Source organism: Polypterus senegalus, chromosome 2 (assembly GCF_016835505.1).
Source record: "Polypterus senegalus isolate Bchr_013 chromosome 2, ASM1683550v1, whole genome shotgun sequence".
In the NCBI taxonomy this organism is placed as follows: domain Eukaryota; kingdom Metazoa; phylum Chordata; class Cladistia; order Polypteriformes; family Polypteridae; genus Polypterus; species Polypterus senegalus.
This window is the reverse complement of record NC_053155.1, coordinates 160984840-161129018: the sequence shown is the minus strand read 5'-3', so window position 1 is coordinate 161129018 and position 144179 is coordinate 160984840. Positions and strand designations below refer to the sequence as shown.

At 39.2% G+C, this 144179-nt stretch overlaps 2 protein-coding genes across 2 annotated transcripts; one reads left to right on the top strand and one right to left on the bottom strand.

Annotated features, from left to right (window-relative positions):
- Positions 1-76867: 76867 nt before the first annotated feature.
- LOC120523512 (SPRY domain-containing protein 7) lies at positions 76868-120603 on the bottom strand. Its single transcript, XM_039744894.1, has 5 exons — positions 120433-120603; positions 88982-89098; positions 88216-88382; positions 83828-83930; positions 76868-77610 (listed from the first exon to the last, which is right to left on the bottom strand). The coding sequence occupies exons 1-5, from the start codon at positions 120539-120541 to the stop codon at positions 77513-77515; spliced, it is 594 nt and encodes a 197-aa protein (XP_039600828.1). The 5' UTR covers positions 120542-120603; the 3' UTR covers positions 76868-77512.
- A 15739-nt stretch (positions 120604-136342) lies between these two features.
- On the top strand, positions 136343-139845 carry trim13 (tripartite motif containing 13). Its single transcript, XM_039744889.1, has 2 exons — positions 136343-136841; positions 137551-139845. The coding sequence occupies exon 2, from the start codon at positions 137573-137575 to the stop codon at positions 138767-138769; it is 1197 nt and encodes a 398-aa protein (XP_039600823.1). The 5' UTR covers positions 136343-136841; positions 137551-137572; the 3' UTR covers positions 138770-139845.
- Positions 139846-144179: the final 4334 nt, after the last annotated feature.

Sequence of the window (144179 nt, the reverse complement as noted above, 5' to 3'; positions counted from 1 at the left end):
TGCTCACATTGATATCAAACACCCATTCCTGGAGTCTCAAAAACTTTGTCCGCTTAGACATATAGTCCATTATTCAGAACAGCACAGGCTCATCCACATGCATATCCCTTAGCTTATTCAATAAAGGGATGGATGGTATTTAAAGCACTGGAGAAATCAAAAAACATAATCAACACAGTGCTGCTATCTTTTTCTAGGCGAGAATAAACCTTAAGCAAGGTTTAATCTACTCCAACTTTTGTCCGATAGGCAAACTGCAGTGGGTCCAGGTGGTCTACTACAAAACAACACACAAAGTGTGGAATTAGACTAGTCTCTCAAAGGTCTGCATGATGTGAGACATATGTGCCAGTGCTCTGTAGTCTTTAGGTGAAGAGGTACCTACTTTATTTTGAACAATAAGTAAGCAGAGGCATGGCACAATAGAGGCACTTTTTGGACAGGTAACAAAGAACACCACAAAGTTGGTCAGCACAGGCATTAAGAACTCAAGGAATGACTCCAACTGGTCCTGTGGCTTTTCCTGTGTTTAGCAGTCTTCTTTGTGAAGAGCATTCATCACTGGCCATTCCAGCTAAAGTGGTAGGAGTTGTTAATGTCGTAGGGATGGTGTTGATAGATTTGGTCATTGGAAGAAGGTGGTAGTGAGAGGGAAACATCTGAACCCAGGATTGCTTGAGTCCAGTAATTATGCCCAGTCCATTCCAGACATCTTTCTTGTTATTCTGAGAGATTGTTTTCTGTTTTAACTTTGCAAGCTTTCTTTCCTTCACTCAGCATTTTCTCCCACTCTCTCTGTATGCCCTTCAGAACCCCTTTGCACTCTATGGGTTATCCTTGCATTAATTTCTGCATATTAGACTACTACTGATCCTAGATATTTTAAACTTCTCTACTCTTTTCAGTATCTCCCCCTGCAGGCTAACTACTGAATCCCAAACATCATTAAACTTCAAATATTCTGTCTTTCCTATTTACCTTCAGTGTTCTATTTTCCAAAGCCATTCTCTCTTCTTCCATTTTTCCTCCTTACAGTCAAGTCCATAAGTATTTGGATAGTTACACAATTTTCATGATTTTGGCTCTGTACGCCACCACAATGGATTTGAAACAAAGCAGCTTAGCAACAGCAGAAGGTCTGGAAAACTACAGAAGAAAACTGTTCTGGATGATCACTGTCCTTGATGAAGAAGAATCCCTTCACAACATTTAGCCAAACCAAGAACACTCTCTGGGAGGCAGATCTATCATTGCCAAAGTCTACAATCATGAGAAGACTACATGAAAGTAAAGTGAGAGGGTTTACCACAAGGTGCAAACTACTGGTAAACCTCAACCATAGGAAGTACAGATTAGACTTTGCCAGAAAACATTTTTAAAAACCTGTCCAATTCTGGGACAATTTTCTTTGTGCAATAGAAACTAAGATCAATATATACCATAATGCTAGAAATAGAAGAGTATGGAGAAGAGAATAAATGGCTCATGATTCAATGAATACTTCATCATCTGTGAAACATAGTGGAAGCAGTTTAATGCCCTGATCATGCTTGGCTATGAAAGGATGTCAGCCGCAAATCTGTTGATGAAATGACTGCTGGCAGAAGTAGCTGGATAAATTCTGAAGTGTACAGGGTGTGGCGGACGGCCGGGTCCCATGCCCCGCCAGGACGCCCCTTCTACATATGTTTCGGGGGAGTATCCATGGGCTCCTCAGTACCTCGCCTGGGACGCTTGGTGGCAGCCTCCCTGGCAGAGAATGGTGCCTCAGTTTCCCACAGGGCTCCATGGGAGATGGTGTTCTCCATTGCCCTTTTGGGATCAGGGGTTGCCGCCAGAGGGTGCTGCATGGATCCCTAGTGCATTAGTATTTTGGTTCCCACCTTAATACTCTTTAAGCCTCCTCAGAAACCTTTTCTGAGCCTTTTTCACAATGCAGGTGGTTTTGACAGATCATGTAAAGTAGTCGGTGATCTGGAAATCCAGAAACCTAAAGCTACTAACACTCTGGACATGGGAGCTGTTGATGAGGGAGGAGTGGAGTGGAGTATGACTGTCTTTGTTCTCTCTGAAGCCATCAATTATGTTGTTAATGTTCAGGGAGAGGTTTTTGTTATGGCACCTGTGAAAATCAGCCCAGACTACAGACAGACATCAGGACACACAGAAGTCCAAAACACACGCTTGTTTTATTTCCCTCTTAACACACAGCATAATGCCCCCAAACAATCACAATTACTCAGTCCTTTCTTATCTTTTCTTCTCTTTTGCCACCTTCACTCCTCCATTCTCAAGCTCTGTCCTCTGCCTCCCAACTCTGGCTCCTTGAAGGGTGAGGCACCCCCTTTATGTTGGATACAGATGTGCTGCATGTGTGGCAGAAGTACTGCATGGGCACCCGGAAGCACTCCAGGTGCGCTCAAATTCTCTCCCAGCAGCACTTCCTGGTGTGGCGGAAGTGCTGCAGCCCAGGGTTCTGGAATAGTCCAGGCCCCGCCTGATAGTGGCCACAGGCCCCAACGTGGTTGATCTTCTAAGCTCCAGTCCCATGGCCCGATATAAACCAGGGAGACTTTCCTCTCATGTTCCAGGGGAGGTATTGTCTCTCCGCCGGACCTCCCTTCCTCCAGGCGTCCCGACTGGGCCAGAACCCCAGTCATCCAACACACACCATACAGCCAGGTCTTTTGCCACCCTCCTTTAGGCAGTTTCATCATTGTCACTGAAGATGCCAATCACAGTGGTGCCGTCTACAAACTTAATGATGCTGTTGTCTTCATGCTTTGCTACACAGCCATAGGTGAATAGACTGTATAGTAGTGAGCTAAGGCAATAGCCTTGCTAAACACCAATGTTAATGAATGGTATTGAGGAGTTACTTTTGCCAGTCCTCATTGACTGGGATCTGTTTATAAAGAAGTCAAACACACAGCCACAGATGGAGCTGCTCAAACCAATGTCTTTGAGGTTTATCATAAGGCCAGAGCACACAATGGTGTTAAAGGCAGAGTTATAGTCAATGAGCAATATTCTGACTCAGGTCTTTTTCCTTTCCAGATGTCCCAAAACAGTGTACAGGGCAAGAGAGATGACATCATCCACAGATCTGTTATGGTGGTAGGCAAACTGTAGTAGATTTAGGGTAGCAGGGATATTGAAGTTAATGTAGATCTTGACATTTTTTTTTCTAGATGCTTTATGACTATAGAAGTTAACGTAAATGGCCAATAGTCATTCAGTCACGTAACAGCAGATTTATTTGGCACATGCACAACTGTGTTTTTCTTGTGCTAGTGTCTTCCTGTGTTGGGTGTTGGGGAGCTGGAGCTCCATGGTGATCACACTAAATGCAAGGGTTTTCTATGTTCATCACATTTTTCATATAATTGATATGCAGTAAAGAGTGAAACCATACTGTGATTAAAGGAGTATCTCTGAGGACAGTGAAAAAAATCGATTAACAAGGACATACTAAACACGTCTTATTAACAACTGACAGAATGAACATGGCTCTGTAGTTGCCATGATCTGTTCTAGCTCTTCTCTTGAATATTGTCATTATTCGAACATTCCTACATTCTTTGGTAGTTGTTCCTTGTTTCAAGCTTTTGTGATGAAGGTGTGTACATGGTGCAGGAACATTGGCCCACCTTCCTTTAGGATTTATACTAGAATTCAATATCGACTGGTGGCTTTGTTGTTTTACAGGTTCCTAATGGCATCATGCACCTCCATTATAGTTGAAGGTTCCCGTATGTCTTCTTTCATGGAGCTGCGACACATTCAGCTAACAAACTCTCACTCAGTAGTGTTACTGTGGTTAAGAATTTCTAGAAAGTGCTATCTTAATTGGTCATTGATAACCTTTTTTGTCCTTTCTGAGATTTTTCTGTCCTTTGAACACAGAGATTTAGCACATGATGGCTTAGTCCATAGACTGCTTTTAATAGAAATATGCAAACTTCTAGTGTCCTCAGTGTTTGCCTACCATTGAATTTTCAGGGATATTACAGTCCACCAAAGATTATTTAACTCCCTCACCCAGGGCGGCAGTATGCTTTGGTTGTGGCATCTCGTTTTGCCTTGTAATTTTTGCTTGTGCATGTTGATCCCTCTGGATATACTATTGAAGGTGGGTCATTTTCAGGAAGGTGATAGGTTGAGCAGAGTGGTTTGTATGGGGGCAGCTGCAAAAGTACTTTGTTAGCCTCAGTCCAGGAGTCCAGGGATTGAGTCTGACATTCACCAGGCAATGTGTTAGATTGTAACTAGAGGTTTACAGACCACACAATTCTAACCCTTTTGTCTCTTGTTGATGACAGTGGGGTTTTATACAGGAAGTGTCCTGACTCAGCAGGAAAAAACAGATGACTAGTTTTTTGAGTAAGCTGAGAGAAGTCAAAAAGAGGCACTAAGTCAAAAACCAGGCAAGATATGAAAAGTAAACACATAAAAAGTCAAAAATGTAAATAAAGTTTTATTGACGGATCGAGTAAAGCTCAGAGCATGTGGGTGGAGTGGGGGCTCTGAGGCTAAGGATCTGCGCTGGTATCCCAAAGATTGCCGGTTCAAATCCCCATCACTGCCAAAAGAGATTCTACTCTGCAGGGCCCTTCAGCAAGGCCCTTAACCTTCAATTGCTCCAGGGGTGCTGTACAATGGCTGACCCTGTGCTCTGACCCCAAGGAGTATGTGAAAACTAACAAATTCCTAATACAAGAAATTGTATAAGGGGAAATAAAGAACAAAAAAAAAAGGCTGACCTTTATCCCATCTGCTGATTAATTCAAGGTCACGATCCTGGAAACCACACATTTTGAAATGTGTCCCTGACAACTGTACACAACATGGCTTCACTAACAGGAAAAGGCTGCAAAACAGTCTTCAGCCTAAATCATAACATAACCCCCTATCTAAGAAGAGTCCCCATTACGCATCCATTCAGTTTCCCAGGGAAATGATTACGAAACCGAGTCAGAGGGCAACTGGCGTGAAGGGCATTAAACTTTATTCAGGAACAATCTCCTGGACCATACACCTTCCAATGCACCAGATATTCCTCTCTCAATCCTCATCTTACAGAATTCACTAGATATTGTACCTCATACTCTTCAATAACATCTAGAGAAATAGCGGATGTTGGAGGATGTGAGCTGTTACAAACTTGTCTTAACCTAGAAACATGAAAAGTGTACTGGATCTTAAAAAAGTGCTGGTAGAAATAAGCTATAGGATGCCAGACCCACCCAGCATCTGATAATTTATGGCCCAATAAACTTAGGGGCTAATTTTTGAGTCAGTACTTTAAACTGAATATCTCTGGTTGCCAGCCACATTCTTTGGCCCACTTCTTGTCTGCAAAGTGCTTCATAGTTAATCCAGCTTTCCTTAGATTCCTACGATTTGGCATGAAGATTGATTATATAATCCCTAACACATGGAGAGGATGGTGATTCAAACAACTGGGGACTGAATCTATACTGGAATTCAAACAGAAACATCTTTAAAGATGACTGAAGAAGAACATTTCTGGAAGATTCAGCTATAGGCAACATTTTAGCCCCAATCATCCTGTTTAGAATTTACTGTATAGCATAAAATTTTTCTCCAGGTCTTGGTTTATTCTTTCAGTTTTTCCATTGTACCCAAACCTTTCACAAAATGATTTCCAAAATTTGGAAATAAACTGTCCAATACAATAGAAGATGGAAACCCATAAAATGAGGCTGATTATGGCTACTTATTTGCAACTCCTTATATAGCTGGCTGCGTATTCTCCATATTCAATTCTGACACTTTGTGCAAACTTTGTCAAGCTGCAGTTGAACTTTTCCAGCTTTATTCCTTTGTTAAGTTTCAGTTGAGTTTTGCCTGGCTCAATGTGGGTGCCTAGATCAATTTTCCTGAACATGTTTCACATGCATAGTTAAGAAAAAAATCAAAATATAATCTATGTATACTGATACACACTTCCCCAATAAATCTTTGAAAATATAATTAACAAAGGATTGGAAAATGGCCGAAGTGTTAGCCAATCCATATGACTCTGTATTGGTAATGTCCAGTTGTGGTATTAAAGGCAGATTTCCATTCATTCTCTTCTCGAATTTGAATAAGATTATATGCACTTCTTAAATCTAATTTTAAAAAACTGTAGAGCTAGTAGCTTTATTCAGAATTGAGAATATGAGTAGCAAAGGGTAATTTCTTTTGAGGGTAATTCTGTTTAGCTCTCTGTAATCAATTAGGTTGGAGACCCCTATTGAACCTTTGGACAGGGTTATAAACCATTCTGCAAGTTTTCCATGATATATTGTTTCATGGTCTCCTGTTCAGGCCACGACAAGACGCAAGCTTTCCCTTTAAGTAATGGGGCCCGTGGCATTAAGTCTTTTCCGCAATCGTAGTGGTGGTAATATTAGGGCTTCTTGATTATTGAACACATATTCAGAATATTTGGAAGGCAGGATTGATATTGTATTAGAAAGGACGGGCTTAGCTACAGTTCTCAAGCAATTCTAAACACATCAAGAGCTCCATTGTATTATATCTTCGGACTACCAATTAAGAACAGGATTGTGATTGTGTAACCTGAGGTATCTGAGGATTATGTGAGGAAAATGAGACTGAATAACAAAAAAGGAAAATGTTTCTTTATGGAAGATTCCTATCTTGACTGAAAGCAACAGTGTAGCATAATCTAAATGCACTAAATGCACAGAACCAAAGGGCTGATGTGACACCAAATGTAGTGGGAATTGGGAGACACCAGCCTACACTCTAGGTGTCTAGTATGTGGGACCGAGCGTGACCAGGATGATGGTGTAAGACAGGGAGACACAGACACAATAGGGTTGGGTTTTTGCAAAAATAAAGTTAGGTTTTATTTACAGGTGCACTTAAAGAAAAACAAAAATAATGTCCTGCGGCAAATATATATCAATAAACAGTCCAATACCACAAAGGACACACAAAAGAGCTATAAATTGGAGCCCAAAAAGGATGACTATTTACAGTGCTGACTGAAACAAAAAGACCAAACAAAAAGAAAAATGCACACAATTTAATGAAACCCATATATACACAAAAATAAAGCTGTCTTTCTCCACAGAAATCCCAGTCAGGAAGCTGGTCCTCCAAACAGTGCATAATACAGGGTTTACTAAGAAAAATATTCAAAATACAGAAAAAGAAAAAGTATATATACAAAACCAAACTGCTTTTACTTTTTTGTTTGACGGTTTTGATGCCACAATTAACTCCGTTTTTGATGTTGTGTCTATTGGAATTCCCATACTTAACATGCAAGATTGACCTCTTTGTTGGCTCTCTGGCTAATTGTGTTCAGTTTGGAGAAACCAGTTGAGTCTTCATTTCACACTGAGGACTAAGGACTAAGTTTTTGCTATATTATTTAAAATTAAAAGAAATAAAATGTGCTTTCCTGTTGTTTTACAAATTCTGGTAGCCTTTAATGTAAAACATGTTTTAATTTTTGCATCCAGATCAGCAGCAGACTCCACTTTTTAAATTCTTTGTCTTAGGGGGGGGAAGAGACAACTGAAGAGGGGTATGAAGGCACATAAAAATGGTGCATTTCATACAAATTCTATGTACTGTGCTGTTGTCAAAAGATGTAAAATTAAAATAAAGCTGGATTAAAAGATTAATTCATATGTGGTAGTGTGTGTGTGTGTGTGTGTGAGGGGTCAACCCAGATTTTAGAATAAATTCAATTTAAAGTGTTCTTCATTTACAGCTATATTTGAAGACATGTATGGTCGGCAGAGGGGAAATGTACTAGTATGTGACAAAAATTAAAACAGAATTCTGCTAAACCCTGATTAACCAAAATGAAACATAAGCTCCAGTTTTTCATACTTTGTTTATGCATTGAAACAATTTTTTATAACATTACAAAAATAGGTTTTTAAATGCCACCTAAAAAGGTTTCTCCATTCAAAAGTCAAGCTTGATGAATAAGCAATTAAAAGAATACTGTACCAATATCATTGATTGATGTAATATTTGTACATCTAATCATCATTGTGGTTTTTGCTCTTACATTCAGTGACACTAACTTTCTTTTCTCTTTCCTATTTTTTTTCTTGGGATCAATTCATATTGTGGATAAATTAAGGAATGCGGAGTAATGTCATATAGTAAATGATATGTAACCTCTGTCAATAATGCAGATGTCTTCATTATGGGGTTGTTTGTCACTTAGGCTTGGGGTGACCAAATGAACCATAAAATATAACTGAATATTTTTAGAGTCACAAATGTACTGCTACATTTTTACATAAGTCAAATAATCATAAATTGCATGTAATGTAAAGTTTCAGAGTAACCTAAATCTCACTTACAGTAACATATTTAAAAGTTTGAAATTCTAAAAAATCACACAAGTTCCATTATTGATATTGAAATGACAGAAATCTATTTTTTGTTTCCTTATTTTTCTTGTGGCATAATAAACACATTCTTATTTTTTAAACAAGTTAGAAAATATATTCATGGTGTGAGGTGTTTTGGATTGGGGTGACTTTTTTGAAAGACGTGCAGGTTAGGAGTATTGAGGATGCTAAACTGGCCCTAGTGTATCTGGGCATGTGGTGTGTGTGTGTGTGTGTGTATATATATATACTCTGTGGTAGGCTGGTGCACTGTCCATGAACTGTTCCTGCTTTGCGCCTGATGAACTCTCCTGTGTCCCTACTCTGCATAAGTGGATATAGGAAATGGACAGATTAATGGAGAGTTGAAGCCCTTTCAAATTTTACTTACTTCATCAAATAGACATTTTTGTTTATTAAATATTTTGTCACAATAGTGTGTGTATGTTTGATATGTGACTAAGGTTTACTTAGACCACCACACTAATGATTGTGCAGGTGGCACATTTAAGCACAAGATGCAGATGTGTATGTGACTTAATTCATGCATTTATTTCTAAAAGGACTGACTACTGCAATGTGGTGTTCACTGGATGTTCAAATTGTTCTTTATACAGCCTCTAGTTAATCCAAAATGCTGCTGCAAGAATTATTACAAGAAAATATGAACACATAACTCCAGTTATTAAATCCTTACACTGGCTCCCAGCTAAGTTTAGGGAAGATTTCAAAATCCTGTTTTAAAATACATTGTAAAGCCTTAAATGACCTAGGTCTGGCTTACTTGTCTGAAATTATTTTGACTTACAAACCAGAGCACACATTAAGATCTCAAGATGCCGGTCTGCTTATGATTCCAAAGATTAAGAAAATAACAGTGGGAGGTCGAGCTTTTAGTTACAGGGCCTCTAAACTGTGGAGTGGTCTGTCTGCTATTATAAGAAATGCCCTTTTCAGTCTCAGCTTTCAGATCCTGGCTGAGGTCTCACTACTTCAGTTTAGCATATCCTGAGTAGAGCTGCTGATTAACTAAGTCAGTGTTTGTGTTGCAATTACTTAGTACGTTTTCTTTAATTTTTTACTTAAGCTGGCACTTAAGTGTTCAATCTGCCTCAAGAATGATTTAAGATATGAAGAAAAAGGGGAAGTGACTGCAAAGGTAGTAGGGATGATAACAGCGCCGATACGCATGAGCCACACGGCTGCCCTGCTGGCCATTGCCAAGAGTTGATTCTACAATAAATTAAAATAAAAATAAAAAATGAATAACCTTGGAGGTCAATCATCACCTGATCTGAAAACGGATAGTAGAGGTCACATAGTATATGTGTGTCAAATTTCAAGTCAATAGGTCAAACGGTTTGCGAGGTACAGGTGATTTAAAACCCTGGACAGACAAACAAACAACCACGGGATATTATATATAAAGACTGAGGATTACTTGTGTTCTGTTCTGTGTACTGCATTGTATTTTTTTTGACACCCACTGCATGCCCAACCTACCTGGAAAGGGGTCTCTTTTTGAACTGCCTTTCACAAAGTTTTTTCCATTTTCTTTCCCTGAAAGGGTTTTTTTGGGAGTTTTTCCTTGTCTTCTTAGGGAGTCAAGGCCAGGGGGCTGTCAAAAGGCAGGGCCTGTTAAAGTCCATTGCAGCACTTCTTGTGTGATTTTGGGCAATATAAAAATAAACTGTATTGTGAACTGTAAACTGTAAACACAGCATTACAGTAGTCAATCCTACTAGAAATAAAGGGATGAATTAATTTCTCAGAATCCTGCTTATTTAAAAAACACATTAATTTCCCAACATTTTTAAGATGGAAAAAACATGATTTAGACAACTCTATAATGTGCGCTTTAAATGACATGGTAGAGTCAAAAATAACTCCTAGATTGAGGGCTGTTTTAGTAAACTTACTGGTGATTCCAACTAAGTTAAATGATGACAAAATATTGCTGCGATCAGCATCATTCCCTCCAATAATTAACATCTCTGTTTTATCAGTGTTTAAAGACAAATAGTTCTCATCCATCCACTCCTTTAATTCACTAACAATACTAATTAATACTAACATTGGAGAAACTTCATTTGGTCTAAAAGAAAGGTAAAACTGGGTGTCATCTGCGTACGAGTGATAATTAACATTATGTTTTCTAATGATAGATCCCAATAGAAGCATGTACTGTAAAGTGAAAACAGTAAAGGTCCCAGTACTGAGCCTTGCAGGACACCATATCTCAATCCTGTGTATGATGATGGAGTACTGTCAGCACATTTCTATACATATTGGAATCAATTTGATAAATAATAACTAAAGCAGGCAAGGATGGTGTCTTTAAGCCCAACATCACTTTCCAGCCTGTGCAGTAAAATAGAATGGGTAATGGTGTCAAACGCTGCACTTAAGTCTAACAACGTAATTACAGTGAAGTTTCTTTCATCAGAGGATATCAGAATGTTGTTTACAACATGTGTTAGTGTTGTGTTCCTTTACTATGACCAGTGTGGAAACCAGACTGGAATTTCTCAAGTAAATTGTGATGAGTGAGGTCTGAGTAAAGATGGTTGGCCACTACTTTTTCAAGTATTTTAGAGAGAAAGGGTAAATTTGAAATTAATCTATAATTATTAAGCATATGTGGGTCTAGGTCTGACTTTTTAAGTATTGGTTTGATGATTGACACTTTTAGTGCATCAGGTACTGTGCCATGCAATAAGGAATTATTAAGAATAGGCGATGCAAGAACATCCATTAAATTTTTTACTAGTTTTGTTGGCACCGGATCTAGAGAACAAGTAGTAGGTTTCATTGTAGAAATTAAAGTCAAGACTTTCTGCTCAGTTACAGAATTAAAATTTCTAAAGTGTTGAATGCAATGTGAGACAGGGTCTGCCGTATGTGGTGCTGAGATCTTGGATCTTATATTTTTAATTTTCTCATTAAAGAAGTTCATAAAGTCTGTACTGCTAATATCTGTTGGTATTTTGCACTCTAGCTCTGAATTCCCTTTTGTTAAATTAGCCACTGTCTTAAACAGTACCCAAGGATTTTTATTATTGCTATCTATTATTTTAGAATAATAGACTGAGCGAGCTTTAAAGAGAGCTTTTTTTTATATTTTTTAACACTCTCGCTGAGCTTGCAATTTGAAAGACATCTGCATCCACTGAACAGTATCATCTCCAGAATGAGGAGCAGCTTCAGCGACAGACTGCTGTCACCATCCTGCTCCACTGACAGACTGAGGAGATTGTTCCTCCCCCACACTATGCGACTCTTCAATTCCACCCAGGGGGGTAAACGTTAACATTATACAATGATATTGTCTGTTATACCTGCCTTGCACTCTCCAACCTGCATTTCTTAACTTGCACTGCATTTTTATCACTCTTAAATTAGTATTGTTTTTATCAGTATGCTGCTGCTAGAGTATGTGAATCTATCTATCTATCTATCTTTGTTATTCTCTATCTGCATTCCAGCTTTCAACATTCTAATTTAAGAGCTCGAGTGTTTTCTATGTTCCTATGTGCTTTGATCACTTTTTTTTTAAGGGGAACCATTGCATCCAGAGAATACCTCAAGGTCACAATTTAATGTGATGTTAGCTGATCTAAATTGCTTTCCACAATTACACTTGATTTACTCAAAGTGTCTATAAATTTTGAAGCAGAATTAAAATCTAGATGTCTCATCATCTTTGTTTAAATCTGTGAGTGTACTGGTAAGGGCAGAACCAAATCACACTATAATTGTGTTGTAATCTGTTTTAATATTTAAAATGAATGCCTCAAAGGATGTGAAGTCTCCTAAATTTTTAGAAGTGATTTGCATTTTGTTAAAATGAATTATTCCAAGGCCTCCTCCTTGACCAGAATCTCTAGACTTATGAAGGAATGTGTATCCATCTTGTGACGCCTCAGCTAGGGGAACAGTGTCAGATTTACTAAGCCAGGTTTTAGTGAGAAGACACAGATCAGATTTTGTACTTAAAATAATATAATTTACCAAAACAGCTTTACTTCTAAGAGAGCAAATGTTCAGTAAGCAGAATTTAAAACTGCATACTTCTTTCTGAACTGGTGATATATTTTTTGTTTTAATTTGAAATGTTTCTATTACAGGTGCCCTTGGTGGAGGGTCTGTTTTTATCTCTTGATCTAATTATACACCTTATTTTTTTTTTTTTTTATTATTTTTATTAATTTTATTACACTCCATACAAAGCAATCAAGTTTTTACAAAAAGAAAAATAGAGTTAAGAACAGATCGATCCCCACCCTTGAGAGAGAGAGCAAGCCAAACGGTAAAATTTAAGGCTTTTAAACATACCTAAATTAATAAATTCTCTGTGCTTTATGAACTTATTTTAAAATATTACTGATTAGATCCTGCCATGTTTTGAAAAAGTCTGTACAGATCCTCTAACTGAGTATTTGATTTTTCCAATTTCAAATAATATAACACATCAGTTTCCCACTGACTTAAAAGAGGAGAGTTTGGATTCTTCCAGTTTATCAGAATAAGTCTGCGTGCCAAAGTGTAGTGAATGCAATCACAATTAGTTTGTCTTTCTCCACTTTAAACCCCTCTGGAAGAACCCCAAACACAGCTGTTAATGGGTTAGGAGGGATTGTGAGTCCAAGGCTGTCTGAAGGTAATTAAAAATTTTTGTCCAGAATAATGTTAATTTGGTGCAGGCCCAGAACATGTGACCTAGTGAGGCTGGGACTTTTTGCAGCGTTCACAGGTTGGATCATGCCCTGGAAACATTTTGAGAGTTTTAGTCGAGACAGATGTGCTCGATATATAATTTTGAGTTGTATAATTGTATGCTTTGCGCATATGGAGCTCGAGTGAATTCTCTGCATTGCTACTTTCCACTCCTTTTCTGATATATTAATTGAGAGATCTTTTCCCAGTGTCCTCTTGGATCTTTGAAAGGGAGGGATTGTAAAATGATTTTATATATTGTAGAGATGGAGTCTAAGTCCTTGAGATTGAGCAATATTTTTTCCAGCATGGATGAGGGTGCAAGATGAGGAAAATCTGGAAGGTTCTGTTTAACAAAGTTCCTGATTTGAAGATAGTGAAAGAAATGTGTAGCTGGAATGTTAAATTTGGAATGTAATTGTTCATAGGATGCAAAGACGTTGTCTATATAAAGATCTCTAAGCAAGTTAATTCCAAATTTTTCCAGATATTAAAAACTGCATATGTTTGTGAAGGTTGAAAGAGGTGGTTCTCTTGCAGAGGTGCCACAGATAGAAGCTTCTCCGTCTTAAAATGCTTTCTACATTGGTTCCAGATTCTAAGTGAGTGGAGCACAATTGGGTTATTTGTGTATTGCCGATAGCGTGTGTTTATTGGAGCACAGAGCAAGGAATACAAAGAAGTACTACAGGATTTTACTTCTATTGTGGTCCAAGCCTGTGTATGTTCTTCTATTTGTGTCCAGGTTCTTATCGCCTGTATATTTGCTGCCCAGTAATAAAACTGGAAGTTAGGTAGAGCCATGCCACCTTCTGCCTTTTGTCTTTGTAGGGTCGCTCTTTTGATGCGTGGATGTTTTGAATTCCAAATAAATGAGGTTATTGTTGAATCTAATTGCTTAAAGAATGATTTATTAATGTATATTGGGATGTTTTGAAATAAAAAGGAGCTTAGGAAGAATATTCATCTTAACAGTGTTAATTCTTCCAGCTAGTGTGAGATGAAGGGTTGACCATCTATGCAAGTCTTGTTTAATTTTTTCCATGCAGACGCGAAATTTTGTTGATAAAGAGCTTTATGTTTACTTGTGATGTTTACCCGAGGTATTTAAACTGTTCTGCAATGATAAAAGGTAGGGTGTCTAATCTAATATTATATGCTTGAGAATTCACTGGAAAGAGTACACTTTTATTCAGATTAATTCTGAGACCAGAGATCTTTTGAAATTCTGTGAGTGCTGCTAAGACTGCAGGCACAGAATTTTCTGGGTCCGATATATACAGTACCATGTCATCTGCATATAATGAGATTTTCTGTTCCAGTCCTTCTCTGCTAATCCCCTTTATCTGATCAGTATTTCGACAATGTATTGCCAGTGGTTCAATGGCAATGCAAACAGCAGCGGTGACAAGGGCATCCTTGTCTAGTGCCACGTTCTAGTTTAAAGTAGTCTGAGCAAATGTTATTGATGCAAACTGAAGCTTCTGGGTTAGTATACAGTAATTTAATCCATGCACAAATGTTGGGCCAAACCCAAACTTCTCCAATGTAGTAAAAAGGTATTTCCATTCAATCATGTCGAATGCTTTTTCTGCATCCAATGATAATAATATTTCTGGGGTGTTTGATTTAGTTGGTGAGTATATTACATTAAACAGGCGTCAAGATTTGAAGATAAGTGCGGCCCCTAATAAATCCAGTTTGGTCTTGTGATATTACGAGGGAGCACTTTCTCCATCCTTCTAGCTATGATTTTAGCTATTGAGTATTTTAACGTCGTTATTCAGAAGTGAAATTGGTCTGTATGATGCACATTGTAATAAGTCCTTATTTTGTTTTGGAAAACAGTGATTAGTGCTTGGCTAAAGGTTTGTGGAAGAGATTGGTTATCTCTGGCTTCTGTAAATGTTGCTAATAGGAGGGGAGCTAGCTGAGCGGAGAATTTCTTGTAAAATTCTGCAGGGTAGCCATCAGGGCCTGCTGCTTTTCCACCTTGGAGTGACTTTATAGCATCTAGTAATTCTGATAATGCCAGAGGTTTATCAAGTTCCTCCACACTAAAAGCGTCTATTTGTGGTATCTGTAATGTATCCAGAAATGCATTAGATTGTGTATTGTCTTCTTTAAACTCAGTAGTATATAGGGATTTATAGTAGTCTCTGAAAGTGTGCATTATATTTTTGTGTTCGATGATTTTATCTCCGTTCGTGTTAGTGATTACCGAGATTGCGTTGCGCACTTCTTGCTTGTGAATTTGTTGAGCTAAAAGCTTATTAGCTTCTCTCCATGTTCATAATAATGATGTCTGGATTTGTAAATTAGTTGTTCAGTTTCTTTAGTTGTCAAGAGGTTTAATTCTGAATGTAGAGCCTGCCTCCTCCTATGTAGAGTCTCGCTTGGTAGTCTGGCGTGTTCTTCATCTATTTTAGTAATTTCGCTTTTTATCTCTGCTACTTTCTTGGCTTCGGATTTATTTCTGTGGGAAAGATATGAGATAATCTGACCTCTTAAGAAGGCCTTAAGAGTTTCCCAGAGTATTCCTGCAGAGATCTCAGGGATGTATTTGTCTCTAGAAAGAATTTGATTTGTTTGGATATAAATTCAGTACAATTCTCGTCAGCTAATAGAAGCGGTTGAGGCCATCTGCGGGGTGAGTGTATGGGGCTTAGTAATTTTAGCTCCAAGATCATAGGTGCATGGTCAGAAATAACAATAGCTTCGTATTCACAAGATTTAATCATAGGCGAGAAGTTATTGTCTATAAAGAAGTAATCAATCCTTGAGTAACAATGATGCACTGGTGAGTAGAAAGAATATGTTCTTGAATTTGGGTTTAAAAACCTCCAGGGATCTGATAAGTTGTGATCAGTTATAAACTTTGTAATTATCTTTGCGGTGTTAGATGCCGTTCCCCCTGTGGAGGAAGTCCTATCTAAAAGTGGATTTAGAACACAATTGAAGTCCCCCGCCATTATAACTTTATGGGAGTTCAGATTGGGAATGGATGCAAATAAATTTTGTATAAATTCCTTATCATCAACATTAGGTGCATAAACATTTATCAAAATCATTTTACAGTTAGATAAGTCTCCCATGACCATTACATATCTCCCTTCTGAATTGTCCCAGGATCAGCTTTCTTAATCCCTTTTCTGCTTCTTCCTTGCTAGCGAAGACATAGAAATGACCTTGCCATTCCACTTTCAGTTTTGCCGGATACAAGAGGCTGTATTTGACGCTGGCTTGCCGTAACCGCTGTTTGATGTTGTAGAAGGCTCCTTGTTTAGTAGCTGTTGCTAGAGAGAAGTCAGGAAAGATACGAATGTGGTTATTTTCAAATGTAATATCTTCCTTATTTCTGAGGAGTGCCATTACCTCTAGCTTAAATGATAATCGTTCAAAACGAACTACAGTAATCCCTCCTCGATCGCGGGGGTTGCGTTCCAGACCCCCCCGCGATAGGTGAAAATCTGCGAAGTAGAAACCATACGTTTCTATGGTTATTTTTATATATTTTAAGCCCTTATAAACTCTCCCACACTGTTTATAAATATTCCCCGCAGAGTTATACAGCATAATCCCGTTGTATTCTCTTAGATATTAGGTAAGATTTATTGAAATTATGTATATAAACACACTGTTTATATACAGTAAAACCTAAATATTATTTTAAAGATATTGAGTGTCTCTCTGATATCACATGTTACAGCCATTACGATAGACATGCCACCAGCAATGAATACGTACAATGCAAGAAAAATAGTATACAGTAAATGTGTGTACAGTGACACTAAACATACGTACATGTACTAAGTACTGTAAGTAGAAAATTAATTATGGTTACTCACCAACAATGACACGATGACTTGTCCGATAACAATGAGTTTTATTTTACTGCACAACAAAGGAGAGCGTTACAGCCCTTAAAGGAGCCACTTCAGGCGATTGTGTAGCACTGCCGTTGTTCTTCTTCTGGCAGTCTTCAATCCAAATCCCTAAAGCAGATTCCATCCAGACTACTGCCTTATTACATCCACTTACAACTTGTTTTGCACCCTGGTTAAAAGGACACTGCGGCCGTAGATCTTATATTCCTTTCCTACTTTTTAAATAAAAAGAATCGTAGCCTTCAACAAATCCAAAACGTTTACCTTTTTGGCAATCGTTAACATCTTCCGTTTTCGCTTGGGCACGGCCCCTGAAGCAGTAGCAGATCGTTTTGGAGCCATAATGAAGGGCTTGACTATGCACAAAGATAAACACAAAAGAGCACAACTCTTTACACAGCGAAACACATTGATGCTGAATGAGCGAGACGAGACTTCCTGGTTAACACCGCATTCAGCAGGCAGGAACTTAACTGCGTGCTCTGATTGGTTAGCTTCTCAGTCATCCGCCAATAGCGTCCCTTGTATGAAATCAACTGGGCAAACCAACTGAGGAAGCATGTACAGGAAGTAAAAAGACACATTGTCTGCAGAACCCGCAAAGCAGCAAAAATCCGCGTTATATATTTAGTTATGCTTTCATATAAAATCCGCGATAGAGCGAAACCGCGAAAGTCAAAGCGCGATATAGCGAGGGATTACTGTATAAAAGACCTTGGTCTGGGTCTAACGGTGTTTGATCCGCGTACGCGGTAAGCTGCTGCTATCTCAGATTCTGCTTTAAAGTCGTCCCGATTATTTTAGAAAAAAGTTCAGCAGCGAATTTCACCGGTTTGAACTTTCGATTCTCAGGCAGACCTTCAATTCTGACGTTGTACCTTCTACTTCCATCTTCCAAAGCAGCCAGTCTTTCTCCGAGTTTTTTGCATTCGGAGCTGACATTTTCTGCTTTTTCTTCAGCACTGGTGGCTACATTTTCGGCTTATTCAATCCTAGTCGTGAATGTCTCCTTGAGATCCTCCAATTGATCAGTAAGCGTTTCAATTTTACCCAGCACCTGTCGGATTTCCACTTGCATTTCTTGTCGCAGCCTTTCATTTGCCTGTTGCAGCATCAGCCGTTGCGTTTCGTTTGCTTGCTGCCATTCCTGTTTCAATTCCAGCAACTCTTGTTTCAGCCTCTCATGTGCCTTTGCCCTTGCTTTCTCATTTGCCTTCTCGGTTTTCTTTATATCTTGTACGATCTCAGCGAGCATCACCTCCAGTTTAGACATTTTAATTGTGCCTTCTTGTACCGTGGGTGAAGCGTCAGACTCTACTGTAGCCAGTGCTCCCGCTATTCCCGGCTCGCGTGGAGTAATTGAGATCGCGGACTGTAAGGCCCCTTCCAGTTTCAGGTGTTCTCCGATCAGCGAGCTATCGAGATCTGCACTCCCGATCTTACATTCGCTCCCCTTTTCACTCTCAGCCGGCGACGATGTAGCGGACCTTGGTCCCGAAGAGTCTGTACTTTCACCCAGCTGTTCCAGCTCTCTCTCTGAAAGGCCGTATCTTGAGCTAGGGCTTGCTGATCTTGGCTTGGGTGCAGCTTTAGTTTTCTTTTCTTTCGGACCCCCTTTCTTGCTGGCCATATTTATATATGCTTACATATATAATGTAGCAGTGTCCTTGGGTTGAATAAATGCAGGATATCTCAGGATAATAAGCAAATAATATGAAAAATAACACCGCTGCTAGCGGAGCTCCACTTCAGACGTCCATCTCTCGCATCGGACGAGACCAAACTCCTATACACCTTATTTTTTTGTCATCAGGTAATTTAACGTTTGCATACTGACTAAATTTATATGATGCTCCATAACAGCGATTATGGGTAACAGCTTCAGGAAAGTAACAGGTGGGGTAAACAACAGCCTGTGATTTAAGATCACATGACTGAGGCCTGATTGTTCTCTAATCAGTCATCCATATTTTGGGATAATAAATAAGATCTCCTCCAGTTAGGATGAAGATCATCTATTTTGAAAAATCCAGGCATTTCCCAAAAATCTTCCAAATTGTTCAAAAAGGCTATGCTATTTGCACACCAGGCTTCGATTCAGCAGTAAAGGGAACGCAATCTGCTATAAATCACATCCCCTTATATATTTTGGTAAGAGGCAAGACACAACTAAATTCTGACATTTTCTTTTAGCTTCGGTGCATTGAGAGATGAAGTTCCTCTTTAATACCTCAGATTGCCGTAAATACATATCATTAGAGCCGACATGCAGCAATAAGGTAGATACTTCATTGTTGGTGACACGGTCCAATGCGGCCTCTATGCCAGAAATCTTAGCCCCTTGAAGCATTTAACATTAACTGCTGGCTTAACATAGTTTAGAATTCTAACACTCCACACTATGGAATCACCAATTATGAGGACTTTGTTGTTCTCAGTATCCACTGGTGCTCTGCAGAGTGCAGAGAATCTGTTCATGGGTCCAAATTGGTGACCTAAGTGCTGAGGGACTAAATTTTGGCTTCTTAGACCCCCATCTTACTGTTACCCACTCACCCTGTGGTTGAATTGGTGCTGCTGAGACAGCAAAATAATCCATCATTTGTGTAGTTCAGAATGTTATTTTAGGATAGGTGACATGTAAGTGAGGGTTCATTAGATGGATGGATTTAATAATTATATTTGTTGATTATCATCATATTTTTATGAGCTGTGGTCTTAAAAATAAAAACATAAGGGAGAATCTGAATTGTAATTCAGAGAAAAGTCAATCAGTTCTCAAAGGTAGCTATTAAAACAACTTCATGTCCCCAGTTTTGTGGTCCAGGCATGGCTATAGACTATTTTAAAACAAATAACCTAAACACTTAAACACACAACATTAAAACATACTGTACATGTATGTAACTTTTCCCTTTTTCTCTCTTTCTCCTTTATAAAAGGTAGAATGTATAAATTACATTTCTCCTTCATAATTATTGCCTGAAGAATTGTCCAAGGAAACATTATTCATTTGGTACTGGTTTTTATATAGTCTAGTAAGATTTCTGTTTAATTTGTTAGATTGGAAAACATTTGTCTGGCTTATATGTTTCTTGTGTCTGTGTACTTTTTTGTTGAAGCAAATTTTCAAGACCCTCAGAGATATTTTCACTGGCTCATGTAGAAGAAGAAGAAGAAGAAGAAGAAGAGACTGAGTGTTACTTTGTCTTGGTTTCTGTCACTTTGGCCATATCTTGTGCTGTACTGCAGTTACAATGTTTGAGGTTTTACACAGTGATCTTTCCTTTGTAGCATGCCATATGTTTTCTGAATGTTAGCAGCCAATTAAGTATTTCTTCAGCACGATGATAACATTGCTTTTGTGTAGGTCTCTCCTGATTGTGTACCTCATTATCCTTTAGCAAGACTGGACTCAATGCAGCATCCAAATCCAGTTCTGTCACAGGCTGTCTTCTATTGCTATGGTCTGCCAGTAGACCTTAAGCATTTGTTATGGGCACCTTCCTGGGCATGACTGTGTCATGTTAGAAGAGTAAAACTTAACTTATCCTGCCAGAACAAAATCGTACACCACAAAACACCATGACCAGGAGATCACAGTAAACAGTCAAAAGTGGGTCAATGTCAAAATTCAGAGTTAGTCTACCTTTCAAATAGATACTTCCAGCAGAATTTTGAGCCATGTCACAAATCACATGGTTCTGAAGCTGGCTTTTACAAGCGTGACAATGACTTCAGTTTACTCCAATGGCCTGTTCAATCCCTGGGTCTTAGTTTAATAGAACACTTTTGGAATAAGATGGAGCAAGAGATCCGCAGCATTAAACGTATGAGTGATGATACCAAGTAAGGAATGTCTCTTGCATTATCTTAAGTCCAAGTCTTGAAGAATTCAGACCGTTCTGGAATCAAACGGGGGTTCAACCTGGTTCTTAATCTCTACAGTCAACTACAAGATAATGCAGTGAAGAGTAAAGCTGTATAAGAAAATAATCACATGAAAAAACTGTTGACTCTTCAAATTTGGTTTGGTTCTGTGAGCTGGGGGCAGGCTTAACAGAGCTGTAATGTAAAAGAAGAAAAATATTTATTTGAAAGCATTAAGAATAAAACAAGTAACATCTTCTCATTAAACCTAAGCTGGCAAAAAACTAATAGAAAGAAACAAGAAAACAAAAGTCCATTTAACCCCCGTCCTTCTTTACCTCTGACCTGTGCCGCCCTCATTTGCTACTATTGAAACAAATGAAAGTCTAACATAAATACCAGCATTTACTTTTAAGTTTAAAACATTCTAAATATAATTACACAACAATTTAACAGCATGCGTAATAAAATAAACTGTTTTAATCCAATTTTAATTATATGATAAACATTGCTAGTACCATCTTGTAACTCAAATTTTAAAGGGCTGCAATGGCACTCATTTGCTTTAATTCTCTCCTTTGTTACTGCCTCCAGGGTCCGGAGTGCGTCCCATAACTCTGTCCTTTTAATTGGCTTGTTGATTCGGTGGACCTCTCTTGAAGTCAGAGGTCCATTTTCAAACTTTGCCCCTGAACTTTGTTTATGATCATGACTTTTGCTGGGAACTGCAGCCTTTTAAATTGAAAGGAGTAGTCTGATGGGATTAGGGGAATGCGGGGAAAGAAGACTGTTTCTCCCTGTCCGACGCCTGTAAATACTGTGGCTTCAATGATATGTTTGTGTAGAGCCATCACCTGCAGCCTGGTACCACTGCACAACTTAGGAGGATTGAGGTTGTTCAGGAGCATTATGGGAGCACGAACCTTGAGGCACAGAACATGGGGAGGCACTCCAGGTGGGTTGAGAGTGTGGAGGAACTCCACAGGATAGAGCACTGTGTCCTTAATTTCCACCACGGAGTCCACTGACTTGTACCTAACCATCTCAGTTGGCTGCTTCTCCAACAGAGTGTTGTTGATGTTCAATTTTTTAAACCGTTTTTTAAGAGAGTACATATGGGCCAAGGGTAACTTTCCAAATATCAAGTCCCAAGTCCTCATGGTTCGGGAGATTGCATGGTGAGTGAGTCAGTGGTATTTGGCTTTTATATATATAGATGATAGGAGATCTTGAGAATTTACCCTAAATCCAGAGAGTGTGCAGCAAAATTTATTGTTTGTCCAGCAATTTAAGCACTCTGAGACAGTAGATATTTGTCAGATATTTCAGTGAACTTTGGCAAATATTAGTTTGGCCTCATTCATTTTATTTTAACCCTTTAAATGTTCACAGCAACAGTAAGTAGCTGAAAATATTAGTTCTGCACAGCACATGACTGTTAAAAATGGGTCATTTTGGTTTTAAATAAAAACCTTCTTAAAAAGCTGTTTAAATATACACTAGTTTCAGAAGCTGAATTCTCATCATAATTAAATCAATATTAAGGTAATGGTGGATGTTTTTTTTACTTTTCATAGGAAATTAATTTCTTATACAGTATATATTCCAAGTCAATGACAAAAATATTAGATAATAAAAAAGGCAACATAGTATGGCAAGCCCCAAGAAAAAAAAACTATGCTTATCTTCAAATAGAAGTCAAAATTTCATTCATTCCGTTTCTCCAGGTTGATCCATGATAATTGTTATTTGGACTCAATTATAGCCTGGAAATTCATGACTGCCAATGAAGGTGGGTTATTGATGTTTATTGATGATATGACTACTGACAAATAGTGCAGGATGACTTCTGAAGGGTACAGAGTTACTGTATACTGCCTGCTCAGATTCAGACAAATGCGGCAAAACTGATAGGACAATGCTTCACAGTACAAATGGACAATAAGCCAAAACATACTGTGATAGCAAACAAAATGCTTTTCAAGGCAAAGAAGTAGAATATTCTTCAATGACCAAGTTGGCCAACTGACCTCAACCCAATTGGACACGCATTTCACTTACTGAAGACAAAACTGAGGGCAGAAAGTCCAAAGAACAAGCAGCACCTGAAAGCTATAGTAAAGGCCTGGCAAAGTGTTACTAGGATGGAAACCCAGCACTTGGAGATGGCCATGGGTTCCAGACTTCAGGCAGTCATTGACTGCAAAGGATTTACAACCAAGTATTGAAAATGATTGTTATATTCATGATTATGTTAGTATGTCCAAATACTTCTGAGACCTTGAAAATGGAGTACCATGTTTAAAAAAGGCTATCTTTTCTAAATGGCTCATACAATGTTTTTGTTAAATGCCTTAAATTAAAACAGCAAGTCTACACTTCAAATTTGATTGCTTCATTTCAAATCCATTGTGTGGTGCACAGGGAGAAATTATAAAAATTGTATCCCTGTCCAAATATGTATGGACCTAACTGAACATTGGCTTGCATGAAACTGAAAAAGGAACACAAACTCTAACATGAGGCAAATTCAAAGCAAAACACCAGCCATGCTTTTGTATTAAGTAAATACAGTATCTTGCAAAGCATTATCCAAGTAAGTGATAGAGCAGGTCCAAAGGTGGGATCACACAATAAAGCTATCACATCAGATTTCTTAAACGTATTGTTATCTTTTACAGCGCATATATTTTCAAGCCTGAAATACTACAAAAATGTACAGATATAGTATAATTAAAATAAAATACAAAATAATAACAACTAAAAACACAGTTCTGAAAACAAAATATACAGTATGTATGTAACTTTGGTTAGGGTAAGCACCACCAAAATGCCAAAAAACAATGAGTCCATTTACACTAGAGAGCCAGACAAGTCCAGGAATGGCTCTCCACCAGCCACACTGTACAGACTGCAAGGACATGGCAAGCCCTGCAAATTTGCTATGTGAGTTGAATGGTCTTTAGGTATGGGCAGAGAGAGAGAGAGGGGTGAAGAGAGTGGTGCAAAAAGAGCTAAATTATGAAATGCTCTCCAGGCTGTTTCCTGTCATAACAAGCTCAATATTGAAATGTAGGCCACAAAATGAACAAAACACTCTTTACAAGTCTAAATCCACTGAACATGTCTCACCTGTGGAATCCTAGACCCAAAATCAGAATAGCAAGCTTGTGGCCTTCACAGGCCCAAAAATCAGGCTAAGGCTTTTAAAAGGAATAAAGTTCCAAAATGCTTTTTAATGAGGAGTGGAAAACCATTTAAAAACCTCTGATCTAAAGGATGAACACAATCAAAGTTGCTTCAGACATAAATAATTCATTAGCATATCCCAAAACAAATCACTAAAGGCCAGACAGTAAACTGGAGCAAAAACAGGTTTTGCCCAAAAAGCAAACAAACCTAAGAAATCACAAACCAGGAAACTGTACCTTTTAACAGAGCAGGATTCAAAGCCAGAGTGCAGAAAAAATAATCAGATATCGAAATCTCAGGAGGCAATAGCTCACAGAATACTGCTTCAACTTGAATATTAGTAGGGGGCCTGAAACCCACCTTAAGCTTACAATATATATATATATATATATATATATATATATATATATATATATATATATATATATATATATATACACAGTGGTGTGAAAAACTATTTGCCCCTTCCTGATTTCTTATTCTTTTGCATGTTTGTCACACAAAATGTTTCTGATCATCAAACACATTTAACCATTAGTCAAATATAACACAAGTAAACACAAAATGCAGTTTTTAAATGATGGTTTTTGTTATTTAGGGAGAAAAAAAATCCAAACCTACATGGCCCTGTGTGAAAAAGTAATTGCCCCCTTGTTAAAAAATAACCTAACTGTGTTGTATCACACCTGAGTTCAATTTCCGTAGCCACCCCAGGCCTGATTACTGCCACACCTGTTTCAATCAAGAAATCACTTAAATAGGAGCTGCCTGACACAGAGAAGTAGACCAAAAGCACCTCAAAAGCTAGACATCATGCCAAGATCCAAAGAAATTCAGGAACAAATGAGAACAGAAGTAATTGAGATCTATCAGTCTGGCAAAGGTTATAAAGCCATTTCTAAAGCTTTGGGACTCCAGCAAACCACAGTGAGAGCCATTATCCACAAATGGCAAAAACATGGAACAGTGGAGAACCTTCCCAGGAGTGGCCGGCCGACCAAAATTACCCCAAGAGCACAGAGGCGACTCATCCGAGAGGTCACAAAGACCCCAGGACAACATCTAAAGAACTGCAGGCCTCACTTGCCTCAATTAAGGTCAGTGTTCACGACTCCACCATAAGAAAGAGACTGGGCAAAAACGGCCTGCATGGCAGATTTCCAAGACGCAAACCACTGTTAAGCAAAAAGAACATTTGGGCTCGTCTCAATTTTGCTAAGAAACATCTCAATGATTGCCAAGACTTTTGGGAAAATACCTTGTGGACTGATGAGACAAAAGTTGAACTTTTGGAAGGCAAATGTCCCGTTACATCTGGCGTAAAAGGAACACAGCATTTCAGAAAAAGAACATCATACCAACAGTAAAATATGGTGATGGTAGTGTGATGGTCTGGGGTTGTTTTGCTGCTTCAGGACCTGGAAGGCTTGCTGTGATAGATGGAACCATGAATTCTACTGTCTACCAAAAAACCCTGAAGGAGAATGTCCGCCCATCTGTTCGTCAACTCAAGCTGAAGCGATCTTGGGTGCTGCAACAGGACAATGACCCAAAACACACCAGCAAATCCACCTCTGAATGGCTGAAGAAAAACAAAATGAAGACTTTGGAGTGGCCTAGTCCAAGTCCTGACCTGAATCCAATTGAGATGCTATGGCATGACCTTAAAAAGGCGGTTCATGCTAGAAAACCCTCAAATAAAGCTGAATTACAACAATTCTGCAAAGATGAGTGGGCCAAAATTCCTCCAGAGCGTTGTAAAAGACTCATTGCAAGTTATCGCAAACGCTTGATTGCAGTTATTGCTGCTAAGGGTGGCCCAACCAGTTATTAGGTTCAGGGGGCAATTACTTTTTCACACAGGGCCATGTAGGTTTTAGATTTTTTTTCTCCCTAAATAATAAAAACCATCATTTAAAAATTCATTTTGTGTTTACTTGTGTTATATTTGACTAATGGTTAAATGTGTTTGATGATCAGAAACATTTTGTGTGACAAACATGCAAAAGAATAAGAAATCAGGAAGGGGGCAAATAGTTTTTCACACCACTGTATATATATATATATATACAGATGTATTCCTAGCTTAATACATAATGGCAACATTAATAACAATACTAGATAAGTAGAAAACATACAGAACTAAAGCAAAAAATAATTAATAACATGACATGCAAAATGACATAAACATATTAAATAAACAAAAAATAAACTTAATAATACCTGCAAAGTAGAACACAGATGTAACATACTGAGAAGAACTTACATGCATTCTATGTTTTACTATTGATTGAGTTATTATTTTTGATTACTTGATTGCTTTATTTATTTACTTTATTTTTATTTACGGTCCCTAATCCTATAAAGGCTGTAGAGGCAGGCAGGTCAGAGGGAATCATTATTATTGAGAAATGTGAGTATACCGTGTGATAAGAATACACAAAAGACATCATAAAGGTTTGGGGCAGCCACCCGTATGTTTCCCAGCTGCAAAAGTTTATGTTTTTGAAGCACGATGTGCATAGAACAGAGTCCACAACAGAACTGGCTATAGTATCCCAAGATGGAGGCTTTAAATGTCTGGAGAGGAACTGATGTCATCAAAATGGCCAGAACCAGAAGTGATGTAATCAAATGGGCCGGCTTCAGAAGTGACGTCATCAAAGGGACCGGCTTTGGAAGTGACGTCATCAAAGGGGCCGGCTTCAGAAGTGACATCTTCTGAGGCGCCAGAACCTTGCAGGATTTCCCGGGAAAGGTCTGTAAGGAACTGAGAAAGACAGTCAGCGCATTCTGCCGGCCCCTGGTCGGATATTTTATTACACTTACTCGGACCCTTTAGCTGCCTCCTACTCGCACGTGTGTGACAACTGTTTATGGTTGGATTTTTGAAAGTTTTCATTATTCTCTGTTTAAACGATTCAGATTTCTGGATTGTGTTTTGGAATTTTGTTCACATTACAACTGCCTCTTAGGCAACTCTATTGTTGTCTGTTTTGCTTTTTTGAGTTTTTCTTTGTATTTTTGATGTTTTTGATGATAAATTTTATTTTTATAAAGATTCTTTCCTTGTGCATATGTGCACAAGCTGACTTTTACTTATCCTTCTCCTGTGGGGCTTTTTTTTACATATTTTGAAATTGCTGTGGTTGTTACTGTCAGCTCCTCATTTTTGGCTTTCTCCATCTACATCCAGCAGTTTGACTTGAAGCCTCTGGCTGAAGTTAAGGTTGCCTCTGCTGGGCAGAACAAGTGTAGTTCTGGCTTGTTACCTTGCTTCTTTTGGAGGCCTCACCTTTTGCTATTTTGCTGTGGAGGAAACTCCAATTCATAACAACAGGGAGCTAGGCTGCTGGGAATGATGTCTGGCAATTTTGATAATGAGAGATTTAGGTCAGTAGGAAAATTGGCAATGGGTTATAACACATACAGTACAGGTCACTAGAGGGCATACAGTCTCAGACATTAACCTATGGGTACATGCTGAACCTGTCACAGCGCAAGAAAAATGGAGGTGACCTGAAAGATGCAACCCTTTATCGACAACAGAAGAGCTGAGAAAGAGGAATACCAGGAGCCACTCGATGGAGTTCTAGCTTTGTGTCTCTAGAACAAATGTAGGGATGGCTATCTCTGATCCTGCAAGTGGTCTTAGGTCTTCTCTGAGAGGTGAACCCTGAATGAGTTTGAAAATGTATCTTACATTCAGGAGCTTTTGAAATGTGCGGGAGAGTGGATCAGTGGCGTAGCGTGGGTGTCAGCCGCCTGAGGCGGAGGAAAATTTCACCGCCCCCTTATTTAGGTATTTCAATTTAAAAGACTAAAATATACAGTAATTCTTTGCCGCCCTCTAAAAGTGCCACCCGGGGCTAGCTGCCCCTGCCGCCCCCACTACGCTACGCCTCTGGAGTGGATGAATATTTAGGAATATTTTTAGAGGAAAGAAAGAAATGGTCCAGAAAGCTGGTTTCCCATTTTAGTCCCTTGAGCCCACTGTTTTTGTTCCAACTCATTCTAATTGATCTAATTTAATTAGGTCATCTTTTGTACTTTCCATGTCTACATTTAGAAAAGGAGCAGTGCATTTATTTCATTTATAAGAAATGTTAAAATATTTGTATTTTGACACAGTGTTACAGTCATAAGAAATTAGGAGAATGTCCTAGTTGAAAATAAACAATTTCAAATAGCTGAAGCTAACTCAAATCCATCAGTTATGGTTCTATCAAGGTGCCTTGGCTGAAGTTTATCTTTGATATATTTCATGTTTGTCTTATTTTTTTAAGTTTCTGTGTTTCATTACTACTAAATTTTATTTTCTTTTAAGTAAAATGTTTTGTTTTCTTTAATTACTTAATTCATGGCTATAGTGTATCTATGTATAAATTAAAGTTCTTTCATGCCACTTATGTTTTCGGGTGGTACCCAAAGGGGTGGAGCCACTCTTACGTCAAAATCCCTGTGAGCCCATCCTCAGGTATTTAGATCTGAGTGGAGGACACTCAGGTCAGCAATTAAGGAGTTCTATGAGGATTGTTTTCCATTTGGAATTGCTTGTCTCCTTAGTATTCTTGTTCAGTTTCTTGAATTATTCATTTGGATTATATATTGGGACTTGTTTGCTGTGGATTTGCCTCCTTTTTGCTCTTGAAGCATTTTTGTTATTTTTTTTTTGTTTTGTGAATATACATTTTCATTTATACAGATTATTAGGTGCATCAGTCCCTGCAATCCAAAAGTTTTTGTGGTTTCCTTTCCCTTGTAAGGCACTTTGACTTTTTGGAACATTTCCAGTATCTTTCAAAAGGCTAATCTCTTTCAGGTCTGTGTAGGCCAAAGTTGGGGTTTAGACATTTGAGGTGAAGTATGTTCTGGGCAGGCAGAGAGGACCTGGCCTGCCTTGTGGAACCTTCAGAAGGTCTCACACACTTTCTCAATGAGGGCCTGAATCCAAATCATGACACCCACTTCTGATACTTTTCCCATATCATATAACCATTTACAGAATTAAAATACAGTACAGCATGGGTTAACCTAAAGTGATGGAAATTGGATAACCAAAATAGATCAGATAGATGTAAATATCTGAGTTATTACATAATATAAAGCTACAGTCATTGTGTGTACTTGTGAGGGTATGTGCTTGTACATGTGTGTGTGCATGTGTGTGTGTGTGTGTGTGTGTGGTCTCTGCAAGCATTCTGACTGGTTAGTTTTTGCTTTCATTGCTCAGTGGTATGGATAATGACATGATAATTCAGGGGTGTAAAGTTCATCCATCCATCCATCCATCCATCCTCTTCCGCTTATCTGAGGTCGGGTCGCGGGGGTAGCAGCTTGAGCAGAGATGCCCAGACTTTCCTCTCCCTGGCCACTTCTTCTAGCTCTTCCGGGGGAATCCCGAGGCATTCCCAGGCCAGCCGGGAGACGTAGTCCCTCCAGCGTGTCCTGGGTCTTCATCAGGGCCTCCTACCAGTTGGACATGCCTGGAACACCTCGCCAGGGAGGCGCCCAGGAGGCATCCTGATCAGATGTCCGAGTCACCTCATCTGACTCCTCTTGATGCGCAATAGCAGCGGTTCTACTCTGAGCCCCTCCTGGATGACTGAGCATCTCACCCTGTCTTTAAGGGAAAACCCAGACACCCAGTGGAGGAAACTAATTTCAGCCGCTTGTATTCGCAATCTCGTTCTTTTGGTCACTACCCATACCTCATGACCACAGGTGAGGGTAGGAACGTAGATCGACTGGTAAATTGAGAGCTTTGTCTTACGGCTCAGCTCCTTTTTCACCACGACAGACCAATGCAGAGCTCGCATCACTGCGGACTTCGCACCAATCCGCCTGTTGATCTCATGCTCCATTCTTCCCTCACTCGTGAACAAGACCCCGAGATACTTGAACTCCTCCACTTGGGGCAGGATCTCTCCCCCAACCCTGAGAGGGCACTCCACCCTTTTCCTGCCTGAGGACCATGGTCTCGGATTTCGAGGTGCTGATTCCAATCCCAGTCGCTAAACACTCAGCTGCGAACCGATTCAGAGAGAGCTGAAGATCATGTCCTGATGAAGCAAACAGGACAACATCATCTGCAAAAAGCAGTGACCCAATCCTGAGTCCACCAAACCGGACTCCCTCAGCACCCTGGCTGTGCCTAAAAATTCTGTTCATAAAAGTTATGAACAGAATCGGTGACAAAGGGCAGCCCTGGCAGAGTCCAACTCTCACTGGAAATGGGTTTGACTTACTGCCGGCAATGCGGATCAATCTCTGACACCGGTTGTATAGGGACCGAACAACCCTTATCAGGGGGTCCGGTAACCCATACTCCCGGAGCACCCCCTACAGGATTCCCCAAGGGACACAGTCGAATGCCTTTTCCAAGTCCACAAAACACATGTAGACTGGTTGGGCAAACTTCCATGCACCCTCCAGGACCCTGCCAAGGGTGTAGAGCTTGTCCACTGTTCCGCGACCAGGACGAAAAACCACACTGTTCCTCCTGAATCCGAGGTTTGACTATCCAACGTACCCTCCTCTCCAGAACCTCCGAATAGACTTTTCCAGGGAGGCTGAGGAGTGTGATCCCTCTGTAGTTGGAACACACCTTCCGGTCCCCCTTCTTAAAGAAGGGGTGTAAAGTTTAATTCCTGATTGTGAGAATTAAATGAACAATTTCAAAGTCAGCAAACTGAATAACTTACTGACCGACGGTGTGTCACTAAATACTGATGACATGAAACCTAAGTCATCATCAAAGACAGAAAATATTCACAAAGATACAACTGCTGTAGTCACAGCATGTAGAGTGGGCTCTTTTACAGCTGCTAATCAAAAAGTGAACAAGAGGCACATATGAGGCTGCAAAATGACAGATTCTGACAGGCAGGCTTTAGGAGAACATGATCAACAGAGGAAGCATCTGGGCAAGTGCACTTAAAACACCTGATGATATCAAGGAGAGGCGCAGGTACACATAGGAAGAGAGGGGTTGAGGCAAGCAAAGATACTGAACAGAGGCGTGGAACTAACACAGTGCATCCAAGGATGGCAAAGCATACATTGATTTATCTAATACAGAAGGATTTATACATATTGTATTTCATGCTACTGTTTGACAAAAAAAAAAAAATAAACACAATTATTTACACTTTTTAAGTTAACCTTTTTAAATGGATTACATTAATTTTTTAATCATGTCCATGTTAATCATTTAAAAACTTAATTATATTTACAATTCCATTAAAGTATCACTTTTACCTAAATCAATCAAATCCAATAGTTCTGAAATTAATTGTATAACCTGTCTTTTGTAAGTAACTGTAGCTAATAGAGAATAAAATGTTATATTAATGCCGTGTTAAACTATTACTAAAATTATTTTTAAAATCATAATACATTTAAGTTTCAGTAGATAATGTGTAATATTTAACTTTACTTGATGTGTATCTCTTATTTTTAACTAGATAAAAAACTGGATCTCAGGATCATGAATGCATGGGTGCCAACTAGTGCCCTTGCATCAGGCGATGCCAAAATTAAGCACAGCACTGGTATGAAGTAATGCCAGTTGACATAACATCATACCCCATACCTAGGGTTGCTAGATGTTCCTTATATACAGGACATGTCCCATATTAGATCATTTTGTCCCCTGTCCCATACTGACCTTTCAGGGACACCCAAATGTCCTGAATTTAGTTCATTTTCAAATTTCATAATAAAACTATATTTTTACTATCTTCTTACGGTACTTAGTTGTAACTTTATAAGTAATTATGCTTCCTTTTCTCAGATTCTCTTGATGAAAATAATCCAAATGTAATGAGGAAACTAGTGTTTGCTACCTGTTTGCAACTTTTTCAGTTGCTATGGTTGGCTGAGGACGGTGACACTGTTACCATTTTGCTCTCCAGCCTCACTGCTATGCAGTTCTGTATACATACAGTGTCAACAAAGTGTGTTGTTACTACTTGTATCACCCCAATTCCAAAGGTATCACGTCCTAGTGAGCTGAATGACTTCCGGCCTGTCACTCTGACGTCACATGTGATGAAGACCATGGAGTGGCTGCTGCTTCACCACCTGAGGCCACAGGTCCGTCACGCCCTCGACCCTCTGCAGTTCGCATACCAGGAGAAGGTGGGAGCGGAGGATGCCATCATCTATATGCTACACCGATCCCTCTCCCACTTGGACAGAGGCAGTGGTGCTGTAAGAATTATGATTTTGGACTTCTCTAGCACCTTCAACACCATCCAACCTCTGCTCCTTAGAGACAAGCTGACTGAGATGGGAGTAGACTCACACCTGGTGGCATGGATCGTGGACTTACAAACAGACCTCAATATATGTGTCTTGGGAACTGCAGGTCTGACATTGTGATCAGCAACACAGGAGCGCCACAGGGGACTGTACTATCTCCGGTCCTGTTCAGTCTATATACATCAGACTTCCAATACGATTCGGAGTCCTGCCACGTGCAAACGTTCGCTGATGACACTGCTATTGTGGACAAACTAGTGAGGAAGGCAGGCTTTATTGTAGGAGTAAAGTTAGACAGTTTAACATCTGTGGCAGAGCGACGGGCATTAAGCAAACTCCTGTCAATCATGAAGAATCCAATGCATCCACTGAACAGTATCATCTCCAGGCAGAGGAGTAGCTTCAGTGACAGCCTTTTGTCACTGTCCTGTTCCACTGACAGACTGAGGAGATCTATCAATCTATCTTGCCACGGCCCACTTTTTTTCTAACTGCCTATATTAAATAATAATATTACTCTGTTGTCTGTATTAAATAAAACTTTTCAAATGATTTCACTTTTACAGAATTTTTTTAGCTTGTATTAAATAATTTTCAAATGATTTTACTTTTGTGTTAACCCATTAAAATCCTTGCTTTATGTTTTAAACTTATGTTTCTACTATAATATAAAATATTAGGCCTGGGTGTGTAGGAGGCATGTATAAATTTATATATATAGTAATATTGAGAGAGATTTTAAGAGTGTCCTGTATTTCTAATTTTCTAACCTGGCAACCTTACCCATACCACACTATTTGCACAAAAACTTAAGAGTATTTTCCTCAACTTCAATCCACCCTCTATACCTCATTAGGAAAACCAACAGTATATCATCTCCTTCTTCTTCTTCTTTCGGCTGCTCCCACTAGAGGTTGCCACAGCGGATCATCTTCTTCCATATCTTTCTGTCCTCTGCATCTTGTTCTGTTATACCCACCACCTGCATGTCCTCTCACACCACATTCATAAACCTCCTCTTAGGCCTTCCTCTTTTCCTCTTGCTTGGCAGCCTTATCCTTAGCATCCTTCTCCCAATATACTCAGCATCTCTCCTCTGCACATGTCCAAACCAACACAATCTCACCTCTCTGACTTTGTCTCCCAACTCTCCAACTTGAGCTGACACTCTAATGTACTTGTAATGTACATCCTTGTCACACCCAATGCAAATCTTAGCATCTTTAACTCTGCCACCTCCAGCTCTGTCTCCTGCTTTCTGGTCAGTGCCACCGTCTCCAACCCATATAACAAAGCTGGTCTCACAACCGTCCAGTAGACCTTCCCTTTCACTCTTGCTGATATCCGTCTGTCACAAATCACTCCTGACACTCTTCTCCACCCATTCCACCCTGCCTGCACTCTCTTTTTCATCTCTCTGCCACAATATCCTCTCAATCTGGAAAAAAGTCAGATTCTTTTTATTGTTATGCCCGTTATGAGAACACAAAGCTGCCAACATATCCACAGCATGGATGCCCACTGCATATTTTTTTCCTGCAGACAAATGTTCTGTTAATGAGTATTTAACAGCACCTGATATGATGTTTTAAGCATCCAACTAGAAGATGTGTATCTCTTTTGGGAATAAAGTTTAAATTAAAAGGAAATCTTTCCCAAAGACTAAAAATGAAATTGAAAACAGAAGGTACCCTTTTGTAAAGGTTGTTTGTTATTTTCTTAGGTTAGAGGTACAATTTAACTGTAATTGTAGTCACAGAGGGCGGCACGGTGGCACAGTGGTAGCGCTGCTGCCTAGCAGTAAGGAGACTTGGGTTTGCATCCCAGGTCCTCTCTAAGTGGAGTTTGCATGTTCTCCCTGTGTCTGCATAGGTTTCCTCTGGGTGCTCTGGTTACCTCCCACAGTCCAAAGACATGCAGGTTAGGTACATTGGCGATCCTAAATTGTTCTTGGTGTGTGTGTGTGTGTGTGTGTGTGCCCTGCGGTGGGCTGATGCCCTGCCTGGGGTTTGTTCCTGCCTTGCGCCCTGTGCTGGCTGGGATTGGCTCCAGCAGACCCCTGTGACCCTGTGTTAGGATATAGTGGGTTGGACAATGACTGACTGACTGTAGTCACACAAGAAGTTCAAAGAGTCATTCACTAAAATTCTATTATTTTACAAGATCCAGCACACTAAAACAAAAAACAAGTTGAGGCAACAGAGCTATAAGTCAAAACCAGAGTATAAAAATCAAGGCTGTTGAACTACATTTGTTCCTTGATTAAATCTGTATCTCAGACCAGATGGATCTTGTGCTGCAGTGATATTTATTAGGGTGTTGTAGTGATGCGAGTCAGGAAAGAGGTCCCTAGAAACCAATTTAGCTGCCAGTAGGGACTTCTAAAATAATGAAGTGATGCATGTTTACCCACATTAATGATGGGAGTGCTTTGCTTTGACTTAATCTTCATTCATGATCTCTTCTTCTATGGAGTTCACTATATTTTCCTTACCACCTTTTGATAACATTTTCAAACTTGTTACATTTCATTTAGCATCATGGTGGGTAATCAAAGAATATCTCAGGAGGATTGGGCACAAATGTGGATGGTTGTCACTCCATTACTGGGCTCCACACAACACACAAACATCTACAATGACTATGGGAGGGATTTTCTACATAAAATGAAATGAAAATTAAAATTCTAAAATGAAAATACAATCTCTTTTTTTGCAATTTCATTTTCAAAGTCCGCATGCAAGAATGCTGCAAAAACTAAAATTAAATATCTCTCTTTGCAATTTTTATTTTCAAGATCTGCCTCACAGGAATGTTGCAAAAATGAAAATTAAAATGAAATATCTCCATTTGCAATTTCATTTTCAGCCTGAACCGCAATGAAGCTGCAAAAATTAAAAGTTAACCACAAATAAACACTGGCACCACCTGCTGGTCATTGAATTTTCATCTTCTACTTTTGCATTTTCATTTTCAAGTTCTCAATATGCAAATAGTGAGGGTCAATGGGCGGAGTTTAGTGATCTTGCACAATTTTTGTCCTTTGTAGCTGCTGAGCCAGTTTAATAGATAGACAGAATACTTCTCACTTCGACTTTGTTTAAGTCATGTGATTGTCAACTTTTCGTCCCTGTACTGCGATGCAAGCTTCACAGCAAAACTGTCTCACAAAATCTGAAGACTATGCATATTTGTAGTTCTGAAGAAATTAATGTGCAATTTATTTACAATATTTAACATGACAGAAATTAGCCTTTATTACATCATAGTTTACATTTATTTACACTGAAGTGAAAACGGGACACTTTGTAATTTTGTATTTATATTTTTTGCATTTCTTAAATCGAAGTACAAAGCCCCACCACTGACCCATACGATTTGTATGATGAGAACTTGAAAATGAAAATGCAAAGTGGAAATGCTTTTTACTTTTCATTTATCCAGGTTCATTCCAGTTCAGGCTGAAAATTAAATTGCAAATGAGGTTTTATTTCATTTTAATTTTAATTTTTTCAGCATTTTTCAGTGCAGACTTTGAAAATGAATTTGCAAAAGAGAGATTGCATTTTCATTTTATAATTTTATAATTTTAATTTTCATAATTTTTCATTGTATAATTTTAATTTTCATTTCTCTTTTTCCAGAAAATACTTCCCATACAATGACATGGGGCCAATTTAAAATTAATCTAACATACACACGTGTGTGTGTCTTGGGTATTTTCTATCATATCCCACAGGTGGGTAGCTTAGGCCTGTTGGTGACTCTGGTCCTACCTAAATATGCCTTTTTCTGTGTAAGTGGACTGACACTCCAACTGAATAAAGCTTCAGAAAGTGGACAGGTTAAGTATTCATTGTCACATGGTGGAATTTTCTTCAGAACTCAGGTCAAGCAGGTAATACCACTATGGGACACGAGGGGGTGCTGTCGCTAACTGTTCTGTTTCTTCCTCTTGAAGTTCTGAAAAGATGCTGGGTGAGGGTAAAGTATGCAAGAGAGACCCCACCCCTTTTGTTGCCAACGTTATAAAGGGTGATCGAGCACTAAAACAGGCAGCATTTCTTGGACCCAAGCCTATGAAGATGGATCTCCTATTTATTGACCAATCTCAGACCTGCGCCTTTAAAAGAGATTTCCTTAAAAGTTCTTAACTGGAAGCCTGACATGGCATTTTTTTTTTTGCACGTTTATATTGTGCCATCGTGCACTTGTTAATTTGAGAAAAGAAATTAAATAGGGTTGCCCAGTTGGCTCCCCAACTATTTCCTGAAACATTGTGAAGGTACTTGATTGATTACGGTGTACTGTATATTGTGAATATTGCCCAGGACAGAGGAGCCACCAAGTTGAGGAAAAATGGTACACAAGGGAGGGATGAACACAGAAAGCAACTAAAACTCCAGACAAACAGGAACAAAAAAACAGAACCAACCTAGTGCTGGGTGGTATGACCAAAATTCTATATCACAGTATTTTTCTAAATTATACCGGTTTCACAGTATTCAATGGTATTTTTTTCCCATGCATGAGTGGATGTTAAGCACATTTTCCACTGCAATTACTACAGTAGACTGGCTAAGAATAATCTGTTCCACTGTCATGAGAATTGTACATTGTACAAAAACACATTTTAATGTGCACACAAGTATTAATACAGGTTTGCATGGCCCCATAAAGTGATAGTTTTCAAGGGGGTTGCACTAATGAAGAGAAGGAATCACACTGCATGACAGATGCAGTCAAAACATAGAACCTTTTTATTGAACAAATTTTGCAAACAACTTAAACTAAAAATTTGACAACATATTTTCAACCATCCAAAGAGGCATTTAGACTTAGTAAAATATCCAGAGGTGCTTGTCAAAAGTTGTATTGCACTGAACATGTCTTAGAAAAGGAATAAATAGTGAATATTTTTTGTAAACCAAGTACACTTTCTGTTAATGTTAATAATCTCTGTCCACTGACACGTTAAAGTGACTTTTTAAACAACTTTACCATAATTAAACTGCATAATATTTAAACTAATAAATAATAACAATAAAATAAATAATAGTGCAACTTCCAGTAATAATACTATTATTTCAAGACTTTAAGCCCAGGTGCATTACACAGTATTCACCAAATAAAAATAAAATAAATCAAGTGCAACTTGGTGATGACGTCTTTACCAACTGAACCATCATTAAGGCAAATTGCATTAATATGGAACTTACTTCAAGCTAAGCTATATACATAAATAATAAAACTGCAACTTGCATTTATATTAGTATTTCTGGTATAGCCCTACGGAAGCGTATTAGGGCCACAGTGAAGAAAAAAAAATACGGACACAGGGAAGAAAAAAAAAAACATATGCCGAGAATAAAGTCGACATGTTTACTTTATTCTCGACATTTCCACTTTATTCTCATAGTTTATTTTGTCATTAAAGTAGAATGTCGTAAACTAAACTTCATCCTAAAATCAATGTTTAATTTACTAGATTTTCTCAAACCCCGTCATAAGTTAATGTAGCACATTAAATGCTTTGTGTTAAGTGTTCCCTGACCCAGTGGTTAATTGCTACGCGCTTCTTAAACTGACTTCCTCCGCACTAAAAGGAGGTGCCAGCATCAATCACTGCACAGAATACATTCACTTCATGATATTCATACTCTCTGAAAATTTAGAATGCTAAGATAAATACTTGATATCATATTCAGGATGAAATGCATTATAGCATGTATTAAACATGCACGGTGGAGTGGCAGTAGTGCTGCTCCCTCACAATAAGGGGTCCCCAGGTGTACGTTCAGTGTACAGTAGAGAACTTTATGGCAGGTGTGACAAGGCTCCAAAAGAACTGGATGCATGAATGGGTATTGCATAGGTTTAACTGAAATATTGTGTAAATGTTCGGTTCGTGATCTGGTGGTCGGAGACACGAACACAGAATTCAATGGATGTTCTTCTGAGTTGGCTTTCTTTATTGCATGCACGCTGTCTCTGTCTGACATAGCAAATCCTCAGTTCCTATCCTTCCTTTTTCTTTCTCCACCTAACCAATTACCACACGATAAACGTCTTTGTGAAATTAAATCTAGTTATAAACTTAGACCCAAACTTTAAATAAAATCTTCGTTATACATGTTTAATTATGCCATCCATTCAGGGTTGCGCCCATCCCAGCAAGCATTGTGTGCGAGGCAGGACAAATCCTGAACGCCAGCACATCGCAAGGTGAATACGAGCAATACATACACTAGCAGGGTCAATATAGCATAACAAAACCGCACATCCTACATGACTTTGAAAGGAAACTGAAGCACGCTGAGTAAACCCACCAGAAAAACATGCAAATTCAAGGCAGGGTACACCCGAGACCCCCTTGCTGCGAGGCAGCAGTGGAACCTCCATGCCACCGTGCCCCCACATCATTAATACATGCTTAAATGCATTTCATCATGAAAATTATATGAAGTATTTATCTTAGCATTCTAAATGTTCAGGAAGCAGGAATATAACAAAGTGAATATATTCTATGTGGCAATCGCTGCCGGCACCTCCTCAGTTTAAAGTCAGTTTAAGAAGCACGTACCAATTTAACATGGCTCAGGAAACACTTAACACAAAGCATTTAATGTGCTACATAATTTATGATGGGGTTTGAGAAAATCTAGTAAATTAAATAGTCATTTTACGAAGAAGTTTAGTTTACGATGTTCTACTTTAATGACAAATTATGAGAATAAAGTCAACATGTCGTCACACTATACAAAAATTATTTACAGATTTGAACATAATGGTCCACATCTGACCTTTTAAAATCAAAGTATGTGTGGTACAGAAAGTAGAGCTGTAGATGAGGATCTGAGTGAGCGATAGGAGTGTAAGTCTGTAGAAGATCAGTGAGGCAGGGGGGAGCTTTAAACGTTAAGACCAGTATTTTGTATTGTATTCTGTAGTTAACAGGGAGCCAGTGAAGTTAAGAGAGAATAGGTGTAATATGTACAGTGGATTTAGAACAGATTATTATCCTGGCAAAAGAATTTTGAAGAAGTTGTAAGCGATGGATACATTTTTGTGGGATGCCAGATAGAATAGCATTACAGTAATCTATACGTGAGGTGACTCAGGCCTTAACCAATACTTCAGTACTGTGTTGTGTAAGAACAGAACGAAGTCTAGAAATATTTCAGAGACGGAAAAAGGTAGTCCGAGAAATGTTACTTGTATGGGAGGAATTATTTAATAATAATAATAATAATAATTATTACTATTATTATTTAATAATTAGGATTAGCTATACTAATAAAAGGCAAAGCCCTCACTGACTGACTCACTGACTGACTGACTGACTCATCACTAATTCTCCAACTTCCTGTGTAGGTAGAAGGCTGAAATTTGGGAGGCTCATTCCTTACAGCTTACTTACAAAAGTTAGGCAGGTTTCATTTCAAAAATCTACGCGTAACGGTCATAACTGGAACCTACTTACGTACATATATATGGCCATAGCCTGCAGCTCGGTTACCATGTGAGGTGGAGTTGTGTCCCTCATCGTCACACCTCCCACGTAATTGAGTGCCTGCCCATATAAGGCCGTCCATCAGCAGCTATCCAATAGACACACTGCCAAGTGTAAAAGGAAGAGACTTGACACACGTAAAAAAAGGTTTGGGGCAGCCACCCGTATAATATTCCTAGCTGCAAAGGATTTAGTTTTATGCAACAATGAAGTTGACTGTTGAGAGTCCAAGACTGAACTGCTGAAGGTTGTGAGAAATGGCGGTTTTAAATGGTCAGACAGGAAGTGATGTTTCAGGCACCAGAACCGGAAGTGACATTCCTCTAGGGGCTGGAACCGGAAGTGACGCTCTTGATTCAGAAAGGTTTTCCCGCAGCTGGTCTGCAAAGATAATAGGAGAAGGTTTAATGCACTCCGTGTGGCAGAAAAGTAATGAGACTGGCAACACTGCAAGCGATCTGGCAACGCTGCGCTGTTGTCCTTGATAGAGCACGTGTAACAGTACCCTCCCATAGCTCAGTGCGAGTTTCAACTCCGTCCGTTAACTACATGATTTTTGTGACTGCTATTAGCGAAGTTGTGTTTTTGGTTGTGAGTCACGCAAAATGGAACAGTGGAATTTGGAGCAACGTTGTGCCATTAAATTTTGTGTTAAGCTTGGAGAATTTTTATAAAGAAGTCCTTGAAAGGCTCAGAGAAAGGGTCATTCGCGTGAGACCAGACATTGCAGACAAATGGATGCTCCATCATGACAACGCCCCATGTCACACTGCCCTCTCCATAACAGAATTTTTGACCTCAAAAGGCATTCCTGTGGTTCCCCAGCCCCCTTATTCACTTGACCTCAGTCCGTGTGACTTTTTCCTTTTTCCTAAACTGAAAAAGGTCCTCAAAGGACGTCATTTCGGGACTTTAGAAAACATCCAAAAGAGTGTAACGGACATGCTGAAGACCATACCGGTTGAAGACTTCCAGCACTGCTACCAACAGTGGGAACAACGTCTCCATCTGTGTGTAGCTGCCCAAGGGAACTACTTTGAAGGGGATAACATTGATGTTTGAAAAAAATAAAAACTTTGGTAAATAAAAAATCAGTCTCACTACTTTTCTGCCACACCTCGTATGTCTATGGTTGTATGTGTTTAGCGGTATAGCAGTGAAAAAGGTCCCCCCTTAAACAGTTTCCCACTGTGCCACATTCCGAATGTTGTTTAGGCAATTTAAACTGGTATTGTGGTATAAGAAAAATCCATGAGAGAATCAGAAAAAAATGTTCCAGGTAACTTTGTTGAAACCTGCATAATAAAGGTCCTGTCACATTACACGACTCTTCTACCGATTTTCAGTCTCAGATTTCACTTACACGATCTTCTTTAGTTGGCAGCCATTGTGGGACTCTCTTGTAACTGCAGTTGTTTAGTGTGGGGGGTGGGCTGTATGTGTGTGAGAGCTGACAACTAATGACCACTGTAATAAGCTTTCACAATAAAGCACTTCCTCAAAAGGAAAAGGTTTGGGGACTGTCCCTGTATAATGTCCATGGACCAAAGAAAAAAAAACAAAAAAGACTCTGGATTTGATCAAGGACAAAAATGGCGTCTATATACAAAGACAAAATGGAGGATGGAAATGAGTTGGCAGGAGATGATATTGAAACTGTTGGACGGATATGATGTCATCAAAGTGGGACTGGAAGTGAGGTAATGAAGGAAGTGATGTCATCAGATGGAGCTGGACGTATCATCATCACAAGGAGCTGGAAGTATAGTCATCAGGAGGTGCCGGAAGTGATGTCTCGGTGTTCATCTTGGAACCCGGAAGTAAGGTCTGTTTTATTTTTCTTCTTTTTGTCTGACGAGAAATTGAGAGAGAGGTGTTACTACCACACATCAACCCCTTGTCTCGTGATGTTTCACTTACCTTTGGGCTTGTGGACTGCCTCCTAAGTGCACGTGTGTGACACCACCCACCAAGAAATACGGTGTAGAATGCAATTATAAGCACAAGGAGGGCAGGGGTTTCAGACATTCACAAACAGAAGAGAGACTTGTCTGTCTGATGTTGTGCATTTTACATATCATAATGAAACAGAAAAAAAAGAAATAAGAGCAGAGATTGTGGCTGAGCTCGGCTTGCCAGGAAAGCATTTGTACAGCACCAGTGCAGTCAGGCAGCACGTTATTGGCTCTCAGAAATAGGGGTGAGCATGTGATACTTTGGAAATGTGAAGCTGAGCTGGAAGGTCGTCATGCAGTTATTAGATTTGTCATACCCTAAGATAATGAATTGTGTAATCTAACATCCTCAGGCAATGAGATTAGCAACTTTAGTCGTCAAGTTTGACTTCCCCTCTGACTAGGAAGTTGTTTATGTGATGCTGGCTTAGTAGGTAGGCTGGGACCTTTCATTTCACACATCATGGCATGGCTGTAGAAGAGATCTGAAGTGAATTGGATACTGAACTGTAAGCGGGTTTAGTGGAGCTCGCAGAAGGCTGATGGATTCATTGGGTTTGCCCATGACTCTCCTACAGCTACATTTTGAATTTCTGTTTTTTATTATTTAATAATTTTATTTTAAAAAAGTAACACAGTATACAATCAAGCAAATACAATTAACAGTTCTTATACAACCAGTAACTTCAAAATCTAACAAAACAAGAATTCTGCCTTGACCTGTGTGGGGAGGAGAGCCATGAGAATGGGATAAAATTAACAATAAATAAATAGTGAAAATAAAAAAGGAAAAAAATCATTCCCCCCTAAACAAATGCTTATTTTTAAAATAATGTTTTAAAATGTTTTGAACAGATTCTGTATGGGAAAATTCGATTTTTTCCTATTTCAAACAGTATAGAAGATCAGTTACCCACTAACTTAAAACTGGAGGTCTGGGATTCTTCCAGTTAAGCAACGTAAGTCTACATGCTGCGAGTAGTGTGGTAAAGGCAATTACAAGCAATTTGTCCTTCAGTTTAAGCCCATCTGGGAGCACACCAAATACAGCTGTTAATGGGTTAGGAGTGACTATGACACCAAGGGTGAGAGGCATTCAAAGATTTTTGTCCAAAATAATATTAATCTGGTGCAGGTCCAGAACTTGTGGCTCAGGGTGGCTGGAGCTAGATTGCAACATTCACAGGTTGAATCTTGCCTTGGATACATTTTGGACAATTTTAATGGAGGTGGCTGTTACAATTTTGTTTAATTTTTTCCATGTTGTTACCAAAATTGCATTGAAAAGATCTTTATATTTATTTGTAATGTTTACTCTTAGATATTTATAGGTATACTGTTCTGATAAAATGAACAGATAGATTTCCATTCTAGTATGATGTGCTAAGATTCACAGGAAAAAGTACCCTTTTGTTCAAATTAATTCTGAGTCCAGATATCTTTTGAAATTCTGCTAATGCGTTAAGGAGTAATGGCAAAGATATCTGAGGGACTGATATATAAAGTACCATATCATCTGTGTATAGTGATGATATGAAACTTTATATAATGGGACTGACAATTTCTGCTTCAAAAGAAAGCATGGTACAATGAATATTTTGATATTGCTTTATTGGTTATAGAAACAGGTTTAGATGACTGTCAAGATGTTCCATTCAAAGCTCAGAGTTCTCTGTAGCATGACTGCAGTACTGATGATGCAGTATGATGGGAAACATGCCAAGGCTCGGTGGCTCCATGTGAAATATTCGTGAAGTATTCAAGGTACTGGAGTTGGGCTAGAGATGTAGGACTGACATCCTTGTTTAACAGATGGAAAAAATAGATTTTTCAGTTTGTACATTTCAATCAGTTCTAGATATATTTAATCCATTATTTCTCCTAGGGTCTCACATTTACTTTTGATAGGCAACTAACAGAAGACTTACCCTTTTACAGTCATATGAAAAAGTTTGAGAACCCCTCTTAATTATTTTTGTTTATCATTGGCTGAGCTGTCAAAGTAGCAACTTCCTTTTAATATATGACATGCCTTACGGAAACAGTAGTATTTCAGCAGTGACATTAAGTTTATTGGATTAACAGAAAACATGCAATATGCATCATAACAAAATTAGACAGGTGCATAAATTTGGGCACCCCAACAGAGATATGACATCAATACTTAGTTGAGCCCCCTTTTGTAAATATAACAACCTCTAGATGCCTCCTATAGCCTTTGACGAGTGTCTGGATTCTGGATGGAGGTATTGTTGACCATTCTTCCATACAAAATCTCTCCAGTTCAGTTAAATTTGATGGCTGCCAATCATGGACAGCCTGTTTCAAATCATCCCATAGATTTTCGATGATATTCAAGTCAGGGGACTGTGATGGCAATTGCAGAACATTGTACTTTTCCCTCTGTATGAATGCCTTTGTAGATTTCAAACTGTGTTTTGGTTCATCGTCTTGTTGGAATATTCAACCCCTGTGTAACTTCAACTTTGTGACTGATGCTTGAACATTATCCTGAAGAATTTGTTGATATTGGATTGAATTCATCCAACCCTCGACTTTAACAAGGGTCCCAGGCCCTGAACTAGCCTCACAGCTCCACAGCATGATGGAACCTCCACCAAATTTGACAGTAGGTAGCAGGTGTTTTTCTGGGAATGCGGTGTTCTTCTTTCGCCATGCAAAGTGCTTTTTGTTATGACCAAATAACTCATTTTTTGTCTCGTCAGTCCAAAACACTTTTTTCCAAAATGAATCTGGCCTGTCTAAATCAGCATTTGCATACAACAAGCGACTCTGTTTGTGCCGCAAGTGCAGAAAGGGCTTCTTTCTCATCACCCTGCCATACAGATGTTCTTTTGCAAATTGCGCTGAATTGTAGAACGATGTACAGATACACCATCTGCAACTAGATGTTCTTGCAGGTCTTTGGAGGTGATCTGTCGGTTGTCTGTAACCATTCTCACAATCCTGCGCATATGCCGCTCCTGTATTTTTCTTGGCCTGCCAGACCTGGTGTTACGCCTGTGTACTGCTCCTTTGCTGGCTTTGCGGGAAGTGAAATCGCTGGCTGAGCAACAGGTGATATTAATCACTAATTAAGCCTCTGGGACGGTCATGATGTATAAAAACCTGTTTTTTTCCTTTGGAGGGGAGTCAGGTTTTGTGTTTGTTTGTGTGTTTTCTTTCCCATCTTCTTAGCTTTTCTATTAATTACTCGCGCGTGTATAATTTTATTTTACACCCCTAGACGTCTAGTTTGTATGTAAATTTTTCTTATTTTGGGTAAATAAATGGAGTTTTTCCCAAGAATGTGGTGTTGTGCCAGTTTTATGTTGCGACTTACGAGCCAGCCATAACATAAAAGTGGGGGTTTGTCCGGGATTTTGAGTTCGTTGTTGTATGTATATATATAAATATTTTTTTTCCTTTTCGGGATTTCCTTTGAGAAATGTCTTTCACTCCGGTTAGTTAGAGTGTTTCAGCTGGGCTGCGTGTGAGCGGTCGGATCATCGGAACACTGTTTGTTGTTTTGTTGATTTTTTTTTTTTTTTTGTTGTTGTGGGGGTGGAGAAGGAAATCCCGGGTGGGGGTACGTTTCTCGCGCAGCTGCACTCAATTGGAGAACGGCTGTTACGTGGTTCAGCGTTTCAAGTCGCCTCGAGCCCGGCAGTCCTTTGAAGACTAGAGAGGTTAGTTTGGGGATACTTGGGTATATCGGAGATGAAAAGTCAATGGAAATCCCGGTGAGTACTTTTCCTTGAGTTTCTCTTTTATTAAATTTGATAAAGAGAGCGTTGTTTTGTGTTTGCGTGTGAGTATTAGGGGTATTGTTATTGTTAAACGGGAAGTACACGGTTGCTTGTATAGGCTAAAATTGATTTAACTAACAGGCATCTATTTGAGTTTAGGGACAATAGTAAATGTGTATAAGAGGAATACGTTTGTGAAGCGGCATAGCCGATCGATAGTGGACGGTTGTTGTTTACTGTTAGTTTTATATCGATGGCTTGTGCATGATGTAATAAATCCTCTTATGAATTGATAGTGCTTTATTGTCCCTATAACAAGAAATTTTAATTGTATTGAAGCAGTAATTGTACGACCTGTTCGAATGAACTGAGTAATAAGAACTGGTAGTTAATTTGCCTTGATCTTAACCTTATAGTAGGCTGGTAAGCTAAAGTGTTTGATATAGTAGGTCTGTATTGGAATATTAAATTTGTTGTGGGGTTAAGTAGTTGCTAGTTTAAAATGACTTCCATTGGGGAGTTTAGTGTTGAACTTTCTGAAAAGTTTTTAAATCGGTGCACCAAAGAACAACTTTTAGAACTTGCAGAGAGTCATGATTTTGTGTTGACTAGCGATGATAAAAAGCGCAAAGAGGATATGTTGAGGGCTGTTAGAAGCCAGTTGATAGCCAAAGGAGTTCTTGTTACAGAAAAGGAGGTTGGCACTGTTAGAATAGAATCTCCACAAGTAGAGGGGGAATTGGTGTCAAAAGAAAAGCAAACACAATTTGAAACTGAGAGATTATCTTTTGAACGGGCACAGGTTTTAAAAGATAGGGAATGGGGAAAAACGGTTTCAGTTAAAAAAATTAGAGTTTGAGTTAGAGCGTGAGCATACACAGCTTGAGTTGAAAAAGTTAGAGTATGCACGTGAGAGTGAACGTGAACAGAGACAATATGAGGTGAGGAAGCTAGAGCTTGAATTGGAGGCTAAGAAAATTGAAGCTGCTAAGTCCATTCAAGTGGTGCAGTCTTCCTTTGATGTTGGTCGAAATCTCAAAATGGTTCCCCCATTTTGTGAACGTGATGTAGACCGGTATTTTGCTCATTTTGAAAGAGTTGCGAGTTCTTTAAAATGGCCAGTGGAGGTCTGGACATTGCTTTTACAGTGTGTTCTGACAGGGAAGGCCCAAGAGGTGTTTGCGACCCTTTCTGAGGAGGAGAGTGCAGATTTTAAGAAGGTTAAAACGGCTATTTTAAGAGCATATGAGCTAGTACCTGAGGCCTATCGCCAAAGATTCCGGGGTTATAAAAAATTTGAAAAACAAACTTATGTGGAGTTTGCTAGGGAAAAAGAGATTTTGTTTACAAGGTGGTGTCAGTCTCGACAAGTGGAAACCTTAAATCAGTTAAGGGAGTTAATTCTAGTGGAGGAGTTTAAAAACTGTCTACCTGGAACTGTCTCTACTTACCTGAATGAACAAAAGGCTCTTACTTTGGCTGATGTGGCGGTATTGGCTGATGAATTTGCTCTGACTCAGAGTTTCTTTTCCTGGAAGAGGGTCGAATGATCAAAGTAAAAGGTCTTTTCGAAATCGGTGGACCCCTCCAGTGACAACCTTGGGTGTTGCTTCAAATGTCCACCCTGTGAGTCAAAGCACTTCTTCAGATAAGAAAGGTAAAGTAGTCTGTTTTTACTGACATAAAGTTGGACACAAAATTACCGAATGTACTGACTTTAAGAAGTCCAAGCCAGTTGGTTTAATTGGGTCGGAGCCCTGCAGTTTTTTTAATCCTGAGGTTTTAGAACAAAATCTTAAAATTAAGGATGTGATGTCAAAACCTGTAGTTGTTGAGAACTGTGCAGATTATGCCCCATTCATTACTTCGGGCATTGTGTCTCTGGCAGGGCCGGAGGAAGGAGTTCCTGTGAAGATCTTGAGGGATACGGGAGCCTCCCAATCTTTTTTTGTTAGAGGGAGTTCTTCCCCTCTCAGATCTGACTGCAACGGGGAAGGATGTCTTAATCAGAGGTATTAAGATGACGTTTTTAAATGTTCCTTTGCATAAGGTACATCTCAAATCTGATCTTGTAAATGGTGATGTGATTGTTGGAGTACGATCTTCCCTTCCTGTTTCAGGTGTTTCTTTCATTTTAGGGAACGATCTTGCTCAGGGTAATGTTTGGGGGACATCAAAATCTGTGCCCTCTACTATAGTGGTCTCCTCACCTGTGTTGACCAATATTCTTGATGAATGTGGTCAAAAATTTCCCCATGTGTTTCCTTCCTGCGCTGTCACCCGAGCCATGAAAAAACAGCTTGAAGTTGATAGGTTCTGTGAAGATGGTCTTGATTTATTATCTTCCGATGGAGGGGTTAAGGTGGGACAGATTTTACCTGAACATTCTGATAATGTGATTGAGAGTGGACTTGTGTCAACATATCAGTCTCATAGTGGGGACGGTGAAGGTGGTTCCCTAGGTAGGACTTTAGAAAATTCCATATTAGAATCGTCTGATTTCTTTTCTGAAGAGTCTATGTCACATGAGAAAGAAGTAACAAATGATCTTTTGTCCTCCCTCTTCCATGTTTCTCGGGAGACTTTGATCCAAGAACAACTCGCAGATGTAACTCTTAAATCTTTGTTTCCCATGGTGTGTACTGAGGGAGATGTTGCAATTGAGTTACCCTCTTGCTATTTTTTTAAAGGGGCTTGTTGCTTAGACGGTGGATCAGTAACACTGAACCCACTACTAAGTTTTATGTGCAGGTGGTAGTTCCTTTGAAATTCAGGCAGTCTGTAATTAGTTTAGCTCATAACGGATTGGCTGGACATATGGGAGTGAGGAAAACATGATCGAATACAGCGTAGATTTTATTGGCCTGGATTAAAAAGAGATGTGGCAAAGTTTATTCGATCTTGTCATGTGTGCCAACTTACTGGTAAACCTAACCAGAAGATTCCTGTGGCCCCTCTTCAACCTATTCCAGCTATGTCAAAACCATTTGAGTATTTGCTGGTTGATTGTGTAGGTCCTTTACCTCGATCTATGGCTGGTCGTCAATATTTACTTACAGTTATGTGTTTGTCAACTCGATTTCCAGCTGTATATCCTGTTGGGTCTATCACTACCAGGTCTATACTCAAAAGTTTAACTGACTTTATGTCAACATTCGGCATCCCCAGAGTGATTCAAACAGACCAGGGCTCTAATTTTATGAGTCGTCTGTTTGCTAAGGCTTTACGACAGTTAAAAATCAGTCACAACATTTCCAGCACATATCATCCTGAAAGCCAGGGGGCCCAGGAGAGGTTCCATCAGACCCTGAAGTCATTATTGCGTTCATATTGTGTGGAGCATGGGTCTGATTGGGAAGAAGGGCTGCCTTGGTTGCTTTTGGGTGTTCGAGAAGTTATTCAAGAGAGCATGGGATTTAGCCCAAATGAGTTGATATTTGGACATGAAGTTCGTGGTCCCATTGCTGTTCTTGCTGATAAGTGGAACTCTCCAGAATTTTCCCAAAATGTTCTGGATTATGTTAGTGGTTTTAGGTGTCGGCTGTATGAGGCTCGAGCAATTGCTCAGAGGAAGCTGGGCAAGTCACAGAACAAGAATGAAAGGTTATTTAATCGACGAGCGGTGTCTCGGAATTTTCAGGTTGGGGACCAAGTGTTAGCTTTGTTACCTCTTGTAAGTAACCCTTTTCAAGCTCGTTTTGCAGGACCTTATTCTGTATTGAAGTGCCTTTCTGGACAGAATTATCTTCTGAAAACACCAGAACGACGTAAAGGAGTACGGGTTTGTCATATAAATCTTTTAAAACCCTATTTTCCTCCTACATCTTCTGTTGTGTTAATAAATACCGTGATTGGTAACTCTTTACAGTCTACTGAGGATGAGACTTCCCCTCGGAAGACTTCTTCCTCCGATTATGTCGGGAATGATGGGGTTCGTTTTCCTTCTCGAGGTATTACTGAAGGATGTTTAAATAATTCTGAGATGTTGACGAAATTGGTCCATCATTTACCATATCTCTCCTCATCGGAGAGAAGCAACGTGCTGCAGTTGGTGGAGTCTTTTCCTTACTTGTTTTCTGATGTGCCTAGTTGCACGACAATGATTGAACACGACATTGATGTGGGTGATGCGCTTCCAATTATGCAACATGCGTATAGGGTAAACCCAATGAAACGGGAGTTGTTGAAAAAGGAAGTTGCTTACTTGTTAAATAATAACTTGGCTGAGGCCAGCTTTAGTGTTTGGAGTTCTCCTTGTCTTCTAGTAAATAAACCCGATGGATCTTACAGATTTTGTACTGATTATCGTAAACTGAATTCTGTCACAAAGCCGGACTGTTACCCTTTACCACGCATAGATGATTGTGTGGATAGAGTGGGGTCAGCAAAGTTTGTGAGCAAATTTGACCTTTTAAAAGGATATTGGCAGGTTCCATTGACTGCTAAGGCCAAGGAACTGTCAGCATTCGTGACACCTGATGACTTTCTTCAGTATCGGGTTATGCCATTCGGGGTTCGAAACGCCCCCGCTACGTTTCAGCACCTTGTAAATAGGGTGTTTTCAGGATTATCTGATTGCGAGGCCTATTTGGATGACGTGGTTTTATATAGTTCATCTTGGGCAGATCATTTAATTAAAATCGGGGGAATTATTTGTCCGTTTGACTGAGGCTTTAACTCTAAATCTGGCAAAATGTGAGTTTGGGAAAGCTACTGTTACTTATTTAGGTAAAGTAGGGGGAAATGGACAAGTCCGACCAATTGAAGCCAAGATTGAATCCATTTGTGCCTTCCCAGTACCTGCAAATCGTTGAATTGCGTAGGTTTCTGGGAATGGCTGGTTATTATCGTGGATTTTGTCCAAATTTTGCATCTATTGTAGCACCCCTGACCGATCTTATAAGTACCAAAGTGCCTTTTGAATGGACCACCGTTTCTCAGCAGGCCTTTGATGGAGCAAAAGCCTTATTGGCTAGCGCCCCTGTGCTTGTTGCACCAGACTTTTCCCAACCCTTTTGTTTGGCTGTAGATGCCAGTGAAATGGGAGTTGGGGCTGTACTCCTGCAGAAGAGCCAGGAAGGCATAGAGCATCCAATTTGTTACTTTTCAAAAAAATTCAATCCTCATCAGAGGGTTTATTCTGTTGTAGAGAAGGAAGCACTCGCCCTTGTTCTGGCTGTGCAACATTTCGAAGTCTATTTGGGATCATCTGCCAGTCCCATTATTGTTTATACGGACCATAATCCTCTAGTGTTTTTACATCGGATAAAAAATCGTAATCAAAGAATAATGAGATGGAGTCTCGTCTTGCAACCATTCATACTTGGCATTAAACATTCGGGGCAGTGATAATATAATTGCGGATGCCCTATCTCGAGTATGAGTTTGTCCACTTTTCCCTAATCGTTTCTTTTTCTATCCTGTTTCCTAGGGCCCAGGAAGCGGAAATTGAAGTAGAAGTGAGTCGGGATCTGTGAAGTTTTTTTCCCCCTTTACATACTGTATTCCTTTGGGGAATACTTTTGTGGGGGAGGTGTTACGCCTGTGTACTGCTCCTTTGCGGGAAGTGAAATCGCTGGCTGAGCAACAGGTGATATTAATCACTAATTAAGCCTCTGGGATGGTCATGATGTATAAAAACCTGTTTTTTTCCTTTGGAGGGGAGTCAGGTTTTGTGTTTGCTTGTGTGTTTTCTTTCCCCTCTTCTTAGCTTTTCTACTAATTACTCGCGCGTGTATAATTTTATTTTACACCCCTAGACGTCTAGTTTGTATGTAAATTTTTCTTATTTTGGGTAAATAAATGGAGTTTTTCCCAAGAATGTGGTGTTGTGCCAGTTATGTTGCGACTTACGAGCCAGACGTAACACCTGGGTTTAACAGCAACTGTGCCTGTGGCCTTCCATTTCCTGATTACTTAAAGTTGAAACTGACAGTTTAAACCTCTGAGAACTTTTTGTAGCCTTCCCTTAAACCATGATACTGAACAATCTTTGTTTTCAGATCTTTTGAGAATTGCTTTGAGGATCCCATGCTGTCACTCTTTAGAGAAAAGTCAAAGGGAAGCATAACTTGCAATTGACCACCTTATATACCGTTTCTCATGATTGGACACACCTATCTATGAAGTTCAAGCCTTAACGAGCTAATCCAACCAATGTGGTGTTGCAAGTAATCAGTATTGAGCAGTTACATGCATTCAACTCAGCAAAATTACAAGGGTACCCAAATTTTTGCACAGCAAGTTTTTCACATTTGATTTAATTTCATACAACTAAATACTGCTTCACTAAAAATCTTTGTTCGGAAAACACCCCAGTACTCAGATGTTCCTAGGAAATGAAAGACATACCACTGTTATCTTTTTTGTTGAAAGTAGAGTAAATTATTATGCAGGCTGAGAGGGGTTCCCAAACTTTTTCATATGACTGTATTTATGAAGACACTAAATTACTTAATTATCTTCCTCTTCATTGTTTTTGACGATACCAGTCCTCATGTCTAGAAGGGCACAATAGACTTTGGTCCTTTGTTGGAAGGAATCCAACTCTCCGTGGTCTCTCTCTCTCTCTCTCTCTCTCTTAGTCAGACGGTCCATTATTCATAATGTCTGCAGGATTTTGTGCCCTCTAGCTTCTTGCCAATAGAATGCTCGTCTCCCACCCCTGTCAGTCCCTGCTCCTTGTCTCTTGTGTGCTCCTGTCCATCAGCCTTGGACGAACCACTAATTGTACCCTTCTTCCACACTGACATATCTTTTGCCAGTGCAGATTTCACTCCATCTCTTGGAGTAAGAAAGGATAAAGTAATGTTATGTAAGGGTCTGTATTTATGTATTGTAAAGAAACAAAGGCACAAGATAAAGGGTCTAGGGCACCCGAAGACAAACTCTGTATATTGAGGCTATGCAAAAGGTCTAAAATAAAGCATGTGTTAAAGCACAAGATGGAGACTTCATTAAATTCTGACAGTCTGACAAAGATGGTGTTGTTTCCTCTTATGTTGGAGGAAGAGGTGGGTCCAGGTGGTCTGACCCCAGAAGTGATGTCAGAGTGGGAGAGGTGTCAATCTTCCTTTCTGCATAAGGGGAAGGAGAAGAGAGAATGTTATTAGGCAGTGCCCCCTCATGTCTCAGTGATAAATTACACTCACCTAAGCACACACGTATGACATTGCCCCCTCCAGCCCAGATCTGTCAGATCGGGTGATCCAGGCCATGAGGTCATGGACATGAGACAGTTTATTGGTGTTGGCATGGAGACAACCCCAACGATGTTCAACTTTAAAGGCTGCAGGTCAAGAAACCACCTAGTTACATGAGGTTTTGACTCCCTGTGTAGGAAAATCCAATGTAAAGGGGCGTGGGTCCATTACAAGAGTGAACTCACTTCACAGAAGGTAATACCTGAGTTGGATATTAGCCCATTTGATCGCAAGGGCTTCCTGCCCCAATGCCGCATACCTCATCTCCCGATCTGGTAATTTCTAGCTGACTTACATAATGGGCTGTTCAACACCATCAATGCTTTGGCTCAACATGGAACCCAAACCTGTGTCAGAAGCAAGGGTCTGCAAAAAAAAGGCAATGAAAAACCAGGGGTTGTTAATAAGGGTGTTGAAGTAAGGGCCTTTTTTAAGTTACAAACTTGTAACTTTTCAAACTTGTTACAGGGACGGCCCTCTTGGAGAACCAGGGTACAAAAGGGCGATAAATTTACTTCCAATATGACTCAGAGTCCTGTCACGTGCAAAAGTGTGCTGATGACACTGCTATTGTGGGCTGCATCAGGAGTGGGCAGGAGCAGGAGTACAGGAAGCTAATCAAAGACTTTGTTAAATGGTGTGACTCAAACCACTTACATCTTAACACCAGCAAGACCAAGGAGCTGGTGGTGGATTTTAGGAGGCCTAGGCACCTCATGGACCCTGTGATCATCAGAGGTGACTGTGTGCAGAGGGTGCAGACCTATAAATATCTGGGAGTGCAGCTGGATGACAAATTGGACAGGACTGCCAATACTGATGCTCTATGTAAGAAAGGTCAGAGCCGACTATACTTTCTGAGAAGGTTGGCATCCTTCAACATCTGCAATAAGATGCTGCAGATGTTCTACCAGACGGTTATGGCGAGTGCCCTCTTCTACGCGGTGGTGTGCTGGAGAGGCAGCATAAAGATGAAAGACGCCTCACGCCTGGACAAACTTGTTAAGAAGGCAGGCTCTATTGTAGAAGTAAAGTTGGACAGTTTAACATCTGTGGCAGAGCGACGGGCACTAAGCAAACACCTGTCAATCATGAAGAATCCACTGCATCCACTGAACAGTGTCATCTCCAGGCAGAGGAGTAGCTTCAGTGACAGCCTTTTGTCATTGTCCTGCTCCACTTACAGACTAAGGAGATCGTTCCTCCCTCACACTATGTGACTCTTCAGTTCCACCCGGGGGAGTAAATGCTAACATTACTCAAAGTTATTGTCTGCTTTTTTATTTTTATTTTTTTCATTTTTCATTTTTATTACTATTTAATTTAATTTTTTTTTTTTTTTTTGTGTATCAGTATACTGCTGCTGGATTATGTGAATTTCCCCTTGGGATTAATAAAGTATCTATATCTATCTAATACCCGTCTAAACCTAAGAAAGCCTGATTTTGCCTCTTTGACAGGGCCAGTTAAGTATGGCATTAAGTTTGGAGCACGGGGGATATACAGTGCCTCTACCCTCCTAGTAGCTCAAATATTTTACCTCAGTTAAGCCAAAGAAGCAATTTTTTGCATTAATTATCAGGCAGGCTTGACAAAGTATTAGTAACACAGCACCTTCCTGCTGTAGATGGTTCTCTCATGTGCCAGAATAAATGAAAATGTCATCCAGGTAGGTGGTGCTATAGGCCTGGTGGTGCCAGAGTAGTCTGTCCATCAGATGATGGAACATTGCGGGTGCCCCGTGTAAACCAAATGGAGAACTGTGTACTGACAATGACCAAGTTGGGTACTAAATGCATTTTTCTCTTTTGTGGATGCCATTAATTTGCCAATACCCTTTTGTCATGTGAGGAATGGTCAAGTATTGTGCCTTCCCCAGTTGCTTGAGGAGTTGGTTCATTTGTGGCATGGAATAGGCATCTAATTGGGAGACCTGATTTAGTCAATAGAAGTCATCACAAAAGTGCCAGCTCCCATTCAGCTTTGAGACAAAAACGATGGGTCTAGACCAAGGACCAAAACTCTCCTCAGTAACAACCAGGTGGAGCATTCAACTAATCTCAAGTTCGACTTCCACTCGTGTGGTAATATGGGCATTCTCTGACAACAGGTTCTGTCAGAATGTTGTTCTCAATGAGGGAGGTTCTTCTGGGTCACCCATTGACCACTTCCGAGAATGACAAAATAACTGCTTCAAGCTCACATGGTTGCTGGGGTGTCAAATTATCACCGAGATTAAGTTGATGTAGTGTAAAGAAGGAGCAAGATGTAGAGGAGTAAGGGTCAGGTTCCCTCTCCCTCGATGGTTTTAGTAATTTTACATGATATACTCGGGTGCCTACTGGGTTGTTTCATCAAAAAGTCAACCAAATCCTTCATCTCCTTAATCTTGTAATGACCTTTGCCAATGGGCCAATAATTTGGAGTGGGTTGTGGGAATGAGCACCATAACATGGTGCCCGTGGTGAAGCTCTTGAAGAGTAGCACCCATGTCATGACAACAAGCCTGAGCTGATTGAGCACGTTCAACGTTCTCTTTTAGAATGGGTCTAATCTTGTCAAATCTACCACATAATTGCACAATATATTCTAAAAAATGAGTGGAAGGATTGGCCTCCTCTTCTCAACCTTTTTTTAAGAATGTCCTAAAGAGTGGGGTTGTCATCTATATAGTAACTCAAAGTGGGAGAGACCCGTGGAGGCTTGTGGGACCTCTCGATAGGGAAAACAGGATGAAAGGGATTAACTGATCCCAGTTTCTTCCTTCTTCACTGACCATTTTGCATAGCATTTGTTTGAGCATCTGGTTAAAGCACTCTACTAAACTATCCTTTTTAGGATGGTACTGTGACCCGGCATTTGCGCGATAGACAAAATTGTGAAAGTTTCATTAAACATGAATTACTAGTTTAAAGCATTTATAATAATGTTTATTTTAGAAGTCAATATTATGAGACACGGCACGCAGATAGTTCTTAAGATCACGCCCTGCATATGTAGGAAGAATTGTAGCAAGACGTCTTGATAGTTGAGCGTATTTAGACTTGCTGGCTGCCTGACTGCTGGTAATTCCGCTTTATATACGACGCGTTATGCCAACCCTCGACTGAGTTATTTGTTCGCGGCATGCCATCAGCAGTTATAACAGTTATAACCTAGCACATAATGTGTACATAATGCGCACGTACGCATCCCACTCTCTTGGCCTCTTTTGCGATTTTGTCGGCACGCATTTGTCGAAAACCAGTTAGCGTGTTTGTCGGTGCTCATTTGTCCATCGTGGTTTTGTCGGGGCTCATATGTCTATCGCGCATTTGTTGGTGAACCGGATGGTACATAGAGGCTTTTCAATGGTCAATGCGGAGTAATTTGGCAACCTCCTAGAACGTTTCCGAGGTGAACAGTGTTCCCTGGTCCATTAGGACATCTTTTAGAATGATGACCTGAGCAAAGACCCCAACAAGTTCCTGTGCGATAGACTTTGAGTGTGCCACTCTTCAGGGGATGGCTTCAGAATATCAGAATATCAGAATATAATCAGAATATGAGGGAGCATAATTTACAATGACTGAAATATACTTGTGGTTTCTAGGTGTCAGACACACAGCATACTTTTCCGCTCTCTCAACTTGAGAAGCAACACAATGTTTCTCTCGAGGGCCAAGATCAGGGCATCCATCGATTTATATTCTTGTCTCTGGACCAGACGGGCAAGATGTTCTGGGATGGCTTGTATGAGGAAATCACAGGAGACAAGCTCTGTGATGTCTTTTCAGGAGTTGGTTTGGATTTTAACCATAGACCCAAACAGCTCCAGATTTCATAGGCCTGAGTGCATGTGGGTTTTTCGGGGTTGAAGGTCCACTCATGACAAGCCTTGCCTATTGGTCTGGAGTGATACCATATTTCAACAGCACCTTGGCCTTGAGTTTTTCATATTCACTGACCACCTCTTCATCGAGATCATAATAGGTGCACTTTGCTGGTCCCCCAGGAAAAGTTCTAATATGTGTGCCTAGTCTGAGTGGTCTCAGTGATGATGAGTGGCTGGGCACTTGAAAACTAAAAAATAAGTTTTAATACGGCCATCAGAGGGCGGCACGGTGACGCAGTGGTAGCACTGCTGCCTCCCAGTAAGAAGACCTGGGTTCGCTTCCTGGGTCCTCCCTGCATGGAGTTTGCATGTTCTTTCCATGTCTGCATGGTTTCCATTGTCTGGGTGCTCCGGTTTCCTCCCACAGTCCAAAGACATGCAGGTTAGGTGCATTGGTGATCCTAAATTGTCCCTAGTGTGTGTGTATGTGCCCTGCATGGGCTGGTTTCCTGCCTTGTACCCTGATTTGGCTGGGATTGGCTCCAGCAGAACCCCGTGACCGTGTGTTAGGATATAGCTAGTTGGATAATGGATGGATGGATGGATGGATGGTCATCAGAGTGTAATGGTAGTAGAGTACCTGGAATGGTCCAATACCTAAGTCTACTTGGAGAGCCATGTGAGCTTGCCCACGTACCTCCACTTTGGAGATTTCGGTCTGTTTTTCCCCACCTAGAGTCAGAGTCAGAGTGGGATAGGTGTCAATCTTCCTTTCTTTAAAAGGGGAAGGAGAAGAGAGAATATTATTGCACAGTATCCCCTCATGTCTCGGCGATAAATTACATTCACCTAAGACTTTAGGTTGTTCCCCAAGTCACGCTTGTGACAATGTATTTTATGTTTTTTTTGTATTTATATGTATTTTTGTCTTCTCTTATGTTCATGATTTTGTATTGTCCCTTTAACTATACCTTGATTTCCTGCATGTTGTGGGTTGACCCACAAGAGACGATGCCAACCTGACAACACTGTCTCTGAGCTCTCACTTTGGCTATTTAAGGCAATAGCTAAGTAAACTAAAATCAGGAGTGTTTGCAGATTTAGTGAGTATTGATATTTTAGTTGCATTTACTGTTTTTGTTTTCTTGCCACTGTTTAATTATTTTGTCTTCTGGATTGTGAACTGGATTTGTTTACCTAGGATTGCCATTCAGGCAACGCCTTTTTTCCTATTGTTGCTTTTGAGCATTTTTGCTTCCACTTTTCTATTTTTTCGAATAAATCCATTATTTATAAAGACTTCTTGTTTGCCCTGTTCATACAAGTTGAAGGTATTTTTCTGATGAGCACTTGCCGCATTTTGGGGCATTTCTAATCTTCCAGTTAGCTGTGAACCACCCAGTCTCACTGTGATTGCACAGGTGGCGATCCAGCTGAGGGTAGGGAAGGCTGCAGGGATCTGTGGTATCTGGGGTGAACTTCTCCAAGCTGATGGTAAGGCTGTCCTCCTGGCATTACAAGCAATGCGAGGATCCACCCAAAAATGCTGGATGTCATGGCCGGCCTGTACACTGTTACTGTGAGTGTTGTGCGGAGTGGAAAAACCTGTGTGTGTTTCCCAGTTAATTCTGGGGTTAATCAGAGGTGTGTTCTTGCTCCTACCCTGTCCCATGTTTGCATGTACTTGGTAAAGAAAGATTCACTGATCTTGACTTTGCCAACAATGCTGTGATCTTTGCGCAGTCAATGGAAGCTCTGATTGGGACTCTTGATAGACTGAGTGAGGAGTCTGAGTGTCTGGACTTGTGAGTGTCCTGGGTAAAAAGCAAGATCCAGGCCTGTAATGACCTCTCTGCAGAGAGAATATTGACTGTGTCGAGAAGTTTACTTACCTCAGGAGTGACATTCATGTCTCTGATGACTCTTCCTATGAAGTTAATAGACAGATAGCCCTGCTGGCCTCCTTTTTCCTCATTAAAGCTTTTGTTAGCCAAATCCATCCATCATTTGACTCCATCTAGAAGTAGCTTTCAGTCTCTTCAGGAGTTACTTTAAGCACCCCCTCTTATATTCCACTGGCACAGGAAGGGACATGGCCTGTGGTGGGTCAATGCTGTGGAGGAAACCAGCAATACAGTTAGGTGCAGCAGCATCCCCCCACTTTCCATGGTAGGATTGTTCAACTCATCTGAGGCCCCTAGAGGGTATATAAGTGTGCAGGTGTGGCACTTGATATCAAGGAAACTGAAGCACATTTCTTTAAAGAAAAAAATAACACAAGTTATTGATGAATACAAGGATTATAGAAATAGCATAACAGCTTATATATCAACAAGACGGGAGGTGAGACAGACAAACATAACACAAAAAAGAATGTCTCTTCTCAGTTATGTAGGATAGACTGGTATTACCTATTTTGCTGTGCCTGGAAAACAAGTCCTTGGCTTATAAATCCACTGTCAGACACTTTTATTGTCAACAAAAGAGTCTTAGCCCCCTAATAGTTATCTTTGGCACACAGCCTTTGGTGCTGAAATGATAAAATGAGCAATCACAAAGTGACAGCCCAGAGATGTCTTGTTGTGATACTAGCTGCAATATGTGCTTGCACAAAAAGCCATAACTCAAAGACTGTCAATCGTAATGGACATATCTTTGCACCAATGGTCAACCAAAAACGATGGGCTTATGTACACTTAAGAAACCTATAGCAAGAAGTCTACTCCTTCCTTTAAGAACCAATTAACACCCTAGATCTGGGCTCTGTCTATTAAACACGCTTCTCAGCCCGGCTGTAAATCTGCTCCATATCGCAGGACTCATTGCCTAAGGTAAAGGCCGTAACAAAGGCTGGAGTGATCCCTTTGTCATTAAAGGGCAAACTGGTGCTGGACTAGAAGAATGGAAAACTCTCTTTAAAGGACAGACATATACTAAAGGAGTCCATAAAGGAGCTGGATAAAGAGGCTAATAGTACAGACCTTGCTAAGGAATAGAAGGTGCACAAGTTAAAGATAAACTGAACATAAAAATCATATGTGCATCAATTTCTAAGGATGGAAGATGACTGATCAACAACTGCCCAGCAGATGTAAACATTATGGTAGCCAAAAGCGGACACCCTGTGTAAAAACCTCAAAGAAAAGTGTGCTTAAACTCCCTTCATGTGTAGCAGAGAAAGCTGACCAGGAAAGGGACAAAGCATCATCTATACCAAAACCACCTACACCAAAACTACACCTAGATTATGAGAACTATTTATTGTAACTTAATAGTTAGGATAAAGTCAGGTACAGTAAAACCTTGGATTGCGAGTAACTTGGTCTGCAAGTGTTTTTGCAAAATGAGAACATTTTTTAAATAAATTTTAACTTGATAAACAAGTGAGGTCTTGCAATACGAGTAGTACATATTGTGAACATAGTGAACGTAGCCCCAAGGGGACATGGTCGTTCCTCTGAAACCCACTCTTAAAAAGTGATACAATGGGAAACAAACACAGCTTTTCATCTCCTCTTTGCGGGATCAGCTGTTAGCCTGCTGCTTGCTGACGTGCTCCATGATCTGCATCTCGCGTGGGGCTTAGAATATTTAAAATATCATACTGCGGCTATCCTAGTGTAACACCGCCTTGTCTCTTTTACCCCAGACATCCTCTGCTCCAGTCAGGGCTCCCAGGCCACCACGCCCCTTTGAGGAGGAAGATTTTTGTGTTCTTTTGATCAAGAGGCGGAACCGTGACAATCGGTTTTGACACTGTGCCCGGATCGCTCCTAAAAGAGACTTGAGTTTGTTCCGCCTGTATTAAAATAAAGTTTTGTTCTCTTGAAAACCCGGCAGTATACGCTTTGTCTGCAGAGCGTTATGTGATCACAACTGAGCCCATGGTTCTTTTCTCTCTCTCTCTCTGACTGCAGGATTGTGGGTAATCGTCTCCCATGCTCGGTCTTAGTCGGCGTGCCTCACTTGTATAGTTAACATTCGTACGAGCATATACTGTATACTAAAGCATTGTGACCACGTGTGTTTACATAACGATTCTTTGCAAAGGTAAAGTGCACGTTAACTTGTTTTATGTATTTTTACTTTATATTTTGTATTAATCATTTTTATATTGGGTTGTGGAAGCAATTATCTGAGTGTCCATTATTTCTTATGGGGAAATTTGCTTTGATATACGAGTGCTTTGGATTACAAGCATGTTTCCAAAACGAATTATACTCGCAAACCAAGGCACCACTGTAATGTATTATGGTTATTGGCATTAATGCAACTGAAATATAATAATTTTTGTAAAGGATATCTCTTTAGCTGTTACATGTTTCTTCCTTAATCCAGTAGGAAAGTTCAGAACAGCATTTCACACACACACACAAACAGAAACTATGTGTAAATGGGGGACAAAAGCCAGTGCACACTAACTGTGATTAAATCAGTGCCACAATGTAGAAGCTAAAAGCTAAATAACTTATCCAGTCTGATCACATGAATTGAAAGATCAGCATTCATAAGCCATGTGCCTTTTTCCTATAGGAGAGAAAATGTTTAACTAAGCCGCTCTAATTTTATTTATTTTTTGCATAGTTTGTCATTGTCTTTCATCCATGTTTATATATACATATATATCTATATATACACTCCATTCATGCTCTAATATCCTTGTGTTACAAAAAAAACACGCAACAAGCATGTTTGGGTCAAGTTTTGAAAACAAATCTATCACCCCGTCCAAACCACAACAGAAAAAGTTAAAATTATTTAACATAGAATTTTGCCAATTTATGAACCTTGTTTATAACTTGTATAGATTTTTTCATATTCCTGGCTGTGAGTGAAACAGAGATCCTTGGGGTGGGCAGAAGTTAAAATTCTTACATACGCTACATTAATTTGGAGACCCTGGGTGGGTGTCTCAGTATTTTTTTTTAATTATTGATAATTAATTGATTAACATTAATCAATCAATTCTTCTTCTCTCACTATACACACGTCCTACAATAATGCGCTTAGACATTTTATGGACTTTATTTTACAAGTCTTTTTCCATATAGTGTTTTATTTTTGGAGTATTAGTGTGATATCCCAGTCAGCGTGCATTTGTTTTAGTGAGAGTGGGCTAACCTGTATGGCTGTAGCTTGAGCCTTTTTGTCTTCAAATTAGTCAAAGGCTTCTAAAGCCACAAGACAGCCTGACACCATTAATCATGAATAACAATTCAACCCAAGAAAGAATGGCCTTAACTACTTAGAATTTTTAGATAACTGGCACAAATACAAAGTCTTTTATGGATGATATCCGGTGCTGTGTCTTGCTACTCTGGGTTCAGGTCTAGTGCATTTGTCTTTTCTCACCACATGCTCCTTTGTTCACGCTGTGGTGTTGTCTTTGGTTTGCTGTTTGTGTCTTTGCAGGAATCAGCATCTGTCTGATAAACAGAACAGTAGACATCGTCATTTATAATTTCCAGCTTCCTAAGTACATTTCTAAGCCAAGCCATCTCAGAGCATGTAACTACTGGAAGGAGGAAATAGTACCCTGAGCGATTCCACAGTTGGAGACAGCACTCATCAGTTATTAGTGGCATTTCAGCCATCTTTATTCCTTTTCCAACTCCATGAGGTGCTGCATTTTTATCAAAAACTGTAAGGTATTTAAGCATAAAGTCAACATACTGTACACAACCTTAGTGAGATGGTGGTGCCCTGTGCGGCAGCGGCTACTCCGGCTCCCGTTAACAATGTGCTTTTTTCGTTAAATGTAATGTCTTCTCCATTATGTTCTTTCATGAAAACTACTTACAATCGATCCACTATACTCAAACTTTGTGCATGTGATCAATCCAATATGATATCAAGCGATTTGCTCACTTTAGATTCCCAAACTCTACACGGACTCGGAATACTATGGCAGCAAGACCCAGAGACCTGCACAGCAGTGGTACCACCTACCATCACCGGCTGCACAGGGAAGAGATGCAAGTGGTGTGGAAGACAACGCAAGCGAGGCACTCGGGCAGGTATCGCTGCTAGACTAAAGGCTAATCCACACAGACCAGCGCTTCCATCTATTCTGCTGTCTAATGTCCACTCGCTAGAGAACAAAATGGACTACCTAAGACTTGATTTAACCACAAAATGCAAGGTGAGAGATTGTTGTACACTCATTTTACCGAGACATGGCTGAACTCCTCTGTTTCCGATTAGCCTGGATGGGCTAACAAACTTTCAAACAGATATTCATGCTTTCAGTGGAAAATCTTGGGGAGGTGGTGTATGTATATACACAAACAACAATTGGTGCACAAATGTTGAACTTGTCACGAACCACTGTTCTGAGGATATAGAGTTTTTGACACTGAAATGCCGACCATTCTACCTGCCTAGAATTTACAGCTGTTAGCATTACAGCTGTGTACATCCCAGCGCAAACATAAAAGCAGCGCTAACCACACTGCATCAATCTGTCAGTGCAATGCAAACTGCAAACCCGGACTGTGTTTATATAATTGCTGGAGACTTTCATCAAGCCAACCTAAAGACAGTTCTGCCACATTTTATCAACATGTTGACTTTGCAATCCGGGGAGTAAACACGTTGGACCGGGTTTACACAAACATCAAACAGACTTTCAAGGCAATTCCCCACCCCCACCTTGGAAACTCAGACCATCTCTCTGTTATGCTAATTCCTGCATACAGACCACTGCTAACTAGAAGCAAAGCAGATACGAACCTGGCCAATGAGAGCACAGACTGGAATGTGTTTAGAGAGGCTGACACGATTAACCAGCACATCAACCTGGAGGAGTATGCAGAGTCTGTGTCAGGATTTATATCCAAGTGTGTGGAGGATGTGACAGTGATCAGGAACATCACCACACGTGCCAACCAAAAACCAAGGTGTAACAGGGAGGTGCATGCCCTTCTGAGAGCATGTAATACGGCCTTCAAATCCGGGGACAGAGACGCTCTCAGATCCGCTAGAGCTAACTTGAACTGAGGCATGAGAACAGCAAAACGTGCTTATGAGCATAAAATCCAGAGTCACTTCACTGACTCAAAAGATCCCAAGTGCCTATGGCAAGGCATCCAGTCTATTATGGACTATAAACTCTCCCCACCACCCTGTGATGATAACACACACTTCCTCAACACACTTAACACATATTTTAGCCAGTTTGAGGAAAATAACAACACAACAGCAATAAAAGCCCCTCTCACTATGGACAATGAAATACTCTGTCTTAACCACAGTGATGTTCGGAGAGCCCTGCGTAGGGTCAACCCACGGAAAGCTGCAGGTCCCGACAACATACCAGGGTGTGTACTCAGAGACTGTGCTTACCAACTTACAGTTGTAATAACAGACATCTACGACATCTCCCAAAGACAAGCCATTGTTCCTCAGTGCTTCAAGGCCACTACCGTTATTCCACTGCCAAAGAAATCACCAACATCATCACTGAACGACTATCGCCCTATAGCACTCACACCCATCATGATGAAATGCTTCGAAGGTTTGGTCAAAAATCACATCACATCCAGACTGCCTGCTACATTTGATCAACTTCAATTTGCATACCGCCCAAATCGCTCTACTGATGATGCCATAGAAACTGCACTCCATCTGACACTGGCTCATCGGGAAAATAAGAAAAGTCATGTGAGGATGTAGTAGGCCTTATCAGTAATGACAATGACTCCGTATACAGAGAGAAAGTTCTGAACGGAACCCGGGCACAGACAGGCAGACATGTTGTTTTTCACCACCACACGTTTATTTACAATACTATTTACAAGTTATTAAAGTGCACACACAAACCCCCAAAGTCCTGGCCACACACAATGCCTTTCTTCGGGCCACCTCCACACTTGCTTCTCCTGCTTAGTCCTTCTTCCACCCAACTACAGCCTTGAATGAAGGGAGGTGGTCCCTTTTATCATCACCCGGATGTGCTCCAGGTGGGTTCCGGGAATCTTCCATGGACACACCCTTGTGTGGCGGAAGTGCCAGCTGCATCCCCGGAAGCACTCCGGGTGTCCCTGCTCCTCTTCCCCCCAGCACTTCCTGGTGAGGTGGAAGTAGTGGGGTCCAGGGTTTCCAAGGCATTGGGGCACCCCCTGGCAGTGACCACGGGCCCCTTCAGGGTTGGGCTTCCATGCCCTCAACTAGTGGCCCCGAAAGCAACCAGGGTGGCGGCCCCCACGTGATCCAAGATGGGCGCACACCCTCTTCAAGTCCCTCAAGGCATCCCGGCCGGGTCGTCGCCCCTGGCATCCCTGACAAAGTCAATTAACTCATTGCCTGGTGTGGAAAAAACAAACCTGGCTCTGAATGTCAACAAAACAAAAGAGATCATCGTTGACTTCAAGAGGAAGCACATGCCACACCGGCTACTTACAATCCATGGAAACAGTGTGGAGTCAGTGAGAAGCACCAAGTTTCTGGGAGTGCACATTACAGATGACCTGACATGGACCACAAATACCACTTCTCTTGTCAAGAGGGCACAACAGCGACTTCATTTTCTCTGAAGGCTGAAAAGATCAAACCTTCCCTCTCCTGTCCTCACAACTTTCTACAGAGGCACTATAGAAAGTATATTGACCAGAAGCATCTCAGTTTGGTATGGTAGCTGCACTGTCGTTGAACAGAAGATACAGTACTTCGAAGAGTGGTGAGGACAGCAGGGAAAATGATCGGGTCCTCACTCCCATCTGTTCAAGAATTATACTACTCACGGTGCCAGAACAGATCCATTAAGATCATAAAATATCCCACATACCCGGCACATGGGCTGTTTGAACTTCTGCCCTCTGGAAAACATTATCGTAGTATGCACTGCAGAACAACCAGATTTAACAGGAGCTTCTTCCCCAAGGCCATCAGAATACTAAACTCTGTTAAATAATCTTTGACCTTTTGCTCTCTTCCTTACTGTGCACTTTATTACCACATCTCGGTCTTAAGTTTACATTATATTGTATTGTAATATTGTACAATATTACATTGTATATATTGTATATATTATGTATAAATATTGTATCCTTATAGTGCAATAACACAATCACTGTGAAATGATGTGCAATATTTTCTTTCATATTATATTTCACCCACTGACTGGCTTATATTTATATACATCTTTTGTATTTATTGTTTATACTGTGCTGCCTTGTGCTGTCTTAAGCTGTCTTACCTGCTTTCTGTGTAAGAAGTGAAATGTTTGTATGTTGTCTTTCGTGCACTTCTTTTATGTCTGCACATTGAGCCTGGAGAAACGCAATTTTGTTCAGCTATGCATCCATTGTTGTACTGTTGTATGGTATGAATGACAATAAAGTTCACTTACTTACTTAAATTAGAATTGTAAATTGTATATTGTGTTTTAAATAATTATAATGCTTAATTGACATTTTATTAATAAGTCTGAAATGAATGGAAGTCTTTAGAAACCCCAGACCACCTGTAATAATAAAAAATGATAGAGAGCATGTACTCTTGACTGAAATTATTCATTCTTGCATATCTCATGGTTTGAATAGATGGCCTTTTTCTGCTGTTATTCTATAGTGAGGAAGTCACTACAATGTGCTCTTCACATTTATTGCCATGTGTTTTGTTCCATCAGGCTCTCATTTGAATTGCATTTTACATGAAGTCAGTGTATTCAGATAATGACAGCAATGAATGCTAAAGAAGTGCTTATTCTTTCAGTATCATTTCCATTCAGGGAAACTGCAAAAGATACAATCGAGAAAAATATTAACAAGCAAGAAAATTTAGTTAAACCTGTTACATTTTCTTGAGTCATCAATTGAGATTTTGTGGAACAAAATAATGAAGGCCAAAATTTGGAAATGTGAGCAAGCTTTTTTGATACTGGAGAAAAAAAACCCTGATACTGCTATGACCCTCCAAGTTGGTTCGCTCTTCTGAATTGTTAGACAATATAATATAGAAACAGGAGCAAATCATGCCGGCTATAGGTTGTCTTCCTCATGCTCACAACCTTGAGGTTCCAGGCCACATTGTGATATAACAACTGACTTACCCTGCCAATCTAACGGAATTTTCCTAGGGCGTTTGAAGCTACAGATATACTTCTTCATCATATGGTTCAAACAGTTCTGAATTGCTCCGTTACTCCACAGTTACTCCCAGAGACTTACACTCTTTCCTTATTTAAATATGTCATCCTCAATGAATGTACATCCCATGTCTGATTCACTTTACACCTACAAAATCTCCCATCTTGATTCCCAGTCCTGACACTGACTACAAAAAAAAAAACCCAACAATTTAGGTGAATGAGCCAAAGGAATACCTCAGTACAGAATATCATAGTCACACTGCTTCACAGAAATGTTGCTCAATTCTCTTGAACTCCATTACTGTCTCCCTTGCTTAATTTGGCTGTTGGTACACAGGGTAACCCACAAATTTAATCAAAAAGTCGCACCGGTCACAAGGTTGGTTTCCAAATACTCTCAAAGTAGAAGCAGATTAGCCAAACCAAGTGACTAAGAAATTACTGTAGCACAAGAAGCGACAGTGTTCTGTCCTGAAGTCATTGCTTCATACAAGACCTTCACTCCTTCACTTGGTTACAATATGCAGATTTTATGCCCCATGATGGAAATATATTGTTTATAATCCAGTAAAATAATCTAAATTAAGAAAAGTGCAGCAGGGCAGAGAAAACAACACAACAGAAGATCCTTGAACCCTCTTAATCCAATTCAGTGTCAGAGCTGAGCCAGAGTTTATCACGGTAACACTGGGTGTAATCCATAAAGACCGTCAACAAATGTGATCTGTCTGAACTTGACAGGTTCACAGTACCTGAATACTTGGTGTGAAATAGAGAACTGGTGGATAAAGAGTCCGTAGCAGTTTATTACATAGTTGCTGCTTTGCCTACTGACTGGTGAATAGTAGAAAACTGCTAATAACAGAACTGTTCATCCAGGGGAATGTGCAATCTTCTAAAAATGAGCCAGCCTTTATTTCTTATAGCACCTTTCTGTAGTGAAGGCTGTTCTGATGGGTGTTACAAGTACAGAAAGGCAGCTGAACTCCTTTTGTATTTTTTATTATTTAAGTACAAGTGAGTCAGAGGTAAGGATTGAACCAGAGGCTTGGCCACCAGGGCAAACAGCATACCTGACTCTTTCGACTGGGCCACAAGGTCCTGTGACACTTTTAGTAATGGAGTCATTATAAAACAGTGGGAGCAGTTTTAAATTGGATAGGTGCTACTCAAAACTGTGAGTGCATATAAAAGTCAGACGTAGTGACGCAGAACGTTTAGTAGGGTTTGACTAATTAATTACATGTATGCGCATATGTGCTCCTTGTGCCATTTAGCATGGTGCGTGCAATAATGATATGAAATGTCTACTCAGTAAAGGGAAAAAGGGGGGTAAAATGCAGAGAAGACAATGAGATTGAGGGAAGAGAAATGTCCTAGCAGCATGGTCTGCCTTCTGATGAAGGAACTACCAACCCACTGAGTTACACAAGTAGCAGAGAACATGGAGAACCCAGGAATTGCTCAGCAGGTGCCAACAAAGGTGGCTGAGAACTCCCTATGGATATCAGTTGAAATGGCAGGGATGGCTCTGGCAGCGGGGGCCGAGTTTGGGGGCAAGTGGCATATTGGGCCTGATGATTCACTAGGAGAAAGCAGAGGAGATGAGTGAGGTGTACCAGAGTGAGGAGCTGCTTTTGATGGGTCCAGCGAAGTTGCATCATGAGGGTAGAGTAAGTTTGATGAATATTATGTCACTAACCTTATTGTCATGACAGAGATGCTATAGCAATGACTTTAATGACAACCTGTGTCATTCAGGATTGACTTTAAAATTCTGCTTATGGTTTATAAAGCCTTAAATAATCTCGCCTCATCTTATATATCGGAATGTCTGACATCTTATATTCCAAATCGTAACCTGAGATCCTCAAATGAGTGTCTCCTTAGAATTCCAATTGGTGCAAGTGCAACAATCTTTCTCTTAATGTGAATAAGGCAAAATATATAATTGTTGAGTTCGGGAAGGTCTATGCTGTCCACACCCCACTGTATATTAAGGACTCAGAGGTGAAATTGGTCAAGACCATCAAATTCCTTTGTGAACACTTGGCAGCTGACTTTACTTGGTCAATTAACACCACCTCCTTTGTCAAAAAGGTGCAGTAGCATCTCTACTTTCATTGGCTACAGCAGGCTGCAAGCCTGCCTTGCCCCATTCTCAGCACAGTCTACAGGGGCAACACAGAGAGCATTCTGTCCAAATGCATCACTGTCTGGTTTAGGAACTGCAGTGCACCTGACCATAAGATTCTATAACAGATAGTGCACACAGCAGAAAAGATCATTGGGACTGCCCTGCCCCCCATTAAAGAAATCTTTATAAAGCAATGCATCTGCAAAACTTATAGCACTGTTAGGAACTGCTCCCACCCCTCCGATGGTTTCCTTGTCCCTCTTCCATTTAGGTACTGTAGCCTGTGAAACAGTTCTGCTAGGTTCTGCAACAGCTTTTACTACTTGGCTGTCTGGACTCTGACCTTGGTGCTACCCCGCTGCCCTCAGGTCTGCTAATAGTTCATCCATCCATCCTGTTCCACTTATACGGGGTCGGGTCGTGGGGGCAGCAGCTTGAGCAGAGAGGCCCAGACTTCCCTCTCCCCGGCCACTTCTTCCAGCTCTTCCGGGAGAATCCCAAGGCTTTCCCAGGCCAGCCGGGAGACATAGTCCCTCCAGCGTGTCCTGGGTCTTCCCCGGGGCCTCCTCCCGGTTGGACATGCCCGGAACACCTCACCAGGGAGGTGTCCAGGAGGCATCCTGATCAGATGCCCGGTCCACCTCACCCGACTCCTCTTGATGCGGAGGAGTAGCGGCTCTACTCTGAGCCCCTCCTGGATGACTGAGCTTCTCACCCTATCTTTAAGGGAAAACCCAGACACCCTGCGGAGGAAACTCATTTCAGCCGCTTGTATTCGTGATCCCATTCTTTCGGTCACTACCCATAGCTCATGACCATAGGTGAGGGTAGGAACGTAGATCGACCCTGAGAGGGCACGCCACCCTTTTCCGGCTGAGGACCATGGTCTCGGATTTGGAGGTGCTGATTCTCATCCCAGCCGCTTCACACTCAGCTGTGAACCGTTCCAGAGAGAGCTGAAGATCACGGCCTGATGAAGCAAACAGGACAACGTCATCTGCAAAAAGCAGTGACCCAATCCTGAGTCCACCAAACTGGACCCCTTCAACACCCTGGCTGCGCCTAGAAATTCTGTCCATAAAAGTTATGAATAGAATCGGTGACAAAGGGCAGCCCTGGCAGAGTCCAAATGTCACTGGAAATGGGCTCGACTTACTGCCAGCAATGCGGACCAAGCTCTGACACCGGTTGTACAGGGACCGAACAGCTCTTATCAGGGAGTCCGGTACCCCATACTCCCGGATCACCCCCCACAGGATTCCACTAGGGACACAGTCAAACGCCTTTTCCAAGTCCACAAAACACATGTAGACTGGTTGGGCAAACTCCCATACACCCTCCAGGATTCTGCTAAGGGTGTAGAGCTGGTCCACTGTTCCACGACCAGGACAAAAACCACACTGATCCTCCGGAATCCGAGGTTTGACTATCTGACGGACCCTCCTCTCCAGAACTCCCGAATAGACTTTTCCAGGGAGGCTGAGGAGTGTGATCCCTCTGTAGCTGGAACACACCCTCCAGTCCCCCTTTTTAAAGAGGGGGACCACCACCCCGGTCTGCCAATCCAGAGGCACTGTCCCCAATGTCCAAGCGATGTTGCAGACGTGTCAACCAAGAAAGTCCTACAACATCCAGAGCCTTGAGGAACTCCGGCCGTATCTCATCCACACCCGGGGCCCTGCCACCAAGGAGTTTTTTGACCACCTCGTTGACCTCAGTCCCAGAGATGGGAAAGCCCACCTCAGAGTCCCCAGGCTCTGCTTCCTCATTGGAAGGCATGTTAGTGGGATTGAGGAGGTCTTCGAAGTACTCCCCCCACCGACTCACAACGTCCTGAGTCGAGGTCAGCAGCGCACCATCCCCACCATATACGGTGTTGACACTGCACTGCTTCCCCCTCCTGAGACGCCGGATGGTGGTCCAGAATCTCCTCGAAGCCATCTGAAAGTCGTTCTCCATGGCCTCTCCAAACTACTCCCATGCCCGAGTTTTTGCCTCAGCAACCACTGACGCCGCATTCCGCTTGGCCTGCTGGTACCTATCAGCTGCCTCCAGAGACCCACAGGACAAAAAGGTCCTATAGGACTCCTTCTTCAGCTTGACAGCATCCCTCACCGCCGGTGTCCACCAACGGGTTTGGGGATTGCCACCACGACAGGCACCGACCACCTTACGGCCACAGCTCCAGTCAGCCACCTCAACAATAGAGGCACGGAACATGGCCCATTCGGACTCAATGTCCCCCACCTCCCTTGGGACGTGGTTGAAGTTCTGCCGAAGGTAGGAGTTGAAGCTACTTCTGACAGGGGACTCTGTCAGCCGTTCCCAGCAGACCCTCTCAACACGTTTGGGCCTACCAGGCCTGACTGGCATCTTCCCCCGCCATCGAAGCCAACTCACCACCAGGTGGTGATCAGTTGACAGCTCCGCCCCTCTCTTCACCCGAGTGTCCAAGACATGTGGCCGCAAGTCCGACAACATGACCACTAGGTCGACCATTAAATAACGAAAACCTTCTCCTTATTTGTTCAATGCTTTCACGAAATTCTTCATGAGTCCCAGTTTTATGTGAATAGGACTCAAAAATATGTTTGCCGGGTCGACGAGCGATTCATGTGCCACATTTTTCTGTCCTGGAACTAACTTTTTACAGAGTTGCCAGTTCTGTCGAGAATAGTGCGACACTTTGGCACGGCTGTCCCATTCACAGATGAAACAACAGTACTTTGTATTGCCGAGTTGCAGTCCTAGTAACAGAGCAATGACTTTCAGATCTCCACAGATATTCCAGTTGTACCTGCTATACTGGACGTGCTTTAGCAACAGTTCCATATTCTCATACGCTTCTTTCTTGTGTGCTGCATAGTCAACATGTACTGGAGGATAAACGTTGCCATTGTGTAGCAGAACAGCTGTCAGGCATAACATTGACGAATCAATGAAGAGACGCCACTCTTCCGGGTTGTGATCACAACCCAAGGCCAAGAACAATCCTTCAATGTCACAACAGAAACAGAGACTGTCGACTTGTGCAAAAAATTTGGTTATATCACGATGTCGGCCTCGAAACACAGAAAGTTTCATACCTGGTGACAGCAAACGCCATTCTTGCAGTCTCGAACCCAGCAGCTCAGCTTTTGCTTTTGACAGACCTAAATTTCTGACCAAATTGTTCAATTCGAACTGTGTTATCAGATGCGGATCGCCTGATGAGCACGGTTCAAAACCAGGTCAATGTCACTGTCAGTACCCTGCATTGCAGTTTCTTCATCTGGTTCATCTAAGGTCCAATCCTCTGGTGGTTTCGGAATTGGAAGACTGTTGTCATGTGGCACGGGTCTCATTGCTGAAGGCAGATTAGAATATTCAATTGACTTCTTGTTTTTGGCAGAGAAATTAGACACATCAGTCAAACAGAAGTAACAGTCCATCACATGGTGTTTCTGTTCTCGCTATATCATCAGAACAGCAATTGGCATCGTCTTTTGAGTGCCTCTGAGCCAGTGCTCTCAGATTGACAGCACATGTCGCACAGCAAATGTGAGGCACCCATTCCTTGCCTTGATCACCAATTCTGCAGCTGAAATACAGATGATAAGCTTTCTTCACAAGACCAATTATCCAATGTCTCTGAGGTGAAAGTGTATATTTGCCACAGATATAGCAGAATGTATCGCGGCTGTCATGACACTGACGAGACATATTGCCTGACACCAAAACGTCTATAGCATCAAGCTTACTTACTGTTATATTGCTACAGATACTATACTTTACTATACTAACCTGACTATCTATATTAACCAAATGAGCAGGATCGGTGTATTCAAGCCACCTTTATAGCACGCTGATACAGCGTCAAGCTCGTTCAGACCTTCCCAGGCATGCCCAGGATGTCAACTTCCACAGAACAGTTTCCAACCTGGCCTGACTCCATGCCTCGACATGCCCAGGCAGCACAAACCGCTGTTGATAAGTCACTTACGAGAGTGAAAATGCTTGGATACAAATATAACAAAAAATCATGACAAAACTGAAGATTTCTCTGAAATGGTACATGATGGGTAAATTGTGATGTCATATTCGTGATCAGCACCCAGAAATCTATAAGAAACAACCAACAGTGTTCAAGAAGCAAAATCTTTGTTGTGCAGTGATATTTACAGAAAATGGTTTATTTTGACTTTGGAAAAGCATTGTTACATACAACACAAGCAGTCACATTACAAATTCTGGATGGATAAGTATGTCTTCAAACCTTTTATCGTGCAGAAAATTACATTGACTTTTAGGGGGATCGAAACTTTTGCACGGCACTGCACATGCTGCCCTGTGATCCTGAGGAGCATTACTTTGTGGCACTGTATGCTGCAATACCGGGTGTAGATGGTACCAAAATACAGCCACTTGATTGTATATTGAAACAGGTCTACAAAAGAACAAATTTTATTAGAAGTACTACAGTTATAAAATCATTTGGACTAAACCAGCATTGCACCCACTTTGGCTAACATGGATTTTCCAAATCCTTCAATTAACATTCCATCTGCATTTTATTCCAACTACTGTAAACGATTACTGATATATCCACCTCACTTTCTTATATTCCTGGATCTATTTATTGGAAAGTGTTGGCAGAAGTTAAAAAAAGACTTGAATAGAAGTTCATCTATCGACCTTTCAATCCCAGCTCAGATATTAGGGTGGTAATTCCAGTCAGTCCTCTTAAATGCTGACTGAGACTGTTTGCCTTACTATGTCAAGTTTTTTTAAATGCTTTGGGTGATAGTAAGCCATAAATCTGAAAGAATTTGTATTGGGCTGATTGTATTATATGCTCTTCAGACTTGGCATATTGCAGAGAAAAGAGCTAGAGATGCAACTCGATATGACATACTTTCACTAAAATATAAAATAATGTAAATGCTCTACCGGGTTAATCAATGGAACCCACAAGTTGTGAGATCTTTTTTTAAGAGGGCACTGGTTTGTGCACATTCCAGGAAATAAAAACCTTGAACAATATGCCTTCCTCTTTGTTCTTCACATATGGATTGTCTTAAGAATGATTGGTGTTCTGCCCAACTCTTCTGTATCTGTCCATTACTGTGTTTTTACTTTTGCTTTGCTCAAAGGCAGAAGGATGGTCTTCTTACTGTAATTATTTTGTAAATTCAATTATAAGAATTTAAGGATTTTTAAAATGTCTATCAAAGAAGGTCTGGCAAACTATTTGATAACTCTGGAAGGGTAGGTGAATAGTAGACCTTAATCGAAGAAAAGCCAGGAGCACTTCTAAACCAAGTGGATAGACCCTGCTTAGAGGAGGCAGTTGCAGAAACATTGGTTGGAAATGCATCCATCATTGTGACGAAAGTCGCTGTGATCATCAAAAAAACTTGATAGATGCAAGTAAACCCTGAAAGCACAGGATAGCTTAGGGATTTTTAGCTAACATTCTTCAGTGTTAAACACAAGAAAGGAACAGAGCTTAGTGACTAGCAGACTGGAGTGGAGTGATGGTCTCTGTTTTCAAAGAGGGGGACTAGAGTCTTCATATATATTATGGGGGTGAAGGCTTATGACCATGTAGCCATGGTATTTTGTAGAAGAAGGGATTCCTTGGGTGCACGCCATTTGGTGTTTGCAGAACTACAGTTGCTTTCACACATTTGGCATTAACTTCAAGACTGTTCGATATGGTCACTGGACTCCACCAAAGACTCATCTAGTCACCTCTACCAAGACAGGACATCAGGATACAGCCAAGATTAGAATGATATCCAGTTTGAGGATCTAAAGGCTGCATCTCTAATGTCTGCATATGATACTGTCCCCTAGTCTCATCAGACCGTGATATTCAGTGTACACTGGAATGGTTCAAGGCTAAGTGTGATGTACTGAGGATGACTACTAGTCCCTCTAAATTATATGTCCTAGTCCACCCCAAGAAAAGAGTGGTTTGAAAAGCATGAGCTAATGGCCCAAGTGGGGGAGTTCAAGTGGCGAGGGTGAAGATGACCATAAGACAAAAGCACAACCAGAAAGTGGCTGTGATGCACCAGAAATCTTTCAACATACTTGTCAGTCTGCAGTCCCATCTCCACCCATGGTCACAAGCAGGAACTGAGACAATGAGATTACAGTAACAAACAGTGGATATAAGTCTCTTGCGGAAGGCTAATGGGTTTTCTCTCTCAAGACCCAGTGAAGACCTTGGAGTTGAACAGCTACTTTTCTGAATCAAGAAGAGGCAGATGGTTTTTCCATATACTTAAGAAGCCCAAAGCACACCCACCTTTGGAGTTATACCAGGAAAAGACCAAGATGGAGACCCAGGGCATGCTGAACCTGTGGCCGTATCTGGCCATAGCCCAAGAATGTCTGGATGATACTTTTGGGAATAAAGAGGCCTAGTCAGTTCAGCTCAGCATGTTTCTATCATGATACACACCACACAGATTGATTGGTTGGTTAATACTGAATAATATTAACCGTGACTTTTCACTTTATTATACTAAGAAATGCAATAACCGTAATTCTTATATTAGTGTTGTCTTGTCCATTTTCCATTACAATATCCCACAAAGCTGCATGCTAATTCAGCATTGCCCTGGGCAAGGTCAAGGTGTTTTGTTCCCGGTTTTCTTTTGTATTTAATGTCAGGTGCATCACGTTGCAGTGTCCAACAGTAGTCAGCAAGCATTGACGGATTCCAGTTGCCCTGGTATCATTTCTCCATTGTAGCAATGTCCTGGTGAAACCTTTCAGGTCAGAGAGTGGGCAGAATGACTGGCAAAAGGAATCAGACTATGGACTACTTGGAGCTATAAAGTGGTCCACCATGCTGTACTTAGAACAATTAGTGGTTACCAATGTGATTTGTTTTAATTTATCCATATTCTGAATAGGTCTAGTGCACTAAACAGCTGAAAAATATGGATTCTTTCTCAGAAGCATTGGATGAAAGAGAGGAACCAGCCATAAGGATGATGGCAACCCACATACTTATACCAGGCCAACCCACTTGATCTGCATGTTCAAAAGAAAAAAGATGGACAAGGGAAGGATTTATGAAGACAGCAACTGGACTATCTGAGTTGAAACCAGAATTATGAAGCTGTGAGGGGCAGCAGCAGCACTGACCAGTGCTCAACATACTGTACAAAAATCTTAATATATAATACACTCCCGTGGCTGTCCATTTGTCTGTCCAGAATTTTAAATCACCTGTAGCTCGCAAACCATTTAACCTACTGCCCTGAAATTTGGTACACATAAACTGTGTGTCGTCTACTATCCGCTTTCGCAGGGATGATTGACCTCTATTCCTCTCTTTATTTTATTGTAGAATCAACTCTCAGCAGCGGTCAGCAGGGCGGCCGTGTGGCGCATGCATACGGGCGCCATGCTCATTCCCTGCCACCTTTGCTAGCACTTCCCTTACCTCTTCATATCTTAAATCATTCTTGAGGCAGATTGAAGACTTAAGTGCCAGTTTAAGTGAAAAATTAAGGAAAACGTACTACGTAATTGCAACACAAACACTGACTTAATCAGTTTTAACCCGAAAAGATGCAGACGAAAGAAAAGAAGCAGCGGGTCACTAGGGTGGAGAAAAGAAGAGCTTCTCAGGAAGCAGCAAGTGCATCAAACTCTGAGCAAACGAATGCTAAATGTAGAGAGAAAGAGTATGAAAACTATGAATGCTCAAGTCAAGTGCCTTTACTGGTAACAGATAATCTTCATCAGTTTTATTTTTACCCAGAAAATCAACTTGCCATTTTTTAAAACTGTAAATGGGACACCAAATTCAATCCTACCCACCAAAAGAGTAGCAGTCTTCCAGAGCAATGCTTGGCAAGAGCTCATTAAATGCATTGTGACGACATGCAGTCAAATAAGTGAGAACTTGAAGGTTTAGGACTTCAATATTGTCTAAATAAATAAGAATTTATAATGCAAAGCTTTGAAATTAAAAGTAAATGGAAAAATTGAACACAAAAATCTACCCTTCTCTGCAAAGAGTTCCTATGATGTGTCTTACTGAAATGTGTATTTGTAAAAAACTAAGTACAATACTGTTGACAGTTCCAGAGGAGTGACTATTTCTCAGACAATATTTAATTCCACGGTGTCAGACATTAATAAAATTATAGTACAAGCTGAATTTTTGATGTACATAAACAAATAATTTGTGTTAAAACTGTAAAATGACAGAAGTCTATTATAACATCCTAGAAACAATTTCATGAAACAAGAACCAAGTCCAAGTAGCTGTAGTGTTGCAGTCTTTGCCTACACATACCGTACACTTGTCCTCCATGATCCTGTTGGTATTCACAAAGTCAGCTGGGTTTTCCTGATTGAATAAAGGGAATGTCACATTTAAAAGTGGAACTGCTCACCTCATTTGCACTGTAGCTGCCAAAGCAGCTGTCACTTAAGAACTTTCATCTTTTTACCCACACCTGAATTTCCTTTGAATGAAAAATATAATTTACCGTATATTCTGCATTAAGAAACCTGATAAAGAAACAAAAACGTGATTAAAGTGTTTCTTCTACATGGTGTGTAGCTGGACAAAACCACTCTCTGGACAGTCACAAGAGTACATTATAAATCAAAACATAACAGTGCTTTGCACAATTCATTGAAAAGCTTAGAAGAAGCACAAGAAAAACTTTTGTAACAGTGCAGAGTGCAGGCCGCTGAGGGAGATGTGCTTCTCAAAAGATCTGCTGTTCAAAGAGAATCTTCTCAAAGCCTTGAGGTGGCGTGTGATAAAATTCACTGAACTGACAATCCAAAATTGCACTTTCATCAACTGAAAGAAACAAAAAAAAAAAAACACACAAATGAAGTCAAAACATAAAAGTTAAGTTTATCTAAGTAGACATTAGACTACAGTTACTCTTGGCATGCACTTCAGAGGTGATGTAAGCTGATAACTCCTGTAACTACCTGACATACTTCATCTAATGACTTGTGATGGGCAAAACAGCCATACTTCACTTTGTATGCAGCTTTGTGAAATGGACACAAAAATAAAAAAACATTTGTCCTGTGACTTTTACACTACTAAAGAGAGCGTTTTTAAGGTGGAAAGCAAAGAATATTACTCCCTAAATGTTTGGCAACAACTCACACCCATTTTGGACATGTAAATTTCCCAGAAAAACGGAAGTGTCTTACAGAAATGCAACATGGCTAATAAGTTATAGAATTCATGTTAGAACATTTCATGTTTTTCGGAGTCACTAAACCAGTGCTTCCCAACCCGTGTGCTGTGGCACCCTGGTATGCCATGAGCACGGACTAAGGGTGCCATTGCCAGGTGTCAGAACATAAAAAAATTTGATTTGAACTGATAATAATAATACCAATTACACCTCAAGACTACAGTCATGCTACCTGTGTGCTTTAATACAGTCCAGCGTGCATCCTACTTCAACTGCAGTCTGACGAATTAATAAATATTAGCTCTAATTTACTTACCTGCCACAGGGTAAGTGATGTTGCTTCCTGTTGTCTGTTTGGTTTTTTTTTTTGCGCAGAAAATGGCAGACTGTAGTAAAAGTCGTAAACATAAAAACTACAGCAGCATCAACGACCTCAATGAAAATGATAATGCGGGGAGCAGTAAAGTTGCAAAAACAAAAACACGATACTATCAGGACAGTTACTTGAATTATGGGTTTACATTTGTTAACAAAAAAGGTATTCAGCACCCGCAATGTTTGTTGTACGGTGATATCCTTGCAAATGAAGCCATGGTTCCAAGCAAATTGCAACGTCACTTTCAAACCAAGCATCAGAATGCAAATAACAAGAACTCGGCATATTTTAGGCGTTTAATGGACAGCCAGCAGAAGCAAGCACAGCTGTTTATGAAAACTGTGTCGGTGTCAGACAAAGCCCAGTTGGCTAGTTTTGAAGTCGCAGAACTGGTTGCCTTGGCAATGAAACCACACACCATAGTCGAATCTTTGATTATGCCAGCATGCAAGATAATGGTGAAAACGATGCTTGGTGACGATGCAGAAAAAGTCATATCCAAAATGCCATCGTCAAACAACACCGTTTCTAGGAGGACAGAAGCCATGTCATCCGACATCAACAATAACGTGTGTGTTTTAATTCAGACCTGTAAATGATTTGCTCTGCAGATCGTACAGATGTTAGTGGAAAATCCCAGCTGCTGGCCTTTGTAATGTTTTCGAACGGCACAGAAATGTTGGAACAGTTTCTGTTTTGCAAGGAACTTATTGAAACAAAGGGAGAAGATGTATATAAACATGTTTGCACGTTTTTCAGTGAGAATGATTTGTTGTGGGAATGGTGTGTTGCTATTTGCACAGATGGTGCTCCTTCTATGACTGGCAAAATGAGTGGTTTCACGGCATTTGCTAAGCGTGAAAATCCGAACATAATCACCACCCATTGCTTCATACATAGAGAAGCACTTGTGAGCAAGATGTTGGGAACTGAACAGCAGTCAGTTTTAGATCAGGTCGTTAACATTGTTAACTTCATCAAAATCCTTCCAGTCAAGTGCAGACTGTTTGAGAAACTGTGCAAAGACATGGGATCAGAACATTACACTCTGCTAATGCATACAGAAGTCAGATGGCTGTCAAGAGGTAAAGTTCTGTCACGGGTGTATGAACTGAGAGATGAACTCCACCAGTTATTTCTTAATGAACAAGCAAACAATGAGTTTGTAACACTGTTGGCTGATCCAACATGGTGCAGCAAACTTGCATATCTCGTTGACATTTTTGAAGTATTGAATGCATTGAATTCGGGCATGCCGGGCAATGATTTGAACATACTGTCTGTTACAGACAAGCTGCAAGCTTTCCGTTGTAAATTTCTGATGTGGAGAAGTGAAATAGAAACAACCCATTTAATGTGCATGTTTCCTCGAGCACTACAGGCTGATCCTGGAGCCGTTGTGTTGCATGATGTCATTGTTAAGCATTTGTCACAGTTGGGAGACAATTTGTAACATTACTTTCCAAGTTTAGACATCCCTGGCAATGACTGGATAAGGAACCCATTCCATCAGCAGTTGGACTTGTCTAACTTACAGAAGACAGAGAAAGAACAGCTACTTGACATTGCGAGTGACCGAACATTACAGCTGAAGTTTAAGGACATGAATTTAACAGAGTTTTGGATTATGGTTGAAAAGAAACGCCCTGTGTTAGGAGCTAAGGCTGTCGGCATACTTATTCCATTCTGCACCACTTATCTGAGTGAAAAGGCATTTTCGGCATTGACGCTACTGAAGAAAAAACACAGAGGATGTTTATTGTCAGTTGAAAATGACTTACGAGTGTGTTTGTCAACTGCAGTTCGAGCTTGTATTGACAAACATTTAAATTCTCTTTGAAGTCAGCCTTCGCATTAATTATGACGGTATAGTCTGCTTTGTGCCTTGTGACTTATTGCACTTTTCATGTTTGTGTTGTGTTCAAGTTTTTCATTTGAGACTGGTTTACTGGCAATTTATTTTTGTTACTTTCGTAAATGCAAAAATGTGTAGTTGGTACACCTTATAAAAATAGGAATCTCATTCTACTCAACTGATGAGTTAAGATTAAATTGTTAATTTGAGTAGTTGCATATCAGAGTGAAATTCACTAAAGGTGCCATGGTTTGGGAGAGGTTGGGAAGCACTGCACAAAACAATACAAAATGTTGTTTCAACTGTCACGTCTATGTGGAGGGCAATAAAAATACTGAAGGTAGAAAACTCTTAGCTGATATTTTTATTTGTTTTCTCCCTGCCTAGTTTGAAAAGTGTTTTTATTATTCATTGAAAACTTACAACACCAACAACGTAGAAAGTGAAAATACTTCAGACTGAGTATGAATTCACTAGAAGAAATGGAGTAGCCTACCACAAAATCATGTTACTACCTTGCTTCTGTTACTATTGTTTATTTGACAGACACCTTTGCCGAAGGGACCTTGTAGAATAAATATTTATTACAATTGTTCATGCCAGATTTGATGGTTCTAGCACCTCAGAAACATCTGGCAGATATGCAGACAAAAACACCTTGACAGCAAGAGATGTTGGGAGCAAATGGTCATACTTGTTCAAGCTAAAAGACAGACCACAAAACCTTAATCTACAGCTTTTTAACAACAGCGGTATGTTGAAGGTCATTTCACATTCAAGTTGAACATCACATGTACAGGGTGGTCCAGATCTAACTGTGCAGATCCAGATCGTCTGGATGACTTTGATTTATGCAGGGACAATTCCAGTTCGGCGCGAAGTTGATTCTTCATGTCGTCAGTTCGCACACTTCTCGATAGTCCTGGATTTTTTGGGTGATTTTTTATGTAATAAACTTAAGTTATAGCATAGCGACAACTGCATAATTAGATCTGGACCACCCTATAGAGAGTTCAGCTGAATTCTAACTTGTACATCTGATCACCCTCAACGTACAACTAAGCACCTAGCCTATAGCCGCGGAAGATCAAAGGTCAAAGCAGAAAGATTTATGTATAATGGTCATGTGATTGATTCTCTATTTCTGCACAGACATTCAAACAGTAGGGTCAAAATTTGGCACAAACAGCATAAATCCAAGGATCCATCTTACCTTGTTGTCAATTGTAGTGGTAGCACAATGGTGAGGAAAATGGTGCGGGGCATGTGAATTAACACAAGCTAAAAATTATATGTGCTACTGATACAAGTTAAAAAACAACATTAATATATATATATAATAAATAGTGTACTGCTGCATAAAATACATCTGAAAATCCAAACAAATGTGACACTCATAAAACAAAGATCTTCACAAAAACAGGATTCTCTGTACACACAAGTGCTTAAAGGGACAGATAAGCCAGGAACACTTTGCACTGAACCAATAAAAAATTTGTTCATGATTGCTTAAACACTTTAAATGCTTTTTCCTTTTACCAGCTACATTATGCTTCTTTTTTGGTCATACAGGCAAAAAGACAAAATATCAAAATGGAAGAGGGAGCATGGAACTGACCATCACAAGAACTAGACAGCACTACACCACCACTTGAATCATAGAGGCTACATTATTAGTGTACTGAAAACAAGAACAAAAGGAAATGGCACCACCTCAGAAAACTCAAACCACTAACCAAACACTAAACTAAAATTTGTCAGCAAGGTTACTGACAGCTGTCCTGTAATTTACAAGTGAAGAATTTTAAAACTCATTTTCTTAGCTGGTGGTACTAAAGTGGCTGTAATTTGTATTTTGCACTTAAACCACCATTGTGTTCTGTTTGAGGACTACACTTTTCATTCATGCAGTCTTTCATAAGATTCACAGATTGCTAAAGGAAGCTATCTTGTTATCACAAGTAATCTGGGTGATCAGATCTTGTGTCTGATGTGATTGGTCAATAAATACAGTGTACCGATGTACTGCTAACATGGTACAATAACGTGCCCAAAGCCGCATGCATCTACGTGAGGGACTTGAATGAGAAAATATTCACATCTAATATACAGGACACATAAAGTTGGCACACCATATTTGGGGTTTATGTATTTACTGTCACAATGTCTAGTCACCATAGTATGTAACAACTGCATTTATTTAAACGGCCTTCTTACCACTGTGTTGGATTCAGATCCCTTACCTGGCTGGGAGCCCAACTGAAGCAAGCACAGGGAGATTATTTAAATAATATGCTGCCACTAACTGCTAGGTGGCAGCAATCTGGGAGACAGGCACTCCAATGGACACCCACAGATCAGCCCTGTTGGGGTCCCTGGGCTCAACAAGAGTGTGATCCAAGGAGCTGTGCTCTGTGGGTTTTGGGACTTCCAATGGACCTAGAAGTACTTCTGTCAGGCTATTACCTGGCACAAGAAATACTTCCTGGTCCAAGATAAAAGGAACTGCTCAGCTACATCCGAGTGAGTCGGAATCGGGAGGAAAGTGGACAAAGCTCGCCTGGAGGTATGGAGGAGACCGGAAAAAAAAAATTGTATAAGAGGCACTGTGAAGGCATTGTTGAGAATAAATCATTTATGTGAACCCAGGACTTGTGTCAGTGTGCTGGTGTTTGAGGTTTGGGGTACTGCAACACCTCCTACTGCTCACACCATATTAGTATCATTATGTTTCTGGACATCTGGATGACAGAGTGGCCTCTTTACTGTCAAAATGGAATTTGCACTACATACTAATGTCTTGGTACACCATGTAAGGTCAACTGGTGCCTCAAAACCATCTGGATTTTAATTAGTGTGACTTTGTGAATGAATATAAGAAGTCAGCTCTGACTGGAGTGACAGTGCATCAAAGGGCACAGTCACAAACATATTAGGTAATGAAGGGTAAAAGGTATGCTTTTGAAAAGTCTGACAGAATATGCTAACTTTACATTAATTGCAACCCAGCCAGAAAAACTAGATTTTTTTTAATCATGAAAAAAGAGTGCTGCCAAATTTTCAAGCCATTACTTGTGGTAAAAACAGGGTTTCCAATGCCAGCAAAAGAAGATTCAAGCAAGTCAGTTTGTTATTGTATGATAATTTTACAAAACACAAAGTTTATAAATTAATAAGAATATAATGAGTACACACAGAGATGCATATTTGATTAAATGGACAGAATAACAAAGTGGTTTAAAACTGATCAACATAAAGGGGGCCTAGAAATATGAGTCCATTAATTAATTGTTGAACTACAATGAATGTTATAATGAAAGTTCATAATGTTGTACACATAATGAATAATGAGTAAATGACATAAATGCACTGGTTAATGTCATTTTTTATTTGTAATGTTCCTATTGAATACTTTTGATTGACAAATCTGAAATAGTAGAGAAGGAGGAAAAAAAGTACATTTAATATGTAACATACTTTCTAAAATACATTTGTTAGAGGCCCTTATTAATATAAATGACATAGATTTATCAGTTAGTCTTTGTCTTTAAACAATTCTTCCCATGGAAAATTAGTCAGTGGACAATACCTGTCAGAAACAAGTGACACCAGAACTATCCATTAGACTTACCATACACAACAGGGTATACTGTCCCTCTAATTCCTGATGCAGGACAATGCATATTTTTTCCATTTAAATATACATTTAATTCCACATGATCATATGTGACACCCTAGGAAAGAAAAAGGGAGACTAAAATTACAGCTTATCCCCATATTTAATTCCAAAAATATGCAGTATGTAACAAGTATGCTAAATTTCTCACTTAAGTTTGCTCTCTTTAATAAAGAGCTCTCTTTGCTAGAAGCATAAATTAAATAAGGGGATACAAACAGCAATGAGAAAAGGCAATATAAACACACAACAAGGTAATACTCTTTTATACTAGTAAAATGCAACTTACAGAAAAGAAAAAACTACATAATGTACAGTAGTTACTAAAAGGGGATCTGATGTGGATGTGGTAATCAAAGCTAGGTTACTAAGCATATGCAATCCTAGATTTCAGGTTTTGCGCAGAAAATGAGATTGGCAGTGTGACTAAGAAAAAAAAAAATTTGGATAATTCAGGTAGTTTTGGAAATTGTTTACATTTTCAAAATGTCTTTTTTAGTACTAAATATGGTAAATGAGAAAAATAAAAAGCCCTCCATTTATTCTTTTTTCTGAAAATGCTTTGTCTATTGCAGTTTCTTATGAATTCATACCATATGTTGGTAGCACTGGATGCAAAGCATAAATGAACCCAAAGTGACCAATCAGGCTCAAGAAACATTCACACTCATACTTGGTTAATTTAGAGATGTCCATTACCCTAATGTACACTGATAAAGAGATAATCATGTCATAACAGTGTGGACTGCTTTTCTTTCCTAGGACACAAAGCGGAAGCATAAGTGGACAATGGCCGGCAGCGAGATGCAGCGCATTGTTGAAGAACTCTGGGCCCTAAGCAACTCCTGACTAGATGGATACACCTGAAGAACTGAAGGAACGGAGTCTTCCTTGGCAGCTGAAATCATCACAGCTCATCAATATTCAGCAACTTCGAGTCCTCACCATGCCGCTCATATTTCAGAAGCAAGTGAGTTTTAGTATGAAACTTCAGTATTTCTTGCCCTAAACAGAAATTTTTTGTTTCTTGTTTTCCCGGTGCTTGTGTATAAGATAATATGCAGTCTTCAAGAGGCACAAGGACAGGGTAAGGGGGACCATCGTAATATATGCCGGAGTAAACGATGTGCAATACTGACAGTCGGAGGATCTCAAAACAGATTTTGAAGCAATTAATAATGCCATGCAGCAGAGGACCCTGGCTGCAAGAATCTTCATTTCAGGTCCCTTACCTCTGGCTAGAAGATCAGATGAATACTACAGTCATCTGCTGGAATTAAACAACTGGTTGAAAGGCTTCAGTGAGGGACAAAACCAGGTTTATGGACAACTGTGATTTCTTCTGGGAGAGGCCCTGTTTCTTCAGTCGAGATGGTGTCCATCCTAATAGATTTGCTGTCTGGGTCCTCTCAGAAAACATCTGTAAGGTAATTTGTCTCTCCTGCCTATGTAATTCTAATCCAAATTCTTTCCATAATGCCTTGCTAGGATAGGATAACTCTGTATTGAGCTCTTCCGCAAATGTGCACTGCATTAGCACTATAATAACCAACCTCAGCCTAAGTTTAAAAAAAAAAAAACCCAGACAATGCAGCATAAATGCATATAATTTAATTACTATTTCACCTGTAGATGTGCACAGTATTAAAACTATAACAGATTATACATTAAATAAAAAATCTGCACAAAGCAGCATTGACACAACGACATTTCCATTTTGAACAGCTGTAACACTCTGCCAATTCAGCACTATTCTTCCGAGACCTTAAATATGACCTTATTAAATACATTAACCAACAAGATGTTTTACATCAATGATCTTATTAGTGATTGGAAAATCAACTTTCTTACATTAAGTGAAACGTGGCTCACCTTCGATGGTGTGGCTGTATTAATTAAATTTGCACAATTTGCAAGTGTTTACTTCCTACCATTAAGATGTAAAGATGTTGACTTTGGTATGTTCACGTCTTTTGAGCATCTTGTAGTTTTTATTCTAGGAGTTTCTCAGTCTCTAGTACTGTCCATGCATAGACAGCCTATATATAATGTGTCTTTTACTGAGAAATTCTCAGACTAAGTGTCAATTATAATAACTAACTAAGACAGGTTCTTAAGTGTTGGAGGCTTTAATTTTCATATCGACAGCCAGTGTGACCCAAAAGCAAAAGAATTTGTTAGCCTCCTGCACTCTTTTGATCTGAGCCAGCACATTAGCCAGCCCACTCACTTGGGGAACTCACGCTGGATTTAGTGATTACTCAAAGATTCAAAGTTGATGTGAGGCAGATTGTGCATATCAGTTTATTACACTATTGTTTCACATTATTTAATGTACAAATACTGATTGCTACAACTAATGAGTATTGCTAAAAAAATGCTATTTTGATACATTTGCAGCTTCAATGTTTGCTAACATTCTAAACAACCAGTTTATTTGTAGTGCTTATTACAACAGTGATAATAAATGTAAATAGTAAGGTGACAAATTCTAGTGCAAAAGTAAGAGCTGCTGCTGACACAGTCACTTCTGAAAAGATTAAAAATCATCCAGCATTATTATACCATGGTAGACCCAAAGAGTGTCTGATTTAAAGAAAAAATGCTAGAGAGCTGATCGTAAATGAAGAAAAACTTGATAGCTCACTATGAAATATTAATGGCTAAAATAACATAGTTCGTTTGTACTAGTTTTACTTCTCTAAAATTATAAATAATAATGCTGGTAATCCAAGAATTTTACTCTCTACTATTGATTGCTTGCTAAACTCAGGTCACTCAATGGAATGCCTCCAAAAACTACCAGTGAAATTTGTGAGGCTTTTGGTATATCTTTTAAAACACAAAATTAATGATATTAGATATAATATAGCAAATTCCCCAAAGCTGATCCTATTAAAATCCAGTATTCCATTTTAAGTGAATTAAATTTTATCAACAGAATAAATTTACCTGATCTCTGTAGAACAATTTCTCAACTGAATTAAATGTACTTTGATGAAGCGACTGTAATAGATGCTCCTCATAGTTTCATATACTACACTACAAACAATTCTATTTATTTTTGACTATGCTCTAACCAACCAGGACCATAACATACTATATAGTCAGTCAGTACCTCATGCATTTCTTTGTTGATGCTGAGCATTTCCACAGAGTCTCTGTTGATTTTAACTATCACAAAACTTAAAACAAACTTTTTTCATGAAAGAAAATGTCTCTAGTTTGCAGCATCATGACAACGGTCTGTCAATATTTATTTACAATTCTTTCGCACTCACAACTTGCACACAACCTGCAGTTTTAAGTAAAATCAGAAACATTACAACAAAGCACTTCAGAATCCAGTAGTCTGTGACACTAGTGTTACATTAGCAGCTTGTAGTGGACAGATTAGTTGTATTTTTTAAAACACATTATTCAAAGTAGATGACAGATTTATCTTTATAGTGCTCCTCAAATACCGAGGCACACCTGCTTGTTCAGCTGCAGAGCAAACAGCATGTCATTTCAATTTTTCTCCGAACAGGAGAAGTCTAGGCAAAAAATAGCCACCCCATATAAAAATGGGAGGAGCTATGGAAGAGGAATAAGAAGAAGAGGTAATGGAAAGTATTATATGTCTACCCCTTTTCTAGTAAAAGGATGAAAGCAGCAATTAAAATACAAAAATGACATGTAAGCATCCTAGATGCTCACTTCATTCTTTTCATTTATTCATAACACATTTCTGTGGAATAGTAAGGAAAATCGCACAATAACTTCCAATTGGGAGAACTCTTTATTAGGGCCATTGCATTTAATAAACACCAGTGTGACACCTAAAAATAAGCTTGTACAGTGCACGTTTGCAAATATCTGGCACTGAAGCAATACGTTTACCATTATGGACACAGATAAACAATGCTTAGTGTCAACTCCATTTCAATTCCCAGGGCAGACTTGCTTGTATCCATTTGTTAATATTGGTACTGTAATTAAAATAAGATGTACCTTCAGTAAAAATTTGGAGTTTGAATGGTATGATGCGAGATCAAATGAAATTGTGAAATAACATGAATAGCAAAATAATATAAACAGACACTTTTGTGAGATTGTAAACCCACATATTAAAAGAAGAAATTACACAATTAGTCATCTCATTTAACATGCATGAAAAATATCTGGATTAAATTATTCTTCATACAGTTAAGTGCACTACATCTATGGAAGGGTTACACATTTATAAAACTGTGAGAGGCTAAAAAAAACCCATAGAAATCAAAAAAATTTAAACATCTCTGCAAATATAATACATGAACATCCTTCATACATTCAGTTAAGATAGGGGGAAAAAGACTCACCACTATGTCTCCTTCCTGGGGAATACTGTTTGCAGGTAAGCGGTTTTTCTCCTCATTATTGTGATAAATAGAACCATCATGTCGCAGAACTAAGCTGTGAATGTCCCGTCCAAGAGGAATGTGATTTAAATTAGCTTTCTGTGTGGCTACTCCCACTCCCCAGACACCTAAGAGAAATAAGTTTAATTTTTCAGAGTGTGTCACATAGTCTGCATTTCTAGTATTTCACTAGAGTGGCTTGTAATATGGAGACCAAAAGTGCACAAAATGCTCCAGATTCAACTTTGTTGCACAGCTTCATTATAACGCCTCTGACCTCTACCTGACACACTGTGCTATGTAAACCAATATCCGATTAGCTGACTAGGTGAGGTAATGTATTCATTTTCAGATGCTGTAATGCATAATACAGGAAAACAATGGAATTGAAATGGGAATCCACTACAGTCAGCCTTCACTTTTATCAAAAAAAACAAAAAAAAAAAACAAACAAATTGCCCACATTTGAGACAATGTACTAAAGTAGCTTTAAATTAACACATAAAACAAAATCATGTAACTAGGGTCTGGTTGTGAACAGTTTGGAAACAAGTACAAATTTGGCTTCATCTCACTGTAGTAACAAAATAATGCTACTACATGTTATGACATCCCGCAGACTAAAAAGATGGGAATAGCAGATGGCAGTGACAAAAGTCCTTATGTGTCAAAGGTTTACCTTTACTTCACATTAGAGTTACAAAAACGAAAACTTAGTATTACCAACCTGTAGACTGAATTTTAAACTCAAAGTAGCTCTTATTCTGGTGTAGAGGGGCATTTGCCAAGCAGCCTCCAGTGCCACATATTCGTCTGCCAGTTTTTACAATTACAACATCTGTACCTGTAGACCAAAGGAAAAAGAAAAAAAACAAAGCAAATGAATGCTCAATATTACCACATGAACTCTCCGTTTTATATAGCACCTTTCTATACTAAACACAATCCTGATGATATTAGAAAAAGTAAGGGATCTTTTTGTTTAGCATAACATTTTACATTTGTTGAAAAATGGCATACTAAAGGGCTGTATAGAGCAATTATTTTTAGCTAATCGAAGGCATTCAAACTAGAACATGGTCTTGTCTGTTGCGGGAGATGGACGTCTGAAGCGGAGCTCCGTTAGCAGTGGTGTTATTTTTTTCTATTATTTCTTATTATCCCGAGGTATCCTGTATTTACCCAACCCGAGGGTTCTATTATAGTATATGCAAGCATATATAAACATGACCGGTAAGAAAGGGGCTCAGAAAGAAACAGAAAAGAAACCTAAAGCTACATCCAAGCCTAGACAGGCAAGTCCAAGTTCAAGGTACGGCCTTTCAGAGACTGACCTGGAACAGACAGGCGAAAGCCCAGACTTCTCGGGACCACAGTTCTCTGCATCATCTCCAGTTGAGAGCGAAAATGGGAGCGAGTGTGCAAGTGATGCAGGTCATGATAGCTTGCCGATTCCAGAATATCACTTGAAACTGGAAAAAGCCTTGCAGTCCGCACATTTATCTACTTCTTGCGAGCTGGGAACATCGGCTATAATAGAGCTCGCTGCTTCATCTATGGTGCACAAAAACAGAAATGATCTGTCCGAACTGAAAGTAATGATCGTTGAGCTCAAGCAAGAGATAAAAAAAAGAAATAAAGAAAGCAATAAATGGTATGCTCAAGACAAGTGAGAAGCTGTGGCATGATAATAAAGACTCTGAGAAATGCGTATATAATTGCTTTGAGGCAGCCTTTAAAGGTATGCTGGAAAAAATTGAGGAGCACATTCAGGAAAATGTGTCTAAATTGAGAACACTTGCCGATCAGCTGGAATACGTTAAGCAGACATTAACGACTCGAATTGAAACAGCAGAAAATTTAGCATCCGCCACTGATTGAAAAGCAACAGCTGCGAATTAAAAAAATAGAACACAGACTTGCTGCTCTGGAAGAAGAATGCAGAAGGAATATTAGAATCGAAGGTCAAACTGAGGATCGTAAAAGTCCAAACCCAGTGAAATTCGTAGCTGAACTGTTCTTCAAAATAATTGGAGAGGACTTTAAATCAGACATCGAAATAGCAGCAGCTTATCGCATACGGGGATCGAACACATCTAAACCTTCTTTTGTTGTGTACTTTGAGAAGTTACAATCTAAATTAAATGTAATGTCACTTCTCAGACAGAAACAAGAGACTATATTTGAAAATAACCTAATTCGTATTTTCCCTGATTTTTCACCCTCAACAGCTGTTAAACGTGCCTCTTTTTATAATATTAAACAGCGCTTACCAAAAGCTAGTATCACATACAGCCTCTTGTATCCTGCCAAACTGAAAGTGGATAACAATAGCCTCTAGGTATGTCAGAGGACCGGGACTTTGTTTTGGGGTCCAGCCTCATGTGGGGAGGCAAATTATTGGTGGGGTGGGGAGATTGGGGGGTGGGAGAGAAAGACAGCAAACTATCTCTAATCTATCCTTTTAATCCTTATAATTCTAATTACCAACATAACAATAGACTGCATGGTAATAACCCCTGGGAAAATTCAAAATTAAGGTCAAAGCTGTCTCACTTTCAGTTAAGACTACAAAATGACATCAAAAATTCCGAATCAATGTCTCCAAGACAGGACAGTTAACTTTATAAGCTGGAATGTTAAAGGCCTGAATCACAAATTAAAAAGAAAGAAAGTATTCTCACACCTAACAGGTCTAAACGCTAAAATAGTATTTTTAAAGGAGACCCATTTATTAAGCAAGGATCAGTTCTGGCTGCAAAAAAGACTGGACTGGCCAAATGTTCCATTCCAGCTTTACAAAAAAAAAACTAGAGGTGTGGGAATTCTTATCCATAGAACAGTCTCATTTGTAGTATCAGATTTTATATCTGATCCTGAAGGGAGATACATGATTGTCATGGGTAATTTATTTAATTGTAAAGTGATTTTGATAAATGTTTATGTACCCAATGTGGATGATAGGGACTTCATCCAAAATGTATTTGCATCCATGACCAATGTGAACACTCATAAAATTATAATGGCTGGGGATTTTAATTGTGTTTTAAATCCAGACCTAGATAGGTCTCCTGTCACAGGGGAGATGACATCTAACACTGCAAAGACAATTACACAGTTTGTAACCGACCACAACTTATCAGACCCCTGGAGATTTCTAAACCCAAACTCAAGAGCATATTTCTTCTACTCCCCAGTGCATCATTGCTACTCAAGAATTGATTATCTCTTTGTAGATAACCATTTATTGCCTATGATTAAATCCTTCAAGTACGACGCTATTGTTATTTCTGACCATGCCCCTCTGATCTTGGAGCTTAAATCATTAGGCCCCACATACTCATCTCCCAGATGGCATCTTAACCCTTAAGAGGATAGATTATCTCATATCTTTCCCACAGAAATAAATTGGAAAGCAAGCAGGTATCAAAGCTAACCAGCGAAATTACTAGAATAGATCAAGAACATGCCAGGTGTCCAAGTGAGGCTCTTCATAGGAAAAGGCAGGCCCTGTATTCAGAACTCAACCTCTTAACAACTAAAAGAAACTGAACAAGTTATTTATAAATCAAGACATCATTACTATGAACATGGAGAGAAAGCTAATAAGCTCTTAGCTCAACAAATCCACAAGCAAGAAGTTCACAATGCAATCCCAGCAATCACCAACACAGAGACAAAATCATTGACCATAAAAATATAATGCACATATTTAGAGACTACTATAAATCCTTATATTCTACTGAGTTTAAAGAAGACAAGACACAATCTAATGCATTTCTGGATGCATTAGAGATACCATAAATAGATACTCTTAGTGCAGATGAATTGGATAAACTATTGGCACTATCAAAATTATTAGATGCTATAAAGTCACTCCAGAGTGGGAAAGCAGCAGTCCCCGACATCTACCCTATCGAATTTTATAAGAGGTTCTCCACTCAGCTAGTTCCCCTCCTATTAGCAACATTTATGGACGCTAGAAACAATAAAATTCTACCTCATACTTTTCGCCAAACCAATTTCACTTCTGAATAATGATGTTAAGATAATCTCCAAAGTCCTAGATAGAAGGATGGAGAAAGTGCTGCCTTTGGTAATATCACAAGATCAAACTGGATTTATTAAAGGCTGACACTTAGCGTTCAATTTTCCACGTCGGTTTAATGTAATATATTCACCCACAAAGTCAAACATCCAGGAGATTTTACTATCCTTGGATGCAGAAAAAGCATTTGATATGGAATTACCTTTTCACTACATTGGAGAAATTTGGGTTTGGCCCAAACATTTGTACATGGATCAACCTACTGTATACCAATCCAGAAACTTCAGTTTGTATAAACAACATTAATTCAGACTACTTTTAACTAGAATGTGGTACCAGACAAGGATGCCCCTTGTCTCCACTACTTTTTGCAATCACCATTGAGCCACTGGCAGTTCACTGTCGAATTGATTATGAGATAAGAGGATTATCAGAGAAGGACTTGAACAGCAGATTTCTCTATATGCAGATGATATGGTACTGTATATCAGACCCACAAAATACTGTGCCTGCAGCCCTAACAGCACTAACAGAATTTCAAAAGATTTCTGGTCTCAGAATTAATTTGACTAAATGTGTGCTCTTTCCAGTGAATTCTCAAACACACAATATTAGATTGGACACCTTCCCTTTTATCATTGCAGATCAGTTTAAATATCTAGGGCTAAACATCACAAGTAAACATAAAGCTCTTTATCAGCAAAATGTTGCTGTCTGTATGGAAAAAATTAAACAAGACTTGCATAGATGGTCAACCCTCCATCTCACTTTAGCTGGAAGAATTAACATTATTAAGATAAATATCCTCCATAAGCTTCACTTTTTATTTTAAAACATCCCAAGATACATCAATAGATATTTTTTTAAGAAATTAGACTCAACCACAACTTAATTTATTTGGAATTCAAAACATCCACGTATCCAAAGAGCGACCCTACAAAGGCCAAAGGTAGAAGTTGGCATGACTCTAGCTCACTTTCAAATTTTACTTCTGGGCAGCAAACATATAAACTATAAAAACCTGGACATGGACACAAATAGGTGAACATACACAGGCTTGGTCAGCAAGAGAAATAAAATCCTGCAGTACTTCTTTATATTCCTTGCTTTGTGCCCCAATTAATGCAAGTTATCGCCAATATACTAATAACCCAATTGTGCTTCACTCACTCAGAATTTGGAACCAATGTAGGAAGTATTTTAAGATAGAGAATCTCTTATCGGTGGCACCACCTTTTTCAACCCTCGGAAACATATACAGTTTTTAATGTCTGGAAAACATTTGGGATTAAATCACTCAGAGATCTGTACATAGACAACGTCTTTGCATCTTACGAACAATTACATTCCAAGTTTAATTTTCCAGCAACACATTTCTTTCACTGTCTTCAAATTAGAAACTTTATTAAACAGAACCTGCCCATTTTTCCCTCACCCCCTCCCTCTATGCTGGAAAAAATATTGCTTGGTTTCAAGGACTTAGACAACATTTCTGCAATAAATAAAACCATTTTACAGTCCCTCCCTTTCAAAGATCCAAGAGGGCAGTGGGAAAAGGATCTCTCCCTCAACATATCAGAAAAGGAATGGAAGGTAGCAATGCAGAGAATTCACTGGAGCTCCATATGCGCAAAGCATACAATTATTCAACTCAAAATTATATATCGAGCACATCTGTCTCGTTTAAAATTGTCCAAAATGTTTCCAAGGCAAGATCCAACCTACAAACACTGCAATCAAGTTCAGGCCTCACAGGGTCAATTTTTTTGGGCCTGCACCAAATTAACATCATTCTGGACCAAAATTTTTAAATGCCTTTTAGACAGCCTTGGTGTCACAATCCCTCCTAACCCGTTAACAGCTGTGTTTGGTGTTCTTCCAGATAGGTTTAAAGTGGAGAAGGACAAACAAACTGTGATTGCCTTTACTACACTACTAAACCTGGTAGGATCTAATCAATAACATTTTAGAATAAGCTTTTAAAGCACTGAGGAAGCAGATTCTCTCCCCATTTCTTTTTCTTCTCCATTTATCTATATTCACTTATTAATTAATTTATTTACTTGTTTTTTACTAGGTTTAAGTTTTATTTTGCTGCCATGCTCTCTTTCTCAGGGGTGGGAGTTGATTTGTTTTTAATCCTATTCTTGTAAAATTGATCTATTTGTATGGAATGTTGTGTGATTTCAATAAAATCAATAAAATAAAAAATAAAAAAAACTAGAACATGGTAAATAGAGGATTTTATTCATAGCGGAAGTATGACAATATTATCTGTCTCTAAACCATTAGCTTGTTTTTATTTAATATTACTGTCTATAGAGCTTACTATATATAACATTCACACACACAAACAGTATACATAATAAATATGTTTTCAGTCAATACGGTCTCTCTGATGTGAAGAAATATAAATTTGTATGTCACTGATATTATTTTTAAAGTTTAGTAGGCATAAATTAGACTGTTCCTGTTATGACCAAGAGTATGAGGAGTTTTCTTACCTATTTAAAAAAAAAATTTTGCTATGAAGCTACCATGTCTTTTGGGATGTCTTGGCTAACATCTAAAGACTTCCAAAGTAAGAACATAACATGTTGTGCTGCACAGAGACCAATACAGCTCAATGAGGTTTAACTCTAAATTAGTAATCAAACTGAGACCAACAATTTCTAATGAGGTGAGAGACGCCAATGTTTTCCTAGAGCTTTGTAACTTTGCAATTAGCAAGCCCCTTTTGTAGTCAAGTTATTCTTGCAGCAATTTGATAACTGTCCTAAACTTGCTTCATTTGGACAGTGTTGTCTAAAGTTTGTTTTAGTAAATCCTCACACATTTACAAACCAGACCACTCCAGATTTACTTTTCTGGAATTTCTTTAAATGTGGGTAATGGTGTACCTCAAAAACCAAGGTGGCAAATAATTTCACTCTGATTGTTACACTAAGAATTTAAAAAACTGTTCCCTTTAATTATCGTTACAATCTGTACAACTTTAAGAAGCAGAATCTGTTTAGAAGCGGTCATGTTTAATTAGGTTGAATACCAAACATTGACACTCTTTCTTTCGAGATTTTACTCTATATAATGTTACAGTCTACATATAAATCACACCTAACTCACTATCATAACATTTCATAATACAGAAAAATCAGACAAGAGCAAACACTGCTTTCGTATCTCTGTGCTTAAGGCAGCTATTAGCATTAGTAGGGTAAAATCAGCATCTAAAAAACCCCAGTGCAGTCTTCATGGGCTTGTGATGTTTGTTCATTTTTTAATGGTTATTATGAAGTAGTAAGCAGGAAATGTGTTTAATAACTTATTATTCCATCCTGTCTGCAGATAGACATAGATTACATGTTCATGAACACACATCCTTCTTATTCCCACGTCCAGTAAGTGCAAAATATAAAAATATCAGCAACCATATTTTACTGTGAAACTATTAACTTACTTATACATCACAGTTCCTTTTTGTTCATTATCATCTGTTCTCTGGAATGATGAAGTCTTTCACAAAGAAAGAATGTTGCACACTATATAATATAAAGTGATGATGCTTTTGTACTCTGAAGATTAACTAGACACAGAATTTAAAAGCAAAGTGTAGCTGAAATGGTATTGTTTTCACCTTACAAACAAAAAAAAGCATCTGTGGTGATGGAAATTCCGATCAGACCAAAATAACAGTCATTTTTAGTTCAAGGGCTGCAAAAAGAGCAAATTTTGTGAATTTACTTTTATTTCTCTATCCATCAACAAAACTGCTTAATCCAATTCATGTTCATAAGAGCCAGAGCAGTGATATTCACAGACCTTCTGATGGGCAGTGGCTCAAAAGAGGAAAATGTGCACTTTAAAGAACAAGGTTTTTTTTTACATTTTAATCCTGGATACAAATAGTTCCTACTTTTATTAATACATTTTTAATTTAAATGCAAATTTAGGATTAACCTTAGGACCACTGTAGTGTTCACAAACTTGTTAAAACACGTGCATGTATTACTATGATTGCTGATTATGTCAGACTGTCAAAATAGCACATTCAAATAAGACAAAAAAGCAAATGAAAAAATTCTCATCTAGTTATATGGACGTTATTAGATAGATAGATAGATAGATAGATAGATAGATAGATAGATAGATAGATAGATAGATAGATAGATAGATAGATAGATAGATAGATAGATAGATAGATAGATAGATAGATAGATAGATAGATAGATAGATAGATACTTTATTAATCCCAAGGGGAAATTCACATAATCCAGCAGCAGTATACTGATACAAAGAAACAATATTAAATTAAATAGTAATAAAAATGAAAAGAATTAAAATAAAATTAATGTTCGCATTTACTCCCCCGGGTGGAATTGAAGAGTCGCATAGTGTGGGGGAGGAACGATCTCCTTAGTCTGTAAGTGGAGCAGGACAATGACAAAAGTCTGTCACTGAAGCTACTCCTCTGCCTGGAGATGACACTGTTCAGTGGATGCAGTGGATTCTTCATGATTGACAGGAGTTTGCTTAGTGCCCGTCACTCTGCCACAGATGTTAAACTGTCCAACTTTAATCCTACAATAGAGCCTGCCTTCTTAACAAGTTTGTCCAGGCGTGAGGCATCTTTCATCTTTATGCTGCCTCCTCAGCACACCACCGCGTAGAAGAGGGCAGTCACCACAACCGTCTGGTAGAACATCTGCAGCATCTTATTGCAGATGTTGAAGGATGTCAACCTTCTCAGAAAGTATAGTCTGCTCTGAGCTTTCTTACATAGAGCATCAGTATTGGCAGTCCAGTCCAATTTGTCATCCAGCTGCACTCCCAGATATTTATAGGTCTGCACAATTAGCAAGATTCACAACATATCACATCAAATCAAAGATTTTTGTCCTCCAAAATAATTACTATTTTCGTCAGACATTGGGAAGGCCACCAGAACTGATCATTTGGTACCTATGACCATTACTTTTGTGCATTAGACTTTTGGCAAGAAATTATTACAATATGATCTAAAACCCTGAAGTGCAATGTAATATTACTTTATATATGCTGTATTAAGACCATTTAGCAACAAAAGCAACAACAACAACAAAAAATAGCAAAACCCTTTCTTCTTTATAGGTGTTGTCAGTTTTTGGGCTTTATAGTAAAAACTTTTATTTAGGTTCTATCTACTGCATATATTTCTATATAAGGAAAAGGGAAACAGATATAAACATAACCGCAACATATTCACTTATTCAAACACAACCCTTAGTAAAAAGCAAATGAAACTGTAAAGTAATGCATCCCCTCAAAATTGTCCCGTCTTTTGTGTAAGTATGCTAATAGAGAATTGTAAATTTAAATTTGACATCACTTGGCAATCTTTTGAACATCAACTCATTGTTTGCTCATTACATTGAATAAAATGCCTTTGTTGCATCTTAATGTTATTACATTTTCTATTAGTTCAATAAGACTTTTACATTTACCTTTTAAAAATACTTACCTAATTCTCAGTAAGAATTCTTTTGTTAAATTTGTTTTAAAAAAAAATCTGTCTCTATTACAGCCCATGCCAGCAACACCACTTACATGATAAAGTCCCATTTTAGGATGGATGCCAGTCCATGAGAAATATAAATACATTCTGAGAGTCACTTTAAAGGAACAGATGGTATGCTCTTTAACTGTGGGAGCAAATTGGAATCAAAATGAAAAAGTTCAAATACCAGAGAAATGTGCAATTAAGGATGTACATTTGCTGTAAAGAAATAATAAACGTACTACTCATTTCAAAACATTTGGTTCAACTGTGCAACATAACTTGTGTTTGCAAGATAGTTCCTACTTAGGAACAGGTGCCATGTGTAAAGGCAGTTAGATGCTTATTATATGAACCAGGTCCAACACCATCATTTTCTACTGTATCTTTTAATGTTAAAGTAGAACTAAGCTGCAGTCACAGACCTGAAAAGAGAGCCACTCATAGTCTCACGAGAACTCGATTGCATACATTTCATAAAGGAGCAGTAGATAGTGTAACTAAGGTTATTTGTAGATGCATAAAGGTAACACTGTCCAACACTATGTATGGTTTGTTAGTTTCTCCAACTTTATTACAGCAGGAGTAAAGAAAGGCTTTAACTTGTACCTGTGGGCACCCCATTGAATTCACACTATTAGAACACTCTACAGTTCAGCTGAAAGGAGGAAAATGCTGTGCACTGTGAAAAGCAGTTATTTAATAAACTTTAAAAGTGGGGAGTGGCTGTAAACCGAAATGAGTAAACTAAAATGCTGCCGTTGTAATTAAAGTCAATATGCGCCACTTGAGCTGGGGCATTGCCTTCTGCGTCATGGCACCATACAAAGCACACCCAATTATTATACATTTTTTGGGGGGATTAATAGCAATAATTGTATTTCCAGGATGGAGAGTAAATAGTAGCCTATCTACTTTTAGCAAACCATGTTACTTATTGCTGCTTTTTCTGTGTTTCTTACAACAAAAAGGCAGAGTAACTTTGCGCTTAGATCCTAAAAGAAGGAAAGGGCATTAGGGCCAATGAAGAGAGAGGAGCAGGGGTTTCAGCCACTGCAATCCCCATTTGTGCACATCCTTGGGCCAGAGGATAAGGTGCCAGGTTATTACTAGATCCACTCATGCCTACTCTCACTGTAATCTATCTGGAAAAACTTGGGCAAACATTAAAGGAAAATCTGAAAAATAACTCACCATGAAAAAATTGAATAATACTTGATGTATACCATCCAGGTAGAGTGAAGTTCAAAAGGGAACCATGAACAGTAATAGTGCCACTGCCTGTACTTCTTTTTGATTCACATGGCACATTTTTGACACCCACTACACGCCCAACCTACCTGGAAAGGGGTCTCTCTTTGAACTGCCTTTCCCAAGGTCTCTTCCATTTTCTCCCTACAAGGTTTTTTTGGGAGTTTTTCCTTGTCTTCTCAGAGAGTCAAGACTGGGGGGCTGTCAAGAGGCAGGGCCTGTTAAAGCCCATTGTGGCACTTCTTGTGTGATTTTGGGCTATACAAAAATAAATTGTATTGTACTGTATTGCAGACAAAAAGCTTGTGGCACTAACTGCCACCCACAAAACATCTGAATGGGAAATTAAATTATTCTTAACTAGAAGTTGTTAATCCCATCTAAATGTTTATGAACTGTCAGTATAGTATGAATTTTATTCAATGATAAATAAATGGGTCTGTCTGCTACAGACATATACATTATGGAAGTTATGTAAAAAATAATTGAATTATTAAAAAAATGTATTAAAAATAATTTTTAAAAAATTAACTATTTTTAACTACTATTATTAAGGAATGACCACGAAAATAAGACTAAAGTTACAGTAGCCTTGTTCAGCTTTTTAACAGACAAAATGTTTAAGTTGGAACTAATGCAACTAACATGCACTGTTTTTTGTTTCTTTACTTATTAATGTTTTACCCTCCTTGGTGTTAATCCCGGTCATGACTCAGGCTCAGAATTCTATGTAACTATGATTAGGCTCAAGTCAGACTTGAGGATGACGTATAATGATGCGCGTTACAGTGTTAAGCACAAATAGCTCACGGGACTGCCCTCAGGCAGCAAAAAAATCATGAATATTTCTATGCGTTTTGCCACTCTAAACTCATCAATATTCATGTGTGGAGCTGAGCCTTCAATTAATATACAGTGGTGTGAATAAATGAGATCAAACTGAAAACTGAACCATTAGTTGAATTAAGCAATAATGATGATAATGTGAATTGGTCCTCAGACATTGGCACAGATGGTGAAACTGATGCATACAACACTGTATGACCAGATCGCTACAATAGCCTGGTAAATTTGGTTGCCTGAAGGTTTATTGTGGTGCAAGTGGGCACATGGCAAAAAGGCAAAAATATTGCGATCAAGTAGAAAGACAAGAAAGACAGTTGCTCCCTACGCATTGTTCAAAAGGGGCAACTGTCAATGTTCTTATCAGGGACAAGGTGGAAGTAACTAAGACTTGTGCTGTGGTAGCCTACAATAACACAAGAGGTGTGTCAAATGTGTGGTTCAGGCACTGACATTCTCATATCTCATGCTCAAACAACAGAAAAAATAATTTAAAAAGTGTGCAAAGAAAGATGCCTCTTCTCTCCAGATTGCAACATCGGTCTGTGTATTGGTGACTGTTTCGAAACCAATCACACAAACAACGTGTACTAAATCTGCATCAGTACAGCAGTTGATATACCTTTATTTATTAACTTTATTCGTTAACATTTCAACATTATGTAATGACATTTTTTATTGTTGAAAAAAAATTTGTTTTTGACTCTTTTTTCTGGGGTTAAACAGAATTCTAAGGAGGCTACTTGTGAGTAGCATTTTATTTTGTACACACTAAAGATCCAATATAATTGACATTATATTGATATAAATGTATTGTTAGTATTATTAAACAGAAAAGTTTTTCATATACAATTAATTTTGACTATTATTTTATTTTTCGTAAAGTTAAGTACTTTGTACGATACATTCGAAAAGCTAGATTGCCATTAACATGTACTACTGATAGGTGACACAAAATGATTGCCGTATTTTTTCATTTCATATGCTTTATTGTTACTGTGCCTTTTGATAAGAAACAAAATAATGTTCTTTAAAAAAAAAAACACAGCACAATATAAACAATTATTTGCACCTTCGGAAATGAGGACGTTTAACTGAAAGCTGATTAACAAGATTATAATGTATTAAGTAGAAAATGAAATTCCAATGCATGTTGTTTATTATGTGAACTGTTTCTATGGCTGTTTATTTTTTGTCTCTTATTAACTGATGCTTTTGTCCATTTACTTGTAAAAAAAAAACATGACTAAATATATTGGCAGCAGCTTTCTAAAATAATGAATTAGTGTTATTAGTTCAAATATTCCTTCAACTTCTTATTGTTATTGTTGCTGAGGGGCAACAAAATGTGTTGTGGTTATAAGGGGGAACTTTACCATCCAGTGAATGCAGTATAGTAGAGCTGTCCCCACTAGAACAATTTAGTTTCACTGCAATTAAGTTGTAGAATCATGACAAAGATCTCTCCCAATAATATGACAAGATCAAAGACACAGACTTACCTTGGCTGAACAACAGACACTAAACACATCTAAACCCTCCTCACTCAAGGCAAATTACAGTAATCCCTCGCTATATCGCGCTTCGACTCTTACGGCGGATTTTATATGTCAGCATATCGAAATATATAACGCAGATTTTTCGCTGCTTCGTGGGTTCTGCGGACAATGGGTCTTTTTACTTCCTGTACATGCTTCCTCAGTTGGTTTGCCCAGTTGATTTCATACAAGGGACGCTATTGGCGAATGGCTGAGAAGCTAACCAATCAGAGCACGCAGTTAAGTTCCTGTGTGCTGAATGGCTCTGCGACGGAGCGCTGAATTCGATTCTGCGGTGTTAACCAGGAAGTCTTGTCTCGCTTATTCAGCATCAACGTGTTTCGCTGTGTAAAGAGTTAACTTTTGTGCTCTTTTGTGTTGATCTTTGTGCATAGTCAAGCCCTTCATTATGGCTCCAAAACGATCTGCTCCTGCTACTGCTTCAGGGGCCGTGCCCAAGCGCCAACGGAAGATGTTAATGATTGACGAATAGGTAAACGTTTTGTATATTTTGAAGGAAAGGAAAAGCTACACTGCTGTAGGACGCCATTACGGCATCAATGAGGCTACGATTCTTTTTATTTAAAAAGTAGGAAAGGAATATAAGATCTACAGCCGCAGTGTCCTTTTAAACAGGGTGCAAAACGAGTTGTAAGTGGATGTAATAAGGCAGTAGGCTGGATGGAATCTGCTTTAGGGATTTGGATTGAAGACTGCCAGAAGAAGAACAACGGCAGTACTACACAATCGCCTGAAGTGGCTCCTTTGGAAGAGCTGTAATGCTCTCCTTTGTTGTGTAGTAAAACTAAACTCATTGTTATCGGACAAGTCATCGTGTCATTGATGGTGAGTAACTATAATTAATTTTCTACTTACAGTACTTAGTACATGTATGTACGTTTAGTGTCACTGTACACATATTTACTGTATACAATTTTTCTTGCATTGTACGTATTTATTGCTGGTGGCCTGTCTATCATAATGGTTGTAACATATATGATATTGGAGACACTTGATATCTTTAAAATAATATTTAGGTTTTACTGTATGTAAACAGTGTGTTTACATACATAATTTGAATGAATCTTACCTAATATCTAAGAGAATACAAAGGGTTTATGCTGTACAGCTGTGCGGGGAATATTTATAAACAGTGTGGGAGAGCTTATAAGGGCTTAAAATATATAAAAAATAACCATACAAACATATGGTTTCTACTTCGCTGATTTTCACCTATCGAGGGGGGATCTGGAACGCAAACCCCGCGATCGAGGAGGGATTACTGCATATTGGAAAATTTCATTGCACACTACTGAGGTCTTCCTGAAATGAATGATGAAATTTCTGAAAGTGGAAACAACACTAAGGATAATGTTACAGACAAGGAAAATATCAGATGCCTTAAATAGTACTAATCATACCGTAAAGAGGACTCTAATAAAGAAAAATATGAGCTATACATAGAATTGTACTGTGTTGATGATCCACTTTCAAGGGTAGTAAAATAACAGGAAACGGCAAGAAAAACATACCTGCTTAGCGAATATCTCGATGTGCTACTGTTGTTAACTTTGATTTACAGATTATTAAAAGCAGAAAAGAGATATTACTTGTTTAATCATCTTCATAGACCCAGTTTTGTAATTCATTTCCAAATTGACTTTAATAGGATCTAAAGGTTAAATATTACCTGAGAGAGCTCAAAAGGGTCACCATTTACAGTAATTCAAAAGTCAGGACTGCAAGTCAAAGTGCATAATTCAGGCTGTTGCAAACGAAGACTGCTTCGTCAATTGCAAGCCCAAGCATTTCACACCATATGTTATTTTAGGTTGAATGTCATTTTTGACACCTAACCCTTTGGCAACCAACTAGTTATGAACTATTAGCTATAAAAGTGACTTCCTTCATATCGGATTGGTCGAGGCCCGGGTCAACAACGGCCGCCACCAGTACTGTTAGGCAACAGCATTCTGGTGGAAATTGAGGTACTGTTGGCCAAAAAAGGAGAAGAAGAGGGGGGAGACATGTCACACATGTCCAGAGGCAGGAGGAGAGGAGGAAGGTAAGGAAAGTGGAACTGAAGGTAGGAGTTTTGAATGCTGGCAGTATGACTGGTAAGGGAAGAGAATTAGCAGATATGATGAAGAGAAGGAAAGTTGATATATTGTGTGTGCATGAGACTAAATGGAAGGGGAGTAAGGCCAAGTTAATCGGAGGTGGATTGAAATTGTTCTAGCATGGTATGGATGGGAGGAGAAATGGGGTAGTGCTCAGTTTTTTTATTTTTAATAAATTTGCAAAAACCTCAAGTAAACTTTTTTCATATAGTCATTATGGCGTGTTGTGTGTAGAATTCTGTATATTATATATATATATATATATATATACACACAGTATATGTATATATGTGGATGTATGTGTGTGTGGATAGATTATATATATATATATATATATATATATATATATATATATATATATATATATATGTATGTGTATGTATGTGTGTAGATATATATATATATATATATTAGTGGTATCCGGCCGGGACGCCCAGGAGGACCGGAGGAGGGCTTGTGCCTCCTCCAGACCGCGAGGCGCGCCCTGTATGTTGGCGCCAGGCAGCGCCCCAGTGCCTGAATATCCCTGGAGCCCAGCACTTCCGCCACACCAGGAAGTGCTGGGGGGGAAGACGAAAGGGGAAGCAGCTGGAGCCCATCCGGGTTCCTATTTAAGGGGCCGCCTCCCTTCAGTCGTTGGCGGAAGTCGGGTGGAAGAGGACGGAGCTACAGAGAGGACGGGAGGCGGCCAAGAGTGAGGCACAAGGACCGTGAGGCCTGGATATTTGAGGGAACGGTGCTGGAGGCACTGGGAAGTGCACTGACTCTTGTTGTTGTAGATAATTGTAAATAAAGGGTGTGTGGTGAACTTATGATATCCATCAGTGTGTGTCCGGGTTCAAGTGCACAATATGTATATATGTGTGGATGTATGTGTGTGTATATATATATATATATTGTGGTGGATTGCCGGCATTTCACTCCGGCCCTCAACCCCAGGCCGCCAGGAGGAGCTCTCCCGACAGCATGATCATGCCCCGAGTTCCAGCAGGGCATCATGGACTATGTAGTGTTTGTACACAGCCCTGCTGGATACCTTGGGGGCCACCAGGCGTTGCTGTAGGGGGGCTCGTAGCCTCTTATGTGCCCTATAACCTGGGAGTGCGTCACGGTCACGTGACAGGAAGAAACGACGTGCTCCCGGGTTGAAGAAAAGGACTATTTACCCTGACCCGGAAGGAATAAGGACTTGTGGACTGTTGGGCAGGAACACCTCCGGGTCAGGGAATATAAAAGGACTGTGGGAGCTCCCAGACGATGAGCTGAGTTGGGAGGCAGGGTGGCTAAGCGTCTGGGAGTGGAGGATTGGTTTATTAATTATTGTATTGTGTATTGAGAATTGTGGAGAGGAGCGTGCTTTTTGCACTTTATTATTATAATAAATATCATCATTGGACTTTTACCTGGTGTCTGACGTATAGTCTGAGGGTACAAGGGTGCGAGCGAGCACTTAATCTGTTACAATATATATATATGTGTGTATATGTATATATATGTTTATGTGTGTGTGTGTGTGTGTATATATATATATTTTATCACAGCAACACTCATAACAGTGACAAAACAATTACATTGACAATCATGTTACGTTATTTTCAAAATGTTTCCTTTTCTTTTTCATTACTTCTTTAACACACTACTTCTCCGCTGCGAAGCGCGGGTATTTTGCTAGTATATATCTATACTAACAAAAGGCAAAGCCCTAACTGACTCACTCACTGACTCATCACTAATTCTCCAACTTTCCGTGTAGGTAGAAGGCTGAAATTTGGCAGGCTTATTCCTTACAGCTTACTTACAAAAGTTAAGCAGGTTTCATTTCGAAATTCTACACCTAACGGTCATAACGGTCGATAACGGTCAACAACGTCCACCATGTTGAACTTTCTTATTTATGGCCCCATCTTCATAAAATTAGGTAGGCGGCTTCCCTGCACTAACCGAAACCGATGTACGTACTTATTTCGGTGGTATGATGCCACTGTCGGCCACCATATTGAACTTTTCAACAGTCTTTGTTATTTATGGGCCCTTCTTCAAGAAATTTGGTATGCGGGTTCCCAACGCTAACTGAATCCTACTTACATAGATATATACGTCCATAGCCTGCAGCTCGGTCACCATGTGAGGCGACATTGGGTCCCCCATCCCCACGCCTCCCACGTTGTTGGCTGCCTGCCTATATAAGGCCATCCATTGCTCCGGTCTCATCATTCCCTTCTTTGCTTCGCCACGGGATTCACGTCTCCCGGCTGATAACTACAGCCTTTTTATTTAATCCACAGCTTCTCCGCTGTTTTATTGTTCGTTTATTACGATTATAGTTATTGTGTAGGTATTTTAGACTTACTTTACATTGTTCGGGTACCCATTTCCTTTATTGTTCCAACCGTACCCCCATTAACATGTCTATCGAGGTGATCACCATCGATCAAAGAACTGTCACTTACTAAGTGGTTTCCATGCCCGGAGATGGCACCTACCTTTTCCTTTCTCTTTGTTACATATTGCATGGTCATATCAGGCTCACTCTTGATATCCGGAGGAACATTGTGTCTTATGTATTGAATGACTGGGACAGGTTCAAGGTGTGGACTGATGACAGTACAGGAGATAATTATACTACACAGGAGCAGTATAAGAGTGAAATGCTTAAGCCCTTCACCTATGGTTCTGCATGTGAGTTGATGGCTGCTGCTGCTGGATTCACAAATTGTTCAGTTGTCGCATTCAAGTGTACCGAAATAGCCAAATATTTTACACCTTTTGACAACCGCCAATGCCTCTTAAACATCTTAGATTCACAGGTGACGATTTCAGTAGTGGACACTTTGAAGACCTGCAAATACTGTCGTAATTGAAACAAACCATGAAACTCAAACCGATTATGACAGCAGTAATCCAAGCTGTGAGATTTGAAACAAGATTACCATTCACATGGCCAACTGTACGTTGCATGCTCAAGAGTAAGCTCAGCGCACAGCTTGGTCATATTACAACCGGAGGGCCGAACTCACAATGTGGTATACAAAGAGATCCTTAACAAATAATTATTGGTATATTTTCCCTCAGTTTAAAAAGGTTTAATTTTCTTCTTAATAAAAATGTTAAGGCAGTACTTTGCTGCTGCTATTTTGCTAGTATGTATATATGTATATGTGTATGTATGTGTGTACTGTATATGTATGTGTACATGGTTTTATTTCAGGTGACTACCTGTTGAAGCACATCGAGAGAATGCCAAGAGTGTGCAAAGCATTAATCAGAACAAAGGGTGGCTATTTTGAAGAAACTAGAATATAAAACGTGTTCAGTTATTTCACCTTTTTTTGTTAAGTACATAACTCCACATGTTTTCATTCATAGTTTTGATGCCTTCAGTAAGAATCTACCAACGTAAATGGTCATGAAAATAAAGAAAACACATTGAATGAGGTGGTGTGCCCAAACTTTTGGCCTGTACTGTATGTGTATATATATATATATATATATATATATATATATATATATATATATAAAATTCACTAAGGCAAGACACCCATGGAAAGCATGCGGAAGGGCGTGGATTCACTAAGCCCGACAAGTAAGACACCTATGGCGCACGCAGTGAGGAGCCACGCCCACCAAATCCAAGACCATTGGATACAACAACTCACAGAGCCACGCCCACCAACTGGGACGCGACGACACAGAAAGAACGGCGTCATTTATATTCGTCTGTCGTAGAGGTCTCATGTACCTCTGAGCCACCTTGACTGTTCATAGAGGCATGTTTCTCACGGAGGTGAGTCGCCATATGCAGGGTGTAAAACGGTTTGCGAGGGGTATTCCATGGGATCCTTAAAACAATCCTTTACAACTGAGGTTAAAACACAATGAAGTAAGCAGTCTTTAAAAACCGAGTTTTCGGTTACGACGCACGACCAAGTGCACCATAGCAAACTGTTTCACACGCTACATACAGCAATTCGCATCCGCGACAGACATGCGTCTTCTTCACTCACGGACAATTATATGTTGCTCTCTCCAGAGTTCCATCTTTTCATTCACTTTCTGTTGTATCCTCAAACCCTCCCTTTTTAGACAACTGTGTCTTTCCAGAAGTGTTCAACCATCAATAAATAATTATGCAGAGTTTGTTATGCCGCGGGTTCACTATTGTGTTGTATTTTGCTCTCTCCAGAGTTCCATCTTTTCATTAACTTACTGTTTTATTCTCACACCACCCCTTTTTAGACAACCGTGTCTTTCCAGAAGTGTTTAGCATTCAATAAGTAATTATGCATGAGATTGAGCGTGTGTCTACCCGGCGCAGAGAGGCGTGGGTAAGCCGTTGAACCCCATTCGGGCTGCAAACCGTGGAATTTCTACTAAGTGCGACTCATACGCTCCCACTGGTTGCGTCCCTACCCTTTGTGCACACCCCCCTCCCACCTCGCTACTACCGTGTCTTGGTGGATTATATATAGAAAAGCAGCCAAAACCGCACAGAGCAATGAGACGTCTACGTGAGTCACAGGTGCATCTGGACTGTGTAAAGACGACAACGACTAAAGTGACGAGTTGGAGGTGGGCACATGAGCGGGCAGTGCATACTGAATGAGAAATCAGCAGACTAGCATGACGGAGGGAGCTGAATGAATGTCCTTCTCCTCTCCTCCCGTTCCACACTGATCGCAGTGCACCCCCATCCCTCCATCTGGCAGGAGAAGGCACGATGATGGTCCGCCAGTTTTCAGTCACGGACGATTGTGTGTTGGTTCGTTCCATGTATTGTTACAATGTTGCTTTTCTTGCTGATTTATTACATTACCGATTTTTCAAATGTTAATTTTCTCCCTGTGCTTAAAAATCATTAAAAAACCGGCCTGATTATGCGGCATATGGTATGCTGCTTTTTGGCTAGTACATATATATTGCATTCGAAGTCTGAATCACAATCTGACTGTATGGGTGGTTACCTACCAGGTAACGCGTGTAGTTGGTCTGCAAGTTGGCAAACATCCGCCATGGGTGCCCTCTCAGTTGCGAGAAGCAGATCATAGAATGTTACACAGTTAACTGTCAAATAATGCAAAGAGTACGCTACACGTGTTTCGCCCTATTTTGGACTCATCAGGCATACACACTCCACTGCACCCCTCATCGGGGTTCGAACCTCGGACATCAGACAAAAGCACTTCGATTGTAACATTGTGAGAAAAAAACCCTCTTCCAGTTCGACATTCTGTCCATAATGTCCTCAAACATTTTTTTTTTAAATCCCTTCTTTAGTCGATATAAATTGGAAGGCTAACTAGATCACAGCCGGAGTTTTGCAGTAGCTTGCATGTTTGATCGTGCATGCGGGATGACCAGTGTGCTTGAAGAAAAGAGATCTCAGACTGGCCGCCCAGTATGTCAATCAAGTGGCAAATGCCATAGGGAGGATATATGATAGAGTAACGTTTAAAAAAAGTTTTTTTGAATGCAACGCGATCTACCTGCACTACCTTTGCGATCTATCGGTCGATCGCGATTGATGAATTGCGCACCCCTGTTCTAAAGGGTAGTTTACTGTGAAAGAAAAAAATCAGTACCTACAGGAATGAATCTGCTGCTGATTAAAATGCTGTAATAGCCAAGTAAAATTTTCCCTATGCAGCTTGAATATCCTTTAAATTTAACTTAAGAAACCAAATAAAGAGAGAAGTAATATAAAAAAGGCATTTGTTCCTATTTGAACCATATTTTCTGATCCCTCGATTAAATAAATGTTGTTTAATGTGCTAGGTCAAATGACAATCATACTGTTTCACTACCTGGTATATTTGTGGTAATTTTAAGACCTATTATTAGTATTGCATTTAAAATTACTAACAAAAAAAGCATAATTACCCCCAGTTACCATATTTAGATAGATAGATAGATAGATAGATAGATACTTTATTAATTCCAAGGGGAAATTCACATAATCCAGCAGCAGTATACAAAGAAACAAATATTAAATTAAATAGTAATAAAAATGAAAAAATAAAAATAAAAAAGCAGACAATAACTTTGAGTAATTTATCTACTAAAAATATTTTTATGATAAACGATACACAATTATGAAGGTTTTTACCTAAGATTATCTTAGTAATACCTTTGCAGAAGTATATTTGAAAAAGTTTGAGCTTGGTAACCTCAACTTCAAAACTGTACAAAAATGTGTATATTTACTTATGGTCCCTTTTACATTAATAATGGAACCATAAACTAGGTATCAACTGAACAGTGACATAGAAAGTGTGGAAAAATAAAAAGATTTAAGATGATAGCTGTTCCCAAGTATCCCTATTTGTGTCCCTTTCACAGTGACCGTGAAAACTTAGGCTGTGTGACTTTGCTTTCTAATTTCCATTTTTGTAACATTTAACAAGTATAACTGGCAACCTGTCATGGGAGAAAGCAACTTGAACATTGGTTTCTGTAAAAATCAATGATTTCACAGTACTGTATTACATCTTGCTTGAAGAAGGGACCTGAGTTGCCTCAAAATATTGTAATCTTTTTAGTTAGCCAATAAAATGTGTCATTTTGCTTGGCTTTTCTCTACATTCATAATGGCTAACACGGTACAACACCCTTGTACTACAGTACTGTAGTAACTTCTACTGGACCATAATGGACTTTGCCAGAAAATAACATAAGCCATTTACTTATGGAAATGGCACTTACATTTTAGAAAGTGTACATCTGACTTTAATTTTATTTTAGAAAGAAAAAGTTCACTTACTGCCATGACTTGCTTTATTTTTGGCAAGAACAATAACTTGAGATAGAACATAACCATTTACCCATTTCCTAAATGTAAATATGATATTTAAGGCAAAGTGGTACTTTGAGTGCGACTGGTGACGGACATTATACTTTTACAATAATAGTCTTTTCATGTAGAAATGTAAACAGGTGTTTATGGAAAAGTAGCTGTAGAAAAGCTAAAGTATGACTGACTACGGACTCTCATTTTTGTTCAATTAATAAAGCTTAGGATCTCTGAACTTAACATTGTCATCATTTTTTTAATCTCCCCTCTTTTAGCAACACAATGTAGGAGGGATTTTATCTTATTATTAACAAATTTCACCTGAATGATCATTCTTGCCTGTACAAAAGATTAAAATATAAAGTATATTCTAGGGTTTTTCAACTTAAGTTATGAATTAGAAAAATACATGATGAGATGTTTTCTCAGTTTGTTTTTTTAGGTCATGGACTCGTGTGGACTTTTGGACAAGGATATGACATTGCTGTAAGTTGTGAACGTTTTGATTGCATTTATCTAAAGGTGTGTGCATGAATACACCGCGTTGGACTGAATCCATATGTAGTGTTGGCTCCTGCTGTGTACCCAGTACTGCTGTGATAGGCTTTCACATCACACAAAACTAAAACATAATTACACCGGTTACTACCTTCGATGGATGAATAACCAGTAAGACAAAAAAAATGCTTTTAGCAGGATTTCCAACATAACTCATGAAGTCTGGCTCATTCTCAAAAAATAATAGAGTGGATTACATCATCCTTAGGCAGGAGTCACAGCATTTTGCTTTAAATTTAACTGAACTTAGAGCTTCTTCGACTACACTCAAGTCACTCCATTTCTTGAGTGATTGGTTCAGAGTCCTTCTGTGTTCCATGTTTTCAGATGCCCAAGTTCTTTTTCATCACTTCGACTTCAGTAATTTTCTCCTCAGTGCTTTTCTTTCTGAAGCAACAACAGACTATAACAAGATAAAAATGAAAGTGCTGGAGTCTAAACAATATGATCATGTCACATCCTAGATCGATCAGTTAGAAAAAGCTGTGAACACCAAAATACCACAACTGAATACCTGTCCAGGCTGTTAATCCAGTACAAGGAGAAACTAAAGTCTTTTAGTGTTAGATTGCGTACTCCTCCAAATAGTTGCTTCAAATGTGTTAATGAAAATTCCGTCTTCTTTATGGTTTTAAACACTACGTGATTTGCAATGCTTCATTGATAGTAAATTAAATTAAACCTAGAGGCATTTCAAAGAGCAATTAAATCTTAAAACAGTTATTTTATAACAAGCTCCCTGAAATGAACACTGTACTCTACAGCTTCCCTAGTTTTGATTGCTTTCTCTAACTGCACAATGCCCACTCATATTTTATTATTTCCAAGCTCCTCCTTAAATCAATCAATACTAAACAATTGTTTTAAATTTTATTACAGTTTTAACATTTATTGTACTTATCATTTTATCAATCAGATATTGTCATATTCTTTGCTTTCATGGCACTTTGTGATGGTGAATAACAATAATGTTGCTATGCAGAACAGTGATGTGTCCAGCATGTGACTTTCACTAAATAATGCTGTAACCTAAACAATAAATTATAGCAGGGTTGTATTTAATTACAAAAGATTAAAGAATCATGTCAAACAAAAAAGGATATTCTCAATCCCCAACAATGTCATGGTTGCCACACAAATGTGAGCAAAACAGAAAAATCATCATTTCTGTGGAACAATTTTACACAAAATCAATTGGCTTCTAGTGTTTTAGGATGTTAATAAATGTCCATTTTCATTTGAATTGAGTGATTTGCTTTGATGTCCACATACTCAAATATCTAGTCATGGGACATCGTATCTTTGATTGCCACTACAACAAACAGTTCTGAGCAGGCATCAGCCACAGTGCTGCTCTTGGGAAAAGAATGAAGATACATTCCATCAACTCAAAGAGGGAGAGGGAAGTTTGTTGTGCTAAGTGTGTGTCGCTGAGAGAATAAAACTAAATAATAAAAAAAAAAAACGAGCACTCCACAACTTCACTTACAACTCCAGACACCCCACACATAGATAAAGGTGACTTGGCTTGAGCTGGGAGACCTTTTTGCCTGCAAGCTGAGCTCCATCAAGGAGGGATGCATTTACAAAACAAAAGACGCTGATGGAGAGGTGTGAAGGGATTTAAGGTGGGCCGAGATTCTGAGTTTTTTTTGTATGCTTCAGGAATTCTAGTGTTAAAAGTGGACCACATTAGCCAATGGCTGCTTTTTATTTGTGTCTCATAGTAAACTGAAGGCAGGGATACTGAAAATGTAAAACTGTACTAAGCAAATTAACAATTACTAATCTGCACTAAAAACCACAGCAGCAAAAAGCGTTTCTGAATATATAAGAGAAATCAAAACTGCACTATAAGTAACTTCTAAAACCGGTAGACAGTTTGCCTAGGCAAAGCACTTAATTAAACATTAGTCTTACTTAAATGACAAGGTTTGGCTTCCAATTAAATAATTGGTTGGAGCAAAGTCTACTAATAATTATGTGCAGTGCCCCACAACCACTGGTCTCTCCTGCCTTACATCTGAAGCTTCGGTTCCCCATGACAAAGTAAAAAAAGAAGACAGATACAGGATGGTTGGTCTATTTTGATGTGAAAGCATACCTGAATTTTGAGGAAGTTTAAAAAAGAAATGCAACTAATTACTTATCAACTTTTGACTTTTCTCTGCCAGTCCTTTCCGGCTCTTTGTATGAATCTACTCCTTGCAATACCCACTGGTGGCAGCAACACACAAAACAAAATTTCCCTGTTCCTTATGGAGTAAGATTGCTGTCAAAAACTGTAATAATTTACAACAAATTTAAAATGCGATTCTAAAAATTACAAATATAGTTCTTAGGTGTGAAGAAAGTGTCAAAAATACGGTGTTTGATGCACAAGGCATTCTCTATCGAGGAAGAAACAATCCATTTTTGTTACTATGCATGTGCCATAAAGCTGGAAAGATTTAGAACCAAACCAACGCGCTGAATTCACAGGTATTTCTATTAGAGTTTACTTCTTGTAAAACATTTTTTCTTAGTTTACAGAACATAAAAAAGGGAGGTAATGTATGTTATACTTTATTCATACGGATTATAGTTGGTTATTATTTATTATGCAAAAGCATGTCACAGCTGCTACCTAGTAATGCGTCACGCTAAGTTGTTCATAAAGTTTCATATCTAGAAGACGGCTATTTAAGCATATATCTGATTATCATTACCGCACTGTACTGTTGCTGGTACTGTAGTCATGGCAAAAAGCGTATTTTTTTTCCATAAGAATAAGATTAATACAGCATAGAGTTCGGTGAACACAAACTACATACGGTTCACAGGCAAGTTGTAGATAAAATTAAGTTTTGTTGTAGCAGTCTAGTAAATATGTTTTGCTGATCTATATATTTGCTTTTTCATTGGTGACACATGTGCTAGACAGACTCAGACACAGGATAATTAGCATTTTACATCAACCATCACTGGATTTGGACTATTTCTTGAATGTCATCAATCAACAATGTTTATATGTATATCTGCTTCAACAGATTTTAACATTACACTTACTTTGAAATTAAAATACTGTGCCTATCCATAAAAAAAGGCTGCACAGAAGCGTTGCACATATTCTTAAATATTTCTTCAATTCAAATTCAATGTAAGTTGGTAAAAAAAATATTAATAAATTAAAAAAAATTATAAGAATGAAAAAGATACAATACACGTAATGGTATTGAGAAACCCTAAACTTTTTATTGAATTAGTTGACTGACATCAACTATTAACCAACTATAATTAGCATGAATAAACAAACTACTTTTTTACGCTCTGTAAACCAAAAGCAAATGCTGTGCAGCAACAAGTAAACTAGCAGAAATACCTGTGAATTCAGCATGTTGGGTTGGCCCTACATATTTCCACCTTTGTTGCACATGGGTAGTAACAAAAATCAAGAGTTTCCTCCTCGATAGAGAATGCCTTGTGTATCCAATGACGTATTTTTGACACTTTGTTCATGCCTCAGATTTCTGCTTGTAGGCTGTACAAGATGGTGGCTTGATTGGATGGTTATTCTGAGTGCTGAAAACAAAACTGTGTTTTTGGTGCAAATATTATTTAGTTATTGCACCAATCTGCACGTGAACCCTCAATAAATCTACATAGTATATATTATTACTTGATTAAAGCAGTAAAAGAATTGTTTTGTTAAGAGAAGAAGTACTGTAAACAATGGTCCTTCACATTGAAACCAGTCATTTTCGAGGTATCAGTCTATATGGAAGAGGAGTTAAAATTTGTCAATTTGCTGATGACACCACAATTTTTTTAAAGAAATGACCATGGGCCTAATGTATAAACGGTGCGAATGCACAGAAATGTTGCATAAGAACTTTTCCACGTTCAAATTGCGATGTATAAAACCTACACTTGGCGTAAAGCCACACACTTTTCCACGGTACCTCATACCTTGTCGTACGCAAGTTCTCCGCTCGGTTTTGCAAACTGGCGGCACCCAGCATCAAAGCAATGCTACTGTTCCTGTGTGGTTACTTCTTATTTTCCTGACGCGCCTTTATAAATACACTGAAACTAACTGCATATTGTTTATTAGTGTAATGCATCTGATTGTAATTAACCTGTAACAATATAATGGTCCAGGGAATAGGCATGGTATTCCAAATACCATAACTGCTTTAGCGTTGTTACTCTCACTGCACCTTCTTCTTCTTTCAGCTGCTCCCATTTGCCACAGTGGATCATCATTTTCCATATTACTCTCACTGCACCACTCCAAGTATTTATATCACTGTATCTAAGTGTGAATCTCAGCAGCAGCTGATCAGAAAGAGAATTATCGGTATACAGTATCAAGCACACGTTACCTCAGCCACGGCAAAACATTTCAAAGCCTTTCCTGTACGGACCTCGCGGTTCAGAAACAGTTTCATCCCAAGAACTGTAAATGCACTCAATCAATTGCGCCTTGTAGAACTGTTTGTACTTATAAGTACAATCACCCCACTGTAAACTTGCACTACAGTTATAATATTGCACAACCTGAGCCACTTTATAAAGCGCGTATTTACATATGATGACGATATCATTTTTAAGATGAAATGCAGCAAAATATGTTTATTATATTATACAGATAAAATTTTAACTTCATTTAAATAATCTATATTCTTCACTGGGACTGGCGTGAAGGATAGAATAATTAAACATGTACTACGAAAATATTTCAATGTTCCTTAAACGTTTTGAAGAATCGGCGCTCTAAGCTTACAGATGGCTTAACGTCTATTACAGAGCTGATTGTATGGCGATCGGTTACTTGGAGAAAGAAAAGCAAGAACTGCAGGGGCAGCCATGCCAATATATATTGAATATAAAACAGAAAGAGAAAATAACGACACAGTTAAAAATGCAGCAGCAAATTTCAACAAAAGTTAAATGCTTGTGTAATGAGCATGAGGCGGCTATGCAGTGTCCGCAACGGACGTGGCCATCCACCATGCATAAGATACCATATTGACATTGGCGGGCGAAGGGCCACCGATTCTTTCTCTGCCTAGAGCCGCCCATGAGTACTGCTGCAATAAATAATTTCATCGAAGCTCGCACACAATCACTGCGCCGTGTTCCCATGTTTAATAACGTGCTTTAACTCCTATCATCATGAAAATGATATCATGTATACATCTCAGTATTTTAGTTATTCAGAGAGCTGTAATATCATGAATGTAATGGATTCTGTGTCCTGTCAGAGGAAGAGAGCCGGTTTAAGAAGCACGTAGTGATTCACACACATAGAGCACAAAGAAGATCAAATACAAAACAAAGCATTTAACGTGCTATACTTTAATTACGATGTGATTTGAGAAAGTGGTTAATTAAACGATATTAAGATGACGTTTATGATGTTCTACTTTAATGACAAAATAAACTACGTGATTAAAGTGGAAATTTCGAGATTGAAGTTGACATTTCCTGCTTTTCCCCCACTGTGTGCCTTTTTTTTCTCTGTACCCTAATAAGCTTTCATATGACACTCAGACAGTGGGCTACAACTCGCCTTTTCACGGCGACTTAGATATGTGATTTTGTTTTTTATTTCTGGCACTGTGCGACTTTGTGAACGTGAGCTTTCAAGTTTCTCCAAAACATTATATCACTCGATCAACTTCCTTTTGTTGATTATACCACGGTTTGATTAAACAAATAGTATGTTTTTCCTTTGCCTCCACTTGGTATTCACTGAAATTCTTATATTTTCCCCCGTGCTTTTCCCATTATCTTTTCACAGAAGGCTGAGCTTAAGGGCGATTTATATTGATTTGCATATTCAATGAAGCGTAATTCTGGGAGGAGTTAGGAGTTACATGAAGCGCGTGCACGAGCGTTACTTTTCATGCTGATCGGGATTTATGTAGTGGAAGAACGTGGAAGTTGCAGTGCGCACAAATTCCTGCATCTGTATTTTTCTGTAAGTAAGCAAATTTCGGCTTTTGTGCTTATGCCATGTTAACATGAGGCCCCAGGAGATTATAAAGACAATTGAGAGAATTAATATGTTCTCATCGGTGTCAGAACTACCCTTAACCTCCTTAGCGTTAGACCCGAGCAATACTCAGGCTGCAAAAACCGTACTAAAAGCGTTAGTACCGAGTGTCACTTGGGCAACTATACAGAAGGATCTTGCGTAAGCATTAGAATGGAGAATCACTCGGGCTGAAAAGTGCTGTCAGCACAAGTCCTGAGCATTACTTGGAAAATGTTACAGGAAGGTCTTGCGCAATCATTATGTTCAAGCATCACATGGGCAAAGGTGTCGTTGCGTCTTCTCCTCTCACCTGTAATGATCAGTAACCCCCAACCCCGATAATAATGGTGTCTTGAACGTGATTCTGATATATCCAAAAGTGACCCTCATGTCTGGCTATCTGTTGTCCCAGCTTCAAATAAATCAGTGCCACCTTGTTTTGATTTTGTGGGGCAGCCAGGAATAAAAGTGGACATTGACAGCCAAGATCCACTCACTTACCTGAAGTTATTCTTGGATGATAACGTGATCGAAAAAATTGCTGTCAAAACAAACTGTTAAGCTGAACAGTGTTGGGTAAGTAACCATACACCTAAGCAAATTTCCTGTTCAAAAAGATGGAAACCAGTAACTGCTGATGATATCTGGGCCTTTTTAGGCTTATGGATATTGCAAAGACTTGTAGTGAAACAACTAAGCAGTGATTGCACTGGTCCAAGAACAAAATTTTGGCAAAACCGTTCTTTGGAGAAATTACATAAGAGTGTAGGTTTTCACCAATTATGAAATATCTGCATTTTACCGACAATTAAGACTTTGATGAGAATACCCATCCAGCACTCTGAAGAACATTTGGGAGATATACCAGGCTATTGTAGCAAAATGGATGAGGTACATTGCATCAAAAAGAGCAAGATTTGGCATAAAGTATTATGAGCTTTGTGAATCTAAAATGGGATACATTTGGAATTTGGTTCTGTAAACAGGGAAAGGAAAAATGTTTGATCCAAAATACAATGAGAACGGCTACGTCATTGGTGCGGACTTTGATAGATGCTCTGCTGGATCAAGGTTACTGTGTAACCATGGACAACTTTTATACTTCGCCAGAGCTATTTGATACCTCGCTGCAAAGAAAAACTGATGCATATGGAACAGTGCATCCCAACTGTCATGGCATGTCTGAAGACCTTGACAGAGCTAAATCACAGTGAGGTGAGCTACTAGCTTGATAAAAGGGAAAAGCGCTTGCGCTGAAATGGAAGGACAAGAAAGATGTTTGTCTTCTTAGCGCTATACTTAATGCAACTACAGTCACTGTACAAACAAAAGGCAACAAGCAGGTTATGAAAAGTTGTGCTGTGGCCGACTACAATAGCACGATGGGTGGTGTAGATCATGCTGATCAAGAATTGACTTTCTATCCTGTTATTCAGAGGCAACAAAAGAAATATTACAAAAAGATATTTCGTCATCTGGTGGAACAGTGCATTTGGAATGCATTCGTCTTATACAAGCAAGAAGCTGGCAAAAGTGCATCTCATGCTAACTTTACATGCCATCTTGTAATCTATATATATATAATTGACTAAGTCGCCCAACCATGGGGTACGCACGACAGAGCCCCGCCCGCCAACTCTAACCCTCCTCCTGCATCTACCCTCGCTATATTTTATATTCCACGGGCAAAACCCTACTTAATTCTAAATTTTTAAATATTAATTGGCAAAATGTTTTGATGATGTCAAGTATGTATTGTCTGACTAATACAATTAAGGAAGTGTCATACAAAATTATTCAAAATATTGAAAACAAATCAACCCCACCCCTGAGAAAGAGTGCATGGCCAACGGAGTAAAACTTAAAGCTAGTAAAAATAAATAAATTGATGAGTTTAATTGGCGGTTAAAGATAAATGGAGAAGAAAAAGAAATGGGAAGAGAGTTACTTCCTCAGTGCTTTAAGAGCTTATTCTACCTGTATATAATTGATTAGATCCTGCCAGGTTTTGAAAATGTTCTGTACAGATCCTCTAACTGAGAATTAGATTTTTTCCAATTTCAAATAGTATAAAACATCAGTTACCCACTGAAAGAGGAGAGTTAGGATTCTACCAGTTAAACAAAATAAGTCTGTGCACCAAACACAGCTGTTAATGCTCTAGGAGGGATTGTGACACCCAGGCTGTCAGAAAGGCACTTAAAAATCTTTGTCCAGCATTATGTTAATTGTCTTTGAATATTCATATATCTTTCGAAGATTTTGATGTTTTATTTTACACGCCCAGATGCGGAGAACAGATGTATATTTATAATTCATTTATTATTATTTGCAAATACCACATCCATAAAATGAAATGGATCAAATACACATCAAATATTAGTTTCTTTAAAACAGAAATGGAACTGAATGTAAAAAACACTCAAAATATTAAAAATAAGAACGTTAAAAGAACTATTAACATGTTTGTTTTATACATCGTATATATTTAAGCTATAGGGTGGTCCAGATCTAATTATGCAATTTTCATCACGCTATAACTTATTACGTTTATTACATAGAAAATCACCCGAAAATTCCCGGACCATCGAGAAGTGTGCGAACTGACAACATGAAGAATCGCCTTCGAGCCGAACTGGAATCATCCCCGCATAAATCAAAGTCATCCAGACGATCTGGGTCTGCATAATTAGATCTGGACCACCCTGTATATTTTACTAACGTTAACAATTTGTTTATTATATTGGTAAAAATGATAAATAAAGCATTTTAAGAACTGTACTAATTTTCAGTAAGCGTAATTCACACGTGTGAAATGTAAATCTGTCGTAGATTACCACGAGTTATTTTTGACTGCGAACTCATTCCATAGTTCCTGTCCTTTACAAGGCGCAATACAAACCACTCTACAACACACCCGCAAAAATGAGGAGGAACACCGGGTTACCCGTACGGCATGCAAATTACTTCCGCGAAGGAGGCTGGTCTGAGAAGGGAAAGCGTCCTGCTTAGAGCTGCAACGTAAACACAACAGAGCCAGTTAGGGGCTGGATAGCGGGATAGCCTCTTTTACAGAGAAGCCAAAATTGCTTTTAGACGTGTCTCTGTGGGTCGTGTCCATATTTCCGTGCTCTTGGGCATGTAAGCTGTCTTCTTCAATTGACAGTCAGACTCGAGTGTTTGTGAAAAGTATCAGTATTTTGATTTATTGTCTGTATAGACCTTACAGGGGGACTGGACTGAAAGAAGCTTCACTCTTGTTGCTGTTAGTTTTAAAAAAACACATAAGGTCGAACAACGCCCTTTGGGGGGCCACGACTCATGACTTTGATAACAGTTCCTAAGATTTAGGTAGCGCTTTGGAAGAATTGGCTTAGTTGTCTCATGACTTTAAGACACACATACACGCCCTCTTATTACTACATCCAGTAAACATGTTTTTCAATTTTTTTACAGTTAGAATAAAGATGCATCTTACCCATATGATCTGTGTCAAGCTGCACCATCGGCATCTCCTTTAAAGGGACGTGTCCGGATTCGTCATCACTACAACATCGCAAACAGAATCGAAAAAACGAAGCCATCATACATAGCACTCTTTAGCCTACTGCGTGCGCAGTCTATCCGGAAATAGTTTCTCTCCCTAGGCTTTTTTTTAACAACAACAAAAGCTTTACGAACATGGGTTACAAGAGGGCATCTGAGTTACACAGAGACGTTTCCCCTGATCTGAACAGCGACTACTACAGAGCTCCCAAAAAAGAGTCTAATCTTGGTTTTTCTCTTCTTTCTAAGTACATTCACAATATACGTTTTGATGTACCTTAAGGTCATTGGAGTGCATATTAAGATTTCTTCAAAAGATCGTTTTAGATATCTGATACTACGTGCGTTTCGGGGTATTTTAAAATATACTTTAAAATATTTCGCCTGCATTTCAAGATTTGTTAAAAATTGCATCCTGCTCAGTTGCATGATATTTTAAAATGCATAATTTCTTTTATATATTCCAAAATACATCTGATATATATAAGGCATTTCAGACTTCTCCAAGTAAATCGCACATATCTGAAAATATAGGAGCCTATAGTTTGAGATGGTCCCCAGTTTATATAAAGTGCAATATAAATGTTAATAATAATAATAATTATTATTATTAATATATTTTGAAATGAATTTCAGACATCAGTCAATTTGCTTTGGACTGGAAATAAATTCAGTGTAATTCAGTTTAATGATATTCAGTGCATTTCCTCTTAAGAGCTCAGTGAGCTATACAAGGTAACAGATATGGAAAAAATACAAATGACCTTGAAATTGAAAAATAAAATAAATAAGTCAACAGAATAGTTAAAATTAAACTTGTTAAAGACAATATCCAGATAATGATTGTGGCCCAGCAGTTACGGTCCTAGGGTGACAAGCACAAAGCTACCAATTCAGTCAAAATCACCTTACAGGTTGTGAGCAAATTGCTTACCTGATTGTACACAACAGTTAGGACTGAGTTCAACATGAAAGGTCTACCCGTCTAACCATCCATCTGTCCATTTTTAAACAACACAATCTAGTTCAGAGTTTTAGAGGCTGGAGTCTATCCCATCATTACAGGGCACAGAGCAGGGAGCAGACCAGGACAGGGCAGTAGTCTTTTGCATGGCACAGGCATGCTCGGACTCACACTGCCCAAGTTAGAACTGCCAGGCTACCTAACATGCATGTATTTAGATTTGAGATGCGAACTGTGAGACAGCATGGCATGAAAGTTGACATAAAACAACATTTTTCTCTGTTGAGTATATTTTAAATTATCAGAAAGTGTAAACAATTGTTTTGGCTTTGCAAAAGTAAATATAAGGTAGTATTAGTATCTCACCTAGCAGCAGAGCCTCAAACAACTACAGGCTCACACATGTAAATATGATCATCCCATTTCTAATGGTAAGGACACCTGATATTCACTCAAATAGCCTGGGTTTAACGCCTGTAATGCAAAATAGGTGTGACAACCTTATGGCCATTCCTCTGTCCATCTTCTATCATCCTTGGTCAGTCACTGCAACTAAAGTACTGGACTTTACACTACAAAATGTGGAGGATGGCTGGCATCCTTATCTGCCTTGAGCATACACAAGACATTATCTAAACCAGATTGCTAGGTGGCAAGGATATATTGCTAGGATGGTTCTTTATACAGGCTCCAGTTAATCCAAAATGCTGCTGCAAGAATTATCACAAGAACAAGAAAATGCGAACACCTAACTCCAGTTCTTAAATCCTTACACTGGCTCCCGGTTAAGTTTAGGGAAGATTTCAAAATCCTCCTTTTGACATATAAAGCATTAAATGGCCAAGGTCCAGCTTACTTGTCTAAACTTATCCTGACTTACAAACCAGAGCGCACATTAAGATCTCAAGATGCCGGTCTACTTATGATTCCAAGAATTAATAAAACAACAGTTGGAGGTCGAGCTTTTAGTTACATGGCCTCTAAACTGCGGAATGGTCTGCTGATTAACTGTACAGACTGCATATCTGTTGTTAGTCATTAGCACTAAAACATAAGTAACATGATAGTTATAATTGGATACTAACCCTCACCTATTCTGTTTCTCTTCTCGGTACTCAAATGTGGCACTTGGTGCCATGGCCTACCTGCCAAGTTGTTGTGCCTGCCTATGATAAAGTCATCCCTGATGGAGGATTGCAGGAATCATGGGAAAGAGGGGTCCTTTCATCGCATTGGCTGGCCCAGCACTGGCCAAATGGGGGAGGCAGCTTCATGGATGAGGTCTCCAGGACTCTAAACAAATCCAAATCATATTATGTGATATCATCCACTGTTAAATTCTGCTACGTACTTCTAAAATTTTTATTTTTATACTGTATTGAGGATTTGTTCTGTTCTGTGTATTGTATTGACCCCCTTCTTTTTAACACCCACTGCACGCCCAACCTACCTGGAAAGGGATCTCTCTTTGACTGCCTTTCCCGAGGTTTCTTCCATTTTTTTCCTACTGGGTTTTTTTTTTTGGGAGTTTTTCCTTGTCTTCTTAGTCAAGGCTGGGGGGCTGTCAAGAGGCAGGGCCTGTTAAAGCACATTGCGGCTCTCCTTGTGTGATTTTGGGCTATATAAAAATATATTGTATTGTATTGTATGCCTCCCTCCTTGATGGAGAATGCCCAGATGCTCGTCTATGGCCAAAACCTGCGTCGTTATGGGACAATCAGAGGATGAACTCTTGCGATGTGAACAAGGAGGATCTGGCCCTTCTGCTCATGGAAGAATCTCCGGCAATTTGCCTGAGGACTCACCCAATGAATGGGATCCTGCAAAGGGGGGAGGGGGCAGTGACTGCCCAAACCACCTTCCCTGGAGCATTGAGGGCTTGGGAAATATGTGCTGAGTTCTCACCAGGAAAATTGTTGGAAATGGGGGTGGTGGGCCAGACAAAGGGCTTTCCCGAGCACAAAAGAGTCTAAGCCTAAACAGTTAACTTAGTTTGGACTATTAGTTTTGTATATCTGGAAAAGATGCCCCACAGCCTGTATTGGATATTTTGCATAGAATCGACTTACTGAAGAAGGTGATTGACGGCTTGGAGAGGATGGCTGAGGCAATCTTGAAGACAGTTCAGGAATGTCTGAAGAGACATGGTGTCGGACTCTCCATCCTGATTAAATGTGGTAGTGCAGATGAGTGTTTTCTGTACCATAATTTAAAAGGGGACCCAGAGTGAATTGCCCTCTGGACAAGATGTCTGAAGGATGGTGAGTTGCCGGGATTCCGACAGTTGAAAAGGGCAAGATGACTGACAGCCCAGTAACGGAGGACAATGTGTAAAGGCTGGACGAGATGGAGAGGCTTGTTGATGTTGGCATCTGTGCTGTCCAGAACCCCCACCAATCCACAGGCGGTTGCTAGAAAGTTGAAGGGGATACAGAGCAGATGTCTCTCTTTATCACATAGAATGACCCAGGCTGTTGCCGTATCCTAGAGGAGAAAGGTGATCCATGAAAGAAAGTCCCAGTCTCCTAACATGGTGGCACATGAGCCCATTTGCTCACGTGTGTTTAAGGGCCCTCCTCCAACGTGAAGGGGGGGGCACTGGGTGCCACCCAGTTGAAGGGATTGGAGCCCACTATGTCTGGCCCCCATCTCACCTGGAAGTGCTTCTGGAGCACAAGCACAGGACACCAGAAGTACTCCCAGGAGTTACATAAAAGGAGCCCACTGCCACAGCTCCAGGATCCAGATTCAGGAGGAAGAGGGATGAAGCTTGCTGGCAGAAGAAGGTGACTAAAAGAGAGAGAGAAAAAGGCAAGGAAGAAACAAGTGTTTTGTGCTTTGAATGTTAAGCTGTGAGAAATTCTTAAAGACAAGAGTTTCCCAAATAAAAGGCTTGTTTGTTGCTGGAGTTGTGGCTGTGTATTAGGGAGCTGGAGCACCCTCTACAGGCCACAAAGGCTATCAATTAAAATCTTGGCCTTGCATCTTTATATGACCCCAAATAAGCCACTTAGCTCACTTCAGAATATAGCATGCACAAATGGCCATATTTACTGATATTTTAGGTGTTTCAACAAATATACAATAATAATGAATCTTTTCTCTTCACTGTCTATATGGAATTCTGTACTGTATGCCTATGTGGGCATTCTTTAGATGTTCTGGATTTCTTGCATTTCCCAAAGATCCATCCAACTTCCATTTCAATACAGATTTGCTGCACTTGCAAAGATTTTGAAAACAATATAACTTTGACAGGGAGTAAACTATCCACTATTTTACATGTACTACAACAACAGCAACAACATTTATTTATATAGCACATTTTCATACAAATGATGTAGCTGAAAGTGCTTTACATAATTAAGAAAGAGAAAAAAGACAAAATAAATAAGAAAATAGAATTAGGGAACACTAATTAAAATAGAGTAAAAGTAAGGCCTGATGCCCAGGGAGGACAGAAAAAATCAAACAAACAAAAAAAAAAACCTCCAGATGGCTGGAGAAAAAAATTAAATCTGTATACTGTAGAATATTACTTGTTAGGAGTGGTTTATTTTAGATATACATGGAAAAATATGCACATAATTATACTATTCATACTAAACAAGGTAAATAAAATGCATCTGTTTCCACAGAATAACACATTTATTGTCATTACTGACTATGATATCTCTTTCTATCTTACCAGCATTCCAAAAAAATTCAGAAGCAATAGATTGATTTACTGCTTTTCATTAAGGACATTATAACATTTGTGCACCTTCATACACACTCATCCAAATGTGGGAACAAAAGCATAAAAAACAAATACATCAGAGGTCTGGCTGTCTAGTGTGTTAGCACAGCTAAACAGTGAAGTCACACTTTCTTTCCCAGGGAATGACCTACCAATTGTCTATGTGTAATTTTCAAAATATTCCCCCATTTTATTCATTTAAAATGTTTTCTCTTGTTTACTCTCCCTGTCATTCTGCTCACCTCCTAAACCAATGACTTGGGGCAAATGTTATCCTTTTATACTAATTCCCGTCTGTATCTCCAACCTACATTGCACTATTGAGCAGTTTTTCTTTCAGAGATCCAGATACTCCATGCACATGTACTGGGTGCTCCCTAACAGCAATTAGAGAAACTAATATGACAGAAAGACAGAGGGATGGCTTGAAAACTAGGGGACAAATAACTTTCCTTAGAGAGCAAGTGTGGCCAAAGATAGTCAGTAACAGATGACAAGACCACCTGAACTCCAGGTGGCAACAACAACATTTATTTATAACACATTTTCATACAAACAAAGTGGCTCAGATTGCATGGAAAAAAAAAACAATTAGGATTAGGAAATAATATTAAACAATGAGTAACAAAAGAAAAAGGTAAGGTCAGATGGCTAGGAGGATAGAAACAACAAAAGAACTCCATTTTGGCTGGAGGAAAAAAAATCTGCATGGGTTCCAAGGCCAAAAGACCTGCCCACACTGGGCATTCCACCTAACATAAATGTTTGTAAATCCGTCCTGTTTGTTTTCAGGCTTAACATGATAGGATTTGATTGAAGTTGGTTTTGTGGACGGCTGAGACTCTTGCCTTCATTCCATCATCATAGCGGCTGCATGGTGCCTTAACCAGGTGGTGGTGGTGCAGACTGCTACAACAGAAGAGCTGGAAAAGACAGCAGAGAATAATAGAGATTACAAAAGAGTGTGGATCCCTGAAGAATATGATAAGTCTATGCCCATATAGTTTATTAGGAATATAACTAAAATGTACCTAAGAATAATGCCAAATTAAAATAATAAGGTTTTGGCAGTTTTTTAAATGATTCACAGTATTAGCCTGGTGAATTTCTATTGGTTAAAGTATTCCAGATTTTATTTGCATAACAGCAAAAGGCCAAATCACCACTTCTTTTAAGTTTGACTCTTGTAATTATATGTAGACCTCCATTTCAAGATCTAAGGTTATGACTTGGAGTGTAGGGTGACAGGCTTCCAAAATATAGGACAAAGCAATTCACTGGTCAACAAGCATTTTGTTTCTGGGATTCTTTCATCTGAACCTTTCACTTGCTGACTCCAAATCTGAAAACTGTTTTTGTCCAGCATATCCCATTTTTTAGTTATGATGTTCCAGGTCTTGGACAACTAGGATGACTGGACAGTAAAGGAGATGCGTTTCAGCATTTAAGAAATATGTTTAGTCTTGAGAAAAGTGAAGCCAAAATTAAGGAAGGTGTTTTTGTTGGCCCTGAAATACGTGAACTGATGCTTGACAATGAGTTCAAAAGGAAACTGAAGCCAACTGAATCAGCACCCTCATTCATGCAGGTTGTCCAGAATTTTCTTGACAGGCACAGAGCAGAGAATTATGCTGAGCTTGTGGAGAATATGCTGAAAGTATATTAGCTTACAGGAGCCCGAATGTCACTAAAGACGCATTTTTTACATTCTCATCTTGAGTTTTTTCCACTGAATCTAAGTCAGAGATGGGGAAAGATTTCATCAAAATATAAATGTGATGGAAAACTAATATCAGGAAAAATTAACTCCGAGCATGATGGATGACTGCTGTTGGTTCTTGTAAAGAGTCATGAATGTGCAGTACAAGCACAAAAGCGAGTACCTCCAACATTTTTGGGCACGCTGACCTCACTTTTATATTGAGATAAACTGACATAAATATGCTTTAATGTGTCTCTGGTGTCGTCTTCTGGTTTGTTTTCAGAATAAACACATCAAAACAATTTTGGTGGGACATAGTCCAAATTCCAGATATCGTGTTGATATATCCATCCATCCATCATCCAACCTGCTGTATCCTAACTACAGGGTCACGGAGGTCTGCTGGAGCCAATCCCAGCCAACACAGGATGCAAGGCAGGAAACAAACCCTGGGCAGGGTGCCAGCCCACCGCAGGTGTTGATATATTATATTGATATTCAAAAGTGTCAAAACGTCAATGATGTGTTTTTCATAAACCTGACATGCTAGCTTAATTCAGATTTCATATATGAAATCAGTGTAAAAAACTTAATAAAGAGATGCTCTGAAGTTCCTAGAAGCAAACAAATTTTTTTTTTTGTAGACCAATGAATTATTTAAAGCTTTAAAAACCATTAGTAAAGTCAATTGTAAATGACAAGTAACTAGTGTAACAATACAAAAACTTGTAGGATGTACTCAAATTTTGTTTTTCTTGTTTTGTTTTCTGTGTATGACGTTAATCTGCATCCAGCTCTGTATATAGGCCCTCCAACCTGCAGGGAAAAACTTGGAGGTTGATGGTAGGATTGGCACACCAGCCACCATAAAAAACCTTACACTGGTTCCACTCCATCTGAACTAGTGTGCTGCTGAGGTATCACCTCTTGCATGGCTGCCTTCAGGTCCTAATCTGGATCCTGAGTTGCTTTGTCGTGTGGTGGGTGCGGCAATGCGCTGTATCAGCGCATGCTCCTAACCTCTCTCGAGGTAGTCCTGTTAGGAGTGCATTACAGTAATCTAATCAACTAAAAAAAAAAGCATTAATGAATTTTTCGGCGTCTTGTAAAGTTCTAATAGGCCTAACTGTTGCTATATTCCTTAAGTGAAAAAATGCAGTCGCAGTAACCTGGTTAATATGTAATTTAAAGTTTAGGCCAGAAGAGTTAATGATTACCTCTAAATTCTTTACCTCTGCCTTGACTTTTCTTAAGGGATAGTTTATCTCTAATGCTCTTGCTATTTCCACTTGTGCCAATAAGTAAGATTTCTGTTTTATCCGTATTTGGTTTGAGAAAGTTTCTACTCATCCAATTGGAAATACTCCAAAGACATTGGATCAGAGAGCCAAGAGCATCGAGTTCATTAGGTGTTATCGATAAATAAAGTTGTGTGTCTTCTGCATAGTTGTGGTAGCTCACCTTGAGTTTTGAGATAATTTGACCTAATAGAAGCATGTAGACTGAAAAAGCAGCGGGCCCAGGAAATACAGGAAGAGTTCCTATTTTTAAAAGCACAGTCTAAGTTGCTAAATCCATTCTTAACATTATCAATTGATGTCGATTGACCTAAATACAGTAGTTCCTAATGCACAAAAGTAGTGATTGTCAGACCATGTTTGAAAAACTCAGATCCATCTATTTTCCACTGCTGATTCGAAAGACGGATCACGGGAGCAACAGTCTTAGCAGGGAGGCCCAAACGTCTTTTTTCCCAGCCACACTTGCCAACTCAAACTGTGGGATCCCAAGGCATTCCTAGGCCGTTTGGGAGATATAATCTTCCTAACTAGCTCTGGGTCTTCCCCAGGGTCTCTTTCCAGCTGGTCGTGCCCATAAAACCTCCACAGGGAGGTATCCATATCAGATGCCCAAACCACCTCAACTGTCTTCTCTCAATGTGCAGGGTCAGTGGCTGTACTCAGAGTATCTTCAGGATGTCGACATTTCTCACCCTGTCTCTAAGTGAGAACCCAGCCACTGTGTGAAGAAAGCTAATTTCAGCCGCTTGTACCTGAGATCTCATACTTTCAGTCATTACCCAAAGCTCATGACCATAGCTGAAGTTAGGACATAGAACAACTGGTAAATCAAGAGTTTTGCCTTCTGACTCAGTTCCTTCTTCCCCAATACAGACTGGTATAGTGACTGCATAACTGCACTCACCATCCCAATCCATCTGTCGATCTCACCACCCCTTTTCCCCTCACTTGTAAACAAGACCCGAGGTATTTAAACTCCTCCATTTGAAGCAGTAACTTACCTCCCAATCAGGGAGGACAGTCCGTCTTTTTCCTACTGAGGACCATGACCTCAGATTTGGAGGTGCTGATTCTCATGCCTGCTGAATCTCACTCAGTTGAAAACCGTCTTATCCATATCACAATATCTGAAAAAAACAGTGACGCAATTCTATGGTCACTGAACTGGACCCCCTCCCTTCTCTGACTACCCCTTGATATTCTGTTTATGAAAACCACAAACCCTGGAACTTCTAACAGCACCTCTCACAGTGACCCTCAAGGATGTGGTCATATGCCTTCTGTAAGTCCACATCTAGACCAATTCGGATGTACTCCCATGGCCCCTTCAAAATCATCACGAGGGTAAACAGCTAGTCCAGCATTCCACAGCCTGGATGAAATCCACATTGCTTCTCCTGGATCTGAGGCTCCATGAGGGAGTGGAGTCTCCTTTCAATTACCCTGGCATAAGCTTTCCCAGGGAGGCTGAGAAGTGTGATTCCCCCAATAGTTGGAGCACATCCTCTTGTCCCGCTTTTTAAAACTGGAGAGCACCACCCCAGTCTACCACTTCAAAAGTGCATTTCCTGATGACCACACAACATTGAACAGGTGTGTCAGCCATGACAGTCCAACAATATCTAGCGGCTGCAGCATTTCTGGGCATTGATACCCCATCAGCTTCTGATTCTTCTTCCTCCACATAGGACGTGTCCATTGAGTTCAGGAGCTCATCAAATTATTCTTTCCACTGCCCAACAACATCCTCAGTCCAGGTGAGCACTTCTCCATCCTTGCTGAGTACAGCATGGGTGATCCCTGCCTTTGCTTTGTGAGTCACCAAAACCTCTTTGAGCCCGAACAATACTCAATTTCCATGATTTCTCTAAACTCCTCTTACACCCATGTTTTTGCTTCCTCAACCACCAAGGCTGCAACATTTTTGACTTATCAGGACCTCTCTGCTGTTTCAGGAGTCTCCCGTGCTAACCATATATAGAAGGCCTTCTTTTGCAGTCTTTTGGAATTCCTCACCTCTGGTGTCCATCATTGGTTCCTTCCTCTTTGCAGCTTCTTCTAAAATGGAGGCTTTGAACAAGGCCCATTTGGACTCTATGTACCTAGCCTCCCCCGAGATTTGGGAAAAGTTCTTTCAGAGGCTTTAGTTGAAGATGTTCTGGACATGGGCCTCACCCAAACATTCCCAGGCCACCCTCACTACTCACTTGGGCTTTCCAAGTCTGTCCAGGCGTTTTCCCCCACCATGTAACCCAAATCACCACCAGGTGGTAATCAGTTGACAGCTCTGCCATTCTCTTCACCTGAGAGTCCACAACATATGGCCGCAAATCTGATGATATGATTATGAAATCCATCATAGATCTTTTGCCTAAGGTGCTCTGGTACCAGGTGCACTTATGAGCCACTTCATGCTTGAACATGGTTTTTGTTATGGACAAACAACGCCTAGCACATAAGTAAAATAACAAAACAATTCTTGGGTTAAGATCAGGGAGGCTGTTCCTCCCAATCATGCCTCTCCAGGTGTCTCCATCATTACCCATGTGGGCAAAACTACGGAATCCCCAGATTAGACCCTTTCCAGGATCCCCTTCAGTGAATTCAAGAAGGTCTGGTACTCCAAAGCCTCAGATCTAGACACAAATAAGCTTAATAATTATAGACCAATTATATGTTTACAATCTTATTCTTATGTGTTTTTAAAAATAGTAGGCTCACAGCTTTAGCTTCACCTTATTCATTACAACTTACTTGAAAAATGTCAGTGTGGCTTTTACAGTGATCACAGAACACAAATTGATTAATTTGTGTTGTTAATTATAATCTAATATTTTGAAGTTAAAGAAATGTTATAGCTGGTAAGTTCTTAGATTTAAGCATAGATTTCACACTGTTGTTTGGACTCTCGGGGACTTACATGGCTTAGTTCATACCTATCAAAGCAATTTCATCATGAACAGAAATATGATGATATTACTCCATCATTACTATTATGTTTTCAAGTTGGTCCTGCTTTGGTTTCTACATTCCTTTATTCTTGCATGTATTATTTTTGAAAATGTAGATATTTTTTCGCTTTTTATTCTTGTTTTTGAATTAAGGGGGAGATGTAGTATTTTCTTATTTAATTTTTTAAAATTAGTACTTTGTTTTTTTATTAATTTATTTAGGACAATTTTTATGAGGACAGGCCATTCGTCCCAACAAGCTTGCCAGTTCTATTCATTTAGATTCTCCAAAGTACAGTAACATCGAGTTGAGATTTTAAAGTAACTAAAGTTCTACTCTGTAACACATTACTTGGTAATTTGTTCCATGTGTCTATGGTTATTTCTAATATTTGTGGAGAATATTCTTTTAATATGTTTCCATCTGGGCGGCACGATGGTGCAGTGGTAGCGCTGCTACCTCACAGTTAGGAGACCCGGGTTTGTTTCCCAGGTCCTCCCTGCGTGGAGTTTGCATGTTCTCCCCGTGTCTGCGTGGGTTTCCTCTGGGTACTCCAGTTTCCTCCCACAGTCCAAAGACATGCAGGTTAGGTACATTGGCGATCCTAAATTGTGCTTGGTGTGTGGGTGTGTGTGCGCTCCACAGTGGGCTGGCGCCCTGCCCGGGGTTTGTTTCCTGCCTTGTGCCCTGTGTTGGCTGGGATTGTGACCCTGTAGTTAGGATATAATGGATGGATGTTTCCATCTGCTTTCTTGGGTTCTCGATAAAGAATTTATTTTTAAGTTACTGCATTATTATTATTATTATTATTATTCACCATAACACATCCTTTTATAACATTACACCCTTCACATCTGTTAACTGTTTATTTCTTTTAATGAAAAAGTTAACTAATTGTATTTTTGTTCATGTAGCCTTAATTTTTTTTTTTTTTAAATTTCTCCCATTTTGGGGTATAATCTTAATAATTATGTAATGAAATTAGATATGGAGTCTGGCAGGACTCAAAATACATCCATGAACAATAAGCCATGAACCTTCACTGGCCTGCCTAATAAGAAGCCTGTTACAAGTCACTGTCAAGATTTATTGCCTGTCAGTAGCTCATAATCGGATGATGCTTGAGGTGTCCTAAAACAAAGATGTGTAATTGTAAAACAAAGACATAGATGTCTTCATTGTACTGTAGATACAGACACAATCCGATAGATGTTGATGAGAAAGAAAAAAGACAAAAAAACCAAAAAGGGTGCAAACAAATAAATAAATAAAGATAAGTAAAAATCATATGATACACTGATGTATTCTTAATTGAGGAAATACTCCCAGTAGTTAATCAGGCAAAAACAACAACAGTCATCTCAGAGAGAAAAATAAATAAATAAACTTTCAATATTTGCAGTTAGTGGCAAAGATTCTGTAAAAGCATAAAGTCCAATGATGCCAATTAAGAAGAAACAAACGAAAAAAGAAATACATTTCTAATAATCGATCAAGTGACTCTGTAGCAGCCAAAGAAAAAATATATTCAAAAGCAGTCCAAAGTACTACCAGTAACTAGGAGGCACCCTGAATTAACAAGTTTGAAATGCCCATTTTAAACAGCTTCAGAATGCTCACAATAGCAACACCTATACTTATCAAAAATGGCCCTGAACTTATAGCAAGAGGGCTTATTACCACTTCTGCCCTGGTAACCTTAAAGCAATGGATCCTTTCCACTGACAAAAAGGGGAAATCCTTTCACTTACAACCACCTTCTTACACACAAACTAACTTAAAGTACATTTCTTACATCCTCAGGATTACACCTCAGCCAATAAAAATAAATAAATAAATAATTCTCAAAACAACTACATTAAAAACCTCCACAACCGCTCTTCTTCTTTCCAGTTTTGCTGCTATTACACATGTGGATTTAGCTGCTTGCTGGCTTTTTGCAACATAAAGGGAGTAAGAAGACACTAATGCTGTGTGACTGTTCTTTTACTACTAAAATACTGAAATAACCTCTTTCGCCTTATCTGCTATATTCCTCTCCAACTGTCTTTTAGCCTCCTTAATATCCTTCTTAATGTTTGCCCTTCATGTTTTCATATGTCCTACGATTCACTTTGGAGCTGTTAGTCTTATATGCCTTATGAAGTTGTATTTTTTCCTTTGCAGCTTTTTTTTAACTCTTTATTAACCCACTGTGGAGTTTTTTTTTATTTCCTATTAATTCCAAATTTAGGTATGTACCTGTCTTGCATTACATGTAAAAAAAATTTAAACCTGTTTCACTGCTCCTCGACTGTCTCCTCTCTTAAAAGCTTATCCCAGTCTATCCTCCTTAGACTTTGCTGCATTTGCTCAAAACTTGACCTACCAAAGTTAAACTTAACAGTTTTAGTCTTTGCATCTGCACTCTTACAAAACACTGAGAACTGTATTATATTATGGTCACTTGACCCTAGTAGTTCAATCACCCCTATATCCTCAATTCTATCTTGATTATTACAAAATTTGAACACCTAGACAAGCTTCCACCCGCATTGGTGCTTTAACATACTGTGATAAAAAACAGTAACTGATTACTTCTAAAAACTCCTGCTCTTGTGCTTCTCCATTTGCAAGGTTACCCTAGTTAATATTCAGAAAATTAAAGTCCCCCATGACTATAGTATCCCCCTGTAAACTTGCCTTTTTATTTTCTCGTATATGAAGTATAGGGAAAGTTTTATAATCGTCCAAAAATTTGATGTTGAGATTTTGATGAATCTCAACGTTTTAGACCTTCCTGACTTTCTCGTATATATGAAGTATACAGAAAGTACTGGAATCCTCCAAAAATTCCATTTTTGTCTTAGACCTCCCTGAGTCCGAAAATACCATTTTTGGAATTGTGTCTGTGTGTCTGTATGTGTATATGTGTGTATGTAAACACCATAACTTGCTATGCTTTCACTTAGGTCAACCAAATTTTGCACACAAGTATTAGGTACAAAATATAGATTTCTATCAACTTTTGGGCTATTTCTGTTAACTGGAAGTGGTGGTTTATCTGAACACATACTCAACTTTGTTTTTTTTTTTTTAGCTTATGCAGCTGCAGAGTCCGATTTATTCAACTTTACTTTTATAATAATTGTTCAATATATTATTCATTTGATTTTATTTACTCCTCAAATATACTCAGATATGGAGATGGATATTAGAAAGTCTAGGGGAGACCACTACTGATTTTTAATATTATTAAAAAGATGTGTGTTGAAATTAATACAATAACAAAACAAAAAAAGAAACAGTATTGAGCCAGAGCAGAACAATTGGCTGTACCATAACAGAAGCTGCAGGAATACCAAAAATAACACAATTAATTTATCTTTCTAACACACTTATCAAAGGCAGAGTCATGGGGCAGCTGACGCCTATCTCAGTAAGCATCAGACACAAGGCAGGAACAACACTGGGACAGGTTTTATCTTCAGTATAGGTAAAATAAACTGTATTATGTTCAAAGCTTGGTAAGGGTAGGAACCACATAAATCAATGTTCAGTGAGAGTGAGGCAGCACTACAAGGGCAGTACAGGATACGGTGGGCTTGAAAAGCCAGCCAGAAACATAGCCTTCAATGGGGGTACTTAAAACACATCTGTAGCACTTAGCTCCTGATGTGAGCTGTTCATGCAGTTCAGCATTTTACTCTGGAATTGCTGGAAAAAAAGCATGATGTATGCCATTATTCCAAAATCCCCATTCATGAAGCATTCTGCATTTACTGGCCAGTGGTATTTTTTTAAGAGCTGGAACAAATTACTGTGTTGTCCATAGGCACTACATGGCTCTGAACAGTACATAAATTCGACTAAAGTCTTTTATCCTAAAAATAAAATGTATGAAGGTAACACATTAGGTTTTTTTTATATTACTAACATCTTAGATTTAATGGTAATACAGGTAATCCATTTTTTCACTCATTTTCGTATATTAAGTGGTAACAGTAGTGCCTCATTAACATTTTAAAGCCCTGGCAACATTGGTTGACATATCTCATTGGTTGGTTGTAAACTGTTTGTATTGTTGGTACAAGCAGCATGGTAGGCACTAATCATTCCCCAGTGTGTCCCCCAAATCTCAGTACTGATAATCTCACCCTAGTTTTGCTTAGAACCAGATTAGAAGCAAAGCAATTGGCATAAAACTGTGCTTTAGAAATCAACCATAACTCATTATAAACAATGAGCAAACTAAAGGAACATGACACATAGTAGAATTTAAAAGCACTACTAGATAATGTAAACGTCAAATTACTCTGGAGAGACCAATCAGTACTTAAAAGAGGTTGAAAAAGCTGAATTAATATAAAAGACTGTCAGATTCTATGACTACAAAAGATTTGTGGCTTTTATTTTTCAGTGCAGCAAACACATAACTTACAAAGTAGTCGCAATGTGTTCACAATCAGGCACTCCTTGCTCAATATGACAATATGATTAACAAGGATTTTCTAGTTTATTTATGTGATATTACTGTAAAGTTTGTATAAACTGTATATCCTAACATGTGAAATATACAAAATAATTAATAAATAATAATTAATTACCTGATACAGTACAATTCAATGCCTTCTGTCATTAATGTCACAATACACATTAATGAAAATAATATACAAAACAATAAAATACCCAATTGTCTCAAGGTGTCCACTCAATAATAAATCCATGCAGCAGAAGTTTTAAATTACTGTATTTCATATTAAATGTCCATTCAATTAAATAAATAAATAACCTACAAATGTTTTCCCCAATATTTGAATTTAAATGGCATATTCATGTTTCTGAAATAATTTAGGGTGTTGTACCGTGTTAGCCATTATGAATGTTGAGAAAAGCCAAGCAAAATGACACCTTTTATTGGCTAACTAAAAAGATTACAATATGCAAGCTTTCGAAAGTTATCCAATAAAAGGTGTCATTTTGCCTGGCTTTTCTCTACATGAAATAATTTACTAACAGTGTCATCCGCTTACACCAATATTGTATATATAATATATATACGCACACATAATTATCTTTATTATTAAATAAATAAAATCATTTGATACATCCGCTCGGTCGTGAAGGGTGACGTCATTTCGGAGGGGTGTGTCAAACGTCCCTCACGCTATTAGCCATTGGTGGAGCAGGTTAAAGGTCAAGGATGCGTCCTGGCTGTAACTATGGTGGCTTATGCTTTATATTTCGTAGCGTTATCCTAATTATTATCCAGTTAGACGATGTAGCGTAATAACGCATGCGGCCTTCTTTTTAAACTTTCCAGTCTTATTAAAAGGAGCGCTGGCAGAAATCGGTTTACTTTGTGTTGCGTTATTGCAGCCATTCGATCTTGAGCCGCAGCGAGCCGTTGTTGTTCCTTTTATTTTTGTAAACTGATTCCCTTCAGTAGTTTTTTTTTTTTTTTGGGGTCAGGCTTTGAAAATTGACATGCAACTAGCCAATTAGAACGCTCTATCCAGGGTTGAAAACACCCATAGTTCCGATTTTTGATACCCCGCCTTCCCTGCTCAGATTTGTTTTTGATTCACAAATTGACCTTTCACGTCTTAAAGCTGGAATTTTTTTAACCCAGGAATATGGCTGCAAGACTAAACTCGAAGAAGCACCGTAACTGTTTTTTTTTGTCGTGCGTTGCACGCAGCTGGTGAGTAAGAGGGGGCTGTTCGGGCTAAATTCCTGTTTTTAGTCTGTACGTTTTATTCTGGGCATTGTATCACACACCACCACAGGTGGGTAAACTGTGTTTGCAATAAAATTAAACATAAAAGATTATGTAAGTGTTTTTTTTTTTAACTGGACGAAAATGCTACTGCTTCGTGAGCAATTTCTTTTGAATTATTTACTGAGATTTATAGTTTTTGACTCAGTTGTCCGATGTCATTTTCAGGGCTTATTAATGGCAAAATTCACTCTGTTAAAAATAAAAATCACATATGTAATAATATAAAGCTTTCAGCAGATACCAAAGACGTATGTTTTTCGGATCTGGGGCGGTTGTGAGTGGGGTTGTTCAGGAAGATCAGGAGTTTAAGCCCCATGAAGCCTGTGCCCTCACGACGCCTTTGCCTCTCTGTAATTTTTCCCGCAACTGAAAATCTTATATTACTATCATCAGCGCTGATGAGTCGATTTTTAACACTTCATTTTAGCTGAAACGCAAAACCTAAATTGTTTATACGTGGTAAAAAAATGGGAAAAGGCATTACAGTATTGAAACTAAAAGTACATATTAAACACTTCATATTGCAGTTTCTTAATTCTAAAGTAAATTCTGAATTAAAATTTAGAAGAAAACCAATTCCACTAGACAGGCGTGACATCTCTTTTTGTTTTTCTTTCTTCTCCCTATACAGAGCTGACTTAATGGTATAATCCATGGATGTGTTTGAAGAAGATCTTACCTGCCCCATTTGCTGTTGTCTGTTTGATGACCCACGAGTTCTTCCTTGTTCTCACAACTTTTGTAAGAAATGCCTGGAAGATATCCTTGAGGAAAACCGAACTGCTTTCCACAAGTTACCATTTAAGTGTCCAACTTGCCGCAAGGAAATCTCAACTGCTTTGAATTTTATGCAGATCAATTATGTACTGAGAGCAATTGTAGAGAAGTATAATCAACTTAAAGTAACTCCCAAGATGTCTTTGTGTAAAAAGCATACCAGCCAGCCACTTAACATTTTCTGTTCCACCGACCTCAGGCTAATATGTGGGTTTTGTGTAACTATGCCAGAACACAAAGGGCACACATTTTGGTCCATTGAAGAGGCCTGTCAACAAGAGAAAAAGGCCTTTGTAGTACTTTCCTGTCAACTGACGAGCTGGCACGCTACTGATGTCAAGTCTTGCTTAGAGAGGCTGGATACGGGTAAAAAAGAGGTGTTGCAGCTAGTTTCCAAGGATGCAGAAAGGGTTGCAGAATATTTTAACAGATTAATTCAAACTCTTGAGCAAAAGAAGAATGAGATTCTTTCTGACTTTGAAACGATGAAGCTAGTGATAATGCAGACTTATGATCCTGAAATAAACAAATTAAACAAAGTGCTGGAAGAGCATGCAAGTGCTCTTCACATCATCAACTCTTTCACTGAAACGGCAGATTCCTTTACATTTTTACTGAAAATGCAAGATATGCGAGAGAAACTGACTAGAATTCAGGAAGTTACTTTGCCTTCTCATGGTGATACAGGTGCACATCATCTTATGAAAAGCTTTGATACCAAGCAGTGGGACAATGTAAAACTCAAAGACATTGATAAGCTTGCTGCTCCTCATGAACAGTGTGTGTTTCAATTTACAAAACAAAAATATAGTTGGGTTTTTTGGAGTTTTGTTTTTTGTGCCAGTTTGTTTATGATCTTAATGATGATGGAGTTCTTCAACATTTCAGGATTAGCAAAAAGTTCCTTGAACATTTGGAGGTCTATTTTCCTAAATTCTGAATTAACAGATTACATGGGAAGGTGCTGGAGTGAACTTGAAAACTTCAGTTTACTTTTTTATGACTATTTTCAGGAAAGCAAACTAATTGTGCTTAACCATGTAGCAGAATTTGTTTGTTACTATAGATTATAATGAAACAAATGTCTCTGGTATGTACATGCAAAAACTGCACTGCTAAATTAATGTATTATGTAAACATTTTTAATATTACAGATAAAATATGATTACTAATTAATAGTCACCATGCCACTCTAATGGAATAAATTGGTTTGCAAAGCTGATTTCATATTAATGAAATGCTGTTTCAGTTGGTAATTTTCCATGGTATACCATGCATGTAAATTAATTTAAGTTAGTGTTTCTGTTAAAAAGAGGGTAGAAGACATGGTCATACTTTTAAACAATGCAAATGTCTTAGAAACTATGTAACCCAAATTTTGGCTTTCCGATTCCAAGTATATCAGATAAATATTCTATCTTTGCTTAACCAAATTTCACTTTACTTTGGATAACACTGCATTACATGCAATACTCCTCATGTTAACAATGTTGGGAAAGAGTCTGAATTATCAACAAATAATTCAACGATACCCTATTCAATTTCTAAATAAAAAAATTAGTTGTATACACTGTTTTTTAAAATGTTATGCCCATACCAAGAGACCCTGACCTTCAAACCAAAGAGGAGAAGCAACGGAGATGTAGCAGGAGGTCACAAGACCTTCTGCCTGATAGGAAGCAGCCCATGGTCCCAGGTTAAGAGAACAAAGGCTTCTTTGGAGAACTGGCCCTTTACAGTCTACTAAGTGTTCAGAGCCTGCTAAGAATAATTTCAGCTTGATATCGGAACTTATCCAGCGAGGAGGATTTCAATACCCCTCAAGCCAGTCATCATTGAATTTGGCCTTGTGAATGATGTGGGACAAAGGCTCAGCAGAGAAAGGAAGAACCAGTGCTTTGGTGTGATGTTTTAATATTTCAACAGACAAACAGTACAGATATCCTAAAGGTAAACCCAGAAGGGTAGGAGCACTTTTGTTTATATTCTGCATACTTAGTTCTTTTAAGTTTTGTCTTATTTGGCTCTATTCTTTGGGTAGAGTCTAAAATAGGCATATTAACCCTGCTTATGCTGTGCTCCATGCTGTGTCATCATACTCAAGAGTAATCCCAGAAGGGTACTCCTTTGCCCTTTTGTAAAAAAAAAATGTACAATTTAAGTAACTAATTTTTTTAAAATTACCATCTGTACATATTGCCCACAAATTAGTAACAAAAATTGTAATAAAATGTATTCTTCTGTCAAGTGTTGATTTCACTCCTGAACCCCATGCTGCTGGGACAGAATTGTTTTCAATAAATAATGTTCATGGAACATTGTGTTGTTAGCATACTGTATATGACCATCAACATGCAGACTGTTCAAACCCTTTGAACCCTTCCTTGTGTTCCTTAAATGCACACATTTTCCATCAGCAGACATACTATTCTTAGCACTAAATCTGGACAAACCAAAAATGTCAATTGCTTCTGAAAACATGTTTGTTATATGTAAAGAGATTATACAACATAGCATGTTTTTCGTCTTTTAACTATTATAATAATTGTTTATTTTGTAATTCTTTTATATTGTGCTTTTTTTACCAGTTGAAATCTTTATATCTTGATTCTTTTACCTAGTTTTCTTTAATCCCTGATCCTGTGTGAATGCTGCCTATTCATTTATGAAACTAAAGAAATGCCTGAAATGGTGGGAGATACTGTATGCAGTAGACTTTGTAACATATAAAGATTCAATTTTTTAACACTGTTTGAAGACTATAAAAATTTTGTTAATATTTTCCCTCCTATTATATGAAGCAGTGCTCACAAAAAAAAAAACAGGACAGAAATTGTTTAATTTATTTACATTTTACTAACAAAATTCTCAACCCTAGTCCAGGTTGGCAGCAGAAACAATCCAGCAAAGTGTACTTAATTTCCCCCAAAAGAGAAAATTAATTTTCATATTGTGGTTTGCAATAAGATGGCTCTTGGATGGAAACTAATTTAAAAGTGGTCATTTAAAATCATTCTGTCCATCTGCTGAACCAGAAGAAATGTTTAGGATTTTTGGGAGCCAGAGTTGGAGCCTATCATTTAGGATTGGACACAAGGCACGAACTGCAATATTGGAATACCTCGTGAAAACCCACACATCTAATGAGAGAAAGTGCAAGTTACACACAAAATTGTGGCAAGGTTGACAGTCTGTCCTGGCTGTACCCTCTTGCCAGTCTGATGTCATAAATGGGGCAAGGGTTCCATTCAGACTAATTTTCTGATCACAATTAAACATGCTGCCATTTCCCAGTTTTGCATTTATTGTTCCAATCCAAAAATATTACACAAGGTTGTTTTTTAAATTTGCATTTTATAGGCCTGGGCCATTATATCTTATCTGAGCTTACAAACCAAAGCGCACATTAAGATCTCAAGATGACGGTCTGCTTATGATTCCAAGGATTAATAAAATAACAGTGGGAGGTCAAGCTTTTAAATACAGGACCCCTAAACTGTGGAATGGTCTGCCTACTACTATAAGAGATGCCCCTTCGATCTCCGCTTTTAAATCCCAGCTGAAGACTCTCTACTTCAGTTTAGCATATCCTTAATAGAGCTGCTGATTAACTGTACAGAGTGTGTCTCTGTTGTTAGTCATTAGCACTAAAACATAAGTAGCATGATAGTTATAATTTACTTACCCTCACCTATTCTGTTTCTCTTCTCGGTACCCAAATGTGGCACTTAGTGCCATGTCCCACCTGCCAAGTTGTTTTGCCTGCCTAAGGTAAAGTCATCCCTGACGGAGGATTGCAGGAATCGTGGGGTAGAGGGGTCCTTTCATTGGACTGGCTGGCCCAGCACTGTTTCAGCCATGGAATGGCCAAATGGGGGAGGCAGCTTGATAGCTGAGGTCTCCAGGACTCTAAACAAATCCAAATCATATTATATGATATCATCTACTGTTAAATTCTGATCTGTACTTGTAAATTTTTTATTTTTATACTGTATTGAGGATTTGTTCTGCTCTGTGTATTGTATTGTATTGACCCCCTTCTTTTTAACACCCGCTGCACGCCCAAACTACCTGGAAAGGGGTCTCTCTTTGAACTGCCTTTCCCAAAGTTTCTGCCATTTTTCCCTAAAAGGTTTATTTGGGAGTTTTTCCTTGTCTTCTCAGAGAGTCAAGGCTGGGGGGCTGTCAAGAGGCAGGGCCTGTTAAAGCCCATTGCGGCACTTCTTGAGTGATTTTGGGCTATACAAAAAAAAAAAATTGTATTGTAATATCCACGCAAAAAGTGATGCTTGTGGTTAGATCTTTATACAGTTCAATGTTCTAGAGATGCTTTAGGTATTTTTTTTTAATTTTATTTGTCAGCAGTAAATTTTCTTTCTTACATTTCTTAGTATACAGTGGTGCATATGTATTAATACCTTGCCAAGCAAAGTAAATGCATTGCTTATGGTTCTTACACTAATTCTAACTCATTAACGTAAGATGAAGGGAGGATAATTAGAACTACCTAAACATAAAACAATATACCAGTCAATAGGTTACAGTTGAAAGACAGACAGTATTGACAATTTATTGGGGAATTTCAAACTACTAGTAAAAATTTTTTTTCAGTTACAGAACAGGTAGTTTTAATCTATTTATTGATTTGCATTGAACAAAACAGTTACTCTTTCTATTTATATTCCAAGTTAAGACTGCTGAAGCATTGAATCATTAACCTTAATTTTAGTAAAACAACCTTATTTCCACTGTTTGTAATGCAATCTCATTCTCTTGGTCAATATCCAAAGCTTGTTTTCATCGGTGAGGAAAGGGGCATAGACTGACCGGTAAGTTGCAACCTTTTGTGTGTGGAGTTTGCTTCTGTTTTACAACAGCAGTCTGGTACATCATTTGTACAAGTGCAGCTTCTCCACAAATTCATTGGTAATCTTATGGTCACCTCCACTCACCTAACACTGCACATACGGCTATCACAGAGCACCAAAACTGAGGGGAAAATCTGATGCCACCTAATGATTTATAAAGACATTAAAAGTGCATTTTCTAAATATGTGCAGTGTGTTCTGCCATGCTTTTGGTTTGTAAATGTACTGTTTATTATTCTTTGGCCATTTAGTTACAAGTGTCTAAATGCATGGGAATTCCTATCATCTCCAAAGTAGTCATCCACCACCAAACTTGCCATTTCTTGTATTTTGGCACAGTGCTTCTGCATTGGCCCAAAAGATGTTTTGTTACAGTAAGTCCTTTGTCATTGCAAATCACCTGTCAAAGTAAATAGAGCTACAACTTTGTAACACAGATTCTTCAAACCTAGAACACAGGTATATTATTAATTTATAAATATGTAAACATTAACATCAAAAATTATTGAAATCAATTTAGCAATTTATCTTGTGGCGAGTCGCTGGGGCTATGACCTGGCCGGGACGCCTAGAAGGACCGAGGGGTGGCATGTACGTCCTCCGGGCCACGAGGAGGCAAGCGCCCTGGAGCAGAGGAGGACCACGGGAAAAGAGCAAGGAGGCTCACGCCTATTGGGACCTGTGGCCACTGCCAGGGGGCGCAACGAATCTTAGAGGGCCGGGGAATGATCTACTTCCGCCACACCAGAGAAGATGGAGGGATGCCCGGAGTGCTTCCGCGTGCTCTCCTGACACTTCCGCCACACCAGGAAATGTCATCAGAGGGAGCACCTGGAGCACATCCTGGTGAGAATAAAAGGGCCCGCCTTCCTACAGTCTGGGAGCTAGAGTCGGGAGTGGGAACGGGACAAGGCTTCCGTGGAGAGAGGAAAGGCAATCCAAGAACAGAGAGACAGAGAAACCTGGAGGAGTGGTGATTGGTGTTTGGAGAGCAGTGTGCTGTGCGGAACTGTTGTGAAGAGAAGAACTGTAAATAAAACATGCTTTTTATAAAGATGCAGTGTCTGTCTGGTGGCGTTCGGTCATGTCTCACAATCTATATAATCCTACAAATGCATTATTTCTTGTCATCATTAAAATTATACCATCTAGACAAGAATTTTTATGACATGAGTTTAATGTGCTCAACTTAGTGACACGTGTCACTGAGTCTTGTAAAAGAGAGCCAGGCTTAAGAATGTCTCGGAGATTAATCATTGGATCAGGAAGCATGTAGTTTACAAAGGATTTAATGTGCTACTTTAGTTAGAATGGACATTTTAAAATATTTTTAGATTAACAAAAGAACCTGATAAAGTGTTTGCATTGTCCTTTACTACAATGCTTTCAGGTAATACATCCCTGGTCTAGAAGTATTTGTACTTATCTTCATTACTGCTTGTAGCTGTAGTTTAAGAGACATAAAAGCCTTTAAGTAGAACAAAACATCAGAGACCTCATTTATCATGCTTGCACACGCACAAAAAATGTTGAAATGTGTGTACGCAACTTCCCACACGAACAACAGGATTTATAAAAGAAAACTTGACAGGTGAACATGGGAATATTTACCACA

Coding starts and splice junctions, on each gene's coding strand:
- trim13 (XM_039744889.1), top strand. CDS start 137,573: ATGGATGTGTTTGAAGAAGATCTTACCTGCCCCATTTGCTGTTGTCTG.
- LOC120523512 (XM_039744894.1), bottom strand. CDS start 120,541: ATGATGGCTTCGTTTTTTCGATTCTGTTTGCGATGTTGTAGTGATGAC. Junction 88,383..88,981: donor GTTTAAAATTCAGTCTACAG/GTTGGTAATACT, acceptor TATTTCTCTTAG/GTGTCTGGGGAGTGGGAGTA. Junction 83,931..88,215: donor CCCAGGAAGGAGACATAGTG/GTGAGTCTTTTT, acceptor TTTCTTTCCTAG/GGTGTCACATATGATCATGT.